We start from the raw sequence: 142545 nt of genomic DNA on the forward strand, positions 1-142545 counted from the left end.
GATGCTCTAAGGTGCTTTGCTACTTGAAGTGGGAAATTTAAGTGTGTGTGTACGTATATGTGTACACACACACCCATCACTAATTAACACAGGGCACAATCTCCTGAAAAGAACAAGAGCTGCACAAGAGCACAACCACATCTGTAACACTGATACACAATTAAAACAGAGAGGCTCAATGGCACATTTCTGCAGGTTCTTGTGTCCCTTAGGCTAAGGCAACAGTTCTCAAACTGTGGGTCGTGCCCCAATTTTTTGGTGGTTTATGAAACTGACAGGGCAGATTAAGCTATGTGCATCAAGAGTTAAACAAGCTGCTATGGGGAAGGAGCCCAATCACCATTATGGCCACCCCCCCCCCCTTGGCATTTATAAATCATGCAGCAGCCTGTAGGGCCTCTAAAAAGTTTGAGAACCACAGGACTAACCTGTTTGAAATATTTAAGGAGCTCAATAAGATGAGGGTGATAGTAGGGCTGCAAAATGGGTATTAAAATAACACACTATGTAATGTTTTCTTTTCAGTATGGAGTATTTAAGCAAGTTTCAAGATGGTAGATGAGAAGTTCTCTATTGGCTTGCTTGGAAGTTTAGTGAGGGCAAGCCGAGTGTCTTCCCTCCAGCTTCTCATTAGCTTGGTGTCTGATCTCTTTAATACAGTTAATTACATTTAGCTCATCAGCTATTAAATACTGCTAGCAGGGAAGGAGAATATGAGATACTCTGGCCAGCTGCATACAATAGCTTTTGAAGGGAACTTAGAATTTCTGCCACTGCCATTCTTAATTCACTCTGGATTTGTCAGCCGGGGTTAATTTCTCTACTTCGTTAGCTTGTTGGGCCACTATGGATCTGGTTCCAAGATTTGTGAAGTGTTACTTATAGGGGTGTTTGAAAATGGTTTTTAAATTTATTTTTTTTTTGCAGATTTTGAGAACTTGGAATAAAAACACAACACAACTTTGTCTTTCAAATCACATTTTAATTAAGTTTAAACGTGTACTAGGTTTAAGTTTTAATTAAAGTTTAAACACTTTAAAAGTGTACTAGGTAGATGATTTAGATCAGGGGTGTCCAAAGTTTTTGGCAGGAGGGCCGCATCATCTCTCTGACACTGTGTGGCGGGCCAGGGAAAAAAAGAATTAATTTACATAAGTTTACATAAATGAATATATTAAAGATGAACTTATATGAATGAATGAAGGTCTTGCAATAGCTCAAGACCTATAAAAGGCCGTGAACAAAGCAAAGCTGGCCTTTCCTTTGCTGCCTCTGCTGCATCACAGATGTGAAACTGCAAGCAGTGGCAGGAGCCCTCATCCCACAGCTCACGCAAGAGCTCACAGTTCCCCTCATGCTAAGAGCAGCTGCGTCTGGCCAGTGGGGGCTCCAACAAATCTCCAGAGGGCCGAGGCTCATTGAGGGCCACAAGTGGCCCCAGGGCTGGGGTTTGGGCACCCCTGATTTAGACGATATAGTGTCAGCAGATGTAGCCATGTATTACAGTATTTCTAACTAGAAAACTAATCTAGTTTAGGGCCCAATCCTATCCAACTTTCCAGCATCAGTGCAACCGCAATGCAGCCCCAACATAAGGGAACGAATGTTCCCATACCTTGTGGAGGCCTCTGTGAATGCCTCCCCACCACAGGACACAATGCACACCCCATTGGCACAGCTGCACCGGCACTGGAAACTTGGATAGGATTGGGCCCTTAATTACTGGTAAATATCTTAAATGCTAAAATGGCAGTTTTTTAAAAAAGTTAAAAGCCTCTGGCTATTGAGAGCTTGCCCCAGGTGTTGGAATAACTAGTGGTCTTTCAGCTTAAGCCCTGCTCTGCTCTCAGTAGGAGGAAAGTTGAGATAGGTTGAAATTGTCAACATGTAGAGTTGCCAACTGTCTTGGAAAAAATAGCCTGGCTTACTCCTGTGCCTTTAACAAAAAGCTTAATTCCTGCACAAAAAGCACCATTTGTCAAAACCTTCTTGCCTATACAGGTCTTAGTCATGCAGGGATGGAGCCCTTCTCTTATCCTTGGTCACCCGATCAAGGTTGCCCAAACTCCAGCCCTGGGGCCACTTGTGGCCCTCCAGGACTCCCAATGCGGCCTCAGAGAGCCCCCAGTCTCCAATGAGCCTCTGGCACTCTGGAGATTTGTTGGAGCCCACACTGGCCCAATGCAACTGCTTTCAAGTGAGGGCAACTGTTTGACCTCTCACATGTGGGATGAGGGCTTCCTCCACTGCTTGCTGTTTCATGTCTATGATGCAGCAGCGGCAGCAAAGGAAAGGCTGACCTTGCTTTGTGCCAGGCCTTTTATAGGCCTTGAGCTATCACGAGACCTTCATTCATTCATATACAGGTGAAGCCTATTTATCCTCTTTAGTTCCATTCCCTGACTCGGCACGGATTAACAAAAACGCATTGTGCTAAATTCCATAGAGTTATGCAAATACGCTGCAGCCTGACACTACCGGATGGAAGGAAACTAAGGCAGCTGTTATCAATCCCCTCCCCTCGTACTCAGCCCTCCCACTGCCAGCTGTCCCGCTTCTTTCACAGGTGGAATGCTGAGCTTCTAAGTCCAGTCCTATGTGTTTCTACTCAGAAGTAAGTCCCATTCCAGTCAATGGGGCTTTCTCCCAGGAAAGTGTGGAGAGGATTGTAGCCTTGCTGGGCTGTTTTGTTTCCATAGGCTAGAGCAGGGGTGCTCAAACTTTCAACTTTAGGGATGCTGGACCTTTAACAAGTGTATAGAAGAGAGAATTGCAGCAGGTGCAACTTGTCATCCCACAGATTCTCTCTTCTATACACTTGTTAAAGTGTATAAACCCCTGGGCTAGAGCACGGAGAGCCTATACCATTGGGGGGGGGGAATTCAGCAAACACTCCCTGGGTTTTTTAAAGCCATCTCCTCTGTTGCTACACACCTGCCCTGTGTGTGTGTTCGCGCACTCGGGCTCCACCTTGCTGCACGTGCTCTGGCTACAGAGGTTTTCCACCTCCCCTTCAGCCTCAGGGGCTCCAGGAGTCTTACTGTTCCTTTGCAAGGGGAACCTCTTCCATGGCTCTAGGGCTATTTCCCTGCCTGTCTGGGGTGGAGCCTTTTTGCAGTGTTTTGGGCTGCCTGGAAATGGAGCAAGATGTGGCAAGCAAAGGTGTGTGTGACTTTCAGTCCCCCCCACCCCAAGATAAAAACTCAGTGGATAAATAGGTTGCACCTGTAAGTTCATCTTTAATATATAATTTGTGCAAACTTATGTAAATTGATTCAAATATAAAGTAATTCTCCCCCCCCCCCCACAGTGTCAGAGAGATGATGTGGCCCTCCTGCCAAAAAACTTTGGACACCCCCTGCTCTAGATGAGAGTTTCTCTTATATAGTCAGCAGAAACTTGAGATGTTGCCATACAAGCACGTAGTTTATAAGGAAAACACCCTGGTCTGCTCTTCTCAGTCATGAACATGATCACCCACTACTACACTGCCCAAAGCACAGTTTACAGAGGGTGGTTGAAACCCTATCAGGGCTGCAGTCCTGTAGTACACGTTACTTTGGAGTAAGTCTCAGGCTGCAATCCTAACCTCGCTTTCCTAGGAGTAAGTCCCATTGAACACAATAGGACTTACTTCTGAGTAGACCTGGTTAGGATTGTGCCCCTCATTCAACTCAATGGGGCTTACTTCTGCATAGGACTGCACTGCAAAGCACTGGGTGCTCCATTAACTCGTGGGTGAAATAAATAGTGCACGTTTACATATCACTTTCAAACATTTCCAATAAGGTCACACGCACAATCTTCTGATCCTGAAAAAAATAACCCTGCAAAGTAGGCCAGGTCATGCATCGAACTATAGAGTCCCATGAAAGCTTATACCAAAATACATGGGTTGGCTTGCCTTTAAGGTGCCGCAAGACTCTATTCTTCTCTCCCCACCCTTTTCTCTTCTGCAAGGCAGGTCATATTGCTAATCGACAGGGGTGCAGCACGTGCGGTGCATGTAGATTGCAGGTTCAAGGCGTGGCACGTCCACTTAAGAAGCTCTGGTGGCGTAGGGAAATCTTAGAGGAGATCGCCCTGGGCTAGACGGATAGCTTCCAGGACAGCTCCTGTGTTCAGATGGGAACCGCAACGAAGGCAGTTGCTGCTCGCAAGGCGAGACTTCCAGCCTTCTGAGAAAAGCGTCGCAGTGGCCCCAGTTCCTGAGAGGCTCCTCTGGTCCCTTCTGCTCCTTGGCTGCAAAGGCTCGAGCGCGCGACGCCTGTGAGCCCGATCCTATGCATGTCTACTCAGAAGTAGGCCCCATTATAGTCAATGGGGCTTACTCCCAGGAAAGTGTGGGTAGGATTGTAGGCTCTCCCCGCCTCCAGGCGCTGCGTTAACCCTCCCCTACCCGCGCAGCAGGACTTTCTCCAGTTTCTTTCTTGGGCGGAGGCGGGCACCGGAGTAGTGGGAGGCGACAGCAACCAGCGCATTGCATTAAATGTTCCTGGGCTGGTGGGTGGCTGTGCTTTGGCAAAGGGAGCCTGGCTGGGACTGGGCAGGAGGAGCGAGGCGATGGAACCCAGCCCGGGCTGCGGAGCGAGCCGCCCTGCAGGCATGAACCTGCCGCCGCCGCCGCCTCCTGCAGGCGTCTAGCAAGTGCCATGAGGAAGCCCCAGGAAGGCTCTGGGCCTCCCCAGGAGAGCCCCCGCGACCCTGATCGCCGCCAGCGCTGGGCCAGCCTCTTCGAGCAGTTGGACACCAACAAGGATGGGCGAGTGGACATCAATGAACTCCGCGAGGGCCTGGCTCGCATGGGCATGGACGCCGGCTCCCACGCCGAGCAGGTAGGGCTGCGCCGGGATGCGGCCAAGCCTGGAGCCCAGAGGGCTTCTGGACCCAGTCCTGAGCGCAGCAGGTTGGCTCCGCAGCCCCGAGACGCTGGCTCCGCCGCCAGCCTTCTCCTGCCCTTCACCTTCCAGCGGGTCTGTGCTTTCTGTAACTGGGGGAAGGGGCTGCTCTTGTGGGGTTTCTCTCCCCACCCGGGCTCATTCCGTGGCTGGAGACGGGCCTCTGGTTTCCTACACACGCACACAGTTCTTGCATTAGAGAGGCTTATGAGTCACCCTGAGACTCTCCCCCCCCTTAAGAAAGCAACCCCCGAGGTTGTCAGAGCAGTCGATGGCAAAAAGAATTCTTTACTCAGTGTGTGGTCGGTCTGTGGAACTCCTTGCCACAGGATGTGGTGCTGGCGTCTAGCCTAGACGCCTTTAAAAGGGGATTGGACAAGTTTCTGGAGGAAAAATCCATTATGGGGTACAAGCCATGATGTGTATGCGCAACCTCCTGATTTTAGAAATGGGTTATGTCAGAATGCCAGATGCAAGGGAGGGCACCAGGATGAGGTCTCTTGTTATCTGGTGTGCTCCCTGGGGCATTTGGTGGGCCGCTGTGAGATACTGGAAGTTGGACTAGATGGGCCTATGGCCTGATCCAGTGGGGCTGTTCTTATGTTCTCCTGCCCTACAAAAGTGGGCGGGCGGGCGGGCAAGCAGCATGTAAAAGGGAGTAACGGTGTAGTAGTAAGTACATACATAGAAATGAAAGAGGCACAAGGATGCCCAGATGTGGAGGATGAACCTCTTATAGCTCTGTCTTTTCTGTTGTGCAGAAAAGGGAATGTCAGTAGGTGCCATTCTCATCCCAAGCAAACAAAATGTGCGCTCCCCTTACCCCAGGGGCAAACATTATGGGTCAAGTGGCTTGGCCTCCCTTGCCCCATGTCACCCTTAGAAATGCATCAGTGCAGGCAGGGTGGAGTTTGAGCTCTGGGAACTCTTTTTGAATGCTCCAGCGCAACTGGAATAAGCTAAAGAACAAGATGGTCTTTGAACATGTGCAAAATGTATGCGCACTGTAACCGCACTGAGCTCTGTACTCTGGGGATTAAAGGTTGGATTTTCCAGGTCAGCTGATCTTACTTTTCAGCATGCTTCTTAGAAAGCATCACGTGGAGGGGATGTGGATTGATTGGATGCAGAGGACAACAGTGATGCAAATCCATATTCATGCCAGAGCCCTCCTTGTGACAGTCAACTGCGTTGATGACATCCACTCACAGATTCAAGTTGGTGGTGGTCCTGAATGATGGAAGCAGCAGACATGCTCATTCTGGGGGCTTCTTGGGGTACCCTTATTTCTTCCTCATCCAGCTTGGTGTAAAACATTTATTCCACTGAACAGAATCTCATCTTATTCTTTGTTACATTCCCTCTGTACTTCTGCAGGTGCTCTTTTACAGTTGTTCCCTTCTGCTGGAGCAACCAGCACATCATTTGCAGTTTCCGTTAGCTTTATTCAAAGTGTGTTTGAACACTGTCAGATACATTGTGTGGTGGTATCTTCAAGTATCTGCAGGTGAAGCAAATGCTAGCTCTGTTACAAAGAATATCTTAGTTAAAGGGGAATGACAGAAGTAAATGATGGTGATAAAAAGATTAACACTGCATTAAGTATCAGTGTTACTTCCTAGAGCAGTGATTTTCAATCTTTTTCATCTCACAGCACACTGACTGTGCTGTGAGAAGGCACTAAAATTGTCAAGGCACCCCATCAGGTTTTTGAAAATTGACAAGGCACACCATGCTGCCAATGGGGGGTTCACATCCCCCATTGGGTGCTACTAATAACTGACTTTTCCCTGAATTCCTGTGGCACACATGTGCCATGGCACAGTGGTTGAAAATGGCTGTTCTAGAACATCAGGGTAAGCACTGATTCCATCACTATCTTTGTTGGTGAGCAGAGGGGCTAGTTCACACATAACATTATATGTACCATTTATTTTTTTACTGTGATTCACAGCATAACAGACAGTTGGATTCTGAGCTGTCTGTGACAGATCAGGAGAGAGATCTTGGGGTACAGGACACAGCTCAATGAGAGTGTCATCCCAGTGTGTGGCAGTGATGAAGAAGGCTAATTCCATGCTTGTGATCATTAGAGAAGGTATTGAGAATAAGACAGCTAATATTATAATACTATTGTACAAATCGATGGTAAGGCTGCACCTGGAGTATTGTGTCCAGTTCTGATTGCCCCATCTCAGAAAGGATATAGTGGAAATGGAAATGGTGCAGAAGAGAGTGACCAAAATGATTACTGGGCTGGGGCACCTCTCTTATGAAGAAAGACTACAGCTTTTGGGGCTCTTCAGCCTAGATAAGAGGCACCTGAGGGAGGACATGATCGAGACATACACAATTATGCTGGGAGTGGATAGAGAAACGCTCTTTCCCTCTCACATTACCCCCAAAACCAGGGGACAGCCAGTAAAATTGAGTGTTAGGAGAGACAAAAGAAAATATTTTTTTACCCAGCGTGTAAATTAGTCTGTGGAACTCCTTGCCACAGGAAGTAGTGATGGCATCTTGCCTTTACGAGGGGATTGGACAAATTTCTGGAGGAAAAGTTCATCACAGGTTACAAGTCATGGTAGGTATGTGCAAGCTACTGTTTTTAAGCTACTGGTTTTAGAGCTAGGCTGCCTCAGATTGCCAGATGCAGGGATGGGCACCAGGATGCAGGTTGTTGAATAACAAAACAGCTCCAAAGAAGTGTGAACAATATTTTGTGCATGTTGATGGGAAAGTAGTGTAAAGGAACTTTAAAAATAAAATACGAGGGTGAGGCAAAATTAGGTGGTATTGCAAATGCTGAAAGGATATGGTGGAATTCAAAGTTACCTCTAACTAAATAGTTTAGTTTAGATAGCAACACAATGAAATTCCACAAGAACTGGTTAGATGCCAAATTATTTGGTAGTTCATATTCTTTATTCAGTGTTTAAAACAAGATAGAGTTGGTTGTCAAGGAAACTAATGGCCTAAAAAGAAAATTCCAGATGCCAGCCTGAACTTGCTGCCTGGATCCAACTTGTGCCTGTATCTCTGTGGATTCTGCCATCTGTAGTAAGCACTCAAATCCTAAAATGTTTAGGTTGCAACTAAAGGTCAAAACCTAAAATTGGAAACTTAGGCAAGTTTTCCAACATATTTTTTCAGCTTGGACAACTTGATACATTCTGGGATTGGGAAGAAGGAGGCAGCTTGAAGCGGAAGGCCTCTAGTACTGCTTCTGCCAGCTTAACCCATTTTTGCCAAAGCCCACAGGTATACACATTTGGTCCCTGTTGCGCATATGCAACGTTGGGCAGAATTTAACTAAGAGATGCCTCTTTCCTTGGCCAAATAATGAATGTTAAAACTACCCCATGGGACAGAAGAGCTTTATCAAAGCTTTGGTCTTGTTATAGCTGTGAACTTTTCTTCGTGGCCACTATGATTTTTCTCTGACAATGTTGTGAGGAGGTCATGCACCCGCAAATGTCTGCAGAAGTGGAGTGCAAGACAAAACTCTCCTTTAGGCATCATCGTGTAATTTGAGATGTGTGCCCCAAGATCTTTTGCAACATTGCCAGGGATATGGCACACTGAGGCATGCCAGTGTGCTGGTGCTTGGATGCTCCTGTGAGCATTGCTGTCTCAAACAACCAATTCTGGATTGTTGCTTGTGGAATCGGCTTGGCATGTTCATCAGATTTGCTAATTGGCAGATCTATTTCATACAATGTTCAGCAGCTGCCTCTGCTCTTGCCATGTCCTGGAAGTAGCAAGGACAAAGCAATGGGAATCCCGTTTACCGAAAAGGGACTCTGGACATGTGTCTCTTTTCCAAAACTCAGTTTATACAGTATGTCACAATTTATGTGAATGATATATGCTATAACTTCCATGTGTAGCTGGAGGCTGCTGGGGGACTTCTGACATGCCACCCCTTCCCCCTATTTTGCTTACTCTATAGCTTGATGATGGGTCTTGTAAAAGTCAAAAGTCTTGCTTTTTATGCTTGTTTTTTGCCTGATCCAAAAAAACCCAAAAGATTCGCCTATTTTGGATTTCAGATACTTGTTGACTTCTAGCTATATTAAATGCTTTTAGAAACAATATCTATTGCTGGTGTTTATGTTGGTTAGGTTTGTAGTTGTATTTTCCTATACTGCTAACATGCATTGTATGAACACCACATGTGCCAAGATTGTACTCCTTGGCCCCTGAGTTATGTGGAAGGGCTTCCTATACTTCTTAGGAATAACTTGTGTACAGGAGACTTGCTGCCAGAAGTGCAGAGGGACTGATAATGCCTGCTAGTGTGTTAAAGCCTGTTTGGATATTTGAACTCCAAATGACATGGTGTATTTGATGGTAAAGCTAGATTAGTTCCTCTTGCATACGACACAGAGGAAAGCAACTACACCCACGTGCCTCCTGCTCAAACCTCAAGTTCTTACTTCCTCCCAAAGTCTGAAAAAGAAAGAACTCCTAAGCAGGGCTTAAACTGAGTCTGTGCTCATGCCTCAGGGCCTATTTTTAATACCAGGGTTCCAGGGCTGCTGATGCCTGAGATGGTATGACAAATATTGGTCTGGAAAAGGAAGAGGGGCGTGGAGCGGAAGAGTGAAGAAGAGGAGAGTGGTGCCCTGCTACAGTGCTCAAGATGCTCTAGCCCAGCCATTCTCAATGGGAGCCAGATGGAGCCCTGCCATTTAATCTGTTCTTGCCACAGATGAAGAGAAATCTTTTTGTACCACCATATGTTTATCTGTTCATGGGGTGGGGGCTTGGAACCTGAGGAATGCTCCTAAGGGGCCAGAGCCAAAAAACATTGGGAATGGCTGCCTAGCTCACCATTCTTTTCTATTCTGCTCTTCCCTTTTTTCAATCCAGGGAGTGGGGGGAGTTGGAGGAGCAGGAGATGGGCAGATGAGGCAGCGATGGCCGCCTTCCATCAGTCTGCTGCCTGAGGTGACTAGCTCCATTCAGTGGTCATACTTCTGAATAAACATGCAAAGGATTGTACTGCATGCATCCTTTCCCTCATCCCTGAATCCCATACAGACCCATGTGTTTGGGACTTTAGAGAGCATGACCATTCAATAGGTTTGAGCCCTGGTGCTTCTCTATGGTCTTAAGGTCAAGGCTGTTTTGTTTTCAGTCCTGTTCTGACATGCAAAACCCTTTAAGTTCACCTCCCTGCACATGAGAAGGTTGCATGCTGTCTGGCTGACCTGTTGCGAAAGAGGAGCCTTGCCTTTAGCACCTGCTGAAGAGACACCACTTTGTGTGTGTGTGTGTGTGTGTGTGTGTGTGTGTGTGTGTGTTGGGGGGGGGTCTCCTCAACAGCTAAATAACCAGAAAATTGAAAGTGTCTAAGACTGCAATCCAATCCAGAGGGGCTGTGCTTGAGGAATGAAATACCCAAATAAACGCAGGCCATTATAAATAGAGGATTGCTCATGCCTGTTGGAGTTATTTTTAAACTGTCCTGGCAGCCCTCTTACTATCTGTGGGGTCCCAGATGACAGAAGCGGAAATGACCTGTTGAGCTCTAGAATACCAGCTCCTTAAAGGAAAAGACAACCTTGTAGGCTCTTGACCTAAGCTTGCCAGCTGACTGAAGCTGATCCTGGAGAATTTTCCCCTCAGCTTGCTGTAATGTCATTAAAACAGGGATAGCGTGTTAAAATATCTAGGATTGCTTTTAGTAGACACCTGGAGATTGGTGCCAATTCCTCAAGGGTTGGCACCTTGCCTTGGCCTCTTCATAACAACAAATACTAGCAGCAGCAAGATAAGACCTAGTGATATTTCTGTGTCCTGTCCCCCCCCCCCCAACACTACCACTTCATCTGTGTGGGTGCCTTCCTTTATTTCTGCTGTGCAGGCAAAAACAATTATATCAAAATCTTATACATGTTTATTCAGAAGTAAGTCTTGCTGTGTTCACTGAAAAGTATGCATAGGATTGCAGCCTAAACCTTGTCATCATCAAATGATGCACATGGTTATTTACAGCACAAGCCTATGCATGTCTACTCAGAAGTAAGTCTCATTGCATTCAATGGGGCTTACTCCCAAGAAGGTGTGTATAGGATTCCAGCCTTAAAATTCAAATATCCAAGTAGTCTTTTAAGCACCAGAACTTCATGCAAACCATCAGACATTTTCTCCTGTTGGCAGAGTTCTTCATGTATGGTAATGTAAAGTATTTATATAAAGGAGTTTCTGCCCTTAGAGGAAAGTAATCACTGCATACATTTTGTGAACCCAGCTTTTACTTTCGCAAGCCTCTGAAGGAAAATTCCTTTGGCTCTGGATACAGAGCAGACGGCTAAAAGAACTAAGGCTGCCAATGGCCTCTGGAAATCAGCAGCTGGATAATCCTGGGCCCAATTCATCCCCTTGAGGAGTCCTGTTTGGCTCCTAAGGCTGCCAACACTTCCTCAGCCTCTGGAGCTGTGTCTTTAATTCTGGCTTGATAAGCAGTAATAGGCAAGTGATGGCAGGTCTTTCCATTCAATGAACAAGCATTGTCTGATAATTCCTGCATTTCTAGCCATTGTTAGTCCTTGGGGAGAAGAGCGATCCTAACCCTTTTTAAAAAAACAAACTGAATTGCAGCTGATGGGGGGGTGTTGTTGTAAACTTATTGGGAATTATTGCGGATGGGGAATGCTTAATCCTTTGCTGATCAAAGTTGTCCCTTGTTGGGTGCACTTTTTCCCTTGCTTGAGAAAAGATACAGAGATCTTTTCCCCTTATGGGGACTAAAGCAACATGGTGACAGCCAAGCTGATTTGGTAGGAAAATGTCTTGTGGAGAGAGCTATCTTTCCAGCACCTCATGTTTGCATTTTTAGGGTGGTTTTGTTTTAAGAGCACTTGTTCCTACATCTACCATGTGGAAGCTAATTTTAGTTCTGTAAATCACTCCTGCAGAAGATGGCTAAGAAGCTGGTGATCCTCCATGCTCCAAAACTGCCGATCCAGTTGTAGAAAAGAGGTATAATGGGACTTGACAGCAGGCAATCTCCTAGTCCCTATGTTTCCAAACCCTATCAGCAAAACCAGGGTCTTAGAATCCAATCCTAAGGGCTCGTAGTGCTAGCATTGAACTCCAGAGCTGGTGCTGGGTGTCATAAATATACTGTAAAGCACACTTGTGGCTCCCAGAGTGTCAGGAGTGCTGGCTCCGTCCCAGCTGCAGTTGACACTGAGCTCTGTGCTGGACAGATGCTGCCCAGAGCAAGGGAAGATCTCCAGGCAGTTGTAGACACTGGAATAGGGAGAGGCATTCTGGGGCAGGGGAAGGCTGCAAAGCCAGACAGGGAGGCCTCAAGTCTGCACCAGCAAAATAGGCAGCACAGACTTGAGAAGCCCCATTGCAGGGCTTGGGGCTTTTCCCAGAGGAAGGGGACAAAAATGCCCTTTCCCCTGAGGAGACCTTTGGTGGCCCTGGTGGTGCCTTTGGATGCAGCAGTAGCCATTTTGGTGCCACTGCACCCAGCAGAGCCGCCAGGCGATAGGATTGGGCTGTTAATGTGACTATCAGCTCATGGCTTCATTTAATGAATCTTGAGTTGCCTAGCTGGTCTCTCTCACCACTGCATTATCTTCTCTGGTATTCTGTTTCCTAGCTCTTCACATCAAAAATGTTTTGAGAGGGACCATAGGTGAGTTGAAAATCATCCTTCCAGCTCTGGTATTCCTTTGCTCAGGAAAGGATGGTTTGCTCTTCTTGGAGCCCATACAGTGGCAGTATGGGAGGAAGGAGAAGGAAACTTGTGCTGGATTGCTGCCTGCTGTGATTCTCCAGGAAAGGCACATTGAAATGAAATGGAATTCCTGGACTTAATAGAAAGATTATCTGAAACTCTGAAAGTGTTTTGGGCAGGAGAGAAGGGCTTCTTACTACCTTCCTCCTCCCCTGTCCTTGCAGGGCTTGTGCCTTTAACAGCTAAATGATATGTGCAGGAGATACACCAACTTCAGCCCCTCTTACTCCCTGGATTGGAAAAGGAAGAAGGGATGAAGCGGCAAAGGAACTTGGGGAGCCAGGTGGGCAGATGGAGGTGGTTACCTTCCACCAGTCTGTTGCCTGAGGTGACCTCCTCAGCTGGGCTTGTCATCAGTGGACCAACTCACAGGACCTTGCCCCAACATGCAGATACAGTGAGGCTTTCCCTGCATCTGTTCTAGGAAGCACTTGCTGAATGTTGACTTTGTGCTCTTGCGAAAGGCACAGGAGCCTTGCCAGGTGTGGGGGATGTGGCAGTCCAGACAGAAGTCCTATTTGAACAGTGGCCATGTCTGTTTGAATTAACATGGTCAAGTTGCAAACAAGTTGGTGAGTTTAATAAACCTGTTAGCTTCATGAACCGATCCTACGCACGTTTATGAAGAAGTGCCACTTTAATGGAATTTACGCCCCAGTCATTGTGCAGGGATTGCAACCGTAGCTCATGAGTGTTTCATGCAAACTGAGAGACTGTAAATAAGAACATAAGAACAACCCCACTGGATCAGGCCATAGGCCCATCAAGTCTAGCTTCCTGTATCTCACAGCGGCCCACCAAATACCCCAGGGAGCACACCAGATAACAAGAGACCTGCATCCTGGTGCTCTCCCTTGCAAATACTTTAGACTGTATAAACTTTACTTTACTACTATACTATACTTTACTATGACTTTACAATGACTTTACTATACGTTAGACTGTACTGTACTTTAGACTGTACAAATACAAAGACTGTAGCAAATACTTCCCTCCCCTCACCCTTGCTGCTCTTCTAAGACAAGGGTAATGTCTTCAGAAGAGCATTGTTAAAGCAAACATTAAACAGGAAGCTGCCAAGCAGGCCTGCCCCATAGATAGATATGTGTTTTTATTTTATTATCGCTGGGGGGAAAAAAATCACATAACACCCCTTTCTGAACTTTTCATTTTTGCTATAAAAAAAAATCTGCACCCCCCCCCCCCCACATACTAGTTACTATAGGCTGGGTTGGAGTGGAGGGTGCTGGTATATTGGTAATGATTGTGACTTTTTCTGCTGATACTATACCACCTATATCACCAAATTAATACATTTTTAAAGTGATAATAATTTTATAAGAATGTACTCTTGGAATAAAAACTCATAATACCAGTTTCTGCACTTTTCCTCCTTGGGGGAAAAAATGAAAAATGTTTATGAACATTTGTACCCATATATCACCTTGACTACAGTGACACAAAGCTCAGGTTTGTGCTGCTGCAGGTTCCTTTGGTGACCCCTAGGCCAGCCTTCCTTTCTTCAGTCCTGACTCTTCCTCCTCCTCATAAGAACAGCCCCACTGGATCAGGCCAAAGCCCCATCTAGTCCAGCTTCCTATATCTCACAGCGGCCCACCAAATGCCCCAGGGAGCACACCAGATAACAAGAGACCTCATCCTGGTGTCCTCCCTTGCATCTGGCATTCTGACATAGCCCATTTCAAAAATCAGGAGGTTGCGCATACACATCATGGCTTGTACCCCATAATGGATTTTTCCTCCAGAAACTTGTCCAATACCTTTTTAAAGGCATCCAGGCCAGTCACCATCACCACATCCTGTGGCAAGGAGTTCCACAGACCAACCACATGCTGAGTAAAGAAATATTTTCTTTTGTCTGTTCTAACTCTCCCAACACTCAATTTTAGTGGATGTCCCCTGGTTCTGGTGTTATGTGAGAGTGTAAAGAGCATCTCCCTATCCACTCTGTCCATCCCCTGCATAATTTTGTATGTCTCAATCATGTCCCCCCTCAGGCGCCTCTTTTCTAGGCTGAAGAGGCCCAAACGCCGTAGCCTTTCCTCGTAAGGAAGGTGCCCCAGCCCCGTAATCATCTTAGTCGCTCTCTTTTGCACCTTTTCCATTTCCACTATGTCTTTTTTGAGATGCGGCGACCAGAACTGGACATAATACTCCAGGTGTGGCCTTACCATAGATTTGTACAATGGCTTTATAATATTAGCTGTTTTATTCTCAACACCTTTCCTAATGATCCCAAGCATAGAATTGGCCTTCTTTACTGCCACCGCACATTGGGTCGACACTTTCATCGACCTGTCCACCACCACCCCAAGATCTGTCTCCTGAACTGTCACAGACAGCTCAGAACCCATCAGCCTATATCTAAATTTTTGATTTTTTGCCCCAATGTGCATGACTTTACACTTACTGACATTGAAGCGAATCTGCCATTTTGTTGCCCATTCTGCCAGTCTGGAGAGATCCTTCTGGAGCTCCTCACAATCACTTCTCGTCTTCACCTCTCAGAAAAGTTTGGTGTCGTCCGCAAACTTTGCAACCTCACTGCTCACCCCTGTCTCCAGGTCATTTATGAAGAGGTTAATAATGCCCTAATGAGGAGAATAAAAAGGAACATAAACTGTGGCAAAAGAAATGTAAGAAGGTGATATGGGAGGCCAAGCGAGACTATGAGGAACGCATGGCCAGCAACATTAAGGGGAATAATAAAAGCTTCTTCAAATATGTTAGAAGCAGGAAACCCGCCAGAGAAGCGGTTGGCCCTCTGGATGGTGAGGGAGGGAAAGGGGAGATAAAAGGAGACTTAGAGATGGCAGAGAAATTAAATGAGTTCTTTGCATCTGTCTTCACGGCAGAAGACCTCGGGCAGATACCGCTGCCCGAATGGCCCCTCCTGACTGAGGAGTTAAGTCAGATAGAGGTTAAAAGAGAAGATGTTTCAGACCTCATTGATAAATTAAAGATCAATAAGTCACCGGGCCCTGATGGCATCCACCCAAGAGTTATTAAGGAATTGAAGAATGAAGTTGCAGATCTCTTGACTAAGGTGTGCAACTTGTCCCTCAAAACGGCCACGGTGCCAGAAGATTGGAGGATAGCAAATGTCACGCCTATTTTTAAAAAGGGAAAGAGGGGGGACCCGGGAAAATATAGGCCGGTCAGCCTAACATCCATACCGGGTATACTGGGTAAGATGGTGGAATGCCTCATCAAAGATAGGATCTCAAAACACATAGACGAACAGGCCTTGCTGAGGGAGAGTCAGCATGGCTTCTGTAAGGGTAAGGCATGTGGATGTGGGAGAACCCGTGGACATTATATATCTGGACTTTCAGAAGGCGTTTGACACGGTCCCTCACCAAAGGCTACTGAAAAAACTCCACAGTCAGGGAATTAGAGGACAGGTCCTCTCATGGATTGAGAACTGGTTGGAGGCCAGGAAGCAGAGAGTGGATGTCAATGGGCATTTTTCACAATGGAGAGAGGTGAAAAGCGGTGTGCCCCAAGGATCTGTCCTGGGACCGGTGCTTTTCAACCTCTTCATAAATGACCTGGAGACAGGGTTGAGCAGTGAAGTGGCTAAGTTTGCAGACGACACCAAACTTTTCCGAGTGGTGAAGACCAGAAGTGATTGTGAGGAGCTCCAGAAGGATCTCTCCAGACTGGCAGAATGGGCAGCAAAATGGCAGATGCGCTTCAATGTCAGTAAGTATAAAGTCATGCACATTGGGGCAAAAAATCAAAACTTTAGATATAGGCTGATGGGTTCTGAGCTGTCTGTGACAGATCAGGAGAGAGATCTTGGGGTGGTGGTGGACAGGTCGATGAAAGTATCGACCCAATGTGCGGCGGCAGTAAAGAAGGCCAATTCTATGCTTGGGATCATTAGGAAGGGTATTGAGAACAAAACGGCTAGTATTATAATGCCGTTGTACAAATCGATGGTAAGGCCACACCTGGAGTATTATGTCCAGTTCTGGTCGCCGCATCTCAAAAAAGACATAGTGGAAATGGAAAAGGTGCAAAAGAGAGCGACTAAGATGATTATGGGGCTGGGGCGCCTTTCTTATGAGGAAAGGCTACGGCGTTTGGGCCTCTTGAGCCTAGAAAAGAGGCGCCTGAGGGGGGACATGATTGAGACATACAAAATTATGCAGGGGTTGGACAGAGTGGATAGGGAGATGCTCTTTACACTCTCACATAATACCAGAACCAGGGGACATCCACTAAAGTTGAGTGTTGGGCGGGTTAGACAAAAGCAAATATTTCTTTACTTAGCATGTGGTCGGTCTGTGGAACTCCTTGCCACAGGATGTGGTGATGGCGTCTAGCCTAGACGCCTTTAAAAGGGGATTGGACAAGTTTCTGGAGGAAAAATCCATTATGGGGTACAAGCCATGATGTGTATGCGCATCCTCCTGATTTTAGAAATGGGTTATGTCAGAATGCCAGATGCAAGGGAGGGCACCAGGATGAGGTCTCTTGTTATCTGGTGTGCTCCCTGAGGCATTTGGTGGGCCGCTGTGAGATACAGGAAGCTGGACTAGATGGGCCTATGGCCTGATCCAGTGGGGCTGTTCTTCTGTTCTTAAGAGGTTGAAAAGCACCGATCCCAGGACAGGTCCTTGGGGCACACCGCTTTTCACCTCTCTGCACTGTGAAAATTGCCCATTGACATTCACTCTCTGTTTCCTGGTCTTCAGCCAGGTCTCAATCCAGGAGAGGACCTGCCCTCTAATTCCCTGACTGTGGAGTTTTTTCAGTAGCCTTTCGTGAGGGACCGTGTCAGACGCCTTCTGAAATTCCAGATATATAATGTCCACGGGTTCTCCCGCATCCACATGCCTGTTGACCTTTACAAAGAATTCTAAAAGGTTCGTGAGGCAAGACTCACCTTTACAGAAGCCATGCTGATTCTCCCTCAGCAAGGCCTGTTCGTCTGTGTGTTTTGAGATCCTATCTTTGATGAGGCATTCCACCATCTTACCCGGTATAGATGTTAGGCTGACTGGCCTATAGTTTCCCGGGTCCCCCCTCTTTCTGCCCGAGGTCTTCTGCCGTGAAGACAGATGCAAAGAACTCATTTAATTTCTCTGCCATCTCTAAGTCTCCTTTTATCTCCCCTTTCCCTCCCTCACCATCCAGAGGGCCAACCGCTTCTCTGGCGGGTTTCCTGCTTCTAACATATTTGAAGAAGCTTTTATTATTCCCCTTTTATTATTCTCCTTAATGTTGCTGGCCATGCGTTCCTCATAGTCTCGCTTGGCCTCCCATATCACCTTCTTACATTTCTTTTGCCACAGTTTATGTTCCTTTTTATTCTCCTCATTAGGGCAAGACTTCCATTTATGGAAGGAAGCTTCCTTGCCCTTCACAGCGTCTCTAACTTGGCTCATTAGCCATGCAGGTATTTGTATTGTATTGGCAACCTTTAGTCTCGAAAGACTATGGTATCCATGCCATGCAGGTACCCTCCTGGATTTGGTGGGTCCTTTGATCTTCCTCATCAAAGACCAGCAAACACCTGTGTCTATTGTTTTTTTTATTCCACCTTTCCTCCCATAAAATGGTATGATTTATTAGTAAAGTTCTCCCTGATCTTGGGGCTCCAAATTACCTGATCTTGTTTGCAGATTGTACTGAAACAATATCAGTTTGCCGTTCTTTATTTTTGATACAGTTGGTCTTTTTCTTAATGGGTTTCCAGCATGCACAAGTATATACGTACTTTGAAATGCAACACAAATGATTAGTCTTGATTCAAACTGAAAACCACAGCAAACTGTGCACGCACCATTTCAGAAGTTAATTTTAGAAATTCTTCACAACATGGCCTCCTATGGGGACCTTGCACTGCCAGAACTAGTATTCAGGGTCCTTTACAGCTGTTGCAAACAGCGGCATGCCATTCAGTGCTGCTGGCCCTTCCACAGGCAATGAGTTGCCATGGCTGTGTGCTAGTACACTACCACCACTCAAAACTAAGAAGCCCAGACAGAAAGAGACCATCCTGGAAAAGTCCCTCTCCCAGGATAACCATGGAGCCCCCAAAGTCTGAGAGGGTCATCTTTAAAACCCAACAGAAACTGGGCAGTCTGGTAAATGTAGCAAGCTGCTTCCTACTGAATTCAGTCTAGCAGGTAGTCAGTAAAAACTAGATGGTGTTGATGTACTGAATGATCAAAAGAAAAAGAAAAAGGGTGGGGGAAAGATTTTTCAAAGCATCAAAGCCAGATACTTATCAAAATCAACAGGCAGGAGTGGCAAAAGGAGGAATAAAGAGTAGAAAGGAGATTAAAAGGCAAGTAACAGATAAAACAAATCTCTGTAGGGAATAGAATACTTTTTCTTACGCATGCTGTCAAAACTCTGTGCCGTTGCTCACTCAGTTAATGGACATGACATTGGGCAGAAATAAATGGTAGCAATGGTTACCCTGCACATGCCCGATCTTGTCTGTTCTCAGAAGCTAAGCAGGGTCAGGCCTGGTTAGCACTTGGATGGGACACTGCCTGGGAATACCGGGTGCTGTAGGCTTATATCATAGTCTTTCGAGACTGAAGGTTGCCAACCATTGGGCAGAAAAAACAGCAGCTATTTAGCATCCCTGTGTGAACTCTTCTAAAACCCTGGGTGTCATAGGTAAAATGTCATGGGTTTATTCAGTTGGTTGAGTTATCACCATTTGGGTGCACATGCCTGCTGCGTGGCCTGGTCAGAGCAGCTGGAGTGCCCGCTCTATTGGTGCATGCCAATCTCAGCAGGATCTGTTGTTGAAGTTGAACCTAGACATGAAGACACACAATCCACAAATGGATCTGTCCTGCCTTGTGGATTTTCTGTAATTGTGTTGAATTCAAAGAGTTGTTGCAACAGGATGTCTCAACAGCCTGGTTTAGGAGACTGAAGCATCACAGAAACCCCTTGGGGGTTGGAAGGGTCCAGAAATAGAGAGAAATCAAGGATATTGACTATAGCCCCAAGATGACCTACTCACAGGTAGATTGTGGGGGTAAGCAGGGATTAGCACATGCTTGCTTTAATTCAGAGGCTACTCAAAGAAACGTGTGAGAGAGGACACTTTTGGGGCACAACTGGGGGCAGTTCAGGCCCTAGGCAGTACTTTACAGGCAGGATAGAGTAAGTGTAAAGTCAGTAAGTGTAAAGTCATGCACATTGGGGCAAAAAATCAAAACTTTAGATATAGGCTGATGGGTTCTGAGCTGTCTGTGACAGATCAGGAGAGAGATCTTGGGGTGGTGGTGGATAGGTCGATGAAAGTATCGACCCAATGTGCGGCGGCAGTGAAGAAGGCCAATTCTATGCTTGGGATCATTAGGAAGGGTATTGAGAACAAAACGGCTAGTATTATAATGCTGTTGTACAAATCTATGGTAAGGCCACACCTGGAGTATTGTGTCCAGTTCTGGTTGCCGCATCTCAAAAAAGACATAGTGGAAATGGAAAAGGTGCAAAAGAGAGCGACTAAGATGATTATGGGGCTGGGGCACCTTCCTTATGAGGAAAGGCTGCGGTGTTTGGGCCTCTTCAGCCTAGAAAAGAGGCGCCTGAGGGGGGACATGATTGAGACATACAAAATTATGCAGGGGATGGACAGAGTGGATAGGGAGATGCTCTTTACACTCTCACATAACACCAGAACCAGGGGACATCCACTAAAATTGAGTGTTGGGCGGGTTAGGACAGACAAAAGAAAATATTTCTTTACTCAGCGTGTGGGTGGTCTGTGGAACTCCTTGCCACAGGATGTGGTGATGGCGTCTAGCCTAGACGCCTTTAAAAGGGGATTGGACAAGTTTCTGGAGGAAAAATCCATTATGGGGTACAAGCCATGATGTGCATGCGCAACCTCCTGATTTTAGAAATGGGTTATGTCAGAATGCCAGATGCAAGGGTGGGCACCAGGATGAGGTCTCTTGTTATCTGGTGTGCTCCCTGGGGCATTTGGTGGGCCGCTGTGAGATACAGGAAGCTGGACTAGATGGGTCTATGGCCTGATCCAGTGGGGCTGTTCTTATGTTCTTATAGAGCACTTAGCAGATGTTTTTTGTTCCGTATAGTTTTTCTGTGGGTTGGCTCTGATCCATGTTCCACTCTGCCTCCTGATTTAACTTGGATATAATTTCTGAAATTAATGTCAGAATTAGTATGTTTGCCATGTTAGGACAGGACTGAATTCTGGAACAATTGTGTATTATGTGACGGATGATACAAAGAATAGACGGTGCCCCTAGAACTAGAAAAGCCTGCCTGGAAGTTCTTTAGTCTTGAGTGTTTCTAGGAGATTGTTCAAAGCATATGGGCTATTTTCATACTTCTATGTTTACATTCCTGAAGACTGTCTGGCTCCCATGTGTGCCCTGGCTGGTCATGTGAGCATTCTGGAAGTGTGTGAGAACACCAACCTGCTGTTAGAGCAGAAAGAGCCAGGAGTGGATTCCTGGGTGCTGTTGCCGTAAAGTAGGAAGGTGACTTAGTTTAGGAACTTCTGTTCAGAATTCTGAGAGTGGATGCATCCTCTCCTAATGATATTCATTAGATTCTCTCTTCGGAACCTGACCCTAGGCAACCTGAGCAAAATTAGGCTTGTGTATAAAAAGTTTTATGAATTGTGCAATTACAAGTCCAGAAGGCAACCTGAAGATGATCTCGTCCAACAAAGGCTCGATTCTCCTCCTCTTGAATCATACCCATTCCAACTCCCTACAAATAAATCCATAATATCCTGTGTGGTTAATCAGACCTACAGCAAATTGTGTGGGCAAGTGTATTGTCCCCATGGTTCTAGAATTTGGGTGGGGGATGACCTTTGGGTAAGATACTCTCCACAGATCCTTTTCACCTGGAAGACATAGATTGTACAACCCCCAAAAGATGTTCATGCTGCCTTTGTGAAAAGTGTGAGTGGTGTGTCGTTGGAGCTGTAGGCCCATTGCTGCTCTTGTGTGCCCTAGCAAGTGCTTAACTGTTCCACTGTCTGGAGTCAGCCCTGTGCCAACACATAGAGATCGTATAGTTGTGTTAGGGGGTAAATCAAGCTGTCTGAAGGGACAGGGCATAAAGAGGAGGAGAGGCAATTAATGGCAGATGGAGACAAGCAGAGAAGAATAAAAGGGAAAGGTGTGAGGTGGGAGCAGAAAATCTAAACATCCAGCTCATTATAGTCATTGCTGGAAAACAGGATCTGAGACAAAGGTGGTGAAGAGATTTGAAGCTCCTTGGTGCAAAGGACTCCCAGCCTTCGTAGAACCTATGAAGAGCCATTGAAGAGACACTTCTTATGTCATCTGTGTGCATAGTGCTTAACACAAAAAGCAAGAAAGACAGATCTTTGCCCCAAGGGGTTTGCAGTCTAAAAGTGGCACAAAGGAGACAACTGAAAAAGGGGAAAAGGAAGCAGAAGCCAGGATAATGTTGGGAAGAATGTGTGTTTATTTCATTTATGCTTGTTCAGACATGGTTACAACAAAGTGACATTTGCTGTGAATATATTTAACATTTTCATGTGTTTTTATAGAGCTAGCAGAAGGCAGTTTCTCTGTTTGTAGATTATAATGTAATTCTTAACTGCACAAAAGCCAGTGCTCAAGTTTTTCCTGCAGCTCTTTGCCTGTCCTTTCATCTGGTTTTCCTGCAGGTTTGCCTGCAGGTTTGCCTGTCCTTTCATCTGGGCTGGGAACCTGGATGCATTCGTGCTACAAGGACTTTCTCAAGGGGTGCTTTCCCAGTTCAAAGAGTAGTTTGTTAAAAATTTGTCCTTTTTCAGTTGGAACCTTTGAGTATGCCAAATATGCATTTCACTGGCTCAGGCAGTTCAGAATATTTTGAACTTCCATCATAGTCTTGTTCAGACAGTATATCCAGGGATACAAATATGTGGAGGTGGGAAGAGGAGCAGGATTGCTCCTGCTGGCCCTGTGTAATCCCTCCCCAAAGTTATCTGAAGCTGACTGATCTATGTAGGTGCTGTTCACAGCTTCAAATAGGGTTGCCAGCTGACTTAAGCTATTTCTGGAGATTTTTTTCTCCAGTTCGATGCAATGTCATTTACATCCCAGTCCAATAGCCGGCTGCTCCGCTGAGTGCAATGGCACCAAAATGGCTACCACTGCATCCAGTGGCACTGCAGAGGCTGCTGGAAGTATCCTTGGGGGAAGGGAACTTTTCATCCCCTTTCCCTGGGAAAAGCATCAAGCACTGCAATGGAGCTTCTCAAGTCTGCACCAGTTATTTTGCCAGCACAGACTTGAGAGCTTTCATGTCAGGCTTTGCAGCCTTCAAACCTGACAAGGAGTTCAGGATCCAGCCATCGGTCTCACCCACCTCCTGCCCTGATTCTCCCCCGCCCCATTCTACCCACTTCCTGCCTCCCTCCGCCCTGAATGTACTTACTGCCAGCTGGCGCCGCTGGAGTGCTGACCAGCCCTCCACATGGTGCTGAGGTTCTGCGCCAGCAGCCCCTCCTTTCCAGGTGCCACAGACTTGCCTTATGGCATGTTTGTGACACCCAGTGCTGGCGCTGGATCTCAGTGTTTTCACTGAGAGAGTGTTCAGGATTGGGCCCTTATTCAGACCCTGTTAAAATCTCCAGGATTGCTTCAGTGATCACCTGGAGGTTGATGCTGATTCCTGGATGCTCCAAGCCAACCTTGGAGAGATGGTAATCCATGCTTCAGGTGAACACATGAGGATGGGAGAACGTGGCAAGGCCAGTTGGGGGTGTGTTTGCTCCCTGTTATTCCTGTATTTATCACAGCTATGTTCCCTGGGTAGGGCAGTTGCTCTTTAAACCATTAGCATTCAGAACAAAAATAAAATAAAGATAGGTTTTGCTGTAAAGTCAAGCAGATGTAGGCCAAGCAAAGTAGAAGGGTGTGTGGCCTGTGGTTGTTTGACCTTGTTCAGACAAATGGCTTTGGGGCTCAGGTTTCTTAAAAACTGAAAGAAATGGAGATGATGCAGCAATGGGGAAATAAGCAGCAAGTGAAAACATGCTGACTAGATTGTAAAAGAGAGATAAGCAACTGGTAGGGCTGGGGCTTTCCAGAAAGGTCCCTCATCCCAAGGGCCACTGCCCCTTTTTTGAGTATTGGTCTCTATCTCCCACACAAGGGAGAGGTGGACAAAGTTAATGCATCCTCCTTGGAGCAAAGGGAAGAACATTAGGCTGTGCTGGATTCCTTCCCCCTGCCTCCAGGCTGCTCAGTGCACCTCAGCCGGCTACTCCTGTGCAGAAGCCAATGCTAGTTCTCACTAGTAGGCCTGTGCCACTATAGGCAGGTGAACAGAGGAGGCTCGTAGAATGTTAGGAAGAAGAGCTCTGCCCTAGCCTCTTCTTTGTGTATTTTGATAAGCCACCCCTTATTGGAAAGATGCTCTCTCAGTACAGTGGCTGATGAAAGAGATGAAAGCTCTCTTAGAGCTTTCTTGGAGCACTAAGAGCATATGTCTTAGAGCACTAAGAGATGAAAGTCCCGGGTTTGAATCTCAGCTCTGCCATGAACTCCCTGACTGGCTGTTGGCATGCTAGTCTTTCAGCTCAATGTGCCTGTGGGGACAATAATATTGATCTGCCTCAAAGGTTTGTTATAGGCATGGTTACAAGAAGATAACGTAGTGTATGTGAAGCACTCTGAACCTTCCGAGGTGCTATATAAATGCTAGGTATTACCCTCATCCTGCTGCGGAAACACAATAGTTCTCAGTAGTGCATTTCTTCTGGCAGGTGCTCATGGAGAGTCCTGCAGCAAAACACTCTCTGTGCTCTAAATGCAAACTTCTCCCTGCATCTTTCCTTGGGTGCATTTGCCCTCGTTCCTTCTGAGCAGATAATCATGCTGACAGAAGAGAAGCATTGCTGTTCTGGACTGTGTGATTCATTGTACAGACTAACACTTGGAGGTCCGTCTGCCTCATTCATGGCCTGCGCAAATGTTCTAAAGTAGTGCTGCCTTTCTGCTGCCCCCTTCTCAGAAATCCGCTTTGCTTCAATCCACTGCCTGCAGGATATCCTACGTGAGGGTGACACAGACCACGACGGGGAGCTCAACTTTGAGGAATTTGCCCACTACCTCCAGGAACGCGAACGCAAACTGCTGCTGATGTTTCACAGCCTGGACCGCAACTGTGATGGTATGTTGTTTTTGTTTTTTTCTCGCCTCAACTCTTTCCAGAGCCTGGAATTATGCCAGTATTTCTTTACACTCCTCTCAACTCATCTTGTTCCTAATGCTTGATGTCACTGAACAGTATCTGTGCTGCAACCAAAACGATATGCAAGACAGCCCTGAGCTTCCCCAATCTCCTCTCTTTCTCTGCCGCTCCCACAACATCTCCAGCCTGAATTGCTTGATGAAATCGTTTCTTGCCTTCCTCTAGCTCCCACAGCCAGCAGGGCAACTCCAGTCAAATTGCTATCCATCCCCTTTATGCCCTCACCCCAAGACTTGGGCTACACCTAAATGAGAAGCTGCTTCTTCCTTCTGTCTCCTTACCATGGTTTTCCAAGCCCCATTACCAGCTTTTCTCAGTTTGCACAAGCCTCCTTACCCATAGTAGCTTGTGTGCTGAAACAGAACCACTGTGTTGCAGAAAGCAGCATTGGATGCAGCTCAAATAATGTCCAAGGCACATGCCTTCCTCCCTTAGTTTACCTGTAACTCTAACCTTCTTCATTTAAGGTTCACTTGTGCTTTCTGCTTGTTAAAGAAGGTGGAGGCCAAGGTGTCAGGAACACAGTAGTTCCTGTTTTCTGTGGGCTCAAGGGAGCTAGGAGATGTCTGTTCTGTTCTTCCTTAAATAAGGAATGCTGGGTTAAGCCCTAGACAGTTCCCAGATGTAATCCAGACACAGCTAGCCTCACTCCTTGGCAGCCTCTGCCCCAGGGAGTGGGTGGCCTTGCCTTTGGTTGTTTTCTCTCATGTCTTTCCAATTCCTACCTTATGACTGCAAGTCCTTCCAGCTAGCTCCTCTCTCTGTGCTCCTTTTCACATCTGATAGGCATCCAAGTGATAAACACTGCATAGATGCCTTCCCTTTTTGGCAGGAGGGCCATATCATCTCTCCGACACTGTGTCGGGGTGGTGGGTGGGGAAAAGGTCACATTTCAAATTTGAATAAATTTACATAAATTTACATAAATGAATACATTAGCGATAGAACTTATATGAATGAATGAAGGTCTTGCAATAGCTCAAGGCCTATAAAAGGCCTTGCACAAAGCAAGGCTGGCCTTTCCTTCACTGCCGCTGCTGCATCACACATGTGAAACAGCAAGCAGGGGAGGGAGCCCTCAGTCCTCATGCAAGAGGTCAAACAGTCACCCTCACTCTGAGAGCAGTTGCGTCAAGCCAGTGTGGGCTACAGCAAGTATTCAGAGGGCCAGAGGCTCATTGGAGACTGGGGGCTCCCTGTGGGCTGGAATGGGAGTCCCCAAGGGCCGTAGGTGGCCCCAGGGCCAGGGTTTGGGCACTCCTGCTCTAGGCCCGTAGTTCTCACACATTTAGAACCGGGACTCACTTTTTAGAATGAGAATCTGTCAGGACCCACCGGAAGTGATGTCATGACCGGAAGTGATATCAGCAAACAGGAAAATTTTTAACAATCCTAGGTTGCAATCCCACCCACACTTACTCAGGAGTAAGTCCCATTTACTATCATTGTTAAAAGAATATACATAATAGCTTTTTAAAAGTACAGGTCTGTAACATTTCCCCAAATGCAGACACATACCATGGGAGCATCAAGTCTGATATATTAAAAATAAAATATTGAAATGAATGAGGACCCACCTGAAGTTGGCTTGTGACCTACCTAGTGGGTCCCGAAACACTGCTCTAGGCTAGTTGGGTATGATTGAAGCATGTTTGTTATTATAGGAGTCAGAGGAGGAAATCATTCTGGAGGGGCAGATCCTAAAATCCAAGAGCAAAACTAGGGAATGGCTTTCTTAGCAAGTTGTTGTGCAGCGCAACCCGTCTTGCTCTGGAACAGGCAGGCCAGGAGGCCTGCACTGTATTCAGCGCAAGATAAGGGCCCAAGTGGGTCAGCTGGAGGCAAGGGGAAGCTCTTCCCCTTACCCCTGGGTAAGCCACTGCAGCCCCAATAGGTCTCCTCGGACTTGCATCACCTGTGGAGGTTGCATAAGTTTGAGGAGAGTGAAGTGGCTTGAAGCCGCTCTGCACTGCTCGGGAACAGGGACTAGGATCTGGTATGCTGGGTCCCTAGATGCTGGGTCCCAGCCCTGCCTCCGTTCCCTGCCTCCCTGCCCCCAGGACCACCCTCCGTCCTTCCTCTGCCCTGGAATGCCTCCCTCCCACCTGCATTGGCCAAGCTTGGCTAACGCAACCTGACTGGGGCAAGCTGCCATGAAGCTTGGATGCAGCCTTTGTGCTCCAGTGCACCTCCGTGCACTGGCACAGCTTGCTCCCAAGGAGGCGCAAACATGCTTTACAGCACATTTGTAACCCTCCTGGGCTGGCGCAAGTAACTTGCACTGGCCCAGGGGTGCTTTTAGATTGCGCCCTTAGAGTTGGTTCATACATGGTCCCAGAATCAAAGTCCTATTTAGGATGAGAAATGGGAGTGAGTCCTAGAAACTGGCACCTGCCTCTCTCTGTACTTTTGTGATATGGACCCACCCACCCTCTATTAATAGGCATACAGACCTTGCACACAATCCTGCTTCAAGGTGGATGGGGAGGAGCAGTTAGATCTCATGACTAAGAACTATATTTGTATGGAGATTTGTGAGGATATGCTCTCTGGACAATGAGGTGGTCTTTGTGAGAAATTTGCTACATTCATCCAGTGAGCAGAGGTTGTGAAGAAGGCAAATATACTAGGGATTGTTGGAAACAGATTGAGAATATGATTCCTAATAACATGTTCCTATACAAATCTGTGGTGCTGGCACAATTAGAGTACTGTGTACAATTCTAGTTTCCACTCCTCAAAAGGGATATTGTAGAGCTGGAAAAGATGCACACAAAGCAACCAAAAGGATTGGAGGAAGGGAGCAATTAAGGGAGGGACATGATTGAGGCACAAAATTATGCTTGCTGTGGATAGAGAGGGACAAGTTTTTCTCCCTGTCACACAATACTAGACCCAGGGGCCATCCAATGGAACTGATTGGCAGGAAATTGAGGATGGGTAAAAGGAGGTGGTACTTCACACAGTACACCATTTGGTCTGTGGGATTTGTTGCCATAAGATGTGGTGATGGCCACTTGGGTGGCTTTAAAAGAGGACTGGACAAATTCATGGAGATCAAGTCTATCAGTGCTTCTAGTCATAATGGCTGTGCACTACCCCCAGGTTCAACAGCAGTATACCTGTGAATACCAGTTGCAGGAGAGCAGTAGTGGGATACGTTTTCCTTTTCTGTCATCCTTCTGGGCTTCTGTCAGCCAGTAGGCTGCAGTGGGAACAGGTTTCTGGACTTTTTCTTATGGCATACACTATCAGGCCACACGTAAGCTGTTCCTTGCATTTTGGGCCCTGTAACTCCGTTTGCTTCATATCTCTGCTACCTTGTCATGGTCCCTTGAAATGGCCTCTGGTGCCTGTAACAGGTTGAATGATTTGCAGCTTGGTTTGACACTTTGCATGGACTGGAGGCTGCTTCACAGAGTTTCCACATGATAGCTATAACATGTGAAGTGATGCTTGTGGAGACGCCTGGGGACACCATTGCTACTGCTATAGGATGAGGACCAAGGCCCCACCTGACCCTGCACACCACCCCTTATCACCTTATTTTCGTGAAGCAGGGATTCCTAAATACTAGCTTTCATTTTAGCAACTGAAGGGAGTGAATGATATTCTCTTCTCTTAAGTTTGAAGCAGTTTTTACTCTGATCAGTTTTCATAAATGGTTAGGGGACCACCCTCTTCCTGGACCAGTAAGTGGATAATACCTTTCCTGGCATTGAGAGAAAATGATGGGAAAAGTTTCACTATTACAGGAACATGAGAAGAGTGAGTATAAATAGCTGACAGCCTTGCTGATTTAAAATTTGTCTCCTTTACAGGGATTAGTGCTGGAGATTTAAAGCTTATTTTTAACAGATTTGACATGCAGATTGAGAAGGCATGTTGGGGATAAAGGTGAGAGCTCAGACAGTAACAGTTCCAGGGTAAATGCAGACTCCACCATAGCCACATGCTTGGAATGTCCCAAGCTACCTCCACCAGGCCTCTGCTTCCCAGCATCTAGTACACTTGGTTCCAAACTATTCCACTCTGTTTTCCCTCTTTAGGCCATGCCTGCCCTGCTTCCGCTCATCATGGTATTTCTAAACATTCCACATGCTGGGCCATCCCATGCAGGTCTGCAGGCAAAACAGGTTTTGGCCAGATGCCCACCAGATGACCTGGCTTTCCACAAGCGGTGTCTCCAACATAGCCAGAAGTCCTGAGGAGAAGGCAGATTTCACAGAAGGACAGCTTGGGGATCCCACCTTCCCTCCCTTTTTAAAAATAAACAATTGAATGGCCTTTAAACGACTTGCTGAAGCCCAGATAAAAGGCAATGGTCAAGGCTGCCAGGGAAATGGTGTCAATTACAGAGCTAAATAATGAGTTGATCCCACTTGACCCTCCCATCTCTTGCTTGTGACCTTGCAGCTCTACTTTGAGTCTGCGTTTAGTATATATAAGCTTTATTTCCCATAGAAGAAGCGCATGGGGAGAACACAGAAATCAATGGTCTATCCCTTTAAAAAAAATTTAGGGCACAATCCTCTGCAAGTCTACTTAGAAGTAAGTCCTTTTGTGCTCAGTGGAACTTACTCCCAGGGAAGTGTGTATAGGTTTGTAGCCTTAGAGTAGTAAACCAAGAGGGCAACTGCTTCACTTCCTATCTGTTGTTCCTTCTGTCCCTTTGCCCAGGTTCCTCTTCCATCTGAGTGCAAGAAGGGAGAAGTTGTAACAAGTTATAGGATAGATATAGGAATTCAGGGATCAAAGGGGGACAGGCATCGAATTGAGAACCTCGAATGTTTGAACCTGTTGGCCTATGTGTTTGAAGCTACTGCTGTATTTCAGTAAAGGTATATGCACAAAGCTGGAAACACTTTTAAGAGACTTGAAAGTGGTTGAAGAAGAGAAGTTAAACTTATGGCTTGTTCATGCACTTCTTTTTACTTGTCTTATCTTGCTACCTGTGGCTTCTAGTCAAATAAATTTTGTAGGTTTTGAATACAAATAACTCCAAACTGTGTTTTTACCAGACGCAAATGTGCGGTGAGAATGCACGCCACAAAACAGTCATCTCTCTTTAAAACAGTCTTCAACTTCCTGAACTAATTACAGCCAGTCCAAGCATAGCTGGACAGTGGAGTTGGGTGACTCTCTTGTCCTGTGTCTCAGAAGTTTTTGCTGCTGGCTACAATCCCAACAGAGCCTAAAGGTCCATTAACCAGCAATTACTTCACCTCTTCTTGCAGCGCTTCCAGGATTTCTCATTACATTGTGCTCCGTGTGTTCAGGCAGTGTTTCTTTTCTTTTTATCAGAGGGAGAAGGCTGTGCTTGAATGTATTTTATGTGGGAGCTGTTGTGGACTGGAAAGTGCCAGAGAAGAAGGCTCTCTTAAATTAGGCTGGTTCTAAAAATAACTCCAGGTTGTGCTTTTGCCTGTTGAACTTGCAATAGACAGAGAAAATAGAAGGGTCCACTGGCTCTGGATACAGATGTACCATCCATCATCCATGCCTTTACAGTAATACGTTTCAAGCACTGCTATCTAGATGAGTGTGGGAGCTTCCGCTGGTGCAATACCCAGGATACTCTCTAAAGCAGGCATTTTCAACCACTGCCACGAAGCCCATTGGTGGGCCTATTGGCGGGTACATTGGATTTGAGCCCCTCACCAGCAGTGGTGTCCCTTGTCAATTGTCAAAAAACTGATGGTGAACCTTGACAATTTTAGCGCCTTTTCAGTGTGCCATGCAATAAAAAAGGTTGCAAATCACTGCTCTAAAGCCTGATATTCTCTAGAAAGGCATAAGAGGCTTTTATTTAAACAGCATACATGAGATGATTTTTGGGAGACAGGTTCAGGGGAGGATCATAACATATTGTTGCCTACCCTGAGCTCTTGGAATATGGAGGAGGCCTCAAGTCCAGTGAAAAGCAAAGCAGAGGTCAAGGCTTATTGGCCTTAGCATTGGGCACCAGGCACACTTTAGCCTATAAGATGGGGGAAGTGTTTCTGTGAACGTTTTTGTATCACTTGTGAATTCTGGTTCTTCCTTGGCTGGAGACAGACAATAATTTTAAAGAGAACAACAAGTTGCTTAAAATATACAATATCTGCAAAGAAGGCATGGTTTGGAGTCCCACATAGCCACCGGGCATCCTCCTGATGAAAGGTAGCCAGGGATTTCAAATAGCTCAGATTCATTTGATCAGTTTATACAGGACTTCATTTTTGGAGTCTTGTCTCAAAAGGTGAACAAAAATTCAACTTTTTTTTTATAGACTACTGTCACATAAAATTGCACAGTCGCTTTCCAGGTTGCCTTTTTAGACATCATGTGCTCTGTATATATTTTCTCAGAATTGGCAAAAGCCAAAGTTTTCAGATTAAAAAGCAGTGGACGTGGAACTCTTCAAAGTGGGGTATGAATTTATTAGCAAATGTATAGCGCATGCTCTGTCTGTGTTCAGATAATAATAATAATAACAACAACAACAACAGGTATTTATATACCGCCTTTCTTGGTCTTTATTCAAGACTTTATTCAAGGTGGTTTACATAGGCAGGCTTTTATTTAAATCCCTTATTAAATAGAGATTTTTACAATTTGAAAGAAGGTTCTTTCTTTCAAGAACCACTACATTCAAGGTGTTTCATTCTGATCTGGCTTCACATTCTGGCCTCCATCCTCCCACGCTCAGAGCAGATGGAATCGCTCGGCTTCAGCTTGTCAGCTGCTTCAAGGTCGCACGGTGCCGGTGGCCTCGAACTGGCGACCTTGTGGATGTTATCTTCAGGCAGACGGAGGCTCTACCCTCTAGACCAGACCTCCTGCCCAAGGAGTGAGACTATCATTAAGAAGCTGATTCAGACATCCTTTAGCAGGCTCGTTGATGCAGAGTTCAGGAAGCAGTGTAGTGAATTCCAAGCTTTATTGCCAGATTTGGTAGAGCAAACTCTCTAATTGAGGGTTGAAGGAATTCAGCTACAAACAAGGTGCGGTTGACAGATCCTGCTGTGTTTATTTCTGAACTAGGTCCAACTGCATTTAGCACAAAAATGTTTTCATAGTAACAAACTGTTTTGATAGCTTCAAATCAAGGACCTGAGGGCTACCCTAGATGTGACACTTCTCATGTTATTAGTCATAGTCTTCTTTTTTCTTTTTGTATAAATAGTGTGTGGGGCCAATCTGCCACAGTGCCAGTCCATATCCAGGCCCCCCTCCTGCATATTGTTTATGCATGAAAAAGCAAACACACCAGGGTAATGGGTTGCATTTAGTTTGGCCCCAAGTTGGGCTCTTAATATGCAATATGAATATATGGCAAAATGATATAAATTCAGATCCATGCTTTATAGGAGAGGAATCACTTTCCAAGTGGTGTGTACACATTTCTGGCACTTCTGTCACCCCTGGTTGGACAGGTTTTGCCAGCTTTTGAAACAATGAAAAAACCTGTTTCTCAGAGATGGAGGTAGCCTGCATGTGAGCAGTGTTCCTCCTTCCAAATCCACCATAGAAGTTCTCATCTGTCTCCAATATGAAAGAAGGAAAATGCATTTTGGAGTCTGAAAGGGAGGAGACACCAATTTGACTGTGTTTACTTCTTGAAGGCAAAAGTAAGGCTGACACAGGAGTGGAGGAGTAGGATCCTTTCCTGTGTGTGTGTGTGAAATTAATGTTCAGAGTACATTTTGTGCTAGCAATGTTCTAATAGAGTTTTCATTCCAGCATTTCAGGAACATTTGATCATTTTTCACTGAAATTTGCCACATCATAAGTTCTCACTTGTACAAGCAGAGTCAGGTTTTCCATTTCAGCCTACACCCTCCTTCCTTCAGCCATTCTGAAGCCTGGGGAATTTGAGTGCCCCTCCAATATCTGGCTAAAGTACCTTATTTCTTATTACAAGGCATAATCTTCCAGTGTCTCTTTGATCTGGACCAGGACAGAGCAAGTGAAATCTCAGCATTCTCTCCACCCTTCAGTCCAGGGAGTGGAAGAAGAGAGGAACAGTGGAGTTGAGTGGGTGGATGAAATTGGGCATCTTCTAATCAATCTGCTATCTGAGATGGATCAGCCAACCTCATGGATGGATGGGTTGGGCCTGACTTTTCTGCACAGTTTGTTTGTTTTGGCCTTACTCATTTGCAAAACCTTGATGGTTGATTTGGGCTCGTTACAACCATAGCATTGATAATCTGAAACAGGGGGCAGGTTGGTGGACTGTACGTTCCCTCCTTTCTTCTGTGCATATTTTCTGTCCTTCCACCATGGGCCTTGATCTCAGTTACAAATTAGATTGGCATAGCTGTCAACTGCACTCAAGGCTACTCAGGCTGGGGGCCCATCTGTGTGCAAGAGTGCTGCAAATTCTGTTAGATATATACAGCACAATCCTGTGCAGGTCTACTCAGAATTAAGCCCCATTGTATTAAGTTGGGCTTATTCCCAGGAAAGTGTGCATAGATTTGCAGTCTAAGCCTCTTTGCACAGCTATATTTGAGTGTACACATGCAACTGCCTGTAGTTGGGCCAGAGGTGCATCTAGCTCAGTAGTATCTTCTGTAGTTGTCATGGTTCTCCCAGGCTGGAAGAAGAGATCCTTCCCAGGCCTGCTACCTGAAACCCTTTCAGATAGAGATATCCAGGGCTGAGTTAGAGATCACCTACATGCAAAACATATCCTGTGCCATTGCACTTTTAGGCCCTTCATAAAAGCTGTGAAAGCCTGGCACTTAGGAATTGTGTTAAAGTTGAAATTGAGATCTGTTAATCATGAAGAGACCTGATTGCACCCTTGAGATTTGTACCATAGACATGCTGTAAATCGATATATGCCTAGGCAACATAGCATGCTATTTAAGATACCTGGTATAGAGTTTGATTTCTTTACAGTCTCAGCTTTTTGTTTTATTTTTCCATACTCCCCAGACTTTTATACTTGTGGAGAACCACTCAGCAATCTGCAAATATCAGTCCAACTGTCTCTCCCTCCCCCCAGTCCTTAGCACATGGAGTAACCCACTGAACTGTTTCTTAACCCCTCCCCTCTTTTTTAGAAAAGCATAATCTGGGACAGAGAAAACTTTGATTCTGGCATCTATCTTGGGGTAACTGTTGCTCTCAAATAGGTGCTGCGCCTTCTGGCTAGATAGGTACTGCATCAGGCAAAATGGGCCCTTGCTCAGAAGGAATTGCTTCCTCAGTGAGCTTCCTGATCTAGGTAGCCAAAGTTCCAGGACAGAAGATGGCTTTTAAAATCATTCCTGTGTCCTGTTTTAAAAAGAGAAAGTACTTCACACGATGCTTTCTGTGAAGGTTTATGAGACCGTCTTCTTTGCTCTGAGGTGGGTGCTCATTTAAGGGTCATGGCAGCATTCTTGCAGGCAAGGATATTGGGAGAAGAACACGCTCCTGCAGGCTAGTTCTTGCTGCAGCATATAGGTATGGGAGCATAAAAGCACTAATTAACACTGTGGTGGAAGCTGCAAGAATGAGATCTATGTGGTAGCAAGTTAACTCCATAGAATGTGGGAGGGAAAGGGTTTAGCAGTATTTATTTTCACATTTTTATCCTGTCTTCCTCCAAGGAGCGCAGGTGTTGTACATAGTTCCTTCCCTCCTTTGTGCTCACAACTACCCTCTGAGGTAGGTGAGGCTGAGAGATTGTGACTGGCCCAAGGTTACCCAGGAAGTTTCATGACTGCTTGGGGGATTTGGACCTGGATCTTCCAGGACTAAGTCCAACTCCTGAACCACTACACACCATCCTGGCTCTGGCAGTGGTGGTGGTGGTGGAAGGTGCACTAATCGTTAAAGAATGCAGGGCAAGGTGAAGGGGACTAGATTATTCCCCCTGACCATTTCTACTCCATCTTTTTTCCCCTTCTCTCTCTATCTTCTTAGTGCCAAACTACAAAGATCATTCAATGTGTAGTTTGGCCTTGCATTTTAAATGTTTTACTTTAAATAGCAGCCATTTAGGGATGATCAGGACTACAGTGTCAGTTCTCTGCAGTAACGAAAATTACCCTTCTCAAGGGGAGGCAGGGATGGGAGTGGGAAAAGCTTTTATTGATGCCACTTCATTTAAGTAAGCTTCCCTTTTTAAAGGTAGTAGCCCTGCAGATTGTACAGCTGCATTATGGCCCTTAATCTGTCACGTAAGAAAAAAAATACAGAACTATTAACACAGCAACAACAACCCCGCTCAAGAAAACAGTTGTGCCATCCTAGTTACTGCTGTTTCCCAACATTTTTTCCAGCCATAATAAAATCTGGTATCTCCCCTTCCCCGTGATCATTGTGAATGTCTTTGTGACCATGAGCATGTTGTGTGGCTGTCAGCGGGGAATGACCAGAAAGGCTTCTCAAATGTCTCCAGAATATTTACTTACTAAATGTATGAGCTGTGCTTCCATTTTAGAATGCCCCCCTTGGGGCTACACTGGTAAGGCACATTAGACACAACTGGAGTCTTCAAAAAGACCAATATTTATCCTTGCCCGCCACTAGGTGGCAAAAACTACAAATGTGATACTCAACACCGACTATACCTGTGTTACAGAGTGTGTCTGTACCCATGTGTTACCAAAAGAGCTGGTGAGGGGAATATAAATTAATAAAATTTAATTAAATAAAATTTAATTAATAAAATTTAATAAAATATAAATTAATTTTGTGTGTGTCTTTCCTTAAGGCGGAGGGGGGCAAGCCCTTTATTGTAATGCAGAGAGAGAGAGTGTGAGAGTATGCAGCCACTTTAGTACAGCACATCTCTATTTGATAGTAAGGTATCTTAAGACTAGATAACAGATCAGTGTAATATGGACAACCCCTTTTCCCTCAAAGAAGAGACTGAAATAACTTTTAATGAAAAATATAGCTTTGTCAAGAAAGAATGCAAAATGAATTCCTGTTTCACCAAAAGAATTGATAGTAGACCCTAACCCAGAAGTCTCCAAACTGTAGCCCACTGCATTGAGGAAAAGCCATCTGGATGCAGTGCTTTTCATTCCACGCCACAACCACCTTTCTCCTTGCCCAACTGACCCACAGCCTTGTGCCTGTGGAAATGACCCTTACACAGCTACATGAGAGAGTTGTGCGAGGGTAGAGTGACAGCTTGCTGGTCAAAATCCCTTACTATTTAAGGATTTTGGGGGTTGCTGCTATGAGCAGAACTGGGGGTAGGCTAATTAGTGGTGATATGGGGTGATAGAGGGCTTGGGGTGTTCCTTTTTAATGTATAACTTAGGCTGCAATCCTAACCAATTTCCAGCACTGACATAAGGGCAATGCAAATCTGAGGTAAGGGAACGAACATTGACTTACCTTGAAAAGGCCTCCATGACTGCCCCCCAACTGCAGAATGCAGCACATGCCCCACTGGCACAGCTATGCCAGTGCTGGAAAGTTAGTTAGGATTGTGCCCTTAGCGTGTGAATGGGAAGGGAATTCCTTCTAATCAGGGAGCCTGTCGGTAAACACAGTTGCTTCAAAACAGTGTCAGCTAAAATGCGAATCTACTTTGGTCACCAGGCAGGGATGCCAAGGAGGATGTCTGCTATCCTGAAATGAGATTTACATAGCCTACATGCAAAATGTAGATATAATAATACAACCAGTAAAATACAGACATTTTGATATAAAGTACACTTAAATTGCATTCATGGAGAACAATTTCAAAATGTAAATACAGACAGAAGATGCATAAAAAGGATTACAAAGTTGCATTTGATTAACTCACAAAATGAGATTATCTTCCTCCTCCCAGGAAATGTGACTTGGGGGGTGGAGGGAGATCATGTACACAAGAGTTTGAAGCTTGACCATTGTTCTCCAAGAAATATGTCCTGTATGCTAATTGTCCTAACCCCTGCTAATTGGGTAAGAGGCACTTTTTCAAGTGGGTGCTCCTTTTTTTTAGCAGGGGGAGAGTAGCTGACCCACCTCACCCCAGCAGTGTCTGGTCTCGTGGCTGTCTGCTGTTATTCTTTTGCATCTTTTTAGATTGTGAGCCCTTTTGGGATAGGGAGCCATTTAGTTATTTGATTTTTCTCTGTAAACCGCTTTGTGAACTTTTAGTTGAAAAGTGCTATATAAATACTGTTAATAATTAATATTAATATGTGAGAAAGAATAGTGTCATTCCTGTCCATTTTCTGTAGAGGGGTTCTGGGAAAACCATTTATTCTGGCACACTGGCATTTATTCTTGTTGGTATATGAAATTGTGATAATGGTATCAGCATCTATGTTGTCCTTTATTATATTGCGGGGACATAACCTAATTGGGAATGGAAAGAAAAATATAGAAGATAGAGGGGGATGACCCATCTGTAACACATATGCATCCTTTCTGCACTGTGTTGACAGCTAGTTGGGTGTGTTTTACGAAGCTTTCCAACCTCTGCATTTTTTTTTGCAAAATGCATGAAATAGAAAGAGATACACTTTCTTTCCACCCAGAGATTATCAACGAGGAGGAAAGATGTCATTTGTGCACAAATATATATCCATTGCAGGTGTGTGGTTGCAGAAATGATAGACACCTATCTGCACAAATCTTGTGTGCTCACCCTGAACACTTCTGTGCCTGGTGCCCTCTTCTGGCTAAGCTTACTGCTCAGTGCCTCCTTCCCACTCCAGGAATTCTCTTTTCCAGCACAACCCATAGGTGCCACTGGAATGTTGCTGCCGAGGGGACTTTTCCAGAGCTACTCAAGGTTTTCTCTTGTTCTTCGCGCCATGACGCACACCTGTGCACTCCCTTTGCAGTCTTCTCTGTCTCTTTTCCAGGTGGGATGCTGACAGGGGACTCGGTATGGGAGTCCAGAAGGCTGGTATGGCTGACTATATGGTGTCTCCCTCTCCACCCTTACAGCATGCATCCCTTGACTGTCTGCCCCCATTCACCTACCCATTGCCACATTTCAAGAAATTTCTGAAAACTCACCGGTCCTTTTTCTGTCCCTAAACCTGTGATGGTCTGAACACAGCTTGCTTCCTCCTTTTAGGGGACCCTAAAGAGCCCTCTCTGCTCCTCATTGTCTTCCCACCCAGTGTCCTGGACTGCACTCTGGTCTTCTTGACTTACTCTTGTCTCTTTACTTGTCTTTACAGGTGAGATTGATGTGGGTGAGATCCAGCAAACCTTCCACAGTCTGGGGGTTTACATCTCTCGCCAGCAAGCTGAGAAAATCTTGCACAGGTGAGGCTGGAAAGTATCTGTGCTTCGTGCGCACTCACCTGTTCATATAGTGAATTTATTCATGTTGGTGGGCAGCAGGGTTGAGTGTAATGGAAGCAATCAAGGCTCCTGGTTTCTAATTCAAATCTAGAAGTGAATTGGGATCCAAGCAGGTGGGGATGGGAGGCACGTTTTGGGCTTCTTCTCCTTCTACCATGTGTCCAAGTACCTGCCTCTGCTCAAGTTGTCTCCCATTCATTGTGTAATGAGGCATCTGTCCTCCCTGGGGAGCAGTGTGATCAATCAGACTATGATGATGCCCTTGTAAGTGGCACCCCTCCCCCCCAAACTGACCCCACTGTATTTGTGTGCTTTCCAGCATAGACAAAGATGGCACCATGACCATTGACTGGCATGAGTGGCGGGACCATTTCATCCTCAACCCCTTGGAGAACATGGAGGAAATTGTACACTACTGGAAACACTCGATGGTAAGTTGACAACTTAGGCCTGGGATTACTCCTTGGCCTAACCCAGTTTCCTGTTTGCAAGAATGGAATTACAGTGAGTCCTCCTTATCTGTGGGCTTGGCATTTGTGGATTTGAGCATCTGTGGATGCCGAGTCCCAGCTCAGATGGCCTCCCAGATGTGACTGAAAGTGGCTTCTGGGAAGGCCCTTGGAGTGAACCTTAAGCCTTCCCTGGCCTTAGATGACCTTCAGGAAGCGACCGGAAATCACAGACGCAAATAGGAAGAGGCTTCCGGTTGAGTCTGGGATGCCTTCTGAAGATGCTAGAAGGTCAGCACGACTCTGGGCCTGGCATGGTTCCCAGGAGAATCCCTGTAGCACCATGTCTCTGGCTCCTATGGATTTCATTATCTGCTTTTTCATTATCCACAGGGGAGCATGGAACTGATCCCCCACAAATACCAAGGACCCACTGTATGTGTTTAGAACATTACACTGACTTACGCAGTGTGCCTTTAAAAAGCAGGTTGAAAGTTGAGTGCAAGGCCTTGAAAGCACTTGGGCCTGCTTTTCTCTGGACTGGAATGATGGGCAGCCCAATCCTATGCTGCCCAGAGCATGGGGCTACCGCGGTGCCAAAAATGGCTGCTGCCCAGAGCATGGGGCTACCGCGGTGCCAAAAATGGCTGCATCCTGAGCACTAACTGAACAGTGCCAGTGGCACCTTGGGAGAAGAGGACTTTCGTCCGTTTCCCCGGGTAAGGCGAGTAGCCCCACAATGGGGCTACTTGATTCTACGGCAACCCTCGGGTTGCCGTAGAATCAAGAATCTCCGTGTCAGGCAGCGGACCCAGCACAGAGGTTTAGGATTCAGTGGAGTAGAGCTCCTCCAGTTCTGCCTCCCTCCCACCCTGTCCCCTCTCCCTGGCACGCCTCCTCTCCACCCTCCCTCCACCCCAAAATGCCTCCTCCCTGTCCGTCCGTCCCCACACCCCCACCTACCTCTCCTCCTCCCGACGGTCCACACAACTGCCAGGTGGCAGAGCACTGATGATCCACTGGTGCTCATCTAGTGCCAGCTGGTGCTAGGGCCTCACAAACGTGCTTTACGGCATGTGTATGATAGTGTGCACCAGCGGTAAGCTGGCGTGCACTGCTTAGAATTGGGTCCTAAGGCCAAAAAGTACTGAAATTTAGATATCTCAGTTATGCAAGGATTTTTTTTTTTTAATTTTGATTAATTGTACAATAAATAGTTATTTTGGAAGCCTGAAGTCTGCCATCTCTTTCATGAGCAAACCTATTAATTTGGTACAGGGATGGGATACTGTGGGGTGGAGTCATCCTGAAATTCTGGGAACAGCTCAGGCTGGATTTTTAATCTCCTGTTTTTCCTCCCTCAATCTTTTTGTTGATGCAAATGAAATGGTTACACTGGGCCACACGGAAGAATTGATGTGAGTCAACTGTCTGGAAGTCAATAAGACAGAATGTATTTAAAAAGAGCATGTTCATGCTGTGCATGGAAATGTACAAATCAATGGCCAGAATTGCAAAATGGCAGTAGACTGGATGTAGAGTATCTGCTATAAGTGAAAATGCATTTCTCCAGTTTTTCTAGCACCAAGTTCCGAAAACCAAAATGTCCGTTTTGTGACCAGTGTGAAAATATGGTTCTAGTCCTTAAGATGTGTAAGGTGGACATCCACTACAGATCTGTCAAACAGAGGCCACTACTCACTGTCTCAAAAGTGGATTGCAAAATGCCATTCTTCCCAGCTGTTGGAATCAGTGTTGAAATTGTCTATGCCACCTATACAGACAGACTAGAAAAGCTAGTTCAGCAGTTTCCACATGTGTTCACTGAGACGTTTGAGGCTTATGAGGGGCCACCTGTGACCTTTCATCTGAATCCTACAGTAATACCCAAAATGTTCCATTTGCCATGCAGCCAAAGATTAATGCAGATCTGGACAACTCATTGCACAAGGAGTTCTTCAGCCAGTAACACACACACACACACATACACACACACAAACTGGGCCACACCCATTGTTGCTGCTTTTTAACACCTAGTGGTGGCATCCACATCTGTGGGGATTTTAAATGCACTATTAATAAGGCACTCAAGCAAGACCAAATAGAAACTCTTTCCACAGATACAGTAATGCTGGGGATCTGTTCTGCTGAAGTGGAGCACCGCATAAAACAGTGCCAAAGGAGGCTCCATTGAAGGCAGTGGGAACTGATTGGTCATGCCCTACCTAGAATGCATTGCTTCCATTGGCTATAATGCCTGTCAATCAACCCTGGATGAAAAGCATTGAAACAAAACATTACTAAAGGTGGCTGCTTTATTGGCAGTATTATTGTATTATAAAAGGCCCTCCCCCTTAAGGGCTAATTATGCTTTCTATGTACAGACCATACTACTGGTCTGTTTATTTAAAGTTGCATTAGCAGGATTAAATGCATTTTTTTTTCAGCGTACAAGATAAATACTGTAAAAGCTATTGTGTCCCCAATTATTTATCTGAAAGGTGAATTTCTGTAAGGTCATACTGATCAACAAGGTGTATCAGTTCTGTTCATTGTTACCTATATAATGCCTATTATATAGGTACCTATTATAATGCATATTACCTAATAGAATGCATTTACCTGGACAGCAGAAAAGTGGAGTCCAGGTGGATTCAGACCAGTATCTCTCACCCTACCCAGAAGTGTTGGGAATTCCAAACTCCAAGGTTTTCTGGGAGAGAAAAGGGCTATACCAGAAAAAAGCAACTGGAATCAGGACCCATAAATTGTACTCTGTTCTCCACCCAGACTGAGAGTTCTCCTTTTGTCTGACAGGCAGTGGAGTTCATGACTAGGTTTAAAATGTAACCAGGAATTGTTTCATAACTGATCTGGCAGGAGAGTAGGTTCTAATGGTTAGAAGTGCAGAGTTCCTGCATTTTCTGTAGTATTGCAAAAGGTGCCCATATCAGATGTTGTGGAATTGTCATCATGTTTCATGAAGTGAAGAGGCTGCCATCTCTCCAGCTTGATGCTTGCTTTCTGGGCATTAATGGACAGTTAATGTTCCCAGAACTGAACATCTAGATCTTGCCTATTAGGCACAAATCTATGTTCTGTTTATGAGTTTGATTGTGTGACAGAAGTGGGGGCAGAGAAGCTGTTTCGGTTGCAGGCAGTGAAGAAGATGAAGTCAGAGATTTTACAGCTGACTAGTGATAGGGGCTTCAGAGTCATGCAGTTTGCTTTTGGGGAACCAGTGCTGCCTCAGAGACTATTTTCGGAGCCTATCTGCTTTTCCATGCTTATAACCAGGCTAATAAACAGATGCAAAACAAAACAAAGATATACAAATCTCTGGCACTCCCTTTTAAAAAGAAAACTGACCCTAAAATTTCTTGTCATTGAGGGAAGTGGAGACTATGAAGCCAGTCTTGTCTAGACTCTAGGGAACAGCTAGGAAGTCAGCTAGGAAGATGTGTGCTAATCTTCCTTTCTATCCTTCCTGAATTATGTAGAAGTAAAAGGAACTGAAAAAAAGTTCAGATCTCTGGGCTGGGTGTTGGCCAAGTCCCTCTGTGTCCTGTTCTAGACACACTAATCTAATCTACCTTGTTCCGATTGGCTCATGAGATTAAAGTTTATATTTAAACATATCTGTCCTTTTCTCCCCCACCCAGAGGTGAGAGAAGGCAGAGGCTTGCTAGACTGTGCCAATAGCGTCAGGTGGAAAGCCTGGTGAGATGGTGCTTGGTCATTCCAATGGATGGGTCAACCACCAAACAACATTCCTAACTTCAACTGCAGTGTTCCAACTCCCCCCTCCCAATCATGCACTGTTAAAATTTGGATCCAGCTCTTCTGGCAGCCTCCCTACTTCTGAGTTTTTTGCAATGCATTGAGAGTGGCACAGCTGAGCAACTGGAATTCCAGATATTATTCCTCACAGTGAGAGGGGGCTGAGAGTCTAGTGGTCAGAGCGAGACAGAGGCCTTCTGGACAGATGCGACTAACCAGACAGCAAGGTGAGGGACTGTCTCTGGTAATGTTCTGGGTATAATTAAGAGCAACAAAGTGAGAGAGGAACAGGCATCTGGCCTATGGGAGATAATCCATGGCTGGGTTCTCTACTCAAGCCCCAGTAAAATGAGTGGAAACTGCACAAGAACATGATACCATGACACTCCCCTTTATTTAAATGAGGTGTGTGCAGGAGAACTTCCTGATGGAATATGCTCCATGCTAATTAATGGGAGAGGGTTGTCATTTGGACTTTCGGGCTCGGACATCAAAATGGGCATGCTTCTTGGGCTATCCCTTCTCCTGTTTTTTAACTGTCTGATACTGGGTACTTCCCTTTCTGGCCTGTTGTCTCTCATCCACTGGGGCTGATGGATCCACCCCCTGCTTAGCTCATCAATCCCATTAAAAGATTGCAGGAAGGTTTATTATGTGCCCTTCTTGCAGTGCCCTCATCTTCCTGCATGCTTCTACCATGGGAGAGCTCTCTCCTGTCCCAAAGGGCCGTGATGCTCACAGCCTCTCAGGAATCCATGGAGATGCAAAGCTGCTGACCCTGACTGAGCTGTGGGAAATGGACTACAGGTGCCCCAAAGGCATTGATTCCATCATGGGGGAGCATGACGTGGTAGGGCTGACCTCTCTTGCTCCTGGAGCGTCTGATTCTCTTCCTCACCCATTGGCTACCTTGTGATGCTCTACTTTTCTCCAGGGTTCTGGTTTGGCACCTCTACCCTTTGCTTTCCTCAGCCACTAGGCTCTCACTCCATCCTGTAGCTTGTGAGAAAACCCAGGGGCAGACCTGCAAGTTGTTCTTCACCCTCTTTGTGAAATCTGTGGGTCAATGCAGAATGAGGCTTGTGGTGGAAAAGAACGCAATCTGAGGGTGTATGTGTGTCTAGCCTATTTTGGTTTGAAAGCGTCTCCTCCCTGCCCTGAAAACAGTGTGTGGAGCTGGTGCTGCTAGAATCTCCTCTGCAGTTCTGTCTCTGGCTGTGCCTGATGAGCGCTTTTGCTTCCCAGTTTCTTTATGTGAAATCTTCCTGCAGTTACTTTGGACAGGTGTATTTATTCGATCTGTGTTCCACCCATCCTCCAAGGTGCTGTACATGGTTGTGCCCCCTCCCCTCCAGTTTATCCTCCTAGCATGCTTGTGAGGTAGATTAGGCTGAAAGAGAACATTGCCTGCATGAAGCAGGGTTATCATTTGGACTTTTGTGCTTAGACATCAAAATGCCTTGGGCTAGCCCTTCTCCTAGTTTTAACTCTGTATGACACTGGATGCCCCCATCCAGTTGAAGAACCCAGGTCTTCTCAGTCTGATGAGAACCCAGGTGTCTGTAGTCTGACACACAAATTGCTATACCATGCTTGCTTAAATGTCCTTCATCCATGACCAAAGTCGTAGAATCATAAAATGTTGGTATTGGAAAGCTCCTTGGAGTTCATGTAGTCCAACCCCTGCCCAGTGCAGGCAACTCCTACAAGTAACCATTCAATCCCTGCTTGAAAACCTCCAATGAGGGAGAGCCCACAAATTTATGGGGCAGACTATTCCAGTGCCGGTCAGCTCTTAAAGTTAGGAAGATTTTCATGCCTAGCCTAAATCTACTTTGTTCCAACCCATGTGTCCTGGCCTTAAGAATCACAGAAAGTAAGCCTTTCAATTTTTCTGCAAGGCCACCATTCAGATACCTGAAGACAGTCATTATGCCTTCCCTTCCTCGTCTCTTCTCCAGGCTAAACATACCAAGCTCCTTTACCCGTTCTTCATAGGACTTGGTTTCCAGATCCCTCACTACTTTTGTTGCCCTCCTCTGAACCCACTCCAGTCATGTCCACCCCTTTATGATTATTTTTAATCTTCCACCCATAGACATGTCATAAATTTTTTCTGATAATACCTTGGGAAGGAAGGCTTTAGTTTTTTCCCCAAACAACCCCATTTACTTTACAAATTCCATGGTGGTTTCTCAAGATTGCCACCCCCACCATCTCTTTTGTGTCTTCCTCATCAGTGGCTTTTGTGTGGAGGTGGACAACTGTAATTGCAGAGATTCTTTTAAAATTTAGAAAAATCACCATCCACAATCCTGAGAGGGAGAAAGAACATATCTGCTAGGAGCACCTGAAGATTATTGCCAAAACAACATGGTACAAACTTGAAAAGGGAAAAAAGGGGGCTGATGCAAATACTGTATAATCTAGGTGTGGGTTTGTTATAGCTCTACCCTCCCCAGTTGAGCTAGAAACAGACCAGGCAGCAATTTCCAAAGTGTTGGAATACAAGGCAATATAATGTTATGTAAACAACAGTATCTCTGCAAAATTACCTTATTAGTCTGATGTTCTCCCCATTCTTATTAATTATGCAAGCCTTTGAAAGTAAGAACCTTTGGGTATTAAACTCCAACTGCCCTTGACTAGGATCTGTGACAGGTTATCATCTGGTGTAGGAAAACTGCCTGAGATCTGGATCCACTGATTTGGCATGATGTGAGTCGCTGAAAAGGAGATCTGATGTTATTCATTCAGTCACAGAATATTCGATACCAGTGAGATTTTGTAGTTGATGTTAACATATGATTCCAATATTGACATATGACTGTGTTTGAGAACGCATGAAAGGTATCTAGTATTTGTTGCATGCTGAAGTGAAAACAATTGGAGATGCCAACATATTTTGAAAAGCACTGAATATTTTAGATGTCAAAGCTTGAGGCAAATTTCCCATTTAAAATGACATGTTTGGCAAATTCTCTTGAGCTTGAGCTGCTTTCCCTATTGGTTCCTAATGTTCTGTGATGTTTCTTTGGCAGGTCCTTGACATTGGTGAGTGCCTCACTGTCCCAGATGAGTTTTCTGAGAAGGAGAAGAAGACTGGGATGTGGTGGAAGCAGCTCATTGCTGGGGCAATGGCTGGGGCTGTCTCCAGGACTGGAACTGCCCCATTGGACCGGCTGAAGGTCTTCATGCAGGTAAAGAGCTGCTAAGGCTTTTTGTAGGGATAGACGGACAGTCTGAATTCTACAATGGTACCTGGAAAGGTGTCCTGCAACCTCACATCTGTTCAGAGGGATTTTCTGGGAGGGATTTTCCCCTTTTAAGGATGCCAGTTCACTTCCTGAATGGAGGCAATGGCATGGGGCCACCTCACAAATTGCCATTCTGGTGATGCAGCAACCGTTTTGTACCTGCTGCTCTACAAGTGAGGACTAGAAAAGGAGGGAGGGCTGCAGCAGAAATATGCCAAAGGAAGAAACCAAACTTTCATGGAGCGTTGTATAACCAAGGTGTTTCAGACATGATCAGTTTTCCTGGAGTGAAAGGGGGAGATGTAAAAGCTATCTTTTCATTTGATCTTTTCAGCATTCCACCAAGTTGGACAGAATGTTCTGGTTAGGGTAGGAACAGTGTCCCACTCTGGACTGCTGTTCACAGAGGAGCTGCTATCTCTAGACTCTGCCACAGTAGATAGTTCTTTTTGAAAGAAGCTGGGAATTGACCTGACAGTGAAATGTTTCTTGCAAGTTAGAGTCCTCTGTCCTTCTCTGGCATTGTGCTACAGGTGATAATCACAAGTCCTCATGTTCTGGCCCAATTTGCATTTTAAAAATGTATTGACTTTGAAAATGGACAAAGGAGTGGCACTACTTAGCCTAGAGCAGCGTATCCCAACCAGTGGTACTTATACCACTCGTCATACTTGAGGTGGTGTCCAGTGGTATACATGGGACCCCCAGATCCCTGTTGCCTGGTAGCAAGACCAGCAATGACAAGTAGTAGTGGGAGGCTCAACCTGGCAGGCAGAGCTTCAACGTGCACTTGTCAGCACTCAGAAAAGCCCTCCTGTCTACCCTGAGCCCTCTTCCCAGTGTTTGTTGCATTGTGTCTGGCTACCAATCCAGAAGTAACTGGTGATGACGATGGTACTTCCAATAGATGGACTGTGTGAAACGTTACGGCAGGGGCAAACATTGAGAAATGATGGCCTAGAGCAGTGTTTCCCAACTTTTTTTAAACTTGTGTACCCCTTGGCAGCCCATTTCCATAAATTGTACCCTTCATATTAGCAAAAAGTTTGTAATTAATATAGTTGCTGTTATTTCAAATTTATACATTTTCAACTACTGATCGATATCTGATAATACACAATTTGATGACCAAAAACTAGCAGTCAGTGGAGCTTTTGCAGCTTTTGCAGCCAGCTAGCTGCCTTCCTTCCTTAGTTGTCAGCCCCACAAAGCATTCTAAAGCAGACCTGCCTTTTTCTGCCATTCTTAAGTTCTTTTTCAAGTACTCCTAAAGGTCCTGACAAGTACCCCTGGGGGTACACGGACCCCAGGTTGAGAACCACTAGCCTAGACCAGTTGAGGAGAGCAAATTTTCTAGAGGCTGCTGTGCAGCAACTTCTTCCCCCAAGTTGCTTGTTTAACCCTTGATACACATAGCCTAATCTGCCCTGTCAGTTTCGTGACCCAAGGAAAATTGGGTTCCACAGTTTTAGAACAGCTGGCCTAGAGCAATTGAGGAGAGCAAACTGATGGAAATGGGGGGTGCTGGTTGTTGGGGGAAAGCATGTGAGAATGAGCCATAGTTAGAAGTATTTGTTTCCAGTGAGTAAGATATGATTACAGCCTAAGGGCGGAGTACTAACCCCTTATGTTGGTGCTTTCCATCACCGACATAAGGGCAATGCAGCTCTGAGGTAAGGGAACGAACAGGAGGAGGAGGCCTCCGTGAGTGACGCCCAACTATAGGATGCAGCACATGTCCTATTGGTACTGCTATGCCAGTGCTGGAAAGCACTGACATAAGGGGTTAGGATTGCATTCTAAGTCATACAGAACACAATGGGCTTACTTCTGAATAAAATAAATAACACTATTTTCAAACACCTCTAGCCATAGGTCAGACCTGCAATCACTATTGCTTCTGATAGATTGATACACTTTCCAGACAGTTTTGAACCTTGCCTGCTGCCCACAGTGAGGATGCTTCTTTTGGGGCACAGTTAAAGGAGTGGGGAATACAAAGGTTGCACAACCATAAATGAAGAGGCTGCTGTGTGACAATTGGAGGTTGGCTAGGTTACAGATTGGCCCATACCAATCAGAAGATTTGCCTGGCTAGGCTGTTTCCTTAACCCTAGTACACATAGCAGTGCCCAATGTGCCATCGGGGTGGGGGTGTCTTGTTGGCTGAGTTTAGAGTTTTACCTCAGGGTAATCGGCAACCTGATACCGGCAATGGCTATGACCTTCCCTGGTCCACCTTCTCTTTTCCACATGCTGGAGCAAACAGCGCTCTTGTCTTCTTCCATGGCAAGCAGGGGAATGGGCAGTCGGACTGCGGAAGGAGTAGGTTGAAAGAAGATGCAACTGTAGGACTGTTGAAGGACCTCTTTGATAGGTTGCAAGCCCTTTGACCTGGGGCTGTGCTGTGTTAATTCTAGTACCTAGGACAGAACCAACCCAAGACATTTGGCCACTGCATGACCCACGAGAGGTTCTCCAAGATCTCTTGTGATGATGCAAACAACCCATGAACCCAGCACTAGGATTATGTACAGCTCCACTCACCCTAATTTGTTCTCAAACAAATTATGGATCCTTGGCTGGGATCCTAACCTTGGAAGATGGCCAAGGACCAGTGGTCTGGAAGCCAGCCCAGGCCTGAGGTGTGTTAAGTTCAGTGGGGGCTTTGTTCTGCCAGATTTTTAAGGGAAAATGAGACCACTAGAGTGTCTCAATTAGTGTGCCTTGTGGTTGCACCTACATGTACGTTGAAAGGAGGAGAGAGATAGTTGGACTGAAAAAGGCTTCTAATGGCAGCTGTCCTAGCTGTTCTTCTTTCTCTCATTCCTCCCCTCTTAGGAAATTGGCTCCTCTTTTGAACCTGTGTCACTATATTTTACTATTCCAAAGTGCTATGGCAGTTCCTACCTTTTTCCTGAAGTGGAGTTTATGCTTTCAGTGTGGCATGCAAAAATTCAACAGATGCCGCTTTTCCCATCATAGGCATGCAGAGATGGAGAAACCAGCCCTTGTTTAATTTCCACTTGTCGCATTAAAGACACACAATTTCTGAGAGAAAAATCATAGGTACTACCTCTCTTTTCCAGCGCTTAAATAGACAGAGATGACTGGTAGCATCAGCTCCAAATGAGAAGAGTAATTTATATTCTCCCATTTAGCTGTATCTCTTCTAGTAAAATCAGGCAGTGCTCAGGGCCAAACTATTTATAATGGAGACATCCATGTTTGTTTGTTCATTTGCTTTCTATATTTGTGTACAAAGTGGGTGAGTCTAATTTTAACATCAAAGAGCATGGGAGTGGGGAGAGCGGAATCCTCCCTCTCTTCACTTCTCTGAACTCTGGCACTGCAAGCATTTTTTTTTCTCCAGCAGGGCTTTAGTACCAGGAGTGTGTGGGCAGGATCCAGCTCCTCTCACCCATGCATGCTTTTCATTGTTAACATCAAGTCACCATCTACCTATCCCTGCTGTACATGTGATTAGTACAGGTACACGAGTCAACAAATGGCAAAGTCTGCATCCTAGATAGACAACCTGAAAAGACAGAGAGAGGAAAGGAAGCGTTCTTCCCCCATCCACCCTGATGGTTGCAGGTACTTCTGTTGGTCAGGGAAGAGGATACATGATGAGAGCTCACCTTTGCCCTTGGTTAGGGCAAGAGGTGAAGTGGAAAAGAAGCTCACTTTTCAACACAGCGCTCTCTCTCTCTCTCTCTCTCTCTCTCTCTCTCTCTCTCTCTCTCTCTCTCTCTCTCTCACACACACACACACACACACACACACACACACACACACACTAGCTTTTGCTTGAGATTTGCTACCCTACTACCCAATTATTGCACACTGAGCTGCTCAACAAAATTGCAAAGAGCTATCATACTTCGTACATGAATGAGAACGAAGGGCATTCATTCTCCACACCAAATGCTTGCATGTTTGGCAACACTGCCTCCTTTGTCTCTCCAAGGGGCTGCTATTATCATGAAATCTGAAAAATGCCTGGCAGTGTTGCAAGGATGCTGAGATGCAGTTCCCACAATGCCCAGTGCTTTACTGATGGTCGTTGTGTGTCCCCCAATCCTAGCTCATGAAGTGAGGTCAGCCTTATATGAGGGTAGACTTCTTTTCTTACTGGTATTGTGGCTTCTCCTTGCCATAGGTTCATGCCTCCAAGAGCAACGCCATGAATGTCTTGGGTGGACTACAGGGAATGATACGTGAGGGGGGCATCCGCTCACTGTGGCGAGGCAACGGTATCAATGTGCTGAAGATTGCACCAGAATCTGCCATCAAGTTTATGGCCTATGAGCAGGTAGGGACTGAGGACATGGCTGTAGCTTTGCATGATGCAGATGCATATAAATATAAGGCTTTTTTCAAAAAGCATTTCTTTATAGGACATAACAGTGACCTCATCCAGCACAGTATTTCCAAGTCCAAGTATATCAGAACTCACTTTGGGCATGTCTTTATTACAAAAACGAAGGCTATAAGACTATGCCCATTTAGCTACAAGTAAGTCCCATTACAGTCAACAGGACTTATTTCTGAGTAGGCAACATGAGAGTCTTGCTGGTGCAGGCCAAAGGCCATCTAGTCCAGCTTCCTGTATCTCAAAGTGGCCCACTGGTTGCACACGAGAGAACAAGATACCTGTATCCTGTTGCCACTCCCTTGCATCTGGTGTTCAGAGATATGTTACCTCTAATACCCAGAGGATGTACAGGTTGAGTCTTGATATTCACAAGGCAAAAATCGCATTAAAGTAAATCCATTTAAAAAACAGTATTCCTTTGCTCAGTGATTTAAAAACAGCCTTGCTGACCTTTGTAATGCATCGGGCAGACAATCAGTCTCTCTCCAGGTGCTTAGAAAGGCTTCACTTTGAGGCACCAATCCCTCTCTTCACCAGGAGCTGCAGCAGGGGGGGGGGATGGAGGTGATAATCACTGCCATTTAGCATTCTTTCACGTGCTCAGGAGGAAGGGAGGGTGCCTTAGAGAGAAGCTGTTCTAAGTGCCTGGAGAAAGATGGATTGATTGTCAGCTGGCTGCCCTCTCTCGCATTAATGATGCTATTGTTAAATGAATTTTTTCCTTTAATGGAAATGGCCTTCTCATCAGAGATAAAACCATGGCTGAAAAATCCATGGATAATTCAGTTATACCTGTATACAGTTGTCATGACTTGTAACCTGTGAAGCATGTTTCCTCAACAAATCTGACTGATTCCCTTTTAAGGGCATCTAGGCCAGGTGCCATCACAACACCCTGTGGCAAGGAGTACCACATATTAATTATATGTTGGGTAAAGTAGTATTTCCTTTTGTCTGTTCTGACTCTCCTGTTACTCAATTTTAAAAGATGTCTCCTGGTTCTGGTATTGTGTGAGAGGGAATAGAGCTTCTCTCCAGCCATCCCATGCATAATTTTATATGTCTCAGTCATGTCCCTCCTTAGGCATCTTCTTTGTAGACCAGTGGTGCCCAAACCCTGGCCCTGGGGCCACTTGCAGCCCTTGAGGACTCCCAGTCCAGCCAGCGGGGAGCCCTCAGTCTCCAATGAGCCTCTGGCCCTCCAGAAACTTGCTGGAGCCCATGCTAGCATGATGCAAATGCTCTCAGTGTGACAGCCAATTTTCAACCTCTCATTTGAGCTGTGGGACAAGGGCTCCCTCCACTGCTTGCTGTTTCATGTCTGTGATGCAGCAGCAGCAAAAGAAAGGTTGACTTTGCTTTGTGCAAGGTCTTTTATAGGCTTGAACTATAGCAAGACCTTCTTTCATTCATATAAGTTCCATCTCAAATATATTCATATATGTAAATTTATTCAAACTTAAAATGTAAATTATTTTTTTCCTGCCCCCAACACAGGGTCAGAGAGTTTCCAAAAAATTTGGACACCCCTATTGTAGACTGAAGACACCAAAATGCTATAGCCTTTCATCATAAGGGAGGTGCACCAGCCCACCTCATTTGGTCACTCACTTTTTCCAGTTCCAGTATATACTTTTTGAAATATAACAACCAGAACTGGATACACTATTCCAGATGTGGCCTTGCCATCAACTTGTACAATGGCATAATAATATTTGCTGTTTTATTCTCAATCCCTTTTTTTACAAGATCCTGAGCATGGAATTGGCCTTCTTTACAGCCACCGCATACTGAGATGACACTTTTATCAAGCAGTCCACCACCACCCTAAGATCTGATCAGTCACAGGCAGCTCAGAACCCATCAGGGCATATGTGAAATGTTGATTTCTTGCTCCAGTGTTTAGAATTTAGAACATGGTTAGGATTGCACTGTGAACCTATTTAACTGTTCTGCTTTCTCCCACAGTATCCTTTGGAATAGTTGTCCTGGGAGGGTGTTCTGGATAGGGCTAAGCATACTCCACGCTTAAAATAAACATTTTAGGGGACGGATTCTTACTTGTAAGAAGATGCTAGTCAACACAGGGACCTAGTCATCAATGAAGGGAGATCTGAACCAAAACTACCGCATGTGACAACATGATATTTTGGTTACTTTGTAATTTGTCTGCTGGAAAGGCAGCATCTCTTGCTCATGCATTTTAACTTCTATTGATTGATTGAGGAATGAAGGATCCACAAATAGGCTGGGACCCTCAGAAGGTGTCATTTCTCCTTGCAGATCAAGCGGGCAATTCGGGGACAGCAGGAAACACTGCGGGTGCAAGAGAGATTTGTTGCTGGTTCCCTGGCAGGTGCCACAGCCCAGACCATCATCTACCCCATGGAGGTAATTATCTAGAGCAGCATTTCTCAAAGTGTGCTCTAGAAGTCTAGGTACTCCACAAGCACACCATATTATGACTTTATTTTTCTACAAATTGTACATTTTAATGCACATATTGTACATTTAATGTATTTGTAAGCCACTTGGGACCCATTCATATCCAATTTTCCAGTGCCGGTGCAGCTGTGCCAATGGGGCGTGCTTTGCATCCTGTGCTGGTGAGGCAGTCACAGAGGCCTCCTCAAGGTAAGGGAACATTTGTTCCCTTACCTCAGGGTTGCATTGCAGTTGCACCAGTGCTGGAAAGTTGGATAGGATTGGGCCTTTGGGCATTTGCTTCAGCATGGGCAAGGCTATTTTCCCATGGGATAAAAATATTTTAAACTAATTAAATAAAGTGGCCACTGTGTGCCCCCTGTCCAGCTTGCTCATCCAGCCATCCCACTTCCCCTGTTTATGGCCCTCATTATCCTCCTGTTCTTGCTCCTTACTAGTATTTGTGTTGGGCCTGGGGCTGCACCACTCTGAGGCATGCCCAAGCGGGGCTTCCTGAGGCTTTTAGGAGTATAAATGACTGACAGCCCAATCCTCTCCTCACTTTCCTGGGAGTAAGCCCCATTGACACTAATGGAGCTTACTTCTGAGTAGACATGCATAGAATTGGGCTTTCAGAGACTGAAAAGTTTGAGAACCCCTGGTCTGGAGCTCTTTATCCGGTCCCTGAGATAATTGGATTCTCCTAGCATGGCGTTCTCAGCAGTGCAGCTTCTGCTGATAATCTGGGAGGGAGGCACAGAAGAAGGCCTCAGAAGGAATGTTATGGGAGAAGGGGCAGACCAAGAGAGTATGAGAGGGAGATGCTGCTGAGACTCTGGGAGAGCCAAATGATCACACAGTTCACCCTTTCAGCAGCACCGCTTCTGCTGATGCGTAGCTTTGCAGAGCACTTGAGCTGCAGAGTGATGCCTCAGCAGAAGTAACATGGGCCTGCCTAATAACTGGGCTCTCCGGGGGGTCACGTGGGAGAGTCCAAGCCACAGGACGTTGGAATTCGGAGCTCCGGTAACTGTACTTTGTTTTAATTTTCCCTGCCAATTTGGAGAGTTTTTTGTCTTATTTTTGCTTGCTCGTGAACTAAGGAACTTCTTCCCAGCATGTTTTTGCTTTTACAGACTTCAAGTGCTTGAGTTTGATATGCCTTGCCCTTGAGTTTATCGTCAACCTGTCGTTATTTGGTCGCCATTTCCTTGTGCAGAGCTCAATTGTTTGTAAAACTACGGCTAATCAGTCTTTCCAAATGAGGCGTAAAAGAGCTTTGTCTCCGTCTAGTCCTGACCTTGAGCCATCATTACTTTCTTTGAAACAAACTAAATTAGAGAAGTTTATGCCCTCCTACAACTCTAATTCCAAAGAACTCTCTATGAGTCAGCCGTCTCTGGAAGAGTTTTTCCAGCCTGTGTCTCCCCTTTCGAAAGAACAACCTCTGCTGGAAACTCAGCAGTCTTCTCAGTTGGAGGGGAGTGCACAAATGATTAATGGAGATCCTTGTGAATTATCTACGAAGCTTAAGGAATATTCTCAATTGACGGCCCAGACGGTATCTTCTATATTTTCTCAGATCTCCCATATATTGAGCCTTTTAGAGCAACGCCAAATGATTTCTAAGCTATCAAACTTTTTTGTTAAAAATTTTTCTCAATCTGCATTGGAGATGAGACATTCTACTTTAGCCTCAACATCTCACTCTAAGTTTGTCTCTGCAACTTCGCTGGAACGTTCAAGCCAACTGGTTTATCAAGCTTCTGCAGCTGTGCTATCATTTGATCAACTGGCACCCAGGAGACACCCAGCCTGGTCTACAATCCATTTGGCCAGAAGACATTTAGCCTCCTTGCTGAATGTTCCTGTTTCTAAGGTGGATTTATGGAATTCAGTCCATCTACCTTCTGTTTGTCGCCCTCTTTGTCTCCTCCTGGAATTTCGTTCCTCATATATTCCGAGACTCTTATTTGCCACCTCCAGATTTCTCCAGGAAGTAGGTATATCTGTCCATCATTATTTTCGTGATACCTCCATAACCAAACTGGTTCCATCTAAAATTTCTCTCCAAGGAGGAAATATGGACGTTCCTGCGTCAGCACAGTCTCCCTGTTCGGCAAAGAATGGTTCCTCTACTATACCCCTTTTGGATTGCTCTTTGTCTGCTTCCAAATTATTTCCCCTTCCTTGCCCTTTGGAGGCTGATAAACCAGAAATTGCATTTTCCAAAACAAACCTGTTGCCTAATTCTTCTGTAGGACCGGATGATCCTTGTTTTAGTCAGCCTTCTCCAATGCCTATTATGTCGAATTTAGAAATCTCTACTGATGCTTTGATTCCAAATGATGTTCTATCCCTTCCAGTTGTTCCCTCTAACCCGAATCCGATGCCCCTTTCACATACATCCCTTTTTCCTACTTGTATTATTAAGAAAAGTTCTTTATCTGACTCTTTTCATTTAATTGATGCTTCCTCTCAATATCCCCTGCCTTTAAATTTTGATTTTATTGGTTCCAGTACGTTAAAAAACAATGAGATTAGTAAATTTACATCTGGCCCTTCTTTAGATACTCAGATCACCCCTCCTAACTCAATTATAACTCAGAGGTTTCAAACGATCCTCAAGCTTCCCCTAAAAGTCATTCTGCTTTCCCCTCTCCCCGTTGACTAACTGATTGTTGTTCTCCTTCCTTGCATAATGTTTTGACTATTACTATAATTTCATGGAACATTTCGGGGTGGTCCAGAAAAGCTTCAGATAAAGATTTCATCAATTTTCTGAAAACTTTTGATGTAATTTTATTTCAGGAGACATGGTCTTTGTCTTCCCCATCCATTCCTGGTTATACTCCCTACCATTTACCCGCTTTCAAAAATAATATTTTGGGACGTCCACGTGTTGGACTTTGTTGTCTTGTAAAGTTATCACCTTTTTCCTTTTTTCATATACCAATTCAATCTTTGTATTGTCAAATTTTTCTTTTACAGATAAATTTTTTTAAGATTTTGCTGTTTAATGTGTATATCCCCCCTGCTGCTATTACTCCCTCTAATCTATGGGAATCTCTTGAAAAACTTATAGAAGAAAATTTAAAAGCTTTTCCTTCTGCTTTGCTGATAATAATAGGGGACCTTAATACTAGAATTGGCCCCAGTAATTCTGCGCTAGTCCAACATATGAACTGGTTTATGGATGACCAAATCCCTCCTTGGCTTCATCTTCCAAGGGTTTCCAAAGATTTATCCTTTAATAGTTATGCTGCTTCCTTTCTCGATTTATGTGCCTCTGCTAATGTAGTTATATTAAATGGCTCTAGAGGTAATGATTCCCCAGGAGAGTTTACTCATTTTTCAGTGAGAGGCCCGAGTGTTATTGATTATGCCTTTGTTTCCCCTGATCTCTTACCTTTCCTCTCTGATTTCTCAGTGGGCCATCGTTCTGAGGGAGATCACCTTCCACTTTTATTAACATTTTCTTTTCCCCATGATGTGCCCCACTCTTCTTCATTTCCTTCTAACTCCAGTCGATCTTATAAATGTACTTCACAACAAGCTTTTTCCCAGTGGACTAGTCACCCGGAGACTATTGTTCTCATCCGTAACCTTCTTTCTTCTTCTTCCCCATCCTCAGCTATAAGAGATTACGATTCTTTAATTGATTCTCTAGTTAATTTTCTTAGCTTCTCTAGTTCCTCACAACCATCCAGGGTTCCTTTTAACCATAATTCTTGGTTTGATGCTGATTGTTGGCAATTAAAGAAACAAATACGCTTTTTTTTTATTCGTTCTCATCCAATCCCATCTTTTTTAAGAGACTATTTTTATTTACGCAGAACATGCTATGAATTATTTGATGAGAAAAGACATCAGTATGCTCTGCGTAAGTGGGACCAATTACATTCTGCAATTATTTCCCATAATCAAAAGGCCTTTTGGACTTTAGTTTCCAGATCAACCTGTTCAATTTCAAATTTGCTTCCATCTATCTCTGCAGTTACCTGGGTTGACTTTTTTTCAAAAAAATTCTCATCTTTGTCCCCAATTCAACTTCCCAGCAGTACTCCACAGGATCTCTTGGAATGGTCTCCAGTTTCCCCTAATGAAATACATGAGTTAATTCTTTCTTTAAAACCCGGTAAAGCTCCTGGGCCTGATAACATTTTGAATGAGACTTTGTCTAATAATCCCAATTGGTGGGCAGAACCACTTGCATCCTTTTTTACCTTGGTTAATTCCACAGGTCGTTTTCCTGATGCCTGGTTGACATCTACTCTCATTCCAGTCTACAAAAAAGGTGACCCTTCATCACCTTCAAATTATCGCCCAATAAGTTTATTATCAAACATTGGAAAATTGTATTCAAAGTATCTTTTAACAAAACTCTCTTCCTGGGCAATTTCTAAAAACCTCCCCGGAAAGGAACAGATTGGTTTTTGGGCAGGAGCTTCTACGCTTGATCATATTTTTATGTTGACTTATTTAGCAGAGATGTATTTTATTTATAACAAAGCTAACCTTTTTGCTGCATTTGTTGATCTCCAAGGTGCTTTTGATTCTGTGAATAGAGACCTTTTATGGTCCAAACTACTTAAATGGGGAATATTTTTGTCGGGTTCGGATCCCAAATTCTAATATTCTCACTGACAGATTTCCTGTTCACAATGGTGTCCGCCAGGGTTGTATCCTTGCTCCCTTATTATTCATTTCTATCTGATTTACCTTCTTTTCTTTCTTCTTCTACTCATTCTACTCCGGTTCTAAACGGGGTCCCTGTCTTTACTCTCTTGTATGCAGATGATGCAGTACTATTATCTCTAACTAAATCTGGACTTCGCTGCATCTTGGCTAAATTTCAGGAGTACTGTACACTAAATGACCTAACAATCAATTCAAACAAAACTCAAATTATGGTGTTTTCCCGCTCTTGGTCCCCTATAACATGGACGATAGGTCCAAACATATATAAGCAAGTCCAGTCTTATAAATATTTGGGTCTTATATTTCATTATAAACTTTCTTGGTCTCTTCATAAGAAAGCTATCACTTCATCTCTTTCTCCCCAACTTAAAGCAATTTTAAAAATTTTTTATAATGAAGGTAACCAGTATGTTCCTGCTGCTATCCAGATCTTTCAGTCCAAAATTCTTTCTCATTTGTTTTATGGTGCCCCAATTTGGATTAAAGTAATTAATAAGGATATTGATCAGATCGCAGCATCTTTTTTTCGTAGAATTCTAGGGATTCCAAATTTAATTCGTGTTTCCACAATTATCCTAGAATTAGGTATCCATCTTCCAACAACTACAGCCTGGTTACTTACTTTTAAATATTGGCTTAAGCTGTTTTTAAATTCTCATTCCGGTTCCTTATTATATGATTTGTTAAGAGATTCTTATTTTTCTTCTTGGTTTCGGTTGATAGAAAATAAACTTGCTTCTCTCGACCTCTCATTAGAATCCCTGGCAGATATGAGTCTTCCAAGAGCATATTCATTGATAAAAGACAAGCTCTTAGCATTTGAATTCAATTATCTAAGTAATAGTCTCAATTCTGTTTGTTCCCCTCTTTCCCTTGGTTTGGCCCCATCCTTTAATCATGCATCTAATTATTTTTATACATTAACCAATCCGTTACATAGACGAGCCTTTATGTTAGCTCGCCTCAATATTTTCCCGTCAGCAGTTCATTCTGGCCGTTTTTTTAACATTCCACGGGAGAAAAGGCTCTGTCTCTTTTGTCATGAGACTCCTGATTTTTTGTTTCATATACCCTTTCTTTGTCCAGCACACTTTGATATTCGGAATCATTACCTTGATTCTTGGATCCCTTCTGACCTTATCCCCTCTGATATTATTCTCTCCAAGTTTATGAGTGATGTTTGTGATTCCCTAACTGCAGCTGTTGCTGGTTATTTATCCGAGATCCTTAAAGTAACGCTGTTAGAATTTAAATAATTCTAGTATCTTGTTTAAATTGTTGAGTGTTATGCAAATTATCATGTCAATTGTAAAGTACAATTGTTAATCGTTTGATATGCCAATAAAGGTTTCAGAAAGAAAAAAGAACTGGGCTCTCCCATATTTTGCAAATATGATCAAGATTTGCATATTTTTCTCTTCAGTCATTTGCAGCTAAGTTCCCATGTGAGAACAAAGTACTTATCTCTGGCCATCATCAGCTTAATGACATTATTTCCTGCTTAATGATGTCACTTTCGGCCCTCAGCAGGCACCATGAATGCTGTTTGGATTTGACTCCCCTAGAACTTGAGTCTGGTGCCAGTTTCAAGAAAGGCAAATAAAGTAAGAACTGCAAAAGTATACCTGAGTTTAGCACCATTGTGGTGCCAAGTCTGGACTCCCATCTGAGAAAGACAGAATCAGGAGTATTTGTACCAGGATTCCACAGTGCAATAAAATATCTGACTTTTGGCATGGAATTAATGCATCCAGAGTGGAAAATTTGCTTTCAGCCTTGTAAACCTTTAATGAGAGTAGTTGTTGCCCATTGCTTGCCACTTTTGGAAAATGATGCATCGAACCTGCTTTTCTGGCTGATGTGCTCCCCTGAGACAAAATCTAATTTCTTTGCAGACCAGTCAATCCATTGGTTGCAGAAACAGGGGAGAGTGGTGGGTGAAACATTACCAGGAATAACACTCTGTTCAGCAGGTCACAAGCAAGTGGTATCCTTGACAAGACGGGTTCATTGTCATGGGGGCTGGTAAAAGAAATTAAAATACCCAAGGACTGGTGGTGAGGCTGAGCATTGTTGGGTTGGTTTTCATAGGGTTCAGAGTGCTCTCATTCTTGGAAAAACTGAGGGAAGGCTGGCAGTAGCTCAGGAGGAAACTCCTTCCTATTTGGCAGCCACTGTAGTTGGAGACCCATGCCCAATAAGCACACACAGTGTCCTCATGGTGATTTCACAGGGCAATAGGGCCACTGAGTCACCTTAGCACCAGATAGAATATCACAGTGTTCAATTCAGCAGGTTCTATGTTTCTGATTTATGTTGGATATTGGCTCAGCTCCCTGCTGAGGATGCATCAACCTTTCTATTCTGCTTTTATTTTGCACCAGGTTCTGAAGACACGACTGACACTGCGCAAGACAGGCCAATACTCCGGGGTGGCAGATTGTGCCCGGCAGGTCCTGCGGAAGGAAGGAATTTGTGCCTTTTACAAAGGCTACCTGCCAAATATGTTGGGCATTATTCCTTACGCTGGCATTGATCTGGCAGTTTATGAGGTTAGTGGCTGGGTGTTACTCTTTCCTAAGCCTGGTCCCTGTCCTTCTACGAGAGGATGAACTCTTTCTTTGCCTTGCTGTATAGCAAAGAGAGATCCCACCAGATTCTGAGGCTTGGCTAGAAAGCTGCCACCCTCCTACCATTGCTATGCCCTGGATTTCCAGGTTGCATGTTCCCATCTTGTTTTGCTTTCTTGGCAGACACTGAAGAACACCTGGTTGCAGAAGTACAGCAAAAACACAGCTGACCCAGGTGTTCTGGTGCTTTTGGCTTGCGGCACCATCTCAAGCACTTGTGGTCAGATTGCCAGCTACCCCCTAGCCCTGGTGCGAACCCGGATGCAGGCACAAGGTGAGTATGTGATATCATCCAGCCTTCCCTCCAAGGAGCGCATTCTGTGTGGTGGAGAGTGGGGCACAATTACAGAAAGGCAAATTAAAGGAAAAGTTCTATTAATGATGATGAGAGGTAAGATGGATGGAGAAGAAAGGAGTAGACTAGAAAGAGATGTGGCTGCCCCAAGAATGGTGGAGGAAGCAGCGGCCACTGGGCTAGTTCACACAGTCAGTTAACCCTAAGACTCTCAGGTCTTGAGGCTGAACTTGAAATGTAAGAATTTTAGCCTCCTTTGGGGAGAGAGTTCAGAAGGAGGAGGAGTAAACTCTCAAGATGAAGGGCCAAGTCATTTTCTGCATAACTTGAGAGGTTTTGTTTTCACTCACTCCTTTGCTGTCAATTAGGATCCATGCTGAGACACCAGACTGTACCCTTTGACCCACTAAGTGACATCACCTGCCCATACCCTACCAACTTGACCCCTAAGGTGCAACCCTCTGACTTTCAGGGTCTGAGCCTCAGGGGACCTGGCAACCCCATTAACTCCAACCTCTTAAATCTCAGCTGTGTCAGCTCCCCCACTGTAACTGCACTGTCTCTGATCTTTCTCTAGCATCTATTGAAGGTGCCCCACAACTCACCATGCTGGGGCTCTTCAGGCACATCCTATCCCGAGAAGGAGTGTTAGGCCTCTACCGTGGCATCGCCCCCAATTTCATGAAGGTTATTCCTGCCGTCAGCATCAGCTACGTTGTCTATGAGAACATGAAGCAGGCTTTGGGGGTGACATCCAGATGAAGCTGATGCCCGCCTGCCTGCCTCACCCAAATGCATGGGTCCTACCTCTCAAGAAGGACCACTTCTCTTGGTGTGTTCTGAATGCAGTAGCAGGTGGGGATGTGCCTGCTCTAGGGGTCATGAGGTGGAGGATGGATGTGTCGGATTGGATAGGCCCATGTCTTCCTCCTCCTTGGAGAAGTGGAGTCCTCTCCAGGCAAGGAGCACCAAGGAGAGCTATCCAACATGCTAGCCACCGCGTTCTTCCTGCAGAGGCTTGAGGATGGGAAGCACCATGGCCGTTTTGATGTTGATTTTCTGAGGTCTCTGACAGCCTGGAGCCTTGGGAAATGGCATCATTGCACAGACTCACTTCTGAGCCAAGGCTCCTCCCTGGCAACTTGCTGCTCTCTGCATGTGTTGTTGTCTTCCCCTTCCTGTCCAGTATGGTGTCTATAGCATGTTGTCCCATGTTGTATATTTCCCTCAGCTGCAACATGCCCCAGTGGAAAACCACCCCAGTCAACATGTATTATCATTGGCACATTGCCAGATCTCGGTGAAAAGCAATCAAGCTAGCAATAGCAGGGAACTCCTGGCAATGTCCAGCACTGAAGATGACCCATGCAGGACTACTGAATCACACTGGAGAGAATTCAAATTACAGAAAAACCAGTGGTTGCCAGCAGGAGTCCTTCAAGCTCCCTTACTTACACTCCAGTGGCATTGGCATTTGAGGATGCTGGTGGACAGATTCCTACCACCCACCCCCCCAGATTTTTCATTCAAAAGTACTTGATCAGCTCCTCCCCTGTTCAGACCTTGGAGGGGTGCTAGAGCCCCAGGTGATTGCATTTCAACCCAGCCTTGCTTTACCTCCCTTTTACTATGGAAAATGTCTGTATATTTTGCACATTGACTCTTTATAACTTATAAGACTGGTCTGCACTCTGCCTAGACTTCTGCAGTTGAACCGACTTCCCCTTGGGGTCCCCATTCCCTTTTCCTTCTCTGAGGTGGATGATGGGGAATGCAGCAAGAAATGGCAAGGGCAATGGCAAGAAATGGCAATTATGTTGTTGCTGTCGTCATAAGCACCTCAGTGCACGTTGCCTGGCAAAGGGTGCTCTTTCCCTCATTGAATGTGAGATCTCTGGACTTCTGTTTGCTGTGAGATATTGCTGGCAATGCTGGCTTTATGTGAGAAATGCTATCCTTCCAGGCTTTTCTAGCAGTGTGCCCTGGTTTTCTTGCCCTGTTCTGTCTTGTTGTCTTCTCTATTTATTGATAAGTTGCCACACAATGGAGGGCAGCACATATTTTGTCTTCTCTTCTTCTGAGGGATACTGCTGCTACAGCTGAATACGAGTGGCAGGATGGTAGCCAGGTATCTGACAACCTTTCTCTCCTCCAGTAAAAAATATCATTACAAAAAGTTACCTGGAGAACCATTTTAGTGGTGCATCTGGGAGATGAAGGTTGTCAGCTTCTACTGAAAGGAGATATGGCTTTGTTTGCCTGGTAAGGACAGCCCCTTTTGCAACCATGATTCTATGTAGAGTAACCAGTGCTGTATTTAGGAATCCCACATTCTGCCCCAAGAAAAGCAATCTGTATAAATTATACAGTGAAGCATATTTGCATAATGTATTCTACACTATTTCCTCTTAACATAATTTTATTCTGCATCTGCTATTGATGGGAAGGAATGTGTAGAAAAATGAAACCTCCCCCCATCTTATTGATTAATCCGGTTGATTTATGAGCCTTCCCCCAGGCATTGTTTCCATACTTCTAGATGTATCTTTGCAACCTTAAGGGCTATAAACTTGGGTTTTGGTTGTTGTTGTTTTAAATGAAAGCTGAAATTCTCAGGAAGTCAGATTTTCTATCCCCAAAAACATATGTTCTTCACTTTCACAGAATTGCAGAATGCATGTGATCCTGTAGAGAGCACTAATGCACAGGACATCTGTAGACACTGAGAAAAAAATTATCTCTTGTGCCAGTGGTTCCCAAACATTTTTGCCTGGTGGTTCCCTTGAACTACTGGGCCATTGGCTGCAGCTCCCCATTGGAACTAGAATCTTATACATTGTAGAAGGTGGCAGGTTTTTGCAAGGATTCTGCAGCTCCCGTAGCTTGTTTCCGCGGCTCCTTGGGAAGCCACAGCTGACAGTTTGGGAACCACTGTTCTATGTCAATAGTTTTTAAATTAGACCGTGGGACACAATTTTTTTTTCCTGGATTAAAATTGAAGGCTTATGCTACTCTTGACTTCCTGAACAATGAGAACGCATTCACTTGCCATTGCACAATAGCTAAACAGAAATTATTTCCTAATGTCTCCTTTGCTCAGTCAGTTTAGAGCCCAAAAATGGGATCGTGCTTTCTGGGCTATGAGGATGCCTCTGGGATTCTCCTGCACAAGTCAGATGGTATTGGTTGTGTCAAGAAATTTTGAGACATTCACCTGAAGCGACATCTCTGGTCCTTCATTGGAAAAGGGGCAAGAATCAATGCCCAGAGGCTTTTCCACTTCAGAGGGCAAATGAGAGGATGCATCATGGCTTAGTTTTTCAAGGCACTGGTCAACCCCACTTGGGGCACCCAAGGAATCATTGCTCTGTCACCCTAAGGACCTATCTAGATAGCAGTTTTCAATTCTGCTACTAAATTAGAAGGCATATTGGTGGGGTGTGGGGAGGCTTCACAAGAAAAATGCTAAATTGGGCAAGGTTTTGTGCAGTGGTCATTCTATCAGAATGGGCCAGCAGGACAGATTGTGTGAGACCCTGGTGATTGTCTAGCGTAGCAGTAATTTGCATAGAGAAGCACTAGGGAAGTCTTTCATCTGGACTCACTCAGAAGACAGGGCAAACCTATTCCACTCAAGAAAGAGCTTCAGTTTCTGAAAGAGCTTTGAGGAAGGCAGTCATTTCACAGGTGTAGCTTCCTATATAGTTATGTGACAGGATCAGCAGTACCTGTTGAATACACAGGCCTTACCCCCCAAAACAAACAAAAAACCCACCTTTTTAAGTTGCCAATGATGTTTGAACGAATTTAGGATGGGGGGGGCTGAATCAAAAAGCAGCATTGGTTTTGCCTGATTGGCTGTAGTTTGGGGGTTACAGCCTAGCTGTCTTATATGGGGTTAAGTAGATTCCTCATGAGGGACCTGCTTGAATATACCCAAGAATAGGTATAACTTTTATGACAACAAATATATTTTGTTGTGATATTGCTTCTCTTTAGGGCTTTGTGATGGGAGAAACTCCTAGAAGGCATGGAAAGGGACATATGCTTGTGCATGTTCCTGCCTGAATTTCCACTCCATCTACCCCAGCTGTTAAATGCTGGTTTAGTAGCCACGGAGGATGGCACAAAACTGCAAGAGAGGGAGAAAAAAAAGGTGGGGAACACATAGAACAAAAGTGAAGATTTGGGAAAGATGCAATGCTAGTTGAAAAAGTCTAGTCTACTGGACTAGTTTTGCCAGGAAAATGTTAATTCAACAGTTTCCATGGAAAACAATCTTATTTAAGCGAATGATACTTCAGTTTTAGTAATACAAGTGGAGCACAGGAGTAAAAGAAGAAAGGAAAGGGAGGGCAGAACTGGTATTTATATAGTTACTACAAAAATAAGCTGTTCTTTGAACTTGGCTAGTAGTTCTGGCCTAGAGCAACTTGGGGCCAAATCCTATCCAGCGTTGGTGCAGCTGTGCCAAGAGGGCATGTGCTGCATTCTGCAGTAGGGGGGCAGAGGCTACCTCCAGATAAGGGAATGTTTGTTCCCTTTCCTCAGGGCTGCATTGTGGCTGCACTGGCATTGGAAAGTTGGATAGGCTTGGGCCCTTGGTCCCGCCTGCACATGTTTGGCACATGCTCCAATGTAGATGAAAGGCAAGATTACAAAGATACATCCCAGAGATTCCCTTTTAATCTTGAAAATTTGTCACTGAATAGGAGAAAATTTAGTGGTGGCTTTTCCCTTGCTGCCTCCCCCCCCCCCTTGTGAGCAAGGCTCTAAGGTGTGTTGCACAGGTGTTGGGAGAAGGGAGTAGATAAAACAGATGAGTAAGTTGAATTAGATTGCCTTCAGATCTCTTCCTGCCTATGATTCTGCAAAACTCCTATGGAGCATGTTATCCAGTTAAGGTTCCTGGTGGATAGGTGGGTGACTCTTGGAACAGCGAGAAGACCTTTGCACTTTGAAGGTCAAATGACCTCTGAACAAAAATTGTCCATCACAAGGCCAGGTACCTATGTCATTTCAACCCATGAGAACAAGTGTGCAGTCTAGATTCTTAGATACTATCTCTTTTGCAGGAAATAAAGTATACTGGGAAGTCCCAGCTGTATTGTATGTTCATCCTGCACTCTTTCTTTATGCACCTTGCCTGAGTCTGACTCCAATGAGGCTGCTTCTGTACATTTGCTGCTGTTGTTGCTGCTACTCTTTGTGTTGGTATTTCAAAGGGAAAAAACCAGAAGGTAATAAATTTTCTAACCTTTCCTTTATATGTCTTGGCCTGGTATCTCGCAAATGAATTCACTATAGAGTATTTTTGAGTCAAAGGATGCTGTTATTAATATTTAATGGAGGTGATTGTGTGTTATGTTCAGTTCACTTCAGTAAGACCTTTATTGGCATAAAATACAGAGAAAGAACAAAACAAAACAGAAATATACAAAGACAACACAACATAAGCATAAACATCAGTCACTACCCAGAGTCCCAGGGCTCTGCCTAGCTATTACCCCAGATAAAAAGGAAGCGACATTATCCAGAGTCTCAGAATCAGGTGTGGAAAGGAGAGACTGAAGCATGATTGAATCCTCCCAGCCCTGCATCCTAGCTAACAATGGGACTAGATATTTCTTGCGTGACGCATCATGTAGCGGGCAGTAAAAAAAGGTATGCATTAAAGTCTCAACACAATCCCTACCACACTTGCATTTCCTCTCTGAGTAGGGGATTCCGCTGAACCTGCCAGTTAATAAGGCAGATGGAAGAGCGTTACACCTTGCCAGTGTGAAAGCTCTCCGGGCCTGTGGGCACACCAGGTGGTAAAAAAAGGAGGCCGGTTTCCCAAAACTGACTGGAATATGGAGATGGAGTGGAGAACATGTGGTTCTGGCGGCACTAAACAGCTCTTGTTCGATATCAAGAATTCTTCCTTTAATGATTCTGTAAGCTGTATTACAGCCAATCATACCTAATTCTGCAGTGTCCAGCCCTATTGACTTAATTTTAGTTAGAAGATCAGTGATCTCTATAGGCAGGACTGGACTAATAATTGGTGCATTAGACCAGAGGAGGTAGGGTTAAATAAAATCCTAAACCAAAATTTCAGAAGTCTTAACCATGCAGTAGTCCTTAATCGAATTAACCCCACCTCGAGACACAGAACCAAGTAGGGAACGCACCTGGGTAAGCCCAAAATCCGTAAAAAGGAGGCTTGGATGCGTTCTAGTGGTTGGTTAATAACCTTATACCAGACAGGAGAGCCATAAAGAACCTGGGAAAGAACCTTTCCCTTAAACGCCTCCAGAGCGGCCAGAACATAACCATTGCTGCAGGTGAAAAAGAAACGGGAAATGGCTGAGGAAGCTAGTTTGGATGCGTTCTGCACTGCCTTGCGATGAAAAGCCCAAGTGAGCCTGTAATGGAAGTTGATACCCAGGTACTTGAAATGCTTAACCTGTTCCATTTTGTTGCCATTACAAGACCACTTAAAAGCCTTCCATCTGTTAGCAAATATCATTATCTTAGATTTAGCACAATTGATTTGCAATTTGTTGGTCAAAAAATACTCTGTGGCACGCCTGAGCAGACGTTTCAGGCCAATTCTAGTACGAGATATCAGTACTACATCATCCGCGTACAGAAGTAGCGGCACTTGGCTTGCGCCAAGCTTTGGACAATGGCCATCTACTTCCTTCAGGGAAGGGGCAAGATCATTTAGAAATAGATTGAAAAGCATGGGGGCCAAGACACAGCCCTGTTTGACCCCTTTGTTAGTGATGATGGAGTGAGTTAGATTCCCCCTCCAGGAGCATCTAACCCTGCAGGAGGTATTTAAATGGAGGGACCTAATCAGCACCAGTAATCTTTTATCAATCCCCATGTCCTCCAACTTGGCCCAAAGAAGCTCCCTATCCACAGAATCAAAGGCACCTTTCATATCAAGGAAGGCTACATAAAGACGAGCCTTACGTATCCTAACCTGTTTATAGGCCAAATGAGACAGGATCAGGCAATTATCCAAAGTTGATTTGCCCCGACAGAAGCCAGATTGCTTGGGGCCTAAGATGCCTTGTGAAGTAACCCAGAGAGTAAGTTTATTGCATAGATATTTGGCATAGATCTTACCTATTACAGAAAGCAAACTGACAGGCCGAAAGTTTCCTGGTATGGTAGGGTCACCCTTTTTATGAATTGGCACGACTGTTGCTGTAAGCCAAGCATTGGGCAATAGGCCAGAGCTGTCGATCACTGTAAAAATGTGGGCAAGTAACTGGGCCCACCATTCTGGGTCACCTTTTAAAAGCTCGGGTGGTATTTCATCTGGACCTGCGGCCTTCCCTGGCTTCAATTGCATAATTAGCTCTTTAATTTCACAGGAGGCCAGATAGGCAGATCCACAGAGGTGAAGTCAGGGTAGGTGTCCGGGGATTTGCTCTTATCATAAAAAAGGTCTGTAAAGTGTTGAACCCATGTATACAAAGGAATAATAGCAGGGTCGTATGTTTCTGATCTACATGAACCCGCTACAACTGCCCAAAATTGTTTATTTTTGTGTTGAATCGCTTGATGCAGCTTGTTCCATTGAGTTAAAACAAACTTTTTCTTTTTCTCTGTCAATAAAACTCTGAGTTGTTTTTTGAGAATGGAGTGTTTAAACAACTGGGGTCATTGTACTTTCTAAAATCTAAATAAGAAGCCCTGATACACACCTTAAGATCCCTACATTCACTGTCAAACCAATCCTTTTTGTCAAAAGCACTGCATGTTTTAACTGACATGGGCCTGGTACTCAGGACTTTAAAAATGTATCCAATAAAACCTACAAAGGATTTGATTGGAACAGAGGGATCCGAGTCCTGTTGAATGGCCGATAAAAAATCTCTGCTAGCTGGTTCCGTACTTAAACGATGGAAGTTTGAGGAAAGGGCACTGTTAGCCACAATTTTATACCTACACTCTAGATTTGGCTCTACCTCAGCTTGTGATGGAACACTCCCAGAATGAAGGTCAAGGACCAAGATTAAAGGTAAATGGTCACTATAGGTTACGTCCCCAATGGCAAAATCTTTCACAAGATGCTTCATTTTAGTGGAAACCAAAATGTAATCCACAACACTGGTGCCACGAGAGGATACAAAAGTAAATTCATCAACATTGGGGAACTCTTTTAGACCATGTTAGTGGTAATGGAAAACTTAGCAAGGGCCATACCGTTGGCATTATAGTGTGCATCTTTGGACCACCTGCTTAGTGCACAAATGGGGGGGAGGGAGCTGTCATCATCCACATCCCAGGCTCTGCGGAAGATTTCTGCTGAGTTCCCCACCCTCGCATTTAAATCAACCAGTAAAAGAATTTCAGCATGGGGATGGGCCCTTTTAAGCTCATTCGTACATGTCAATAGATCATTCCAGAGCTGGGTCCTTTGTAAGCTGTTACTAAAATGTAAGCTGTGTTGACGCAGATTAAGTCAATGTCTGCAAAAGACACCCTCAGTGCTTGTATCTTACAACAACCTGGAAGGATATCTAAAGGGCATGACTTAAACCGCTTCAGTACAAGGCTGGCTAAACCCACCAAAGGACGACCATTAGAGGTGGGTTCAGTTTCAGGTGCTGCAAAAGCCTTGTAGCCAGGGATGTACAGATGGTCCAAAACCCATGTCTCCTGCAACAGAATAATATCAAAGGTTCTAAGATAGCTTAAGAAACTGCTGTCATTTTTCTTATTCTTCCACCCTGCAATGTTCCAGGAAAGAATTCTTAGATGGGAAGAAATAGTAGGGGCTGGAGAAGCATTAATTAATCAATCTTTGCTTCCTGATGGACACTCAGCACCAGAAGGATGATGAGACATGCAGCTACTCAGGGCTAAGTTGGTCACAGAAGATGGTGTAAAATCCCTGGAATAAGGGACGGGAATTGCCTCAGTGGCTACTTCTAAAGCAGATTGATGAGCAGATGCTGGCACTGGAAGGGTCAGAGGATGGATTTCATAGGTCAACGTTTCCGTATTATAATTGAGAAGTTCTGCTTTAACCCTGTCCAGGGATCTGATAATATTTAGTTGTTCTGGTCTTGTGAGTTCCTTAAAGGCACTGATGGCACCCTCCACAATGTCATCCCCCTCCAGCTGTAATTCCATTAACAGATCTTTAGCCACCAATGCAGGAGGATCTGCCCTAGGGCCTTGTTCCGCTGACAAGGGGCCTTTGGGGGCTGGGAGCACCCTTGCAATGAGTGAATGGTCATCAGTAGGTAAATGCATTGGGAGGTCAGTAGTGATTGAGTTAGCTGAACCTGAATTTTGGCCATTCACTTCTATGTCCCCAAGGAACCTGGAGGGAAGGTGGGAGCCAGGAATCTCTGGCAAAGTTTTGCAGGACTCAAGAGCTGATTCCAATTCCTCATTGCACGGAACAGCAGATGTTGCCCCTGATGGTACCCCATCCAGGGCTTTAGATAAGGAGTTCATATTAGGCTGTGATGATCTTGGGGAAGATGACAAGACATTGGCTGAGTCTCTAGGCAATTGTTGGATAGCCACAACATGATGCAAGACCTAATCCGAGTTAGTCGAATGGCACAGCAAACCCACCCCACTGAGATAGTCCACCTCACTGGCCGATTCATTCACCAGCACAGGCTTAAAGGCTTCAGAAGGAGAGCTATCCATAGGCTCAGCTGCTCCAGTTAGGGGGGGTATGCAGACAGAGGGTGACTGAGCTCCCACCATCTCAGATATCAACGAAGAATGTGCCTGGTCTGGTGCTTGAGGTTTGGTGCTAGCGCCAGAAGGCTGGACTTGCCATTCGCTATTAGAAGCTGCACTAGTGGAACAGCCAATTGTTGAATTAACTGGCTGGGAGAAAGCAGAAGCTTGTGGCTTATGCAGTGAAGATTTCAAGTGAAGCAAAGCATTTCCTAAAGAGTCAGTGGCAGCCTTTAACTCACTAGCATTAGGCAGCACCAAGGGGCTTGAATCAGGAGAAAAGCAATTGGCAACTCCCCCACTCTGGGTATGATTATCTCTCCTCCAGCGACTGGGCACAGAGCCAGCCTGCGCAGGCTTCAAGGCTGATGGAAGGAGAGGAGGGGGAGGCTGCATTTTGTACCTTGGGAGCAGAGGTTTAATAATCATGTCAGCAAATACCCTCCGCAAGAAAATGCCAAAGGACTGAAGAAACAAACTCTTCCCATGCAGCTGGTCTGGGATCCGAGAAGTGCCAAACTTCAAAAGAAGCCGGGTCCAATTTGGAGACTGGGGAATCCAAGGGAGTTTTATGATTTCCTGCAGATCAACACAGTCAGCCTGAGATGGATCAAGGTATAATAATCTGCATAGAGAGTCTTTTGCCCTCAGTTTATTGGCCCAGCGCCCCTTATGAATGGGAGAATCCTGGAATTCCAGCAGTATCTGATTTTTCAACAAACAATAGGCAGCTTCTCCACAATCGATTCTCACGCAGCCCCAGCAGTTCAGCTTCCCCTGGCTTGTTAAAGTTCAAACCCAGAGCTTGAGCAGAGAGGGAAGGTAAAGGCAGTTGAATGGCCTTGTGAAGTGAGTCCAGCTGGGCAAGAATAGTATTAAGCTGTTTACATACAAAAAGAAGCGTATTTCCAATAATAATATTGTAATCACCCAACAAGGTCAAGAAACAATTACTGACATCGTTCTGCTGAGATACTGACTGCTTGTCCTGTGGAGAGGGAGCTGAAAGGGTGGGTGAAGGAGGGCAGGCTGACGCCGTGCCAGTATGACTGGAGGGAGACTGGTAATTCCTCTCTGCCTCTGATTTGGAAACATGAAGAGCTTCATATCTGTCGGGAGAAGCGAGATTCATGAGCTCACCTACTGTGTTTGACCATGCTGGGAGATCCTCCAGATGTAGCTGCTTGGCTGACTTGGTAGGAGAGTTGCCCTGTCCAGGGGAGTGTTTATGCCTTCTCCTCTTCCCCATCAAAGCAGATTTTAGAATCCACTGTAATCCAAAGACAAGGGTGCAGACTGGAAGCAACTGGTAGTGTTGCTTTGCTCTACCAGGATCAGGAAGCATCCAGAGGAGAGAAAAGAGTAAATGGATCCAAATAAAGAGAAATATTAGGGCATGAAACAGGAGCACAGTACCAGGGATCCTACCAGGTGGCCATCTTGAATCCAAGTCTTACCTGTGTGTTATGTTTAACATAGTACAAGAAGATTAGGGTGTCAGGGGAGCAAATAAGGGAGAAGGGAAAAGAACTGGGCCATAAACAAGCAGCATAGTCCACTCTCATGTGCCAATGTTTAGGAACTCTGGATTGGGCATAAATGTTTATCATCCAGTTTTCCAGGAAACTTCTCCTGTGCTGTTATCTTTGATGCGTTGTCCTCTTGAATGTGTGCAGTTCTCTCAGTCTCCAAGGAGCTTGATCTTTCCAGTGCTGAAGAATCAGTCTCTTGGCAGTTGGCATTGCATGGAGTAGCTATTTTCAGTGTCGCATCTGTAAGACTCCTCAATTCACATATTCACACTTGTAAACATATGTTCACATTCACATATGTTTCCAGTATGAGGCTAATCCATCAGATCACTTTTGGAGCAGGAGGTGTATCTGCTCACACATCTTGCTTTCAAACCCAAGAAGTTTAAGTTCAGGAGTCCTGCACAAGGTCCACCTCTTCGTTGCTTCTAATAAGCTGTAGTGGGGGGGGGGGGGAGAACAAGGCATGGCCATGTGTGGAAGGTTCATGTCCAAGGACGGTCCTTTCTACAGTGGTGTTAATGTTCCCCACTTCCTTATACAGGGAAAGGTTTACACTTTGGTTTCCTTTAGATGAGAGAACACTGGAGGCTTGTGGTATTTGCTTAATTGCCAATTTGAGAGTTGAACTTAGACCTTGAAGATCCAGGTTCAAATCCCTGCTCAATCCTGAAGCTTCCTGGATGACTTTGGGCCAGTCACTGTCTCTGATTCACCCACCTCACCTACCTACCTAGGTTGTTGTGAGGTCTGAGTAAAATAACACCTGCTTAATGACATCACTCCCTGCCTAACTATCGCTCCTGCCTAATGACATCACCCCCTTCAATTACAAAATCCCTGCCTAATGATGTCACTCCTGCTTAATGACGTCACTTCCTGTCCCCCCCCCCCCCACAAGGCACCACACATGCTAAGTCTGACCCTCTGCATGAAACCAGCTTGGCATCCCTGTGCTATGACGTCATGTCTACGGGTGTGTGTATAGGACATGCCCTGGCAGGCTCTGGCTCCAGAGGACACAAGCCGCCCACCCCCGCATGGCCAGCGTCCTACGCAGGCTTCAGGGTCACGCCTTGGGGTGGGAGGTAAAGACGCGACCCGAAAGCCGCCAACCGCCTTTCAGGCCAACGAATGAAGAACCGCAAGGCTTTGTGGGCAGGCCGGTGTTCAGCGCTCACGCGCGGGCTCCAGAAGCGGGCCTCGCTCCCATTGGCTCTGCCCTTTCCGCCAATCCGCGCGCCCTCAGTGACCACATACCAGGAGGAGAAGGCTTCAGGGGGCGGGGAAAGCGCTCGCATGACTCATTGGTCCGGCGACACGCCACTCATAACATAATCCCGCCTCTCTCTACCCTTTCAACCAATGAGCTCACACCTTCAAGGAGCTAAAAAGGAAGGCCCGCTTTCTGCTTCCATAGTTAAAGGTACCTCAGTACCTCACGCATTGTCTGTGCGAGAAGCATAGTCCTTGGGGTGCCTTCCTCTGCTCCTCCCCTTTAAGACGGGAAGGGAACCGCGCGCTCAACGGTCTCCACAGGCGCTCGGAGTAGTCGGTTTCTTTTTACGGTTTCTCTTTGAGGCGCCACTCCTGAGTGGTCGGGCCGCCTGCCAATCAAGCCTCCCGCCTGCCCTTCAACTCCTTCAAGCGTCGAGCGGGATTCGACCAAAGCTTTAGGGATAATGCAGCGCTGGGATTGGTTGATACTTACGCGGATGGTTGGTTGGCACATGACGTATCCATCTTCGCTCCAATAAACGAATTGAGGTTAAGCTACATATCCTTGCTGATTGGCTCAGCGTCCGTTTCTCATTCCACCCCTCTACTCCTCCTCCAATAGGGATAAGCATCCCAGATTCGTCGCCTTCCAGGTCATTGGGCGACCTACCTGGCACTCAAATTATAGCACCAGCCTACTTTCGCTTTTAATAGGTTAGGCCCTGAGGCCGCCTGTTTCTCTTTTCGCCCAATGGCTCCCTTGCTCTGCCAGTCATCTGCAGCCCGTACGCGATTGGCCGGGCAGGAGGCGGGAACAATGAAGGAGGAGTTCCGTCTCCTTGCGTTCCCAGCGTGCCGTGCGGGCGTGTGTGTGTGGGGAGAGAGAGCGAGAGCGCTCGGCCTGGTTCCCGCGTTGATCCCTCGTTGCCGCCGCTTCCTCCAATTCTTCCGCCGCCGCCGCCGCCATGTCGGACTATAGCGCGGGCGGTCCGCCGCCGCCTTCCGCCGGGCCGCCGGGCGCGGGTGGTGGCGCGGGGGCCACTGGGCCGTCCAGTCAGGCCGGCGGAGGAGGCGCTGGCGGCGCCGGCCAGGCCGGTGGAGCGGCGGGTCCAGGACCGGGTGGAATCCGCAAGGACGCCTTCGCCGACGCGGTTCAGCGCGCCCGGCAGGTGAGAGAGGGGAGCGCCGCGGTGCGGCTCTCTAACTCCCTCAGCGGCCTGGTGGCGGCGGCGAGGCTGCAGCCCCGACTGCACAGGCAGGAAGCCGGAGGGGGTGGAGTGCTCCGGCTCCAGGGTGGGAGCCGCTCCCTGCAAGCAGAAAAGTAGCTTCTCAAGACCAGAGGCTGAGCATCGCTCTCCCCCTGCAGCGTGTTTAGAAAGGCGTCTTTGAAAGCGCACCACGTGGAAGCCGTGCCCGAGCCTCTGAGTGGGTGGAGGGTGGAACTCTGGGCTGGACTCTGCAGGCTGAGAGGGGTGCTGTCGCAGGCCTGTTTGGCTCCCCCTTGAAAACAGAGATCTGCAACTGCAAAGCTCGCTCGTCCTATGGGGATAAAAGTTGAGTGCGTTCCTGGCCAGTCTGTCTGCTGCTTGACCCGCTTGCTAGGAGAGTTTTTAAGTTGAACAGGTGGAGACCTTGCCTCAGTCTCCAATGCGCTGTGATGATAGCATTCTGGACTTCAGCAGTACAGATTGATACTGTACAAACTAACTATGGGCCCAGTCTTGTCCAATTTTCCAGTGTTGGTGCAGTTGTGCCAGTAGATGTGCATTGCAACCTGTGGTGGAGGGGCAGTCATTGGCGCCTTCTCAAGGTATGGGAACATGGGTTCCCTTTCCACAGGGCTACATTGTGGCCACACCAGAGCTGGAAAGTTGGACCCTAAGGCTGCAAAGTTGGATAGAATTGGACCTAAGGCTGCAATCGTATACACACTTTTCTGGGAGTAAGACCTGTTGAACGTATTGGGACTTCTGAGTAGACATGCATAGGATTGCACTGATGTGGCATACAAGCTTTGCAATTGCAAATCTCTGTAAATTTAATAAACTATGCATAGTGGAAGGCTAAAAAAATAAGCCACATAAACTCCCTAAAAAATAAACCAACTAAATTCTGTAAACATAAACTATGCATAGTGGAAAAGTACCTCATAAATCTTTTCCTGATAGATCAGGCTGCCATATGCTTGCACAGTGTGTTGTGGGGAGGGGGTGTGATACCATTTCACAACACTTTCCCATTTTTCATAGTTGGGGTGTGGAATTACAGGCACATGGAGGAGACAAGTTCTAGTTCATCCCATTCATTCGTGTGCTTGATCTGTGCATGCAAGGTAACACAGGGGATCGTGCAAAAATGTGATTCCCCCCTACCTGTAATGCACAGTAATATGGTGTATATGTCCATCTCTGGGTTGTTTTTCGTTGCATTGCAGGCATGGGCTATTTGAGAGCTGTGCCCCTGTCGGGGCAATTGGAGGAAACGTCCTGACAAACAAACAAGTTATTAAAGGTTGGGGACAGACAGTTGTACTTGCAAGATGGTTCTTAATAATTTTTCAAGTACTGTAGTGGACCACCACACTGAAGAGTGCCATGCTAACCTTTCTCCCAATGCTTTACTTTTCATATACAGGAATTGGGGGTCACAATGCAGATTGTACAACTTGTGTGTGCTTTTTTGTTTTTTATCTAAGGAGATAGTAAAAAATCTCTTTTTGCTGTCTGGAGTGGTAGTCTATCACCTCAGAATTCCATTACCTTGTTCTCACCTGCAGCACTTTGATGGGTTGGCAGAGGAACCTGTTCAGTTACACTTTGTAAAGTGCTGTGCTTATGGATACTCTAAGTCAGTGTTTCTCAACCAGCAGTATTGTCTTGTGTGCTCCTTGGGGCATTTGGTGGGCCACTGTGAGATACAGGAAGCTGGATTAGATGGGCCTGTGGTCTGATCCAGTGGGACTGTTCTTATATATGGGTACCACCAGGGGTACTTGAGGTGGTGTCTGGTGCTACTTGCAGGACCTCTGGAAACCTGCTGCCAGCAGCAAAACCAGAGATATGACACAACACACAGTAGTAGGAGGCGCCAAAGCATGCTTTTTGGTGTTCAAAATAGCCCTTTTGTCCACCCTGAGCCTTTTACTGATGTTTGCTGCATCTCATCTGTCCTCCCAACCCAGAAGTAACTGGAAATGTCATTTCCAGTTACTTCCGTTGGTACTTCAAATAGGTGAACCTTGTGAAGCAGTACAGTGGAGGACAAACACTACTCAACTAAGGGTTGAGAAACACTACTCAACACTAAGTAATAGTCCTGATTTCCATAGAAATAAACACGATCCTGGGCAGAAAGCAGGGTATGCGAAGGGGATCAAGGATAAGTAATGGCAGTGATGGGAAGAAGTGGTAGAAAGGATTTGGATATAATTTTATGAACGGGCTTAAGTTATAGAGATACATTGCTTTTTGTGTGTGCAGAGTGCCTCTTGCCTTAGCACTGTCGAGCAGCTGTCACTCTCTGTGCTGGGTATAGCACCACAGTTTCGAACAGTTTTGATTCCAGGCAGAGTTGGGTTTTTTTGGTCTTCTGGAAATGGGTGATACAGGCTGGGGAACTTTAGTGAGGGCTGTTATGTTGCAATGGGAATTTGAAAGGGAAATTCTTGCATCTCCAAATCTTCCATCAAGAAGCTTACAGTGTATCTCATCCTTACAACACCTCTGCAAGATAGGTTAGCCTAAGAGACTATGATTAACTTGAAGACACCATTGAGGTCCATGGTTTGAACAGGGCTTTAAAGCACAGCTTTGATTTGCACGTGGCATAGGATGGAGTTTCTTTCAGTATTCTGTTCTGGAATAAAGTAACTTTTTGTTCTCAGATGTGTTCCTTGAGAGAGGTCCTTTGCAAATGAAAAATCTGGATTTCCACCCCACCCACCCACCATCCTGGAACTTCCTTAATGTGAAGTTAAAGTTATCCAAAACTCTTTTAAGAATTAATACCATTGTTATTAATTAGCTTCCATATCAATTTATTACATTGTAAAAGTTGTGGTAAAATCAACCATTCAGAATTTCAGGGTGGGAAGGGATGGTATATCTATTAGGCATTCTTTCCTATGACTGTGACTTAGTATGTCTTTCCTGTGACTTAGTATGTCTTGTTTTCAAAGAAAACAATGAAAATAGCGACAGTTTAGAAGTCTAGAACTGAGTTAAATTGCAGTCTTCCTCTGAGTTGCTTACTGTTGAGATTGTGGTATAATTTTCATGTCTTGGATTGTTCTTCATTGTTGAAAAACATGCTATCAGAGTAGCAGTAGATTGGCCTTTATTTTGGCCACCACCACATTAGTTAAGAATAGACACGACAAAAAAATAGCACTATACTTTTTTGATTTGTAATAAATCTATGCAGCATGAAAAAGGAATTCTGAAATTTGTCTAAACATAAGTTAGTAATTTCTACATAGTTAAATTTGGTTCTAGTTCTGATGCCTGGTACAGGGGAAGGTCTTATTTTTTAGACAGTAGTACACAGTTAGGGAATAGTAACAGATGTGCTGCATGGCTGAGGGCATTGGTGGAAGTTGCCCATGCTCTACTTGTCTTTGTTGAGGTGACAGCCTCTGCAGATGCTGATCTGGTGCCTCTGAATATATAAAAAGAACTTGTCCACCAATTTCTGACTTGGCATCATAGTAGTTGTAGAATCATTTTTCCTTTTGTTACACCATGATGTCAACTGGGCAAACTGATTGATGTACAGCTTGGTGAAATTCAGATTTTGAGAACTAAATTCTTTATAGCATTTCCTAGACTGAATGATGAGGTCTTGCAGTAACAGCTCTTGACATAACCATGGAACTTGGTCTCCAAAGCATGGAGACACTCTAAAGCAGTGTTCTTCAACCTTGCGGTTGTGAAGCAACATTTGTGGGGTTGCAACAAGTGAGGGGAACTAAAATGGCTGCAGATCATGCCAAATCATACTGATGGGGTGGCATGGTGCAGTATGGGGGGGCAGATGGTTGCTTAAGGGCAAAAATTCCACATGAGAAAGTATTCACACGCTGTTTGCGTACATGGAATTGTTGCTGAGCCTTACTCCACTGTTTGAGACTAATGAGAAACATACCAAGCCATCCTTGATTCTGTATTGACTGTTAATTGGAGTATTTTTCTCTAATTAGTTTCACTGTCTTATTCCCTGTAATCAATCTTTCTAGGCATCTCCTTTTCACCCATTTATTCCCTTGCCTATGCATTTATTGTCTGGTTTGGTGATATTTCTTGCTATATTCCTAAAATATGAATCATTGCAACCTTTCCTTACTTTAGTCATTTTTTTCTCTTTAAGTCCAAATTGACTTTTTTGCTTCAGACTCTTTGCCCTCTGGATATCCTTAATTTGTTTGGCCAACCCATTTCTGCTACAGAGTTTCTTAGGAATTTGGCACAGTTCTTGTATTCTGTTAACTGTCTTACTGCCCTTTTAGGGTTAATGGGGGTTCTGTTCAGATATGGCAAATGACAGTTTGATGCTTCTTGAACAAACCTTGTGCTCATTTGTCAGTTTTCTTTTTCACTTCTGATTTAGTGGTAAACTATAGTTTGCTGGTATATCTGAACTGGGCATGGTTTGCCTGGAGGAGAGAAAACGGAGTGCATGAACTTGTTCATATAGCACTAAACCAGCCACGGGTCTGCACATCTTCTGTCCTGAATAACTTTCTGAATGAGGCTCATGCCAGTGCTTACAGGGAGAGGTCATAGCTCAGCAGCAGAGAATGCTTTTTATTCAGAGGGTCCCATGTTAAATCTCTATCATCTCCAGGGAAAGACTCCTGCCAGTCAATACAGATATTACTGACCTAGGTGAACCAATGTATATGCTTACTTCGTATGCTCCCACTGTACTGGTGCTGTTTTTTGAAAATGTGTTTCTGCAGGATATGTGTTTCTGCAGGGTACAGCACCGGCCTGTGTTTCCTTGATTAGGTGTGCACTCAGACCTTGTCGTTATTTGCTGACATTCCCAAGATTATGCCTTAATTCTCCTTTCTGGTCTATTCCCAGTGCCATTTTTATGCTTTTGACCTTTACTGCTTCCTTAAATAACAATACAATCTTACATCTTGTTGGAAGTTCCATTGTGTTCCATTAGGTTTACTCCGCAGAAAATTTATATAGGATGTCATCCTTCAATTCCTGATGCTTTCTCTGCTGTTCTTTCCTGAATGGCTTCTGGCATTCAAACAGAGTTCATTCCCTTTTCTCACTTTTCCACTTGGTCAACTATTATCGAGATTACAACTTTATGGGATATTACGTTTGATTCCATTCTTCCCACATAGTTGTTCAATGGCTTGAGACTGCAGTCTTATGCATGTTTCTCTGGAAGTAAATCCCATTGAACTTGATGGGACTTCTGAGTTGATATGCATAGGATTGTATTAGTTCTCTTGATTTAATCCAGGAGTGCTCAAACCCCGGCCCAGGGGCCACTTGAGGCCCTCGGGGACCCCAATCTCCTATGAGCCTCTGGCTGGAGCCCATGCTGGCCCGATGCAACTGCTCTCAGCATGAGGGCGACAGTTCAACCTCTCACATAAGCTGTGGGATGAGGGCTCCCTCCACTGCTTGCTATTTAATGTTTGTGATGCAGCAGTGGCAGCAAAGAAAAGGCTAGCCTTGCTTTGTGCAAGCCCTTTTATAGGCCTTGAGCTATTTGCAAGACGTTCTTTCATTCATATAAGTTCCATCTCAAATATATTCATATATGTAAATTTATTCAAACTTGAAATGTAAATTATTTTTTTCCTGCCCCCAACACAGGGTCAGAGAGACGATGTGGTCCTCTTTCCAAAAAATTTGGAGACCCCTAGTTTAATCATTGCAACATTATAAAAATTCTTTTCTCTTTTTATATGCAATTGAAGTTCTTGTTGATATTTCTGTATTACTATTACAACATTCTTAACGTTCCTATCTTTTCTCTCAACCTTTCTGTTTACAGAAATGCAGAACTTGAATTAAATTGCAAAAATTGACATTTGTAGTCCTTTTGTAATAAAAATCCACAGATTTTCTCTGCAATTCAAACATTTTTGCAAAAGAAACATTTTTCATACTTTCTCTGATCATCCATTTATTATATTGGACACAACTTGGTGGAAAACCTTATTTCTTGTAAAAACGCACACATTTATCTAAATTTCAATATTTCATACAGTATTTTTATTTTACATGCTTGCTTACCATTGGAGGTTGTGTTTCTTCTTTTGTCACCACTGTCTTTGCTGTCAACACATTAGTTCAGCAGTTCTCAATTTTTGGTAGGTCATGGAATGTCACCCAAACTCTGCTGGCTTCGGGGTTGCAGTACTTTCACATTTTGTGATATGAAAAGCCAGTGTCAGGAGCACATTTTTGTCAGTGAGAACATGATGTGGCTTGGCCCGCAGTGGGTCAAAGACATCTGAACAGAGTGCTCAGTGGCTCTCGGCCTGCTATGGACCAAGTCGTGTCATGTTTTCCCAATGAAAACATGCTCCAAAGGTTGGTTTTTGTGCAAAGGAAAAGTGTGGAAGCTCGGCTACATGGAAGTTTTGTTGGCGATGTCATATCACTACCAGCACTTGTAGGTTGCCGAGCTCTGGACTGAAGGTAGGTTGCGGGGCTAAAAAGATTGAGAATAACCATGTTGGTTCTTTGTATTAAATTATCCCAGTTTTCCAAGGAGCTTAGTAATAATGCCACTGGGTTCTGTGGTACTTCCACAGCTGTGATATGTTCCACAACTTCCACAAACTTGATTCAAAAGATCTGAATTGCTGGGTAAGACAACCAAATATAATTATTAAAGCATTCATTTGTACCTCCCAGCAGCATCCTCGTTCTTAAGTTTGGCTGTCCAGTAGTGTAGGAGCTTATAAAAAACTAGTGCACTTCTGTCTATCAGCTGCATTTTGTGATGGCAGTTGTGTGTTTGGTAATACCTGTGTCAATTCCAGGGAATCTGTTTCTCCAAAACTGAAAGCTACATGAAAGCTACTTAAATGAGAGCTAAAGAGGATGCTGTTGAAAACAGTGAGAGCTGATTGGCCCTACCGTACGCAGAATGCACTGCTTAGTTGGCTATAATGGTTGTCAGTCAAGTCAGGATTAAGAGCATTATAATGAAACAGTGTGAAAGGATGAAGCTTTGCCAGATGTATTGCTGCCTATGGAAATTAGCAGTTCCCTCAAGATAGACTTGCTTATTTTATTTGTTAGATTCATATTCTGCCTTTCCACAGTTCGGAAGAAAATTGTTAGCTGGATTGCTAACCTGTGGTATGAGGTAATCTTCACTTTCCCAAATTAAAATGTCATGTTTTGTTCTATATTTGATGCCATAATCTTACCATAGAGATTCAGTTATGCAAATGTATCAATGAGTAGTCCTGTTGATTTTGTTTTGTCTGCTGTGGGAGAAAGTATCTCCTATCTAGATGATTTACACACTTCCATGAGCATACAGCATGAGCTTTAAAAGTCTTAACAATTACACTAATTCTTCCAGTACTTCAGGGTCTAATTCTACTCCAAACATTAATTCATTGGAACCAAAGATGAAGGTTCTGCCAAAGCGGAAGGTTTTTTATAAAGTTGGAATCTGTCTGTACTTGGCTCTTGAATCTCTATTACTTATCTTCTCAAATTGTGTAATTGTCTATTGACTACTTATTGACTACAAATTGTCTATTGACTACTTATCACTTTGCATGTGGGATACCTCTGAAATAATGAACTGAGTAAAAAATCCACGAAAGTTCTCATAATCCTCTACTTTTGTTTTTATTGGGCACACAACTTTTGCTTCAGTTCCATTGCCTTATTTTCATGTTCAAAGTGTTTGTTTCACCTATGCTAATGTTTTCTTCAATCTCAATCGTTGTCCTATTCTACCTCACTGCTCTCAAACTTGGCACCCCTAATACATGCTGCTTCACCAGTTCTTCCAAACTTATCTCCAGGTCTTTTTTTAATTTTATGGTTAGACTCGCTTTCACTGGCTTTTCTTGAAATGACCTCTGTTGCCTTCCCAACTGAACAGTTCATCCTTTTAATTGAACACACAATTACATATCATCTGTGATTTGCTAATATCTATTTCCTATCAGAGAGATTTTGTTCCAGTCACCAGATTTTTTTCCTTTTTCCCCCAACAAGCAATTCATGAAACTGGTGAGTAATCTGAAATCCATAAATTACAGCTGTCAGTACATCTTATGTCAGTATATCTCTTGTTTGATACAAAAAAGAAATTGATCCTCTGTTGTGTCTTGCAAACCACAGAGTAAAATGTGTAATCCTTATCCTTCAGATTCAGTGATCTCCGCAAGTCTAACTCCACAAGTTTAACTCAACTTCTGTGAAGTCAGTTGAGACATAAAAAATATGAGGAGTTACTGATCCTTTGTTGTGCTTCACCTTGGGACCTATCCAGCTTGAGCATCACTGCTACATTAACAGTGCAATCTTGTGCCTGTGTACTCAGAAGTAAATCCCACTATGTTCTTTGGGGCTTCCTCCCAGATAAATGGGCATAGGATTGCAGCCTAAATCACTTCTAAAAAAACTTTTCTGATATAACATCCTTTAACAGTTCTTGTAGTTTTTTTATTTGTGTCTGCACTAGTATTTAGATATGCACCTGTCATTTTCTTCCAATCCTTGTTTCTGCCTTGAATTTCTCAGGACTAATGTAGTCCACTTTCCCATCTTTATTGGCTTGAACTGCCAAATGTTCTTATTCTCTTGCTTTCATCTTGTTACCCAACATGCTCTCCAAGTTACTTTTGTTTCCCACCTGTGCTCCTTCTGCCTTTCTGCTCCCTATCACTTGAATGCTTTACTTCCTGGTAGGCATCTAACCCATTCCATTGATGTATTTAAACATCTCGAGGTAACTTGCGTTACTACTCAAGTAACCAAACTTGCACCCTAAGTCTGATAGTAAGAGACTGTCCGTGACTAGTTGTAAAACTTGGATCATGTACTTGCTACTCTTCCCTGCCCGTCCCTACACTGACAGTGCTCCTTGTATAGCAGAGCTGATCTGATGCTTGTACCAGCATTTGGTATGTGAGCTTTAGAATATGCCCCTCTTGCACCACCACTAGGATTTTGGTATCTGATTCTATTGGCCTGAATGTAGTAGACTGATGGAATTGAACATTCATGAGAGGCTGGTTCAGGGAGTCATGCCTGTGCATGCACACTCACCTGTCTTACTAGAGAATAGGAGTGGCCAACTTTTGAGGGCTCTTCACCTCAGACTGGTGTAGATTCATTTAAATTGGTGCTGATCTAAACAGATTTAAATCTAAATTTTCCATTCATTATTTTGATATATACCTAAATAAAAATGTATCCCAATTGGTTGCTATAACCATAAACACTGATTCAGTGTTTCTCAAACTGTGGGTCGCGAGCAAATTTCAGGTGGGTCCCCAGGGCATAACGGAAACCTGGTGGAATGCGGAGAATCAGTGGGATACCGCAATCCCGGGCTATAAACTCTACAGGAGGGACAGGCAGGGGCGTGTTGGAGGTGGGGTGGCCCTTTATGTTAAGGAAGGGATAGAATCCAGCAAAGTAGAGATTGAAGGTGGGTCCGACTCCACCGTAGAATCTCTGTGGGTTAAATTACCAGGCTTGTGCAGCGATGTAATACTGGGGGCGTGCTATCGTCCTCCAGACCAGAAATCTGATGGGGACCTTGAAATGAGGAAACAGATCAGGGAGGTGACAAGGAAGGACAGGGTTGTAATCATGGGGGACTTCAATTATCCTCATATTGACTGGGTCAATTTGTGTTCTGGTCACGATAAGGAAACCGGATTTCTTGACGTGCTAAATGACTGTGGCTTAGATCAGCTAGTCACGGAGCCCACCAGAGGACAGGTGACTCTGGATTTAATTTTGTGCGGTACGCAGGACCTGGTTAGAGATGTAAACGTTACTGAGCCATTGGGGAACAGTGATCATGCTGCGATCCGTTTTGACGTGCACGTTGGGGGAAGAATACCAGGCAAATCTCTAACAAAAACCCTTGACTTCCGACGGGCGGACTTCCCTCAGATGAGGAGGCTGGTTAGAAGGAGGTTGAAAGGGAGGGTAAGAAGAGTCCAGTCTCTCCAGAGTGCATGGAGGCTGCTTAAAACAACAGTAATAGAGGCCCAGCAGAGGTGTATACCGCAAAGAAAGAAGGGTTCCACTAAATCCAGGAGAGTGCCCGCATGGCTAACCAGCCAAGTTAGAGAGGCTGTGAAGGGCAAGGAAGCTTCCTTCCATAAATGGAAGTCTTGCCCTAATGAGGAGAATAAAAAGGAACATAAACTGTGGCAAAAGAAATGTAAGAAGGTGATAGGGGAGGCCAAGCGAGACTATGAGGAACGCATGGCCAGCAACATTAAGGGGAATAATAAAAGCTTCTTCAAATATGTTAGAAGCAGGAAACCCGCCAGAGAAGCGGTTGGCCCTCTGGATGGTGGGGGAGGGAAAGGGGAGATAAAAGGAGACTTAGAGATGGCAGAGAAATTAAATGAGTTCTTTGCATCTGTCTTCACGGCAGAAGACCTCGGGCAGATACCGCTGCCCGAACGGCCCCTCCTGACCGAGGAGTTAAGTCAGATAGAGGTTAAAAGAGAAGATGTTTCAGACCTCATTGATAAATTAAAGATCAATAAGTCACCGGGCCCTGATGGCATACACCCAAGGGTTATTAAGGAATTGAAGAATGAAGTTGCAGATCTCTTGACTAAGGTATGCAACTTGTCCCTCAAAACGGCCACGGTACCAGAAGATTGGAGGATAGCAAATGTCACGCCTATTTTTAAAAAGGGAAAGAGGGGGGACCCGGGAAACTATAGGCCGGTCAGCCTAACATCCATACCGGGTAAGATGGTGGAATGCCTCATCAAAGATAGGATCTCAAAACACATAGACGAACAGGCCTTGCTGAGGGAGAGTCAGCATGGCTTCTGTAAGGGTAAGTCTTGCCTCACAAACCTTATAGAATTCTTTGAAAAGGTCAACAGGCATGTGGATGCGGGAGAACCCCTGGACATTATATATCTGGACTTTCAGAAGGCGTTTGACACGGTCCCTCACCAAAGGCTACTGAAAAAACTCCACAGTCAGGGAATTAGAGGACAGGTCCTCTCGTGGATTGAGAACTGGTTGGAGGCCAGGAAGCAGAGAGTGGGTGTCAATGGGCAATTTTCACAATGGAGAGAGGTGAAAAGCAGTGTGTCCCAAGGATCTGTCCTGGGACCGGTGCTTTTCAACCTCTTCATAAATGACCTGGAGACAGGGTTGAGCAGTGAAGTGGCTAAGTTTGCAGACGACACCAAACTTTTCCGAGTGGTAAAGACCAGAAGTGATTGTGAGGAGCTCCAGAAGGATCTCTCCAGACTGGCAGAATGGGCAGCAAAATGGCAGATGCGCTTCAATGTCAGTAAGTGTAAAGTCATGCACATTGGGGCAAAAAATCAAAACTTTAGATATAGGCTGATGGGTTCTGAGCTGTCTGTGACAGATCAGGAGAGAGATCTTGGGGTGGTGGTGGACAGGTCGATAAATGTGTCGACCCAATGTGCGGCGGCAGTGAAGAAGGCCAATTCTATGCTTGGGATCATTAGGAAGGGTATTGAGAACAAAACGGTTAGTATTATAATGCCGTTGTACAAATCGATGGTAAGGCCACACCTGGAGTATTGTGTCCAGTTCTGGTCGCCGCATTTCAAAAAAGACATAGTGGAAATGGAAAAGGTGCAAAAGAGAGCGACTAAGATGATTACGGGGCTGGGGCACCTTCCTTATGAGGAAAGGCTACGGCGTTTGGGCCTCTTCAGCCTAGAAAAGAGACGCTTGAGGGGGGACATGATTGAGACATACAAAATTATGCAGGGGATGGACAGAGTGGATAGGGAGATGCTCTTTACACTCTCACATAATACCAGAACCAGGGGACATCCACTAAAATTGAGTGTTGGGCGGGTTAGGACAGACAAAAGAAAATATTTCTTTACTCAGCGCGTGGTCGGTCTGTGGAACTCCTTGCCACAGGATGTGGTGCTGGCGTCTAGCCTAGACGCCTTTAAAAGGGGATTGGACGAGTTTCTGGAGGAAAAATCCATTATGGGGTACAAGCCATGATGTGTATGCGCAACCTCCTGATTTTAGGAATGGGCTATGTCAGAATGCCAGATGTAGGGGAGAGCACCAGGATGAGGTCTCTTGTTATCTGGTGTGCTCCCTGGGGCATTTGGTGGGCCGCTGTGAGATACAGGAAGCTGAACTAGATGGGCCTATGGCCTGATCCAGTGGGGCTGTTCTTATGTTCTTATGTTCATTCATTTGAATATTTTTAAGACTGGATGCTACCATGGGACGTGACAGCATTTGGGGAAATGTTACAGACCTGTACTTTTATTTTCTTAATGATAGTAAATGGGACTTACTCCTGGGTAAGTGCAGGTAGGATGCTTGCAGCCTAGGACGGCTAAAAATTTTCCTGCTTGATGATGTCACTCTCGGTCATGACATTACTTCTGGTGGTTCCTGACAGCTTCTCATTCTCAAAAGTGCGTCCCAGTGTGTGAGATGTGTAAGAATTGCTGCTCTGATTTAATGTCCCTTTATTGTGACAGCCAGGCCTTGCATCTCTTTGGTGCACACTTACCACATTCTATCGAATGAAGACATTTCTTCAAAGTCTTTCATAGTCTTGTTTATTACCTGCATCTGTGCAGGTTTTTAAACACAGGATGCTTGGAATCAACCCTAGACAGTACTGCTTCTTTTTGGTGAAACTTCCTGGTGTAGTCTGTTCTTTCCTTTGTAATACAACCTGAAGTTGAGTGGTGGCTGTTCCTGGCATAGAGTTAGTATGTCTTTTATGCTTTAGTGCGTGCAGGCATGTTGAGATCTATGTGGAATTGAAAGCTATTGTCTGGTAATCATGAAAAGGGGTCAGCTATTAGCTCCATCATCAGAAGAATACAGTTGCATCTCTGAGGTGCAGGAGTAGAACAGAATTTGATGGCTGCCTGTATTTTTTGTGATGTCATGTTTTTCCTTGGATGTTATGAATAACTTCTATAGTATCCCTCTTCTGAACCAAGCAGCTCTAGACATCTAGTATATATGCTGAGATTAAAATTCTTAAAAGTGCTTCTACTTTATTGGTGTTTTGTTTTTTTTTAAAAAAGGAAAATTTTCTGTTGGGTGAGTATAATGAACTAAGTACAGTTGCCATAAAAAACCCTGCCTTTATTTTATTTTATTTTTTGGTATGTTAGTGTTAAAGTAATTCATCCCTGAAGGAAATGCAAATTCAGCAATACCTTGCACTTTCATCTGGTTAAGGACCAGAGCATCGATGAAAGTAAAAAATGAATGAATGTGAAAGCATAGCTTTATTTAGCTTGCAAATTACTTTGGCAGACAACAAACATAAATAACTGTATAACACATGTGAATGTGTGCAGAATCTAAATAAACAGAAATATAAGAAAAACGAACATAATGTTGACAAATGTTGGGAAGTTGGATGACATCGAATGAAAGAACATGTGAATGAAATTTGAAATATGGTTATAATTGAAAACTGCTGAAAGAGCGAAGCAATGAAAATGAAGGTGTTGCTGGTATGGAAATACATAGGATATAAATATTAACTGTAATTTCCAAATTGGGCATCATGATAGCCTGGGCATCATGACAAGTCCTTGGGGTGTTGCAGGAGGTATACTGGCTGAGCCGCTTGGCATCACAATGTGACATACTGTGGAGCAGATGCTCTACTCCATGTGCTGTGTGTCATTTTGCCAGGTTTTGTGGGCCCTCCTGCCCACCCTCACCTCATTTATGCTGATTTTAGGGTCCTTTGCAGGCCCAAACCCAAAAGTCAGTGCTGATGATATCACGTTGCACATTGTCGTGTCATCGGCCTTACTTATGGGTTTGATGACCTGCAGAACAAGGAGCAGAGTGTCACCTGCTTGGAAAGTTTGGTGAGCTCTGAGGTAGCCCATGCTTTTGGGGGATTTCAATCAAGTTACCTGGAAAGAGAATCTCAGGTCCAGGAAGCAATGTTGTCAGCTCTTTATTAGTATTTTAATGTGATTTTAAATGTGTTTTATGTAAACCAGTTAGAATTTAGGGGAAGAGACTTAAATTGTATGCATTATATTTGTGTATGTGTTGCTAATGCTTGCAACTCTGATGTTTAACGACTTGGTTTTAGTTGTTTTCATTTTCACTGAATTATAGGAAGGTTTTGCCTTATAGTAACTGGAATCTATTCTATTTCCAGATAGCAGCTAAAATTGGGGGAGACTCAGCCACGACAGTGAACAACACCACTCCTGACTTTGGATTTGGTGGTCAGAAGAGGCAACTAGAGGATGGAGGTACTGTACAATACAATGAAAGGGAGTACTAGTAAGAATAGGCCTTTGGGAAGGTGGGGGAGGATAAATGGTTTTGGAAAAATACCATTCATGCAGAAGTCTGTTCTTACATACTTCAGAATCCAGAGCTGACGACATCATACTCTTCGAAGTGATAATGAAAGCAACTTGCCAAAGGTCATGCAGTTACCTTAATATAACTTAATAGACCCAGTTGCTCAAGTATAGCTGCAGAGGTTCCATTTGTTTTGATGGGGTTTGCTTAACAGTCCTCAGAGACTTGCTCTAGTGGACTTGCTCTCATATTAATGTGGACACATCAAAGCTATATCTGTTGTATAGAGTTAAGTTTTCAAAGCAGGCCTTGCTTTAGTAACAAGTCTTAGGGGGAGCAGGGTTTTGTTTTAAATAGTGGCAGAGAGTTCAGGCTGACTTCTCATTGTTGAAAAGAATTCGGATGCATTTCTTTTTCTTGTTTCGACAGACCAACCTGAGAGCAAGAAACTGGCTCCTCAGCCAGAACGTAAGTGCAGTTTCTTGTGCATAAGGGACTGGGTAAAGATGTCTGTGAACTGTAGCAAACTCTTTTCATGCTGATGTTGATACTGAAAAGTGGGAGAATATGTAAACTACAGGGGGTGCAGGAATTATATTAAATTGACCATGGCCTAAAAACAGCTCATGGTTTGGCTCATGGCTGAGTTATAGCTTCTGATAGAATATGAATTCATAACCAGACCCTTCCTTTGCTTTCCTTTCCAGCGATGCCACCACCCCCACAGCTTGGACCGATCCATCCTCCCCCCAGGTAAATTAGCTGCTTGCTTCCCGCCTTCCCCCCACCCCCACAACATGTGCTTGAGCTGGAATGGTCTAATCTTTTTTATTATGCGAGTTCAATTTGCCTGCAAGGAGGGTCAGCATTTTAGTGCCCTCAAAGGGAAAGGTTAGATATGGGTTAGATATGTTAGATATGGGTCGGCACCCAGCTTTGTGAGAGACATGCAGTTTGGAAGACCAGTCACTCCAGGCACTTGTGTGCCTTGTTAGGTAGTGAAGGGTTGTGCTGCTTGGCCATTACTCAGGTACTTCATGCTCTTGTGTCGTTTCTGGTTTCATAGCTTTAGTTTCTGAAACCTGTGTTGGAAGAGCCTTGTGTACAAACGCTGCTCCCTTGGCCTCTGCGCCATGTAGTGGACCACATGTTCTGCCAGGCTGTGCTGGTGCATTTTGCACCGGTGCATGGTGATTTCCTCAGAGCGGTGCTTGATTGCTCAGCCACCTTCCTTTCTGCCCTTTCAGGAGAAGGAAAGTTCTCCAGTTTTTTGTTTCTTGATGGATGCTGGTGAATACCAGGTCCATTTCTGTAACCCTCCCACTCCTTACTTTAAGCTGCTGACCGTTTCCCTTGCAGGTCTACAGTGACTGAAGAGTACAGAGTACCTGATGGCATGGTGGGACTCAGTGAGTATTAGACAGGGAAGGCAGGAACCCTGCTGTTGTCTTAGTTGCAAGACTGTCACTTCACCTTTACTAACCAGTGCCTTCCTGACGTCTCGGTGCCTGTTGGCTGAGCTTCCCATAGGGAAGGCTCAGGCAGGCTGGTTTGTTTGTGACCCTTTTGTGTGTTTTTTTGAGAGATGACAAGCATTTGAGTTTCCCCTGTGTACTTGGAGCCGTGCTATTGTACTTGGTGCCAGAGGTGTGGGGTGGGTGTTCTGCTCTGCGAAGTGCTCAGGCAAGGTTTCTGTTCATGGCATAGTAGGGGCTGAATGCTAAGGCTGGTGTCACGTGAGCACTTCCTGTGCATATCAGGACTTTTGGGATTTGAGCAGCAGCACAGATTCACTCTGGACACCTCACAGGCTCAGGCTAGGAGTGCTGAAGGGAGTTCAGAGTATTTTTGGATAGCTTATGGACTTTGCTTTGGATTCAACAACTTTCTGTGAGTGAACCTGGCTAAGGTAGGAGGTCCTGGGTGGGCCTTTGCCAGAAGGAATGGTGGCTGCAAAACACTGCCTGAAGCAGAATTTTATACTAAGCAGGCGAGAATTGGTTCCCAGAAGGCATTTTGTTTACAAGCCTCTGTGTTAAAGTGGCTTGACATTCAAGCTCTGAAGTTGAAGTTGGCTGAAACATGCGTGCTGAGGTACCCCTTGAGCTTTCTGATTCTAGTAGACTGTCTTGCCTCCGTTGCTGCAAAGACCCACAAATACTTTACTTTCTGCTAATTGAAATTGCGTATTTTGGAGGAGCATTTCTGTCCCTCATGCTTTCTTCTGTGCTGTATAAACAGTGAAACTTGAGGGAATCTTGGGTATTGTTCCACTCGGCTATTGCTCCTTCCATGTGTGCACACAACTCTCCTATGTTTGGCTGCATTTTTAACTGACTATATAGAATGTCTGGGGGGGGAGAGAAAAATCATTTTGAAAGTATGTTCTGTGGTCCTGCCTGGAACCTGCCAAGTATCTTTTCAATTCTCCATTAAAGCAGAAAGTTGTCTTTAAGCCTACCTTGAATTAACTTGTCTGCTTTTATTTCAAGTTTGAGTTTCTTAGTGCTGCTCTCCTTACTTTGCAGTCATAGGAAGAGGTGGGGAGCAGATTAACAAAATACAGCAGGACTCTGGATGCAAAGTACAGATTTCTCCAGGTAAGTTGAAGAAAGAAAGCAGAGCACGGAAAGAATTTAGCTGAAGCGAAAGATGTTCATTAATTCTTCTCAACCTGATATTTAAGAGTGAGGATGAGTTACTAATTGTGTTTAAAGATTAAAAAAGCATGCCACTTTTAGCAGATGCCTTGTGGCTAGCCTGTTCCAAACAAGCTCCACACTGTTCTTAGTTGTGAAAGTTTTACTGTGTTAGAAGCACATGTACAGCGTTCTCGTGAAGCAAACAGATGTTCCCAAGTTGAGGCAAGCTAATTCTTCTCAGGTGGCATAAAAAGTGTGTGAGCAGGTTTCAGCTGGTTGGTTTATTGCTGAAGGCAAACTTTTCAGCCCTTGTGCCACTTGCTGTAGCCACTAAAACTTCATCAATGGTATGCACCACAGACAAGTGCAAGCCAACTTTTGTAGTGTGAATTTGTTTAAGGCCTTCAGTAATGCCAGTTCCCTCAGGTCTTGTAGATGGTCTGTGATTGAAGGAAAGATCAGATTCTCTAGGGAGATGCATTTTGATGAAGAGAAGTTCAGCAACCTGTCTCCTTTCCTCCAACAGACAGTGGAGGATTGCCAGAGCGGAGTGTGTCTTTGACAGGATCACCAGAATCTGTGCAGTGAGTAATTTTTTGTCCTTTGCCAAAGTTGTAGTTCAAGAAAAAGGGCATGGGCAGCACGGGGGTAAAGAAGGGGCATGAAATTTTAATAAAAATACAGCTGCAAGGTGGCATAGTACTAGACTCTGGCAGAGGGGCAAAGCATCTCTGGTGCAAAGAATGTTAAATGGGCATTGACACTACTGAGTGCACTCATATGGCTTTAAAATTCAAGGTCCTCTATTAGTCATAGATATCCAAAACAAAAAGGACTGCAGCTGATCCAGTTACTGGTTGTGTGTCAGATTGTGGAACCAATACAGCAGCAACATACTGATTTACATTGAAGTTGTAGAAAATGTTGCTGGAACTTTCATTTCAAGTGCTAGTACTGTAATAGTGAGAGTAGAGACTGTAAATCTTTTCCATCACCAGCACATTGTTGTGGCTTTTACTTCTTTGCAGGAAGGCAAAAATGATGCTTGACGATATTGTGTCGCGGGGGCGTGGTGGGCCACCTGGTCAGTTCCATGATAACGCCAATGGACAGAATGGTACAGTGCAAGAAATCATGATCCCCGCTGGGAAAGCAGGCCTGGTGATCGGCAAAGGAGGGGAGACTATTAAGCAGCTGCAGGTAAGGGGTAGGCCATCAGAGCTAATGTTTGTCATGCTTAACACTTCTGCTGTTTTGGTTTCTCTTGTCAGTTGGAAGCAAGGATGTTTTTGTCTTGTCCATGGTTGACTCTAAATTTTGTGTGAGAATGGGCTTGCAGAAACTGGGCAATTGTGCAGTCCACTTGACTTCTTATTCTTTCTTAATATAGGAGCGAGCAGGAGTGAAAATGATTTTAATTCAGGACGGTTCACAAAACACAAATGTAGATAAGCCCCTTCGGATAATTGGGGACCCCTACAAAGTACAGGTAAGATTCATTGGTTAACTTTCTCCGTATCTCTGAGCTTGGATGTTCACTTGTCTTTTTTGTGACTGGGCTATCGTGGTTACCCTCTGGCTTGTACAGGGACTGACTCTTACGTAGTAGCTATCTTTTTCAGTTGCTGGTGCACTGTATTCCTTTTGAACAGATAATTAGCCTTCCTATTATAGTTGTAGTTTGTGTCCTGGGGGAAAAAGTTAGCTTTAGCCATGCACCCAGATGTCTGCTATTGGTAGAAAGTGCTGAAGAAATGTTGAAATGGGTGTTCAGAGCCTCTGACATTTGGGATGAGACATACTGAAACAGAAATGTCACAGGCCAGGTGTGGGAGGCAGGTTTGGCTTTCATTTTGCATTGTTCAGCAGTTTAGTCAAATAGCTCATCTTAAGGACCTCCTTGTATTTATGACACCTTAACAAATACCTTGGTATTCCATAGTGCCTATACTGGCCTGGCATTTGTTCTGCTTCTCTACCACTGAAGCTTTATCACTCTTGTCCTGCATCTTCAATTGCCTGTCTGATGCTTCTTGTGACATGTTTTGTCTCACTTGACTCAGTATGCCGAAGAAATGATTTGTATATTTCCTCCCAAATCTTACTTTCTGAAACTGTTTCCGTTCAGGTCATCAGTTCCCAAACTTCTTGAATCACAGAGGACTTTTCAGGAGAGAAATTAGCGCTCTGTGACTATCATGTCCCTTATGCCAAGGGCACATACGTGCATTTTTGCCTGTTTTTACCTAACTATATTTTTCAAGTAGTTGGTCAGTATCTTATTGTATAGAAAAAGTATGAATTATTTTTTGAATTCTAAACAGTTTAGATTTTGATCTAAACTTTTCCCATTGAAAGTCATTAAAAATGGGAACTTTGAATATTATTCTCTCAAAACTTCAATTTTGCATTTACAGAGGGGCTCTGTACCCGCAGATTCACTTACCCCCAGACCCCAAGTCCAGGCCCCCCGTGCACCCCCCCTTGCCTCCAGAGAGACATCTGAGCTCTAAAGCTAAAAAATTCAACTTCTGGTTTCACAGAGAAACCAGAAGTGACTTTTTAATGCCTTATAAGGCATTGGGAGACCCAGGGAAGCTCCCCTCGTTCACCTATATCCGCAGTTTCAGTTATCCACAGGGTCCCTGAATGGAACTCCCACGGATAAGGGGGAACACCTGTATGTGTCTTTGGCATAAGGACAATGATATTTTCACCTTGCACCTTCATAGGTACTAAACCAAATGACCACAGTATTGATGGTGGAAGATCTTAAGCATTTGGGCATGTTAAACATCAAGTTTTATTTCATTTTAAAGTTTTCTCCACTAATTTCAGAGAAATAAAGAACTTAACTACATAAATAAAAAACAATAACAAAGTAAGGCAAAACATTTGTGAATGAGTTCAAAGCAGCTATTGTAAATTAACAGTAGGTTACCCACATAGATATTGCATTTAAAACCATTTTTACAGTTACGAAATCAAAAGTGTCTCTTTGCATCAAAAAAGAATAAAGCATAGCCTGAAAACTTGGTCCCATTCCTCTCATTAGAATCTGTTTTGATTTGCACAGTGTGGCTGTATTTGGAACAGCTGCAACCAAATTATCTGGCTCTGCACTAAGGCAAGCTACATCTTCAATTCACAATTTTGAGATCTTCACGTGTATTTTTCTTTCCAATCTCTTCACAGAGCACTTGGAGATGCTTCGTGGAGCATCAAGTGCTCCACAGAGCACAGTTCAGGAACTGCGGATTTAGGCACACAACTGTGGCTTTCTTTGCCCTTTCTCATGTGTCTGTATTCAGCCACCAAGCATTATTACTTTTCCCAGTGCAGCTCTGCAAAAATCTAAACCATTCTAGTTCTTAAATCTGATTTGTGTTCTATCTTCTGCTTTTGACTACTGCTTCTTTGTGGTCTGCCCATGTCACGCACCTAAGTCCAGTTCTGTTGCCAAAGTACCTCCCCCCTCTCATCCTTTTTACCAAGTTGCATTGCTCATTTAACTCCTTGCACTTTCTTTCCATCAACATCTGAAGCTGCCTTTATATTAAATCAAACCATTGATCTAGTTCAGTGCTGACTCCTGAACTGACAGTGGTGTTCTCTAAGATCTCAGGCTTAGGTTATTTTCCTGCTACCTGAACCTTTTAGCTGGGGATGCAGAGAATGACCCTGGCACCTTCCACTTGAACAGTGCCCTACCCGACTTAAAACTACGTGCCCTTCCATGTCCATCAAACATGGGGATGTTCTGTCCCATCCGTTTTTCCCATTTTCTCCCATTTTCTCACTTTTGCCTTCACTCCTCCTATCTACCTAAAATGTTTTTTCTTTTGCTGTATGGCCTTACTATGCTGGTGATTGAATTGCCAGTCCATTAATTCAAATACATTGTATAGCAAATTTCTTATGCCCTGATGAGATATTTATCATAGGAAGAGTACTCTGTGGAAGGTGCACAAAGGCATTCTGAATTTTATCTATTTGCAGCAAGCTTGTGAAATGGTAATGGACATCCTACGGGAGCGGGACCAGGGAGGCTTCGGTGACCGAAATGAATATGGTTCCAGGATTGGTGGAGGAATAGATGTAAGCATGGTTCTGTAACTTTCTGGACAAAGGGAAAGTCGCTTCTGGTGGAATGGTCTCTCCCCTCCCTCCCCAAAAAAACCCAGTTCCCATGTCTGAAAGCAGGAGATGGCCAAGCCAGTTGTCCAGACCCAAGTCTCCTAGTAATTTGAACTGCTTTTAACTGTCCTCCAGTTTATTTGTGTCTTTTCCACTTGCTCAGGTTCCCGTACCCAGGCATTCTGTTGGTGTGGTTATTGGACGTAGTGGCGAGATGATTAAGAAAATACAAAATGATGCTGGAGTTCGAATACAGTTCAAGCAAGGTCAGAAGCCCCAGTCTTTCTCTGTCGTCGTATTACGTGGCAAAACATCAGGCCTACTGAATATTTGTGTGATTTCTCTTTCTCTGGATGATTTTTCTCTTCTTAGCTGTACTAGGTTAAGGGACCTTCTTTAGAAACAAAGAGCTGTATGGGTTTGTTGCTGTAATAAAGTATGCCTCCAGGCACACTTCATTATTCTTCGAAGGTCTATGTAACATTTGTTGAACGTCTCTTCCTCTGTGGCTTGTTGTATGAGGTGCAGATGTTTTCCTTCTATGGAAGTGAAATGGTTCATTACTGCTAATGGGAAAAAACTCATTAAGGAAGCTAAAAGGGAGTGGGTGTGTCTGTCTTTCTTTCTGTCTTTTGAGGATCAGTATTTGAATCCTGTCAATAGTTCGTGCACTAAGTGCTCAAGGAAAGCTTTGGTGCCTTGTTCTGAAATATTAGATGAATATGGACCTGGATAAAATTTCCTGTTTCCTTTTCAGATGATGGGACGGGTCCTGAGAAGATTGCACATATTATGGGTCCCCCAGACAGATGCGAACATGCTGCCAGGATTATCAATGATCTTCTCCAGAGCCTCCGGGTATGAAATCTTCTTTTGGTTCATTGTAGCCCTCAGGATTATGGCATTGCCAAAAGTACATTCTATTTTGTGTACACAAGAACTGCAGTGAATAAACTGTTCAGTTTTGGAATCTTGGTCACAAGTGGCCAATACTTTAAAGTGGTAATGCACCTTAATTTTATCTTGGTGAGAAGTTCACTGCGGATGTTTTTACTAGGCAAAGGGTAAAATTTGACCCAAACCTCTGAATGAAGAGGTTCTTGCCTTGCAGTGACCTAGTTTAAGTAAAACTTAGGTGGTTCCGAGGCATGTTCCACAAAGCCCACTTAGGGGTGGTACTTTCCATACCTGCTGGGTGTAACCATTGACTGGGGTTGAGAATGTACCCTAGAATTGAACCCTGCAGCTGCATGTTGCAGGAGACAGTCAGTAGTGGTGGGCCAGTCATCTTTTGGAAGTTTCTCTGCCATGAACATTCTTCTCATTGGAGAACTCTTGATAAGCTTCTGCAGCAGCCAAGGACTCCCCAGTATGCAGTTGGAAAATCACTGGTATGCAGCATGTGCCATGAGCATTGAATTCTGGGATTGTAAGATCTCATAAGAACATAAGAACAGCCTCACTGGATCAGGCCATAGGCCCATCTAGTCCAGCTTCCTGTATCTCACAGCAGCCCACCAAATGCCCCAGGGAGCACACCAGATAACAAGAGACCTCATCCTGGTGCCCTCCCTTGCATCTGGCATTCTGACATAGCCCATTTCTAAAATCAGGAGGTTGCACATACACATCATGGCTTGTAACCCATAATGGATTTTTCCTCCAGAAACTTGTCCAATCCCCTTTTAAAGGCATCCAGGCCAGATGCCATCACCACATCCTGTGGCAAGGAGTTCCACAGACCAACCACACGCTGAGTAAAGAAATACACCTCAAAGGCCTCCCCTCACACAGGGATATGCTACTGTAGTCTTGCATGCAATTTGATAACAAAATCAGTTTAGATCCATTTGGTCCATCAACCCACAAACACTTTCCAAGCGCACATCTTGAGTGCGTTCCATTGAGACAGAAAGTCTATAAGACTAGCCAAAATTTTGGCTAGTAGTGGTGTCACCCCCTCCCTTGCACGTCACCCGGTATCGCCCACACCCCGTAGTGACACCACTGACTGAGGGTTACAGCCTTGTGGAGCTTTCCCAATGGTTATCAAACTTTTAGCACCGGGACCCCAGAATGAGAGTCTGTCAGAACCCACCGGAAGTGATGTCATGACCGAAATTGGCATCATAAAGCAGGAAAATTTTTAACAATCCTAGGCTGCAATTCTACCCACACTTACTCAGGAGTAAGTCCCATTTACTCATGGTTAAAAGCATGTTCAGAGTAGCCTGTTAAAAGTACAGATCTGTCACATTTCTCCAAATGCAGTCACATACCATGGAAGCAAGTCTAATATATTAAAAATTAAATATTGAAATGAATGGGGACCCACCTGAAGTGGGCTCGCGATCCACCTAGTGGGTCCTGACCCACAGTGTGAGAAACACTGCTCTAGGGGATCTGCCTTGTCATTTGCCTCTTTCCACTGCTCATGTTTTGCTCGTATATTTGCGCATAAAAACAATAAGGCAATGACTCTATGAGTATTCAACATTCTGTAATGAAAAGGTAAAAGAATCCTGGTAGCTGACCCTGGAGCTTCTCACTTTTCCAGGAAGTGTGTTTGGAAGGAAAATAAAGGGTGGGGCTTTTTTCTTTTTCTTTTTTTGCCAGCTGCCCAGTGTCTTCTTCAATTTGCAGTTTACCAAGAACACAAATGCATGCACACACAAAGGGCATTGTCTTTATTGTTCATCCCAAATCCTCCTCAGTTGCCAAGGAAATATTTTTAGCTTGTTTACAGAGCAGCTCTGTGGCAACCCCTCTGATGAACTGGGCTCCACGATTTTAGTTTGTCAGAGGTGTGCATTTGTCAGAGGTTTGTGGTCAAGCTGGGCTATAAGGAGGGTAAGTTTGCCCTATACAAAAATATCAGGATGATCAATAAAAAGGAGAGCAGGCCGAGCAGCTGTTGTGCTTTTGTGACTCTGCTGGGGGGTGATATCCCGTCCATCAATGACAGGTTGTGGGGGCAGGTGAAGACTGGATCACATAACTAAGCCCCTCAGGGCTTGAGACTGTTCATTTGGGCTACCTTCATTACAAGACATTGCTTGTAAATACATAAATAAATAAGTAAATAAATCTTTTTAGATCACCTTTTTTTTTAAAAAAGTCTCATAAAGCTAGGTGAGTCCTGATAAGAGTGTCATTTTCGCCTACTGCCGTACAATCCAGCTCGTCCTCTTAGGTCATCAGAGAAGGCCTTTTTACAAGTGCCACCGCCCAAGGAGGTTCGTGGGGCGGCGGCAAAAAATAGGGCCTTCTCAGTAGTGGCACCAATGTTGTGGAACTCCCTTCCCCTTGACTTGAGAATGGCTCCCTCTCTTGAGTTTTTTCAGCGAGGCCTGGAGACCCTGCTCTTTAAACAAGCCTTCTGATTCCATGGCCTTTTTAACACTTTTATACAACTTTTAGTTTCTTTTTGACAGGCTGGATTCCTCTATGATTTGCTGTTTTATCTCAACAAAGAACAGGTTTGGGGAAGCATTCATAGGCTACTTCATATTTTTATTCTAGTTCTCCTTACTGTTGTGTTCCTGTCTTGCAGAGTGGCCCACCAGGTCCCCCAGGTTCAGGAATGCCTCCTGGAGGTAGAGGTAGAGGCAGAGGGCAAGGCAATTGGGGGCCTCCTGGAGGAGAGATGACCTTCTCTATCCCCACTCACAAGTGTGGGCTGGTTATTGGCAGAGGTAAGTGTCTGCTGTGCTTTCCAGCTTTGCCTCTGCTGTTCTAAGATGGTTGAAATCAAACCTCTGATTGTACCTCCATATTCCTTTTCAGGTGGAGAAAATGTAAAAGCCATAAACCAGCAGACAGGAGCTTTTGTAGAAATATCCCGGCAGCTACCACCCAATGGAGACCCCAACTTCAAACTCTTCATCATCCGGGGCTCACCTCAGCAGATTGATCATGCCAAGCAGCTCATAGAGGAAAAGATTGAGGTAACTGTCTGCCCTTCCCCATGCAGCAGGTCTCAAGGTTTGGGGCTGGGTTGTGGACATAACAGTTCTCATGTGGTGATCAATTTCTTCCATAGGGTCCTCTCTGCCCAGTTGGACCAGGACCTGGGCCTGGGGGACCTCCTGGACCAGCACCAATGGGTCCCTTCAATCCAGGGCCTTTCAATCAAGGGCCCCCCAGTGCACCCCCTCAGTAAGTACCAAAGCTATTCAAGCCTGCTTTTCCCTTTGATTACTTTGCTTTTCATTTCCTGAAGGCAAATAGTGAAAGTCTTTAGTTTTGTTAGAGATGGAAATTTGGACTTGCATATCCAGAGAGATGCTCATCTACTTCTAAACCAGCTAGACCCAAGAAGTCACTAGTAATGCTGATCTGAAAATGGGGCCCTTTTTGTGAAGCCCAGCCCCCCCATGTTTTGAGCATGCTCAGATAAAAGTTTTGCCTTCAAGGTAATCTGAAATACAGTCCTTCCCCTTTTTGAGCAAAGTCCATGCTAAAGTAGGTTGCTGGGATTGTGCTGCAGAATGCCATTGGTGATGTAAAAACAATTTTTCTCTGGAAGTTGTTGGGCTTTCAGCAGCTTGGGAGGCATTCATTGCCTCCCCAATTGGCAGTTTCCAAATTGAAAATCAAACCATACCATTTGCTCCAGCACCACTTGTAGGGGCGTGGGGCAGAATGTGGAGTAGTGGAACTCTTAAGGAAACTGGAAGCTAGTGGTTTGCACTTGCCAAATCCCTTCCTGCTCCACCACTGATATATTGGGTCAACAGCTGATGTGGAGAGAAGTAGATATTAGCTGCCACCACCTCAGAGTGGGAAGATGAGGCAGAGGTTGCCTAGGAAAGAGCTCCCTTCAAAACCTCATTATTGTTTAAAACCAGATTGCAGCAGTGAACTTGAGTCATTCTGGAGACAGGACAACCACTCAGTTACCAGTGAACATGGACTAGGCCAGCAAAGAATCAAAATGTAACATGTTCCTTAACCCCATCCCAAGTTAAACAAAATGGGAAAGGCATGGAGAGACATGCAGTCAGCAGGCTGGTAAAAATAATGCTTGGACTTGGTTGGATGATCGTAAGAGAGAGCTTGACAAAATTGGGTGCAGTAACTGGTAATGCCAAGCCGGACAACTACCCAAGTAGAAAAGCAGAAAATCTCAACTCATTTCTTCAGTAGGCTGGCTTGGAGTAGAAAGACAAGGCAAAATTAATGCCCTAAATACATCTAGCTAGAAATATAATCCCTATTGTTAGCTGTCTCAGAAATCCAAGTGTTGGCCTTGTATACTTATTGCTAGTAAATGAATGTGCCTTCTGTAAACAGCACATGGTTCCAGCAGCTGACCTGGCAAAAAAATATGCAAGCATCCTGGTGCTTAGTGTTAAATGTAGGTTTTCTATCATGGGGTTACCCGATTGAATGGGAGGAGCCATCTGGCCACTTGATCTGGCCCTTCACCTAGATGGGTGTGTTTGGCTGCCTGCTGACTGGGCACCTGTCAGTCTCAACTGGGGGTTGGTTAGAAGCTATTGTCTTCAGCTGGTCCCATACGTTAAGAAAAAGCAATCACAGTGTGTATAATATGGCTTTTTGGGGAAAGGAATTTCAAACAAAGAACAACAGATGCATCCCAGGGTAATGGCGCCTGCATCTAGGATGCCACAGATGCTCCATGGAAGTCTTCAGCATCTCAGAGGTCTCTTGGGTGGTTAGAAATGTCCAAAAATAAGGAAAAGGGGTGGGGGGTATTGATCACAAGAACTGCCATGCTAATAACTTGCTCTCATGCATGGCTCTATTGCCATGGGAGTAAAAGTGACAGTCTGTCAAATACTCACTTGCTTCTGCTCTGGGAAGCTAGTATACTCCAGCTTACAGCCACCAGCAGGTTCCATTTCATGAAAACATAAATTAAGCAGAAACTTCATCTTATTCATCCCAATTCTTCTGGATATCAGAGTTGGGCTAAAACAACTACTACTCATGACCTGTTTAGCAAAGGAGTTGGCCTGGGTCTGAAATCTCTTGCTGCTAACCAAACTGCCTCACCAACTTTTCTGAGCAGTTGCTTTGTTTCTGTGGAGTGGCTCCCCAAGACAGGCTGCAGATGACCAACTTTCTAAAGCCCAGAGTTGTGCCTTTTCCATCAGTTCCTTCGTGACAGTCATCGGTGCCTCTCTTGTGTTTTCAGCCCTGGGGGACCACCACCTCCGCAATACCCACCCCAAGGCTGGGGGAATGCCTACCCACAGTGGCAGCCTCCTGCTCCTCATGACCCAAGTAAGTACAACAATTCCTCCTTGTACTCTGGTATTGCAGGCAGTTGTGTTCAGGGCTTGTGTTAGCAAGGAACTAGATGCATTCAGCCCTCTGTTTCCTTTCCAGATAAAGCAGCAGCTGCAGCAGCAGACCCCAATGCAGCCTGGGCAGCCTATTACTCACATTACTACCAGCAGCCTCCTGGCCCGGTTCCAGGAGCACCCCCGGCTCCCACAGCGCCACCAGTGCAAGGAGAGCCCCCACAGCCGCCACCTACTGGACAGTCAGACTACACTAAAGCATGGGAGGAGTATTATAAAAAACTAGGTGAGTATGTTTTGATGGAGAAAGTTTTAAGAGGAGTGATCAGAGCTTCCAAAAAGCCATGTGTTAGTTTGTCCCTTTAAATAATGTACTGCCTCCAAATGCTTTAGGACCTGTATTTCGTTCCTGTTGCATGTATTCCTATTTTATGAACACTTGTCATTTGGAAAAGTTGGCTTGCCCTTTTGTCTTGGTTCTCCTTGGGATTTTTAGTTCTCACATCCAAGCATGAACAAATGAATGAGTTTGTATGCTGGTTATGTTGATGCCTCAAGTCTGCACAAGTTCCCTCAACTGTTTCTTAGTGTCACTATATGAATGACAAAGCAACATGTTTTGCTAGAAAGTTCTAAAAAGGCTCCTCTAAGTATTATTGCACGTTTGTCGTCTTGCAGTGGCTTCCTGTTGGCATTTATTCAGAATCTCTTACAAGCTCCATAAGAAAGCAAGAGTTAGTCTCTTGAGAGCCACGGGACTCTGGTGTGGTTGTTCCTCTAAGACTTTGATTTAGGAGCCTTTTCAGTAGTGGGAGGAAAGCTTGCATATGAAATTCAGTGAGCAGAGACCAGCCCCTCCTCCATGGGGGTGGGTGGTTAGCTCCTCACAACAAGGCCTTGCCCATGGTAATTTGTGCCATTGACCTTTGAGTCCCCTTTTCAGGCTTGAATCTTGTAATTGAGAACAGTGCATGTCCCTGACCCTGTTGTCCTTTAACATTACTTTCAGGCCAGCAGCCCCAGCAGCCAGGAGCTCCACCACAACAGGATTACACAAAAGCCTGGGAAGAGTATTATAAAAAGCAAGGTGAGTTAAGGGCCAGAACTGCTGTGGGGACCTTGGCTGTGGCACTGCCAGTAGGCTGGTTGAGAGTGTCTCTTAAGTGACTTACTCCCTCATTCTCTTTTCAAAATAGCTCAAGTAGCTACTGGGGCAGGGCCAGCAGCACCACCAGGACCTCAGCCTGACTATAGTGCAGCCTGGGCAGAATACTACAGACAACAAGCTGCCTACTATGGACAGACACCTGGTGCTGGTGGTCCAGTGCCACCGCCCACACAGCAGGGACAGCAGGTGAGTTGGAGAACTGTGGCTGGTGTGATCCTTCTGCTAGGAAACATGTGTCCACTAGAAAAAGCAAAAGGCTGGATTAGAGCCAAACTCCTACAAAAACAGGAGATATAATCCTTTTTACGGTTTGTGTGACTGGGGTGTGACTTGTTTTCCCTTGTAGCAGACTGTTGTTCATTTTTCCTTTTACATTTAATTGTGTGGCTTTTAGAGAAGTTTAAATGCCCAAAATACTTGTCTGCAATCTTGGATTGGGGAGGGGAATCCCAGATGTCTGGCCTAATAGCAAAATCAGTGTGTCTGCTTCAGGAACATCACTAGAGTTCGGATGCAGAGAGATTATGAAGAAGCCTTTAACTTCCTTGGCTTCAAAGATATGAAGTGAAACAGCTGCTAGAGTGAGCCATGCTGCCTGTCTCCTGACAGAAAATGTGAAACAGATGCCATCACCACCCAAGGAAGAACCTCTTCAAATCTGTGTTTTTCTACTCCATAAGTAGCTGCCCACCTTCAGGAATGGAAATTTTCCTTCTTGGCTTAACTTTTTAATTCCAAACATTGTTTTTGTTTAGCCCTGATGTCTGAAGACTGAACCATATTTCTTCAGTCAAAAGACCTGCAAATTTTTTGCCCAAAAGCATTCTAACTTGTTTCATTTCAAGCCAGGCACCAGAATAAGCATGTGTTTGTGCAGCGTGCTTTCCTGCACAAGGTGATTACTTCACAGCCATCTCATAATGAAGATTAATATACATATTGTAGCCTTGTGAGCTTCAGCTGGATGCATTTGTGTCGCCTGCCCCATTTCTTTGAAGCCCAGGTTTCATTGTCCATTTAAAAAGGCTTGTATTGAACTTGCCTGCTTCTCCTGTTTTGTGTAGTACATTTTTCATGTTTGGTTCCCCCAAAGTGTAGGATGTGAAAACTCTCTGCAAGTCACTGTCAGTGGGATTGAAACAGAAGTAGTATCCAGCAGAGCCCCTTTTCTGTTAACTGGGGATACACATTTGGGAAATGGTATCTTGGAATCTCCTAGGTTGTCCTGTTTCATTTTTAACGTACACTGCTGTAAAATATTAATCATAAAGTATTTTGAGCTTTACATAATTGGGAGGAAATTGACGTGTGTGGAAGCCTCAACCCTTTCTGCGACTTGGTGAACGCTGAGCCATCCCTAACCACACAAGCTTGCCTGGGATCATTGCTATTGGTGAGAAAGTTACACTGAACAAGTGAAGGAGAGGCTCTTTTCAGCTTCTAGATGCCCCAGCCTCTGTGGTTCCTTGGATAGCATGCAGACTCTGAATTTGGGACTCGCTTCCTACCTTTGTCTTCCTGCAGACTGGATGGTATAAATGGCTGAAATGTGCTCAGATTCAAGCTTAAGAATTCCAATTGAAAGATAAGTTGGGAACAGAGCCAAAGCTGTGAGCTGAGTACTAAAATACGTCATAAAGTTTATAAATGACATGTTAAGTTTTCATGGGCCTCATAGTTCTTGTCCTGCTAGCTGTTCACAAAGAGGCAAGGAGTTGCACTTCCCCTCCCATTTAGAAAGCAAAAAACCCATTCTGAGAAAATGGGCATCACGTTTTCAGGTTTACTTTTGCCCCCATAACAGGGCACCTGCTTTTAAAAATGAAAACCAAAAGAGAAGGCTCTTGGACTGAGAATTTTGTGTCTGGTACCAAATTCTATAAGTATACAACATACCTGTAGGATTGTGGAGTACATACTGCCACTGCTGGATTGGTCTGCCATCACCACTAACATGGTGCATGTTCTCTAATGTAGAGTATGTTGATGGTTGTCAAATTTTTGTGGTGATTAAGGCTGTTAAGGCAGTATGCTAATCCCTCTGTTAGTGGTCCTTCTCCAGAAATAGAGAGGAAGTTGGATCAAGGATTGGCTAAGAGCTGTACAAATGAAGTGTAATTCTGCCATTTGTACACCCCCCCCCCGCCTAGTATGTCTAGCTTTTTAAAAATTCTCATCTTGGTAATGAAGAATGGTCATCAAGAACACTAGTATCCCATTTTTCATTTGCAGACCTTGAAAGTTTAACTATTTCTGCACCAGAGGCTTTTTAAAGTGACAGCTGAAAGATGGGGATTCAGGGAAGAAATACTATTCAGAAAAGCAGTAATAGCCTGTACATTTGGCAGATATTGCCATCATCTCTGTATGCAGTGTTCTGTGTGTATATACTTTCTGTGCTGGTGAACCTGAAAAGTTCTATAAAAATGAACTTGACAACTAGGTTCCAAGAAATTGCCAATTCTGTACCATGGAATACACACCCTTTCAGTTATGCCTTTTGTTTCAAGCATCAGAATCAGGCTCTCATCTTTTCTTTCTTTTTCCAACAGGCTCAGTGAGTTGAATGTGAACCTCCCCATCTCTGAGATCCTTTATGTTTTGGGAAGAGAGGTGGCTGCTGCAGGAAGTGACAGGGTGGGAAGGGAGCTGGCCTGTTGCTCTGTTCGCTGGGTTTCTTCTGGGAATCTCAGCCACGCCGCCTTCAAGTCTCTTAAAATAAATCCAAATCTCCAAACCCCTAATGTTGAGCCAGCAGCTGTAGAAGATAGCTGACTAAAACGCCGCCGCCAGACCCCATCCTGCGTGACACACACCTCAGTTTTCAGGGTAACACTTCCTCTTTTCTTTCTGTTTTGTTTTAAAAATAAACTTTACAAGGAAAAGTCACTCTGCTTTTTAGTTAGAGTTGGAACATTCCTCGGACAAAGGTGTTGGTATTTCAGACGAACCCTTCCCTGCCCCTCCATTTCTCCACTGCTGGGACTGATCTGTCGTGTTTTTGTCTGTTCAAGAGGAGATTGAAACAAACAAAATTGTATGCTCGATTTTTACTTTTTACCGCTCGTTTTTAACTTCACAAATAAATGATAACAAAACATCCCCCTGTGTCTGCTGGGTGGTGTCTGTCTTTCTCTTTCTGTCCATAGGGTTTTTTGAAGCTGATGTTTGTTCACAATATAGCTGTTGTAAAAGCCTGATAATGGTCATGAATTAAGAGCTTCCTGTGTTTTTATAGTTTGAGCAGGCATTGTGCATTTTTGTTGAATAAAATGCTTTTTTGTTTTAAAGTCTCTGATGCAACTGTGTGTGTTTCCAAAGGTAGCGCCATAGGGAGCTGCTGTAGCTCTTCCAAGGGCATGGGAATACAAACCAGATTATTAACTTTGGCTGATGCCCAGCAGGGGAGCAAGGAAGAGCTCTCTCTCAGTAGTGTCCTTTTAATAGACTGTGCTTTTGGCTTGGCTTTTGGGGCTCTTGCAAATTCTGTATATTCACTTGTATGCATTTAAACTCAAACAGCCACTTTATAGTTGAATTTACAAATGGGGTGGAGAGGGAGAACATGTGGTGAGACTAGAATCTGTTAAAAGCCCAACTCTTACAGCCACCTATTGATCATCCATGTTTCTTCATTTGGTAGTTTGATCAAATTAACTCGATACCTTCTAAGATTTTCTACTGACTCTGAACACCTTGATTGATCAACACTAAAATGGGTGTAAAACATAAGGCTGTGGCCTGCATGATAGTTGGGCTCTCCCATCCCCATCAGCTGCTGAGCTGTAAAGTGATGGGTTGGCAGAAGCAACACCACTGAAGGGCAATGCTGGGACAGCCCAATTATCATGCTGGCCACCCTTTCAGCAGTGGTGTCACCCTTTAAGTCATGCCGCTTGTGCCAAGGTTAAACCAGGACATCTCAAACTAGGATGTTGCGACACCCCAGCCTGTGGGCCCTGGACTCTGCCCCCTTAAGGGACAGGGGCAGGGATGCAGTCCCCGGGATTGCGTTGCTAACAGGGTGCAGGGACTGGCATGCACTTACCAGTCCCTGCTGCAGCCTCCCAGGCGTGCAGGGAGTCCTGCGCAACTGTCCGCAGGGCTCCCCATGTCTTAGAAAGTGAAAGCGAAGTGCTCGCACTCCACTTCCAGTTTGCAATTGCAAACCAGAGGAAGGTCATGATCGCTCTGCTTTCATTTTCTGAAGGTTGGGAAGCCCTGCGGATGGTTGCGCAGGGCTCCCCACACCCCTGGGAGGCTGCAGCAGGGACTAGTAAGTGCATGCCAGTCCCTGCACCCCCCCCCCCTAGCAATGCAATCCTGGGAATCTCATGGCTGCCTTCCCCACTTCCCGGAAGGACTTACTGCAGTCCTCAAACTGCCTGCGAGTTTGAAAACTGCTGGGTTAAACTAAGGGCAGGCCAAAAGGGATGTTGATGTGCTGGGAAAGCCCAATTATCATGCAGGCTGCCCTTTCAGCAGCATTGCTTCTGTTGAGGCATTACTTTGCAGAGGCCCTCTCAGCTGCTGAGCTGTGAAGTGACACCTCAGCAGAAGTGGCACTACTAAGGGCAGCCTGCATTATAATGGAACTCTCCCATGTCTTGAAAATATGATCAGGATTTGCATATTTTCTGTTAATTTTATAAAATGAGTTCTTTAATGAGAAGTGCTTTTTTCTGGACATCACCTGCTTAATGACATCACTTCTGGTCCTCAGCAGACACCATGAATGCTATTTGGCCCACTGGATGAAACAGGTTTGACAATGCTGCACTAAAAGATCTCCTTCAATATCTTTATGGCTTGCTCCATTTAAGTAGCCTCAAGGATAGACCAGGAAGGGTGTAGAGCAAGTCCTAAATGTTTATTTTTTGATGAAATTGTTCTCTGACATTCTTATCTCAAAGCATGATTCATTTTGGGTGGAAGATTGTGATGAGTGGTGCTGGTGAGTTCTGTTCTTTCACAGCTGCTTCTTAGATGCAGACCAAACATGCAGAAATCAATATGGAAATCTGCATTTCCCATGATGTAGTGCATGTTTGGACCTTGATCACTCCATTTACTCAGAGGCAGGATATAAATCATTTAAGTAAATAAAACGTATGTGGATTTCCTTATCCTTGTATTTCCCACAAAATAAGCAAAGTACCTTTTTCATTTAGGGCACAATCCAAACCTGCGCTGGAGTAGGCAAGCCAGGAGGCTTGTGTTGCATCGAATGCAGGTTCGTTGGCTGCAGCGGATCAGGCAGGGGGAAGCTCTTCCCCTTACCCCTGGGCAAGGGCTGCATGCCCCAATGGGTCTCCTTGGACCTACGCCACCTCCAGAGGTGGCGCAAGTCCGAAGAGAGCGGAGCGGCTTGTGTTGGTGCGGGTGCGCTGGCACAAGTGGCAGGGAGGAAGCCGCCACAGAGGCTTCCACTGGCCTCCATGCATTGGCGCATCTGGATGGACTGATGCAGCTTCCTCCCACTGAGGTGCAAGCGTGCTTTACGTTTGCAACCCTCCAGAGGCTCCTATGCTGGCATAACTACCGGTTAGGATTGCGCCCTTAATCTGTATGTTCAGAACCTTCCATGTGGGTTTGACCATTTGGTTGGAAATTCACATGGTTATCTGATAGCTGTGAGTTTTGCATCCTCAGAGAAAGTGAGATTGTGTCCTAGGCTGTTTCCCAGGGTTCCCCTTTGCCACACTTGTCCTCTCCTTGTTTTATCAGAAGGGCAAATCCTTAGGAGGCAGCTAGGGTAAGTGCATGATGACAACCAATGGGTGCCTTGACAGCAGTGGAGAAGGGACTAGCATGGCCTTTTCTACAAAAAAAATTCCCAGATTGGAGTGAATATATGGTTTTCCTGTAGATGTACTGAACATTTGGTACCTGCTGCCCCCAAGGATCTCAGCTGTAAGATTTTTCTGGGATTGGCACTGGTTGCTACTGGACCCTGCTGTGGCAGTGGGTGTGAGAAGGTGCCATTAAAAGGCACTATGTTTCTTGCTAACTATGTGCGTTCTTACATACATAATGTACAAGAGAGTCCCCACAAGAGAAAGTATTATCTTGCTTCACAAAAATATTTCTCTTAAGACTGCTCAGCTTTGTAATAGGCCATGTGAAAGCTTTGGTGCTAGTTACTGAACTGGGAAACTGCTGGAGTTTAGGTCTGCCTCATTAAGTAAAATCAAATGAGCAATCTCTGCATGCTTGCTCACTAAGGCTTGAATCACAAATGCATTTATATCACTTGATGACTGCATGTTTGAATATACTATCACAATTAAAGCAGGAGCCTTTTGGAGGGAAATGATTCATGTACTATATATATGTGGGTGAAGTAGTGCTGAGGCTCTGGTTTTAAGGCTTCTATGGACAGCTCAATAAGAGACCAGCAGCTTACTTTTACGCAGATCTAAGTAGGCTATGCATTTGAGGTCTGAGGTGTCTAAGCAGCTGCTTTCAAGAGTTCATCAATGACACTGCAACATTTGCAAAAGACTGTTTCTGGAGGTTCCTCAGCAAGGATCTGCAAAAACAGAATGAAGAGCTTCTGGAGACCCTATCAAATTCCCCTTTGCATTGCTAACAGGCTCCTTTTGTTAATATATCTGAGGGTATAGACAGCAAAAGGTTGCGGCATTATGTAAGTGGCGGCTGCACATTGAGACTTCCCTAGTTTGAATCTCACCTCGGCCATAAATTCACTGATAGCCTCTCAGCTCCCCAGCTGCAATAAAGAAATAAAAATCTTATCTTTTTACAAGGTTGGTGAGGGCTATAACAAGATAATACTTGTGAAGTGCATTGCACACTCAAGCACCATACAAATGCTAAGCCTTGTTCCCTTACACTCAGTGGGTGGCCTAGGTGGGTTTCCAGACATAAACCATCTTAACTAGCTCCATCTTGCCCACTGTCCTACATCCAACAGCATCCACCAAGCACCTCTAAAGTTTACAAGTGTACCATGAAGGCAGTTGTCCTTCCCTATTGCGCCTAACTCACAGCCTTGCTGCCTCTGAACATGGATGATTTAGACATCAAGACCAGTAGCTGTTGATAAACCTTCATGAATGCATCTGACCACCACTAACCTCTTGTGGCAGCCAATTCTCTAAGACAAATATGCCTCTTGTGGACAAAGCCATTTCCTTTGTCTATCCAGAACCCACTGCCAATCTATTTTATTGAGTGATTTTTTGTATTATAGTATTGCCCTAGTTACTATACAAAGGTAATCCTGACGGGGATACCTCTCTGAAACGGTAGTATCTACTAGACATGGTACCATAGAGGCTTCTCATCTTTAATTCTCTTGTGCTACAGTCTCCTTTGGAGTTTTGGATCCTGAATTTTGGCTCAAATAAAAGTAACACTGCTTGACTTTGGGGAGGCTTTACCTGGGCTATTATAAAGTACAACTATAAGTGTGAGAAGAGGATCTAAAAAATAGCTAATAATTTTTACCCTTAGCTAAACATTAATATACAGTTTTTCAATTATGCATTTTTAGCTCAGGATTTAAAAAATGCAAAGTGTGGATTTGACAGAGAAAGGTCTAAGTAGGAATCTTGTCTCATTACTAAGTTCTCATCTGAATGAATGAAGCTTTGAGCATTCTGAAACACATAAATACTAGGAATCATTGTGACCTGTTGCTGACTTGTGGGGCCATCATTAACAGTGATCATATGGATTTTGTAATTCAATTCTAATTTTTTGGTAGGAAAAGCTTATTGCAATAGCTGCATTAAATCCTAGCCTGCTCTCCTGAAAGCTTGCCATGCAGGATCAGTGCAGTCCTGAGATGCTGCCTTTTCCCATTGGGGACAATCCTGCACATGGTACTATTTCTGAGGAAGAAAGGGCATAACTCATTCTGAAGGTCTGCGTTGGCTACCAGTCTAGAATAGGAGCAAATTTCAGCTTAGCTGCCTAGTTGCAAAGTAGTCAGGCTTTCCTTGCCTAAATTCTGGGAGAGTGGCCAAGGAAGGGGCCGAACCAGATTCTCAAAGACCTACATTTCGAAGTAACCTCTTCTGTAGGTAGTGGGAGAGGACAGCCTCACACAGCGTATAGTGGGTCTCAAGCCGATGCCGGATTATTCTGTCATGGTCATCAACCCTTCCACCCATCTGGCTTCGGATCAACAGCCGTTGGATCATTGTCTCTGTAGAGCAGTCAAACACTATCACGATATTGGGTGGACGTCCCACCTGCAACATGAAATGTATAATTCAGCTGGTGGTTGCTTTGTGCTTGATGGAGCTGCAAAGCTAGAGCTGCAAAGCTCTTCTGGAAAGGAATGAAGGAGCTAAAGCCAGGGTTCAGTACCTAACATAATGGGGTACAGCTGCATAATATAAAAAGAGCCTTACTGAAGTGGACGAAAGGTCCAGTTGAGTCCAGCATCCTGTTTCTGACCGGCTAGCCAGATACTTCAAGGAAGCCAGGCATGAGGTCAATAGTCCTCCCATATGTATCCCCACAACTGGTACTCGCTCTGTCATACCCTTCCTAGTCAGCTTTTTATTTGAAATCTGACTGACATTAGATGTTGCTGCTGGTACATTCTCTTGTGTTTCAGTCCAGGAGAGACTATGAAGGGTCACATTTTCAGCAACCAAAGACGGTCAAACCTTCCTTCCCCTTTCACCGCCCACCCAGGTGATGCACTTACAACTTGCTCAAACAGCCTGGCCTGGTTGATTTCCCGGGGGAAGCCTTCAACAAAGAATCCCTTGACATTTTCAGGTTTTAGCATGTTGTCAGTCAGCAAGTCCAAGATGTAGCCCTGGAGAGACAAGAACCCTGATCCTCAACAAGCTTTGTCACACCAGTGGAATGCAACAAGACCACCCTTCCTAATGCCATGTGCTCTGCCTGCCTGCCTTATCTGGCCATTTTCCTGCCAGGAATTTAAGCCTTCTAGGTGGAAAGAACCACCCAATGCAGATGCCACTGTTGCAGCTTATCCTACCAAGAAGCCTGCTGACATTCAAACCAGCCACCAGCAGCATCCACAGATATTTGGCCAGCACTTGACAAGTTCAGGCAGCTTACCAAAGTGGCTAAGTCCTGGATGCCTTCTCTGCTGCTCTCTTGGTGCTCAGCAGATCAGCAGGGAGGGTGAATTAAGGAACATGGGAGAGAGCAAGTGAGAGAGATCTGCTGCCATTGTGGCTAGGCAGTGAGAGCTCCCCCTTGAAAATACAAGGCTTATATTCTTTCCATTCTAGTACACTCCACAACAGAGATGAAGAAACTGCAGCCTTTTGGGGTACCAATTGTGGCCTTCTGTGTATTTGTTCACAAACATCAAATCTGACTTTTTATTCCACGACATAATGCCAAACTCAAGGTATTGTTTCAGTAACTTTTATTTACTCTTTCCTGTCAGTGGCAAGTTGGTAACTGCCTGGCAAACTGGCAACCGCTAAGTGACTCATGTCATAGGCCTAAGAACTTCTTAAGGAAAGTTCCCCAACTCTGCTCCATAACAAACTCTGCTGTTCCTGGCATTTGGCAGTACTGCAAAAATGTGGACTAAAGATGGCTGAACAAGTTATGCACTTTTGCTGTGGCATACCTGGATCTTTTGCCTCAGCATTTGCCTCAGACTTGAAAATTTCCAAATTTCACCAAAAAAAGGGTTCAAATTCAACTTTTGAAATGTTGTCCATTTTGAGAACATAACAAGCTAAAGGTTCATTTCATTCAGTATTCTGTTTCTCAGTAGTCAGATACTTTCAAGAAGCCCACAAGGTCCATGAAGGAAATAACCCCTCCCCTGCAGACTGTCCCCCCCTGCAATTGGTATTCTGTGGCATGCTGCCTCTGAAGATTCCATAGAGCGGTCGTGGCTAGCAGCCACTGACATATCTATCTTCCTCCATTTGTCTAACCCCTTTTAAAGCCCAAGAAGAGTACGACAGCCCAGCTGGATCAGACCAAGAGTTCCTTTAATCCAGCATTCAATTTTTCACATTATCTTTTTTTGGAATTCGGCTGAGAGTTAAATTCAGCCAAAGTTAAAAGAGTCAAATTCACTTTGACTGAATTCCTCAGATAAATTAACAGCTTAGGTCCCTCTTATTTCAATGGAAATCTTAAAATTTAATTAATTAAAATAAATGGATTTCAAAGGGCATAACTTGGATTAGGTTATGGCTTTAAATCTTACAGCTGCTATCTTATTGTTCACTTGGGAAGAAGCCCCATTAGACTTGATGAGACGGACTTCCACAGCACATAAACAAAATTATGCTGCACATCTTGTCATGACTTGTGGCAGGAATGGTAAAAAACTTCCTGAATTCTGTACTTACTTTTACATGTATCTTTCTTTAATTAAAAACAAAAACAAAAAAGTAAATCCAACATAATTTGGAATACTGCAAAAATTCAAATTAGAGTAGAAATTTAAAATTTTGCAAGAAATTTTGGTTCTATGAGTTTGCTTGCATTCCCCAATTCATTTTATTTTTATCTATATGTCTGCATATTAGCCAGATGTTGTGTGGCAATTATTTGCTATTACTGTGCGGGGCATGGCAGACAATTTAGAGAAGGCACATGCCTGATTGAGAGTTTGATCAGGGCACTGAGAAAAATAAAACAGCAATCTGGTCTAGGACTACCATGTTTGGTGATCCTGGCAGGAGGGGACTGCCAGGATTTGAGCTTCAGACAAACCAGTCTGCTTACCGAGCAAGCAATTATTCACAAAAAAGCAGTCAAAAACCAAACCATAATTGACACCTGTTGCTGAACTGATCCCAGAAAATGTTGAATGAGGGATGTGGGGATTATTTTTTCTTTATTTTTTCTTGATCCAAATTCTGTTGCATAATTTAAAATGCAGGACTATCCAACATAGGTTATAATTCCACAGATAGGAATGCCTGACTGTGTTGATTATACTCTTTAAAAATAATCCAAATATCATCAAATGGAAACAACATCTTACATTACTGATAGTGCACATTACGGGATTCACACATATGGTTATATTTCATGAAGGCAGACCAAAAGACATACATGGTTTCTACAAAATTGTCTTTGTTAATTAATTATTTGAATGGAAGACATGGACAAAACGCCAGCCTAAGTACATACCGCAGATTCTCGCCTATAAGTTGATCCCACAAATAAGCTGAGGGCAGGTTTTGAGCCAACAATCATGGAATTTTTTATGATCCTCGGATAAGTCGGGGGTTAAACTTAGGGGGGTATCTGACTATAGTTTTGACTGATTTTACTTGAGGCCAGATGCTGAAAGATAACCCACCACTAATTGTTACCTAAGAACTGTAGTCTCTAATTTATTAAAAGTATAGTAAAAGATTATTTTTATTCTTTTTAAATTCTGGCCTTTATCACCTTTTTGTAAGTACTATCAGAGTAAGTGCACTGTAAACAACATGCCAGTAAAACAGCGGTTCCCAACCTGGTATTCATTTACTCCCAGGGACACTCAACAGGACCTTTAGGGGTACTTGAAAAAGAATGGAATAATGGTAGAACAAGGCAGGTCATGCTCTAGAATGCCTTGCAAGACAGGAATGCCTTGCAAGGACCAGCAAAGCAGGAAGTGAGGTAGCTAGTTGGCTGCGAAAGCCCCACCAATAGCTAGTTTTTGGTCATCAATTCATGTATGCACCAGTGATTGAAAACCAGCACAGTAAAAAAGCTGAAACATAATATGGAAAGTCATCAACCACCCAGAATTTCTCAGCACACTTCTGGTGCAAAACAGTGCAAAGGCAGAGTCTTCTGTTCTTCAAACAGATAAAAAGAGAAAGCACTGTGATAAATACATGAAGTCTGGGCTTTCATAGAGAGGAGATGAGGGCTTGTATTATTAATTACAAAAATTTTGCTAATATGAAGGGTACAATTTATGGAAATGGGCTGTCAAGGGATATGCAAGTGAAAAAGGTTGGGAACCACTGCAGGAGATCCATGAATCAAATCCACCTTTAAGGTGTCTGGTGTGTTAAGCCAGAAGCTCTATGTACAACATACAACCCATAACACATAACTGGGAAATGCTGGCAATTCAATTCACAGCAGAGAGATGCAGCTGCAACCCTTTTTACTCAGAAGTAGACCCACTGCTTTCCATGGGTGTTATTCTTAAGTAAGGGTGCATTGAATTTGTAGCCTGCTTCAAATGGAAAGGAGGATTCCCATCCTGGAGTTTCAAAAAACAGACCTGCTTTGCAAGCATTTGCAAAGCAGAACCAGGCTGCAGCAGAAGGAAGGAGAATAAAAGGTTAACAAATTGCTTCTAAGGAGCTGCCTGCTGCTTGGCGCCGGTCTGCCGCTTGAGAAACGAAACTGTTCAGAGTGGAAAGGTTCTGTCCTCTGACCCGGAGATAAGGCGAAGTGATAATTTGAGCTTGATAACTTGGCAAAAAATTCACGTACTATAGGCGAGTATCTATGGTAATCTTTTAAACCAGTGATTCTCTAACTGTTCGTTCATGGCCCACCATTGGGTCACAACCCCATTCTTGGTGGTTCACAAAACGTACAGTGTAGATTAGGTTATGTGCATCAAGGGTTAAACAACCTGTTACTTGTGGGTAATCCTGCTGCCCAATCACCATTATAGCCACAGAAGCTTTAGCGGCTGGTAAAGTGGGTCCCAATGCTAAAAAGTTTGAGAACTACTGTTTTTAACAATTATTTTTTTCAGTGGGATTTATTGCAGTTGGTCTGCACAAAGTCCTTCTTTGAAAGAATGACAGAGTACACAATTCTCTGAAACTCAGCACACAGACTTTAAAAAAAATCTAATGGAAAGGGATTTGGCAGACAGAAGGTGTGGGAACCTCTTACCGAAGGCACGAGTGCCCCTTTCAGCAGGAACTCCTTAATGATCTTGCTCCTGTGGGTAGTCCTGCTGGCTTCCTCCCGCAGCAGATCTCCAATAGCCACATGATAGAAATCATACTTGTTGGCCAGCCGGGCACATTGTATTGCCTTGCCACAACCTGGGCCTCCTATTATAAAGACAATGATGGCGGACTGCAGCTTCTCTGAAGCAACAGAAAGAGAAAAAAGAGACACATGAGCCTGCTAGAAGGTACAAGAATAAGGGCGCAATCCTAACCCCTTATGTCAGTGCTTTCCAGCACTGGCATAGTGGTGCCAATGGGACATGTGCTGCATTCTGCAGTTGGGTATCACTCATGGAGGCCTCCTCAAAGGAAGGGAATGTTTGTTTCCTTACCTCAGAGCTGCATTGCCCTTATGTCAGTGCTGGAAAGCACTGACATAAGGACTGACATAAGCACTGACATAAGGGGTTAGGATTGCGCCCTAAAAGTACAATATAGAGCCCTACTATGAAGCAAAACAGGTGACTGCTTCAGGCTGAGGGTATGAGACCCTTCATATGAGGGTATTGAGGGCGTTCTCTTTAATCGCATCGGGAGGCAGTTTGTTGAATCATCCCTATGCATGAACTGATGAACCTTCTTTACATATGACATCTATAGCTAGAGGTGTTTGGAAACAGTGATATTTATCTTACTCACAGGAAAGCCCATTGTGTTCATTAAGACTTGGCTATAACCCTATCTTACTCACCAGAAACAAACACCTCTCTACCTATAACTTGCAGACTGCTATAGAATAGCCCAGAACACAGCCACCTCATTCTGCATTGTGTGTAGAACACATCTAACCTTACTATAAAGATATAATTTCATGGAGAACAGATTTGTTGATCACTGGATCACGTATCACATTCTGCAGTAGGTTTCGTTATATTTGACCGTGTGTAAATGGAGGTGGTATTTTTAGTGATCTCTCATTTATATGTATTTCTTTTTCTACTTAAATGATAGAACATGTAGAACACTTGATAAGTCTCTATGAAGCAAAACAGGTGACTGCTTCAGGCTGTAGATTTTGGGTGCCATTAAGACCACAAAACAGATTGGACCTGTCACGGACAACAAATCACTGTGCTCTGCTTGCTTCACTCCCTTTAGCCTTTTTACAGTACCTTTTATGTTGATAGCCCTGGGAACATACCTTTGCACCAAGACATACCTGCTTTCTTCAGTTGCAGAGTTCATTTTCCTGGAGCCTATCCTACAATATTGGGGCTCTACAATAATCCTATACAATATTGGGGCTATAGCACCTAAAGCCAGTTCAACCACAGGCAGCAAGGATGGAACCATTCCAACCACAGAAAAAGACTATGACAGAAACATGTATTACACTGTAGCATCCAGTGGAAAGCCCATGCTCCAAGACTTAACCAATACTCAAAGCAATGTCAAGAAGAGCCTAAATCCTAAGCTGTCCCCCACTACCAGTACATACTGTGAACTCTAGTTAAATAACAGACTCTATATTCCTTCCTGAATTCTTATTCCCATCTCTGGGGGACCACTGTATGGAGTACAGAGCACTCCCTAAATTACAGAAGTTGGCCATTCCTGCTCTAGAGGGGTATGTATGTACATAGAAAGTCACCTTACAGTGAGTCACACTCTTGGTCCAACCAGCTCGATATTGTCATCACGTCCCCAAGGTTTTAGGAACTTTTCTCCACCCTACCTGGCAGTGGCATCACTAGGGTTGTGTGAGTGATCAGTATGTCACCACCATGATGGACCAGCTCCCATGCAGCAGGCAGGGCACCACCCTAGGTGGTGGGTGTGGTGATGCACCATTGCCCCACCCCTGCTAGTTTTTTGGCCATAACCTTTTATGGAGTAGAGATATTTCAGCTAGGTTTGTTTCATTGCGCTCTGCATGAAATTACACACCAAATGATATATAACACAATATTATTTGAAAATACTATGATTAAAAAAATTTTGGTCAGTGGTGGTGTCACCCCCCTGTGAGTGTCATCTGGTGCAGCTGGTACCCCCTTCTGATGCTGTCAGAAGGTCTCCAGTTCAAAAGGTATCACTCATTCATTCCACTGCTACCTGGGGATACTATGAACCGGAGACCTTCTGGATTCAGTAGATATGTTCTACCTCTGAGCTATGGTTACAAGTGCATGTCGTGTAGGAGAAATTAGTCTCAGCAGCTGTTAGCCTTCAGGTTCTGCTTCTACTTTTTCTGCTCTATTAGCCAGTTCTCCCCCCCCCCCCCGACTTCATTCCGCCTAGATACATGTTTGGAGGAAATTTATACATGGTTATCTCAAGATATTTTAGAGCTTGAGGTTGAAAATCGAAATGGCAACTCCTCCCTCACAAATTAACACAGAGCACAATCCACAGGAAATTCTCCTTTATAGTTCCAGTTGAAACAGATGGGAGCTATAAGAGAGCACTGCTGTTATGAGTGTAAAGATGAGGCCTACTCCAGAACGGATGGAGTACCTGAAAGCTATACCATCAGGTTAATGTACTAGTATTATTTTCTGCAGGCCAGGTAATCTAAAATTCATTCCTGTCACAAATCTTCAAGCTAGTCTCCCCCCTTTCTTTGCATTTAGCATCCAAAATTTAAACCTGTAATCTTTGAATACAGATCGAATTTTCTAATGAGTATATATTTTTTTGTTCCACTCAACTCTCTAAACTTTGTTTCATTAAGGGGTGGTAGAATAGAAGACAGGCAGGTCTGATGTTCAATCCAGCAGTATGTTGGATGTTCTGGCAGGCAGGTCTGATGTTCTCCTCAGCAAGCCCCATTCAGATGAACCAGAATTCTCATGAGGCTCATACAGAACTTTGTGGTAGAGCATTTCAGGAGCATGCCATTTACTCCCCAAGAACAGGGTGCAAAACCCACAGGAAGCCTGTGAACTAGCATGTAAGCTGATAGATTATTTCAAAAGCCCATGGAATACCCAAAACAGGAAGAGATATAACCAACTACCTTTCAGTTCAAGTTTCAGTGGCTTGGTGGTTTGGGGCAGGCTGCTCTGGCAAATTCCCATCCTCAACTCAGGGGACCCCCAGGCATTGGTCTGGTAAGCTTGAACTCCTGTACTCCTAAGATCTGGCCATTTCCACTTGGCTGACATGTGACTTCCCATGAGCTGTCTTTCTGATGTCACAGATATATGATGTCAAGGACTTTCTGGTCTGAGGCAGCCAAAGCTGGCATAGGCAAATTTGTTTTTGTAGTGGAACAGTTGTTATGGTCTTACTAAGGGCAACAGAGAATGGAGGTGAAGGAAGTCTTAGCATACCGGAATCAAGAAACTGGCATTCCACTCACTTCAAGCCTTAGGGTTCAATTTGGTATTTAAGAAAAAAAAATTGAAATTTCTTACCTGAAAATTTTGTTCTGGGGAGAGGTAGGGGGCCATTTCTCCCCTTCCTTTGCCTGTGTGAGGACCAAGTCCTGACATAAGTACATAAGGAATTCCACAGACTATAACAGCAATTTTCAACCTTTTTCATCTCTTGGCACACTAACAAGGTGCTAAAATGGTCAAGACACACCATCGGTTTTTGGCACACCCTCTGCTGGTAGGGGGCTCAAATCCACCAATTGCTCTATTAATAAATGACTCACCCCAAAGTCCTATGGCACATCTGCGGACCAGTGTGCCACGGCACATTGGTTGAAAATCACTGGAATATAAGAAGAGCTCTGCTGGATCAGGCCAAAGGCCCATCTAGTCCAGCTTCCTGTATTTCACAGTGGCCCACCAAATGCTTCAGGAAGCACACAAAACAACAAGACACAACCTGAATCCTGGTGCCCTCCTCTGTATCTGGCACTCGGAGGTAGCCTACTGCTAAAACCGCCTCTAAAACTCCCTGACAAGGGAGATAGGGGAAGGAAAAGGAAAAGAAGTAGAAACAATGTCAAGAAATACACTGAGCAACAGAGCTCACATAATTTGCTTTCTTCTCTAACAAATGAAGCGTTGGTCTGGGGGCAGGATGCCCTCTTCAGTAGGAGGAGACCACGCTTTGGATTGGCCCTGCCTCCTATTAGTAGGAGGGGCATCTCCCAAAGGGTCAGGAATTATCCCCTTCCTCTACCAGAGAACATAACAATTGGTACCACCAGTGTTTGCAACCAGAGAAGAAAATACCTCTCTATTTTTATCAGTAACGAAAAGGAAAAGCTGAAGTTTGGATTTGATAAATGCTAGCTTTGAGCAATACAAGGAACAATAGGGTGAGTGCAGAGATACTCTCAAGTGGAATATTAGCCTTATGGGAGCAACTACAGCCTTGGCCTCCTTCAGCTGCTTTTCATCTGCACGTTTTAGTTCCATTTTCTGTTTTGCCTGCTTAGAGAACTATTTAATCCCCAGTTCTTTCTTCTGAACTTGGCCCTTCTATAAGAGCTTATTTATGTGATCCACCCTGTATACAGAAAACTGAAAATGTGCAAAATGTCTTTGTGAAAAAGGAGACTGATTTTATTTCAGGACATCCCCACAATGGCACCACAAAACTGGTCACAAAGAGTGCATACACTTCAAAGACATGGAATTGCCTGCCAGCTGTGAGCCGCCGCGCCCCCCCCCCCACTTCAGCAGACTATAGCCTCTCCCATCCTTGTCCAGATTTTCCTTGCATTATATTGTCATAGTAGTTATACTATAGCAGGGGTGGAAAATTGCAGCTTGTGAGCCATATGCAGCTCTGACCTATACTGTAATGTGTAAATACATTAGCTGAGCTCTTTGTGCATCACAATTAATATAAAAGACAAATAAGAAATTTTCAAGTTTTATAATTATTTACAGGCATAAAATGAGAGTCCACTGGATTAGAACACTAATTTAATGCTCATGGTGAGTAAATATATTTTAAAATTTAAATGCTCCTTAAATATTGCCCTCAAAATATCTCTCCTGCGGCTCTCAAACACCTGAAGTTTAACTTATGTGCCTTTTACGTTAAGCAAGTTTGGCCATGCCTTTACTATATAAATATCAGAGAAATTTGATCTGAAATCCCTTGAGCTAGTTCAAACTTGGAATCTTCACATTAAGACACACATTTGTGTATCAAGTAGAAAGCAAACAGAGGTAAACAGTTAAGTAAAAGACATATGGTATTTCACCCAGAGAGGTGTGTGTGTGGAGAGAGAGAGAGAGAGAGAGAGAGAGAGAGAGTTAGTATGCTAGCCTTGGACCAGCAGACCTGAGTTCAAATGTCTGCTCAGTCTTGAAGCCTTGCCAAGTTCTCAGTTTAGCCTGCCTCTCAGAGTTGCTGTGATTATTAATCCCTGCATATACTGCGCTGAGCAAGTAGGGGGAAGGAAGACATTAAAATGTAATTAACAAAATAAAAAGCTCCTAACCTCTCAGTTATTACATTCTTCCCTCTGACACACTACCCAAAATTAACCATTAGTTCTACCACTAATGGGATTAATCCAATGTTTCTCAACCAGTGGTACTAGTACCACCAGTGGCACTGGAGGTAGTGTACAGTGGTACTCATGGGACCCCCAGATGCCTGCCGCCTGACAGTGAGACTAGAAATGCAACATGACAAACACTGGTTGGAGGCTCAGCTTGGCAGGCAGAGCTCCAGTGTGTGCTTTTTGCATGCTCAAAAAACACCGCCCTGAGCTGGTGTTTGTTACACTGTGTCTGGCCTCCCACTCCAAAAGTAACTGGTGATGCCATCATTGCCAATGTCTTCTGGTGGCACTTCCAATAGGCAGATGATGCAAACTGGTACAGCAGAGGACAAATGTTGAGAAACGCTGGATTAGGCCACAATCCTATCCATACTTTCTTTTATTTTTTTATTTAATTTTTTAAATATTTTTCAAAAGCAAATATAAACAAACACACAACACAAAAAAACAAAAAAACATAACACTTACACAAAAGAGGGTGCCAGAAATCATATATCATCATATATTGCTAAAACTAATAAATCATTACATATCTTAATCAATTTCCTCTTCTAAATTTACCTCTTAATATCATTTTTCATTCATCCATCTATCATATCAAATTATATATATATATAATACTATATAATACTATATAATCTAAATGCCCTATCATATATTTCTAAAACTTCATTTTCAACCAAGCATAAAAAGGTTTCCATTGCTCAATTTGTGTCGGTTTTTGTTGGTGATCCAAAATTTCTGAAAGTCTGTCAATTTCCACCACATTCATTATTTTCTTTCTATTCTTCCTCACTCTCCATGGAACATATCTCAAAATTTTAACTTTATTGTCATCCACTATCCATTCCTTTTCCTGTGAGGCCTTCAGTAATTTATCTCTGTAAAAGGTCCTGATGAATTTCACATAAGTTTCTTTTGGTAATTCGTGTTTTCTCAGATAAAAAGTGCTCACTCTTCTCACTGGATCCAGTTCTTTAAATATCTCCCTTCTATCAGGATGTATCAGTCCCTTCTAATATTAATCTGGCAATCTGTATCTTCTCCTTTCTCTTCTGGTATATTTTGTATCCTCACCCTTTGGACTTTCGCTGTATATCCTATCCACACTTTCCTGGGAGTAAACTCCATTGACTACAATGGGACTTACTTCTGAGTAGAAGGGTTGGGCTGGGCTCTAATGCTAATAACCCCAATGCAAAGGCTTAAAGGTGCTTCATAATGACGTAGCCAAAGAAGAGCAACATAAAAATGCTTGTAAACAAAGGAATAAATGGAGGTTATTTCCTCCTCCTCCTCTCCCCAAAGTACATGTCAGCCTGAAGGCCACACTGGAGGGGCACAGTTGCCATGGCACTCCAGGAGCCACTCACTTCCGGGCAAAAGTTGCTATCGTTTCTGCTCAAGCTGTGGAATCTTCCGCAGCCAAAGAGATAGCACGTTGCGCACAACTAGAAATTCCGGCTCCAGTTAGTCTCCCCCAGGGGGAAAGTGGTGGAAGAGCAAAGAATCGGTGAAGGAAAGAAAGCAACGCAGAAGGAGCTGCACTGCTTGGAGAGAAGGACACAGTGCTGAGTATTTTGTGACTTTTAAGAGTTTGGAGCCCATTTCCCCCCCCCCTAAGGGAAAATTTGAATTGTTGAGGTTAAGAACCCAATCCTATGCATGTCTACTCAGAAGTAAGACCTATTGTAGTCAATGGGGCTTGCTCCCAGGAAAGTGTGGATAGGATTGCAGCCTCACAGCCCAACCTATGCCTGTCTACTCAGGCCCATTATAGTCAATGGGGCTTACTCCCAGGAAAGTGTGGGTGGGATTGCAGCCTCACAGCCCAACCTATGTCCGTCTACTCAGAAGTCAGGCCCATTGTAGTCAATGGGGCTTACTCCCAGGAAAGTGTGGATAGGATTGCAACCCAAGTCGATTAGGTCTTCTTTTGGGGGGTGAAAGCCACAATGCTTTCCAAAACGCTACAGCTGAAGTCCTGCCAGCCTGCACTTGTGAGCTTTCTGCACAGATGAACGAGGTAGGAATTCATCAGGTGAAGCCGTCCTCTTCTCTGCTTGTCAAGTGGGATTTAAAAGCACAGAAGAAGCTCTTGAGCTTACATTTTGCTGGGGTGGAGCAGTGTGATTTCTAAGCCCTGCGACGAAAGGGGCTCCATCCCAGACTCTTGCCCCGCACATGGAGGATCCCGCTGAGCATCATCGGAAACGGGAAGTCGCTGTAGAGAACTGTATCCCTTAGTTTCAGCCAGGGTTGACGCGTGCGCAGTGGGGAAACTCAGCATTTGTCTGCTGAGGTGAGAGTGGAGGAGGTTAGCTGTAGTGCCAGACCCCTGTGTCGTGCCTACCAGCTGCCGCCCCCCCCCCCGCAAGAGGGGACCCAGGCGTTCGGGCACTGCTCTCCGCTCCCTCCCAGTTATCAGGGGACTGGGTGGGTGCTTGCTCCAAGCTCTCCCCACCTTCTCTGTCCTCTCTGCTTCCTCCTTCCAGAATGGAGTCTGGCACTGCACTGCCTGCTTCCCCAGCCCTGCACTTCTGTCCCCTTCCAAGCCAAAGCCGGGGGTGGCGCCAAAAGGGGTGGGTGTCATGAAGTCTTCCTCCCTTCAAAGCTCCCTGGCTGGAAGTTGCCACCCTGCCAGGGCATTCTCCTCCTGGAGCAGGGTGCAGAATGTGCATGTGTACATGTGCAGTGCCATTCATATTGCCCTACTTTTGTTAAAAGTTCCTTCCAGAGGAGGGAGCTTTCTGCATCTGCTCTAGCGCAGTGTACCTCAACCAGTGAGTGGTGTTTGTACCACTGGTGGTATTTGAGGTGGTATCCACTGGTACTTGTGGGACTCCCCCAGACCACTGCCACCTGGCAGCAAGTCCAGCAGTACAGTGCAACAAGAGGCAGTAGGAGGACCTACCTACTTAGTGGGCAGATCTCCAGCATGTGCTTTGTGCAAACTCAAAGACCTCTCCTCTGCCCTGTGCCTCTGACCGGCGTTTGTTGCATTGTATCTGGCTTCCCAATCCAGAAGCAACTGGTGATGATGTCATTGCCAGTTATTTCCAGAAGTACTTTCAATAGGTGGACGATGCAGAGTGGTACAGCGGGGGACAAACGTTGAGAAACACTGCTCTTGGATGATCTGTGCATTCATTTCATTTTTTATGTTTTTTTCTGCACATGATCAGAAACACTGACCATTTATAAAGGTTCTACTCAGAGTAAAGTCTTTTTGCACATGCTTTTTGATGTGGTAATCCTATTTGGGACTTTTTCTAACTCCCCTTAGCCCTTTTACATTTTTATTCTCTATCTTTCCACCTCCATCCCTACTCTGACTTCAATCTTAGTTCCCATTCCTGTGCGTGAAACTGACTGTTCCATCTTTTTCTTCTTTCAGACTGGTACTTTTAGAGAAGTTCAGTGGATGATTGCACAGCACAGCGCATCCAGATATGTCATCTTTGGTGAGTTCTCATTACATTTGGGGTTCAGATGAAGAGTTCACTGATGTGTAAGCTTATCTAGTTCTGGTTCCCTTCCCTTTCTGTGGGTCCCTATTGCTGCTTTTCAGTTAAGTCAGTGGCACCCAGAGTGATGACCACGGTCCTACAAAAATGCGGTCCCTGTCCAGACCACAGCTTTTTGTTCTGCCTCCACACAGCTGCTGCTCTTGGCACTAGGGCGCTCTGGGAAGTTGTATCTGTTGCCTGGCATCCCAGAAGGCTGCGCGACAGGACATCCAGGCAGATGCAACCGTCCAGAGTGTCCTGGTGCCAAGAGCAGCAGCTGTGTGGAGGCAGAACAAAAAGCTGTGGTCTGGACAGGACAACCATTATATAAATACTTTTTTCAACAAAAAAAGTCCACAAAGCAATTTATGTAGCAAAATCAGTGAAAAGATTACACAAGTTCCAAATTCCACAAAGTTCCAGTTCTAAATTACACAATTGAAAAGAGATACCAGCAAACAGCCACTAGAAGACAGTATGCTGGGGTAAAGAGGAACAGTTGCTCTATTCCTACTAAATAAGAGAGCCACTACTCAGAAAGAATCCTCTTCACCCAGTTAGCAGGCATGTGCTGTCTTTTCCAGATTCCTGACCCAATGCCACACTCCATCTTCTAGCAAGTGTTGTGATGTTGTAGGGTAAACCCCTGTTCCTTGTCAAAATGATGTTTCCAGCTGTCTGGCAGAGTGCTAATGTCCATCTACACCCAGACTGGAACTAACTCTGTCTCCCCTTCTCCATGCCATGCCCCTAGTTGGAAGGTGATTGAAGAGTGTGTGCAGTTCCCTTGAAACTGCTCCAAAGTTTTTCATTTCCTTGATTTCCAAAGATGCCATACCTGACTTTGCAGTTTGGGGAGGGCGGTGGCTGTCACTAAGGTGACATTGTGTTGCACCCTAATTCTTTTTTAGATTTTTTATCTTATTATTATAATTGCTGTCTGTAGTTTATGTATAGCAAAGCAAAGCTTACCATTCAGCAGAATCATCCACTCTGTTTAAAATTAACATAATTCTTGCAATCTGTGCTGAACATTTTGCCTTCTAGAGCTGTTGTGGGAAAGCTTGACCAGTGCTCTTCTTTTAGTTGCTTTTTTACCTATTGTTGTTTTTGTAGGGGACCACCAGCCAGACAGGTACTGAATATGTGGTTCGTGTTCCCAAGTAAGTACTTCTCTATTTTTACTTCGTTGTCTTAAATCACATTTGGTAATATTTCTGCTTTCAGCTAAGCAAGCATGACTTAGTACCATCTAGACTGCAGGGATGCTTAGTACTGCAGGGATGCTTACTGCAGGGATGCTGTAAGCCATCTAGGTTTACAGGTTACAAGCCATGATGTGTATATGCAACCTCCTGGTTTTAGAAATGGGCTATGTCAGAATGCCAGATGCAAGGGAGGGCACCAGGATTCAGGTCTGTTGTTATCTGGTGTGCTCCCTGGGGCATTTGGTGGGCCACTATGAGATACAGGAAGCTGGACTAGATGGGCCTATGGCCTGATCCAGCAGGGCTGCTCTTATGTTCTTATGTAATGAAATATCTGGAAAAGTGTTGCTTGCTTCTATTAGGGTTCTTGGCCAGGATGTATTTCAATGTTAGCCTCATGCTCCACAAGCCGAGTTTAGATAGAATGAAACCCTGAGACCCAGTCCCTTGAGCCAAGGTCATTGTTAGCATCAATTTTTCCAATGTTGGGACAGATTCCCCCTTTAGGGGAGACACAAGGTACTTGGAAGAGGATCATGAAGTGCCAGAGAGGGAGATGATCATGCAGCAGGCAGAAGTAGAGGTTTCTAGGCTTCAGCCTAGAAAAGAAATGCCTGAGGGGGGACATGATTGAGACATACAAAATTATGCATGGGAAGGATAAAGTGGATAGAGAGATGCTCTTTACACTCACACATAACACCAGAACCAGGGGACATCCACTAAAATTGAGTGTTGGGAGAGTTAGGACAGACAAAAGAAAATATTTCTTTACTCAGCATGTGGTCGGTCTGTGGAACTCCTTGCCACAGGATGTGGTGACGGCATCTGGCCTGGATGCCTTTAAAAAGGTATTGGACAAGTTTCTGGAGGAAAAATCCATTATGGGTTACAAGCCATGATGTGTATGTGCAACCTCCTGATTTTAGAAATGGGCTATGTTACATGCAAGAGAAGGCACCAGGATGTAGGTCTCTTGTTATCAGGTGTGCTCCCTGGGGCATTTGGTGGGGCCGCTGTGAGATACAGGAAGCTGGACTAGATGGGCCTATGGCCTGATCCAGTGCGGCTCTTCTTACGAGGTGCTTTGCTCCCAGCAGTAGAGATTTAGCATAGCAGCTTCCAAATCTGCTTTGCTAATCGTAGAAGCTGCAGAATGTCAGGGAACATACCTTCTCTCACTTTAACCTGTATGCTGAAATACCTACCTGCCTCATCACTCTCTGCAGGCAGCAGCACGATGGGTTTCTGCTTTAGGCCAGAGAAGGGCAACTCCCTCAAAGCGTGGAGTGTTCTGATGTTGCTCAACATGTGGTGGTTCTCAGCCCTGATTTGACTTTTTTCTTGCTTTCTCTCTTCATAGAAACACCTCCAAAAAATACAACATTATGGCTTTCAATGCCGCGGACAAGGTCAACTTTGCCACTTGGCATCAGGTAGGTCCCTTGGAATCCACTCTTTGTACAAGAAGGCACTTAGCATGCAGTGGGGTCGCTACTCTTGGAAGTATAAAGGAGCAGGAAACAAATGGCTCCCTTGCACCCCTCCCACTTTACAGAGATAGTGTGATATTCTCTCCTGCTGCTTCCTAGGCAAAGATGGAACGAGATCTTAGCAATAAGAAGATCTACCAAGAAGAAGAGATGCCTGAGTCAGGAGCTGGCAGTGAGTTCAACCGTAAACTGCGTGAGGAGGCACGGCGCAAAAAATACGGCATTGTCCTGAAGGAATTCAAAGCTGAAGACCAGCCCTGGATCCTGAAAGTCAATGGCAAAGCTGGGCGCAAGTGAGCAGTTGTTGATGCCCTTTGTCAGATGGGGGCTGTTATTGCTGGTTTGTCTGCTTTTCTCAAGGGGTCCAGCTTTGTTTGATGGGCAGTGGAACAACTGATAGTACTATGCATGTCTACTCATAAGTAAGCCCCATTGTGTTAAATTGGGCTTACTCACAAGTAAATGTGCATAGGATTGCAGCCTCAGTCTTACTCAAGCAGTCTTGAAAGCAAGGGGCAGTGAGTCAATGAAAGAGCATCTGATTTGTAGGCAGAAGGTCCCAGGTTCAATCCCCAGTATCTCCAGATAGGGCAGGCAGAACCCTGGAGAGCTGTTGTCAGTCTGTGCTGACAGTATTGACCATGATGAATCAGTGGTCTAATTCAGTGTAAGGCAGCTTCTTATGTTCCTAGCTTTAAAAAATCCCATGTTTTGCAACCCAAAAACTCAGATTCTATATCTGGAATATTAGACAAATTTCTATAAATGGTAGTATTCTCAACCAGTTAAAGAATTTAAAGTTTATTCATGCTATTAAGATCTGTGTTGCAGTTGCCTGCTGGAGGGCTTTCTGTAGCCTACAGAGGCAGTATGCATCCGCCTGCGGCCTCTGTGGGCTTCAGAATGGCCCATAGAGCCAAGAAAAGTGTTGGAAGTCACAAGTGACATTTTTATGCCCTTTAAGGCATTCTGAGCGCCCCCCCCCCCCGGCTTCACTGAGCCTATTCAGTTTGTATGCTTTGTTCTGGCTCCAAAGGTGAGGAAAAGGTTGCAAAACATACTCCTTTGTATATCTATTCTCTGGAACAGGGGTCTCCAAAGGCTGGAGTTGGTCAGGTATAGAAAAGAGGATAGATTAGTTTATACATAGCTAAAAATTTGCACAATAGCAGAAGAGTGTTTGAATTCGTGCAGCTATGGGGCTGTTTGTTGTCTCTCACTCTCAGTGACAGCAACTGGCCCAACAATTGCTTCATCTGGCCTGTTTAAAACTACTGAGTGCTGCGAATTGAATCTCACCCTGTAACATTTTTGAAGCTACCATCTGTTTTGCTTTTTGTTTTTGGCTCAGATTCAAGGGTGTGAAGAAGGGTGGTGTGACAGAAAACACCTCCTACTACATCTTCACACAGTGTCCAGATGGTGCTTTTGAAGCCTTCCCTGTCAACAATTGGTACAACTTTACGCCCATTGCCAAGCACCGCACGCTGACTGCAGAGGAAGCAGAGGAGGAGTGGGAGCGGTAAGTGCACAAGGTTTCATCTTAAGCAAGGTATATCACACAGTGGTCTGCGAGTCTGAGAATTTATTTACTGTACTTCTACCCTGATTTTCTCTCCAAAGGGACCCAAGACAGCTTACAAAAATTTCAAGAATTACAAAGCACATAAAATCACAGTTAAAAACAAAATTCATACATTAAAACCCTTCCCAATTAAGAACATTTTAAAACAGCAATAAAACATTAATACAATTAATACATTGATACAATAATACATTAATACAAGAATAAGAGCAGCAGCAATCTTATAAAAACCCTAAGCTTGTAAAAGCCAAATGTTAAAAAAGCAGAGTACTCAAAAGTCTTGTTTATAAAGAAATGTCTTCAGACCTTGCTGGAAGGTTTCCAGGGAGGGAGTAGTTTGTGAATCAAGAGGGAGGTTTTCCATAAACATTGGTGCCACTGCTGAGGAGGCCCTATTTTTCGCTGCCACCCCTCACACCTCCCTGGGCAGCAGTCGCAACGACCCAGTTTGAAATACCACTGGACTACCTCAACATGCTGCAAGCATATCTATGCAGATTTGTGGTGCAGCCCCATTTGGATGACTGTGTACCATTCTGTTCCCCAGGATATTGTACAGCTTGAAAAGGTGTAGCCCAGAGAATCAGTAGGTTGGAGTACCTGCTCCATGAGGAAGGGCTGCAACGTTTGAGGCTTTTTAGTTTAGCAGAAAAGTGACTTAAGCAGGGAGCACATGGTAAGGGTTTCTAAAATTGTGCATGATGTGGAGAAAGTAGGTAAAGAGAAGTCAGTCCATCTGCTTCATAGCACCTAAACCCACAGGGTTGTCCAATGAAACAGAAGAGATACCTTCAACAGATAGAAGAGTACTTCAAAAGTAAGTAAGTTCACATGGAGCACAATTAACCTGTGGAAGTTGCTGCCTAAGGGTGTGGCAATAGCCTGGAGGGGACAAGACCAATTCACTGAGGATAAATCAGTCAGTTACTGCTCACTATAATGGTGAGGTGCCACCCCCAGGTACCAAGGTAGGATGCTGGTAAGCAACAGCAGAGAGGTGCTACTCTTCTCAAGTTCTGCTTGTGGGGAAACAAGGTTCTGGGTTTTGGGGTCCTTTGGCCTGATCCAGCAAGCTGCTCTTATATTCTTTTAAGCAGTTAACAGTACAGGTCCAGCCTTGTTATACATGGATTTGACTCAACACGAATGGCCACTGCAAATGGGAAGGAATGTGCTGATCCCTGGAGAAGGGGAAAAATGCACCCCTTTAAAATCATAGTTTAAAAAACCACTTTTCTTGTTGTAGAGAGAGACAGTCATGCAAGCCATTACAGGTATAACCTAACCATCCATAGATTTTTCTCTCTCAATGCAATGAGAAATCTGGATCAACCTGACTTTCTTCCTTGCAGGCGGAACAAAGTTTTGAACCATTTCAGTATCATGCAGCAGCGACGGCTGAAGGACCAAGGCGATGAAGAAGAGGAGGAGAAGGAGAAAAAAAACAAAAAAAAAGGGAGTGATCTCAAAATCCATGACCTGGAGGATGAGCTGGAGATGAGCTCAGACGAAAGCGAGCTAAGCGATGCTGGTGCGAGGGGGTTGAGACCAGGGAGGGTGACTCTGTATTGGATCCCTTGTGCCCCCCGCCAGGAGGCTTCAGCTCACTGTGCTATGCTGTGCTCACTCTCAATCCTACTATGTGACTGAGCCATCCAACAGGGGCAGAGATCCTTTCAGAAGAAGTGGGTGTTTGGTAGAAGCAAGCCCCACACACAGCCCTTGGTTTTTGCATCTAACATTGCCAAACTCTGTGCCTCGGCAAGGAATGATCCCTGTGCTGTGGAGGAGGGGGCCGTGGACCTCCTTTGACCACTACACGAAGTCTTTAATCTGTTAAAGCTATTTATGGTAGTGGCCTTCATTACGTCAGGTAGCAGAGAGTTCCATGTGTTTCATGCTCTTTGTTTTCCTTCTGCATGAATGCAATTTGTTGCTGTCAGTTTCACTGGACAGTCTCATGACTTCTGCCTTTTCAGAGAGTGAATAACTTTGCCTGTTGTTCTTAAGGTGAGAAGCCAGCCAAACCCAAGAAGAAAGCCCCTCTGACCAAGAAAAAGAAGAAGAAGAAGGGATCTGATGATGAAGCCTTTGAGGACAGTGATGATGGGGACTTTGAGGGCCAAGAGGTGGATTACATGTCTGACGGATCTAGGTGGGTACCATAGTGGACAGAAACATTTCTCCCCAGTTGGGACAACAGTTGCCTGGCTGACAACTGTGCATTTCATCCATGTGCTCCTGGTACATGTCCTATTTTGTCCCCAGTGAGACCAGTTACATTCTCTACCACCACCTTATGTTGCCTCTGTATGTCGTGTGTCTCACATTGGGGGCTTCTCTTTGTCTTCTTACAGTAGCTCGCTAGAGGAAGCAGTGGGCAAGCCCAAAACCACCAAAGAGGAAGACATCCCAAAAGGTATGTAGTTGAGCAGAAAAAGCTTCCCTTGTACAAGTGAAAACATCCTAGAATCACAGTAACAACACAACTAAGAGTGCACTTAAGTTTTGGTGGGCTTTACCCATTGGCCCTGATGGTTTTTTTCTCTTTTTCCTTTATAGATGCATGGTTGCACTTGGTATCTTGTTGTTAGTTGGCAATTCCTATGTATTTGGATCTTGTTTCTGTCTTCTGTAGCAATCTAGGGAAGTACTTCTCAAAGTGTGGTCCACAGACCAGTTGCCACACTAACCATCAGCTGCTGGTCCACAGCATGTCTCCTGGCATTTCCTTCTTTTGGCTTCTTAAATTCTACCAAGGCTTATTGCATGACTTAGAACCTCTCACAAGGCCTGGCATGCATCTGAGAAGCCTGAAGAAGGAAGCAGGAAAGATCAGGTAAGTCTACATGCTGTGCACCAGCACAGGTCTGGAGTACATCTACATTATAAATGTCTGTGGGTTTAATACCAGTAAGTGTCATGGCTTCCCCCCCCCCCCAAATCCTGGGAATTGTCATTTTGTGAGGGCAGAGGATTCCCTTTTTCTTTTTTCCTTTTTTATTTTAATAAAAGCAAATAAAATTAAAAAGTAAAGAGATATTGCAAGTTGTGTGGCAAGTGCAGAGATCTCGAACTACACTTCTTTGTTCTACTGCAAAATCATACAAAATATTAGCTATCAAATCTTAAACAGTCTACTACTTATTAAAAAGTACATTTTCAAAACAAAAGGAAAAATGAGAAAAACATAAAAATTAAATCCAATCTACTCATCAAATCCATAGGTTATTTGGCCCATTTTTTCCTCAATGCATAGGAAGTCCATTAATGGTTTCCAATGGTTCATAAAAGTTTTTACTGACTTATCTTTAAGAAGAATTGTAAGTTTATCCATTTCTGCCAAAGCCAATACCTTTAGCTACCATACTTCCAGTGCAGCTATCTCTGGAATTTTCCAGTATTTGACATACAATGTTCTTACCACAGTTGTCATATATAAAAACATAATTTCATAGTCTTTGTGAATCAAATCATCCAATACTCCCAACAAAAAAGCTTCTGGTTTCATTTGTAAATGTACCTTAGATATCAACTGCATTTGCTGGGGTATCAAAGTCCAATATTTTTTCACTTTTGTACAGGTCCACCACATATGATAAAACGTCTTTTACACTTCCAACATCTATTTGGTACATTTTCATACATTTTTGCCAATTTACCTGGAGTCAAATACCATCTATACCTTATTTTCTAAAAGTTCTCTTTAAGGTTTACATTCAGTGTAAATTTTAATCTTTTAATCCACAAGCTCTCCCATTGCTTCATTTCATGACCAACATTTCTCACCCATTATATACTCCTTAACCTGTTCCTCTTCTGTCTCATATAAGTAATAACTTATACATTTTTGTAATGGCTTGTTCTTTTACCTGACATAGTTAACTCTGCAATAGAGACATACAATTTTCAAAACCATACATTTTCTTATCCATTTGGAATCTCTCCAAAAGCTGTATATATTGAAACCATTGACAACTGAATCCTTCCCCTGAAAGCTCCTCTCTTGTCTCCATCCTATATTCAGTTTGTGTGAAAATTATTCTATTTCCATATGATAACCAAGTTTCTGTAGAAGAGGATTCTCTTGTTAGATTTCTAGTGCACGCATTCTCTCCTCCACCTTCCTGTCCTGAACTTCACGTCAGGAAAGGGAATGTGAAAACTAGTGTATGGTAACAGGATAGATAACACCACTAATTATCTGTTCACACACATACCTAGACTTCCCAATGCCCTCATGTATATAATTCAGCTATTGTCTTTATTGCTTTGAATGGATAGCAATAGACAGGCAGGCCCAGTTACCTGATTGGTTTTCATTTTAGTGAGCTGTGGCAAAGGGAAAAGTGCTGACCCTTTTTCTTTCGTTGCCAAGAACAGCCACACCATGGACTTTTTCTGCCCCCAACGGCTCTGCATATGTTCCTGTGTCTACTCCTTTCTATTGGCAAGGTCTAGAGGGATCATTTGGTGTAAGAAAAATCGACACAGACCTACTTCCTCCAGTCCCATTGCTTTGCAGGTATAGATGAAGCAAGTGAGAGTAGTGAAGAGAGTGAGGAAGAGAAGCCTGTGGAGGAGAAGGAAGAGGAAGAAGAGGAGAAGAAGGTCCCCACTCCACAGGAAAAGAAGAAAAAGAAAGGTGAGGATGCTTAGGGTAACAGAGCTGCATAGGAGGGACATGGGAAGGGGAAACTATGTGTTATAAGTTCACCAAAGTACAGAATATGGTTTCTGACACAGAATTCAGTTTCTTAAGAATCTCAGTTTTCATTAAAAATTTTTTTTAAAGATTCTATCCCTTCTGGTTGCAGAACCAGTTTTGAGTGGCTTTGTGTGAACAGTGTCTGCTAGAAATAGGACTGAGTGCGTTTTACAACAGCTAGCTTTCCCCCATGATTACGAACAGCAGAGTAAGAGGTCACACATACAGTGGTGCCTCGCATAACGGAGTTAATCCGTTCCGCAAATCCTTTCGTTATGCGAAATTTTCATTGTGCGAATCACGTTTTCCCATAGGAATGCATTGAAATCTAATTAATGCGTTCCTATGGGCAAAAAAGGTCAAAACGAAGTCAAATTTGGTTTACAAAGTGTTTATTATGTGCTCTTTAAAGGCATACATACTGTAAAGAGGATTTCTAAAATTTGAAGCATACACAAAATTTTTAATTTTTAAAAAATTCGTTATGCGAAGCACGGACCTAAAAAGTTTTCGTTATGTGAAGCACGGACCTAAAAAATTTATGCGAAGCACGGCCAGAAATTTCCGTTATGCGAGTTACCAAACTCAATCGAAAAACTCTTTCGTTATGCGAGTTTTTCGCTGCGCGGGGCATTCGTTATGCGAGGCACCACTATACTTTGCATACATTTACACAGGTTGCAGAATTCAGCTTTCTTTGGTGCAGGATTTCAATTCTCCTAGTATGTACAGCGCTGGCCCACTAGAGTGAGTCACCAGCACCACATCTAATTAACTAATTAATGCCCAGTGGCATTAGGAGTTTGGGTGTCACAGTGCTGTCTGACCGAATCACCTTGAAGAGAAGCTGGTGCTTATGTGAGGGCTAATGGCAATGTATTGCCCCTGGGATGAGCCCTGACAAGGCTTTGGTGGATTTGTCCTCCAAGGCAGATTTATTCATGTGTAATTTTCTGTGAGTGATTTTCTGAACCTACCATGAAGGCAGCAATGCCCAATCTGATGTATAAGTTGTTTTGCAGACACCAGTGATGAATCTGAGACATCTGAGGATAGTGATATTGACAGTGAAGCATCTTCAGCACTCTTCATGACGGTAATCCCAAATGAAGTTAGTTGCAGTGGGGAGTTACAAAGGGCTTGGCTCCTGGGTGGAGATCCACTTTTGTTTCCAGTGCAGGCCTGGCTTCTAGATGCAGTAGAATGGACTGTGGAGTTGCAGGGTGGGCATCACATTTTTTGTAATGCTCTCCTTTGTTAAAAACTCCTGGCAAGTAGAAAACCAGCATAGTAAGAAGCAGGCTGAGCCCTTACCCTTCTTCCCAAGGTGCTCATTTTTACTTGAAAAGAATTATTTTTATTCAAGATAACACTTTTAAAAAAGTGTATCCCCTGAGCTGCAGCCTGAAGTCAATTGACTCTGCCCCATCAAAGTTGTGCTTCTACTTCATGGGTATACCAAGCCTTCATTTCAAGGTGTGTTGTGTGATGCATTGACCATAGAGCTGAAATTCAAGTGCAGGTCACCTTGATCCAGGGCAGCACCAACAGAGCTTGTATTGCAGCTTATCTTGCTTAAAAGGTTCCCCTCTATAAATGTTGGAATGTATGTCTAGCCAGCATGGTCCAAATCCAGCTGTGAGTTGGAAACCTTGCATGCAAGCCTGGTGTGCATTGCTTCCAGCTCTAGTATTTTACTCTTCATATTGTGGAGAAAAATGTAGAAAAGTGAACTTTTTAAGGAAGGCTTTTTGGAAGGATCTGGGCAGACTGGAAGACTGCCATCTGCCCTGTTTCCTGTACCTGTCAATGAACATCTCTGATCCTACTTGCTATTGCCAACATCTCATGGGTCTCATCCCACCTTCTTCTCTACAATTATGGAAAATTGTCTTTGGGTTAAAGGGCAAGAAAGAATTAAAAATGAAGGAATTGTTTCATGGTAAGTCTACCATGAAAGTCTGTCTAGGGCAGACTTTCCACAGACAACAATGACTTGAGCAATGTTAGAACTTTTGTTTGTGCTGAACATATTGTCTGCAACCTCATTGACTCAGACGACCTAATACTGATGTGCTGTACATAGTTCTGCTTGTGGTGAATTTTTGGTAATTCAAAATCAAAGAAATCAAGAAAACAAGTCCACAAAAGCTTCTAGTCTGCCTGCCCTGCATTTTTATGTTTATGTGGGGAAGCAGAGAGGGGAAACTTATTTCTTTGCCTGGAGGTGACCCGGCAAGTAGTTGCGGGGGGGCGGGGGCTGTATCTGCAGATCCCATATCCATGGATTTATTTATCTGCCAATCAGGTCCACTCCCCCCATGGGTCCCCCTTGCTCTGGGGGGCAGGAGGCGTTCACCCATATCCGTAGTTTCATTTAACTGTGGGGTTTCTGTTCCAGAACCCCTGCAGATATGGGTGCACGTCTGTTTTTATAAACAGGAGTTAGGCAAGCCGGCTCCATGATGATTATGATTCTGCCTCTCCTTCCTTCACTGATTTGCTTCTGTGGGTTAGTTTGGAGCAGCAACCCCTCACATGAGGAGAAGTGGGGGCACATTGCTGCAGTCCTGAGTACCCAGCACACTGGCCCCCCACCTCAAATTTGTCCCAATTATGCAGTTTAAATGTTACATTATAGTAGCATGTGATTAGGGGGCCCATTCAGACATTCCAAGGCACAAGACCAGTGCTTTCAGGGGCTGAAGCAGCATGCCTCTGCTTCTTATTACACAGTGGGCTGCCACTTGGACTGTATCATCTGAACCTGCCCTGTAGTTGCTTTTACAGCATTAGCTGAATTTTAGAGGTGACTGGTTAACCTTGTGTTTCTTTTCTTCATGCTCAGTAAGCATTTTAGCCCAGATGCATAAGGTGCATTTTAGCCCAGGTGCAAAAGTACTATTTGAGAGTTAAACGGCACACTAGCTGAGTCTGCCTTCCTGCTTTCACAGAAAAAGAAGACCCCGCCCAAGAAGGAGCGAAAGGGCTCGGCCAGCAGCTCACAGGGGAACAGCCGCCCAGGGACACCCTCAGTTGATGCAGGCAGTACCTCATCCACGCTGCGGGCTGCAGCCAACAAACTGGAGCAAGGTTAGGTGGAGAATGGACATGCCACAGGATCTGACTTGTTCTGCCTTTTGGTCAGGGTTATGCATTCTGAAATTAGTATTTTCCTAAAAACTCTGTTCTTTTTTTGTTGTTTTTAAATAAAGCAAGTTTGCTGCTAAGGTGCAGCACTGTATACAAAGGGATCTAGTTTTCAATGAGCAAGAGCTCTGTGAATCTACAAAGCTACCTGTCCCACTCATATTCTCTTTGTGGTCTTTAGCCCTTCTCCGCTCCCGTTTTCGTATCCCCTCTGACTCCTGTCGGTGCCCCACCAGCAATTAAAAAAATATCCAAATCTTGTAGAAATTCCAATATTGGAGTAAGAAATTACTGTGTGCAAAATGCAGATGGAACCTTAGTATCTATGAGGGTTCAGTTCCTGAAACCAAAAGTGTGACTTGGAAGCCTCTAGGACACATTCTGAGGCACGCGGAGGCTGTGCACAACCTCCACGTTCCTCAGAACACCACCTTAAAAGGTACTTCCAGTTGTGTCTGGGAGGTACGGTGAGGCTCTCAGGCTGGGTTCCAAACCTGCAGTAAATCAAATCTGCAGGCTCTGAACCGGATGAGAAGGGCCTACTGTAAGCATATTTGCATATGTATTTGCCTCCTTAGGGTGAACTTTCTAGCAGCTCTGGCACTGAATTGAATTGCATGTTTATGAAAACTGGGCATAGGAAGAAAACGGGTACATTAATTTTCCTCAGCCACCCTCATTCATTCATGCATCTGTAGTCCTTTTCTTGGTTTCACCTGCCAGGGAAGAAAGGGTTTGGAGTTCTGAAGTAGGCTGATTTGTTTTCCTGAAACAGGTAAGCGGCAGGCAGGATCCAGTGAACTTCCTGCAGCTAAGAGGCTGAAGTTGGATGCCGGACCCCAGGCTACCACAGCCTCCGGGAAATCCACTCCCCAGCCACAATCGGGCAAGTCAACTCCTAGCAGTGGGTAAGTACATGAATCCTGCAACTTTGTGCTTGACCAAATAATGGACATCTGCCTTGAGTAGAGACGAGGAATATGAAAGTGTGGGGATCCTTGCAGTAACTTGAGCTCCTTTCCATGTACTTTGAAAAAATATTATTTGAGCACTTAAAAATGCAAATGTATCTAGTGTAGTATAGTGATAAAGAATAGAATAGAACCTGATTCCCTCTCACCATGAGCTTGCTGGTTAGCTGCCTTAGCCAAGCCACTATCTCGTTCAATCTCATCCTCCATCTTTAATATGTGGTTAATAAGTGCCCTATCATAAAAAGCTGTTGCATTATTCCAAGAATCTATGTGAAGTGCTTTGAGCTATTTTAAATAGTACTTCAGTGCTGTGTATTTTTAATTCTGGATCTGAGTTGCAGGGCATAAAAGTTCATTTTATACTTCCAAATCCTGAAGTAAGCATATGCAACATTTCAATTCAGAGAAGGAAATCAGCTCAATACTGGCATTGCCTTTTTGCACTGAGAACCAGCAGGAGAGGTACTCCCTTCTTTGTAGGGCTCTTTCTGTGCTTGTTACATAGTGCTGTAGATGCTAAATGGACCTGTCCTTTAACCTGCTTCCTTCCTTTGTAGTGATGTGCAACTGACAGAGGATGCCGTGCGCCGCTACTTGACCCGCAAGCCCATGACGACCAAGGATCTGCTGAAGAAGTTCCAGACCAAGAAGACGGGGCTGAGCAGTGAGCAGACCGTCAATGTGCTGGCCCAAATACTCAAGCGCCTCAACCCTGAGCGCAAGAACATCAATGACAAGATGCACTTCTTCCTCAAGGAATAAGGAATGTTGGTAGTCAGGGCATATTAAAACTGTCATTTGGCAACTACCATCCTACATGACAGCTCCAAGCCCCTTGCATTTAACCAGAAGCAATGGTGGTTAAAAGCAAGGACTATCTGGGCTGGTATTTGCAGCCTTTGGGGTCAGACGCCTCCTGAAGGGAATGAGCCATTGTCCTATCTTCACTCAGGTGTTGGCACTGTCTGTTTAAGGGGTATTGAGTGGGGAATACCTTCTCCTCCATGCAGAGGAATTCACAAATGAAACACTGCCATTTTTGGAATAAACAAGGGTGTCTTTTATGCTGTGTCTTCCCTGTGTTTACCACTGTGCTAGAATACCTTGGTGGGTAAACCAATGCCTTCATGATGAATCATTTGCAATCTGTTTCATTCTCTCCTTCCACTTTCCCTTCCCCACAACTGAAGAGGCTGGAAGATAGCATTAGTGAAACAGACTTTTACCAAGTCTTAGGCTGTATGCTCTGAACTGATTCCTCCTTTATGTTTGCCAGCGTTGTTTCTCTCAGCCCCAGACCATCCTGCTGTCAGTAATTTCTTCCCACTAGACATGGACTATTGTTTTCAGTCTGCCATGGAAGACTCTGGGATTTAGTGTTCTAGCTCTGAATTCCAAATTCTGAACTGTCTGGAATCAGTTATGCAAATTAGACAGAGTTGCATAAGCCTTACCTTTCATGTTCCTTACATTTTATAGTTGGATTATTTGTCTTTGAAAGCTGTTGTGTGAAATAGATTATTTGAATTAGGGAAGGGTTTGTTAAGGTGCAATGTTGGTGGGACCAGGAAATAATGATTGGAGGTCCATGGAAAAGTGTGCCCCTTCCCCACTCTGTATACCCTTGTGCTTTTACTTCCATAGAAAATTCTCAACAGCACCTGCATGGATTGACCTGGCTGCAGAGAAAGTGTTATCGTTAGGCATACTATCCAAATGTACAAATGATCTAAATTAATTCAGGTGTATGTGCTGGAGGCTGGTTGTGGTGGTTGGGTTGCATATGTTCTCCCCACTCCTATCCTCCACAAGTTTGTTTGAGCTTCTGTACAGCTTCTGTATACATACACATATACAGTACTTTACCCCATAACATTCAGGCTTTGAATGTGCAGTCTTCATTTTTCATTCAGAGTTCTTTGTGCTTATCCTTTATATTTTCAGAACTGATGCATACTGGGGTATTATGTACATAACTACCTGTTCAGAAGTTCCAATCAGAGCATGGAGGTTGTTGCAAGTGCAACTAATCCTGCTGTGACCATCTTTTTGAATACGTCTCTACCTGTTTTGACTTGGGGGGGGGGGCAGCATCTCTAGCAACCTATGGCTGTATATTTTTTCCTTTTGGAGACCAGCTCTCCTGGGCCTCCTGCTAGCTAGATCTGCTACTGTGGCAAAACTTTGCTTTATGAGCATTACCTGCAGTCTCAGATGCAACTCTACCGTGGGCAGGCTATAATTGGGGCTAACAGCTTCCCCTTTGGCACCTTAATGCTCTTGACTCCTTCAGCCTGCTCTCATCAAGCAAGTTGTCTGGGATGCCTGGCATGCTATGATTAATTTGCTAAAAATGTGCTGTGTTGTCTGCCAAGCATCTTACACATCTGTGTGTCTTGTGGGTTCTTGGGGGAGGAAGGGATGACAGTATTCCTAGGTAATGACCCCCCCTCCCTCAGCAACTATCACCTTCTATGGTGAATGCCAGCACTACAAAGAGATGACTTCACCCAAAGCATTCAGTGGCTGGAGTGGGAGAGATATGTACAGCCTTGCCTGTTATGTTACTGCTGCACATCTTTTGCTTCTCTCCTAACCCATCCAACAGCACCAGCTCCCCAAGTCAAAACTGTGTTATGCAAGCACACATCTGGTCTGTTTTGAGAAGGTGATGTTTTGGTGCCTCTTCTCTCCCCTCCCCCCCAACAAATTTGAATTTTGGGCAAGCAACACACAGAGAAGAAATATTTAAATACACCTCTGTGTACACCAGCAGAAAAATAAGAAATGTGTATGGCATTTCATATGCATTTCATATTTTAAAGTACTTTGAATTTTATGAGTAAAATGAGGTAAAAATATTCTAAATAAGCAACATAATCAGGCATATTACATAGGATTGCAAGTTCTTTCTTAGTCAATCCTTTCTTCCTCAATTTGGAACCCATACAATCAATTCATGTGTCCAGTTATATTTTGGTAATGAACTGAAGACTTGGGATGGGTTGAGGGATGCCTGCTAGCATGTTTAGTAAAACTCAACTCTGTGCTGCTGGGCCTTTTGGCTGGTTTTTATCACTCCCTACCAGCAACTCATGCATAAAAATCTGGTTGTGGAGAAGGTTGCACAAACTACATCTATAGGAACAAAGTACTGTGAAACAGAATGTGAAGTTTCAGTGCCATAGAAGCTCCCAGACTTTCAGAAGTCATTGTCTCCCAGTAGATTGCCACAATGATGCTAGGCCACCTTCTGAGAGAAATTTGCTTAGCTCACTCACTGTCCACCTTTTGCAAGTGGTGAAAACTTGACCATTTTTAAAGGCCTTTGGGACAAGTAGATCTACTGCTGCAGCTAGGTATGTTTTTAAATGGGATATATGGTGGATCTTTTGTTTGGTACTGTTTTGGTTTTAGATAGTTGGTTACTGTTTTTAGAATTGTCAATAAGTAAGCAGCAACAATTTCTTGTCTAAGGTGCTCTCAGTTTGAACCAGAATTGCACTAGCTTGTCTCTTTCATTTCCATGCCAAGCGGATTTTGTGCTTTGGTGGTCACCACTGTAGGCATGCTGTCAGCATTTAGATAGGCTGTGTTCCTCCTGATTTTAGGAAGTCTTTTATAGAATTGGCTTTACTAATGCTTGGTTTTGCCTTCCTAGAGATGGGACCTTACATTTGGGTTAACTAAGGGCCCAAACCTATCCAACTTTCCAGCAGTAATGCTGCCCACAGGGAGTGTGCTGCATTTTGTGGTTGGGATACAAACACAGAGGCCTCAAGGCAAGGGAACATTTGTTCTGTTACCTTGGGGTTGTATTGCAGATGCATCAGAACTGGATTCTTGGATAGTATTGGGCCCTAAGTTGAGCATGCTGAAAGCAGACTATCCTTGTGGGTGCCAGGTACAAAGGATCAAGGTTGGCACAACGGAGGATTATATTTGATCCCAGTGCCCTGCTGTGTTGTTGGGGTCATGGAATGCTCCTGCTGCCTCCAGAACTAAATGTTCAGGGGTTGGCCTGTGGCTGGTGGGCTTGCTGATAACTGTTGGCCCCAGACCAGTACCTGACCCCAGCTGACTTACCTGCTATTGACTCCTTTCCCCTGGTTTATTCACAGACTACATAAATGTTAAAGATACTTTTTCCTTCTCCCTGCATTGTGTAAAACTGCAGGGAGAAGAAACTATACAGTTCTCTCTTGAATTGTCTACAGCTGAAGCCCTTGCATCTCTGATGCACAGAAAGCTGCAGAGGATGTCCTCGGGGATCTTGGGGATGCCACTGTTCAAGTAAAGGCTAAAGTGCAATAAAATAGTAGTATATTTTAAGAGCATTTGTTAGTGTTTATCTCTTAGCTGTAGTAATATGCTTACCACCGGGCAAATAGGTGCTCTCATGCACTATTTTTAAGGAAAGAGCTTGTGCTTTTGGCATGCATGCTAATAGTCAATATGTAGAACAGTGAGTTGGCCAGAAATACAAGTTCTCCTGTGAACTGAAAGGTATAATTGGCACTCAGAATGGTGTTCCCTGAGTTCCTGAGGAGGAACCCATCTCCTTAATGATAGATCTACATGAAGATTGTTCCTAACCTGGCACAGATATTTCTACAGTGGTTTTGTTCTCATTTTTGAAGGTGGTTCACTGCTGGTGCATACCTGTGCACAACTAGGCACTGGCACAATGCAGGTCACACACAAATAATTTGTGCAGCTGTACAAAGCCAATTCACAACCAGCTCTTTAGCCTAACAGCTATTGCCTTTTAAAATGTTCTCTTCCCCCCCTCTACCTTCTAGCATTGCTTTCTATTGTCCTCATATTTTATCTTCATCCATCACCATTTCATGAGCATCAAGGAAAGTCCAAGAGTGATTTATCCTTAGCAAATTCCCTATCCCCTAACCTGGAGCAGCCTCAGCATTCCTCAAATTGTTCCTTGCATGCTGCTACCCACTGTGGTCTCCACTGGCAGATGAATAAGCCTTCAGATTTCCTGACTAAAAATGGCTTGCTTGAGATAACACCTGCAGAGAGGCACAGGCCTCCCTTTGGGACACAGCCAACCTCTACTCATTTTGGTTATGTGGATGTCTGGAAGTTAGTTTGTCACTGTGCTTGCAAACGTAGTAGTGGTTCCTATGGCATCTCAGGGAGACTGGAGGGGATAGTATGGTTTACAATGTGCATAGCCTTATTGTATACTAGTGCACAAAAAGTCTTACAATTTAAGACAAAACTTCACTAGGATTTTCTCCCACTGACCAGTGCCTTCCTAAGGAAACATTTTAAAAAATG

General features: G+C 44.4%; 4 protein-coding genes across 7 annotated transcripts; 3 read left to right on the forward strand and 1 right to left on the reverse strand.

Annotated features, from left to right (window-relative positions):
* Positions 1-4532: 4532 nt before the first annotated feature.
* On the forward strand, positions 4533-65344 carry LOC136640019 (mitochondrial adenyl nucleotide antiporter SLC25A23-like). Its single transcript, XM_066614810.1, has 10 exons — positions 4533-4835; positions 24708-24834; positions 38037-38124; positions 38483-38594; positions 45434-45592; positions 49812-49964; positions 52311-52418; positions 59537-59704; positions 59906-60056; positions 60655-65344. The coding sequence occupies exons 1-10, from the start codon at positions 4653-4655 to the stop codon at positions 60837-60839; spliced, it is 1434 nt and encodes a 477-aa protein (XP_066470907.1). The 5' UTR covers positions 4533-4652; the 3' UTR covers positions 60840-65344.
* Positions 65345-73396: 8052 nt separating this feature from the next.
* On the forward strand, positions 73397-105571 carry KHSRP (KH-type splicing regulatory protein). 2 transcript variants are annotated; one of them, XM_066614243.1, is made up of 20 exons: positions 73397-73704; positions 87911-88007; positions 88492-88530; positions 88770-88815; positions 89422-89471; positions 90591-90662; positions 91231-91288; positions 91733-91904; positions 92095-92193; positions 94704-94802; positions 95005-95107; positions 95599-95699; positions 98395-98536; positions 98628-98788; positions 98884-98999; positions 101005-101093; positions 101199-101399; positions 102123-102200; positions 102310-102382; positions 105233-105571. In XM_066614243.1, exons 1-20 carry the CDS (start codon positions 73501-73503, stop codon positions 105303-105305), a joined length of 2073 nt encoding a protein of 690 aa, XP_066470340.1. In that variant the 5' UTR covers positions 73397-73500; the 3' UTR covers positions 105306-105571. The 2 variants fall into 2 exon arrangements, with proteins under 2 accessions (XP_066470340.1, XP_066470339.1); XM_066614242.1 differs by lacking the exon at positions 105233-105571 and adding an exon at positions 104834-105150 and having other exon boundaries at positions 102310-102467.
* Positions 105572-108732: 3161 nt separating this feature from the next.
* Positions 108733-118215, reverse strand: LOC136642025 (adenylate kinase isoenzyme 1-like). The gene is made up of 5 exons (XM_066618193.1): positions 118155-118215; positions 115134-115333; positions 110968-111081; positions 110309-110503; positions 108733-108813 (listed from the first exon to the last, which is right to left on the reverse strand). Exons 1-5 carry the CDS (start codon positions 118213-118215, stop codon positions 108733-108735), a joined length of 651 nt encoding a protein of 216 aa, XP_066474290.1.
* A 3879-nt stretch (positions 118216-122094) lies between these two features.
* Positions 122095-138308, forward strand: GTF2F1 (general transcription factor IIF subunit 1). 3 transcript variants are annotated; one of them, XM_066613368.1, is made up of 14 exons: positions 122095-122192; positions 124015-124081; positions 125243-125289; positions 126698-126770; positions 126927-127120; positions 128179-128349; positions 129765-129943; positions 130423-130567; positions 130770-130831; positions 132938-133057; positions 134143-134216; positions 136075-136213; positions 137046-137178; positions 137802-138308. In XM_066613368.1, exons 2-14 carry the CDS (start codon positions 124070-124072, stop codon positions 138004-138006), a joined length of 1554 nt encoding a protein of 517 aa, XP_066469465.1. In that variant the 5' UTR covers positions 122095-122192; positions 124015-124069; the 3' UTR covers positions 138007-138308. The 3 variants fall into 3 exon arrangements, with proteins under 3 accessions (XP_066469465.1, XP_066469467.1, XP_066469466.1); XM_066613370.1 differs by lacking the exon at positions 122095-122192 and adding an exon at positions 122865-122919; XM_066613369.1 differs by lacking the exon at positions 122095-122192 and adding an exon at positions 122926-123053.
* The last annotated feature ends 4237 nt before the right edge of the window (positions 138309-142545 follow it).

Source organism: Tiliqua scincoides, chromosome 2, assembly GCF_035046505.1.
Source record: "Tiliqua scincoides isolate rTilSci1 chromosome 2, rTilSci1.hap2, whole genome shotgun sequence".
NCBI lineage: Eukaryota > Metazoa > Chordata > Lepidosauria > Squamata > Scincidae > Tiliqua > Tiliqua scincoides.

What these genes read in the sequence shown, in the direction of transcription:
- LOC136640019 (XM_066614810.1), top strand. Translation starts at nt 4,653, where the DNA reads ATGAGGAAGCCCCAGGAAGGCTCTGGGCCTCCCCAGGAGAGCCCCCGC. An exon ending in CCGGCTCCCACGCCGAGCAG is followed by an intron (nt 4,836 to 24,707) that starts GTAGGGCTGCGC and finishes CACTGCCTGCAG; the next exon opens with GATATCCTACGTGAGGGTGA. An exon ending in ACTACTGGAAACACTCGATG is followed by an intron (nt 38,595 to 45,433) that starts GTAAGTTGACAA and finishes TTTCTTTGGCAG; the next exon opens with GTCCTTGACATTGGTGAGTG.
- KHSRP (XM_066614242.1), top strand. Translation starts at nt 73,501, where the DNA reads ATGTCGGACTATAGCGCGGGCGGTCCGCCGCCGCCTTCCGCCGGGCCG. An exon ending in TCATAGAGGAAAAGATTGAG is followed by an intron (nt 98,789 to 98,883) that starts GTAACTGTCTGC and finishes TTTCTTCCATAG; the next exon opens with GGTCCTCTCTGCCCAGTTGG. An exon ending in CCCCCCAGTGCACCCCCTCA is followed by an intron (nt 99,000 to 101,004) that starts GTAAGTACCAAA and finishes TTGTGTTTTCAG; the next exon opens with CCCTGGGGGACCACCACCTC.
- LOC136642025 (XM_066618193.1), bottom strand. Translation starts at nt 118,215, where the DNA reads ATGGGAATTTGCCAGAGCAGCCTGCCCCAAACCACCAAGCCACTGAAA. An exon ending in ACTGAAACTTGAACTGAAAG is followed by an intron (nt 115,334 to 118,154) that starts GTAGTTGGTTAT and finishes CTGTTGCTTCAG; the next exon opens with AGAAGCTGCAGTCCGCCATC. An exon ending in AGAAGAGGTTACTTCGAAAT is followed by an intron (nt 108,814 to 110,308) that starts GTAGGTCTTTGA and finishes CTGTTTTTGCAG; the next exon opens with ATCCTTGCTGAGGAACCTCC.
- GTF2F1 (XM_066613368.1), top strand. An exon ending in AATGGCAAAGCTGGGCGCAA is followed by an intron (nt 127,121 to 128,178) that starts GTGAGCAGTTGT and finishes TTTTTGGCTCAG; the next exon opens with ATTCAAGGGTGTGAAGAAGG. An exon ending in AAGCGAGCTAAGCGATGCTG is followed by an intron (nt 129,944 to 130,422) that starts GTGCGAGGGGGT and finishes GTTGTTCTTAAG; the next exon opens with GTGAGAAGCCAGCCAAACCC.